The sequence below is a fragment of the Poecile atricapillus genome, chromosome 24 (genome assembly GCF_030490865.1).
Source record: "Poecile atricapillus isolate bPoeAtr1 chromosome 24, bPoeAtr1.hap1, whole genome shotgun sequence".
In the NCBI taxonomy this organism is placed as follows: Eukaryota; Metazoa; Chordata; class Aves; order Passeriformes; family Paridae; genus Poecile; species Poecile atricapillus.
In genome coordinates, this window is record NC_081272.1 from 2,672,346 (window position 1) to 2,811,151 (window position 138,806).

General features: G+C 51.7%; 7 protein-coding genes across 23 annotated transcripts; 5 read left to right on the top strand and 2 right to left on the bottom strand.

Annotated features, from left to right (window-relative positions):
- The first annotated feature begins 44,131 nt into the window (after positions 1-44,131).
- Positions 44,132-68,516, top strand: RSPO1 (R-spondin 1). Of its 3 annotated transcripts, none has more exons than XM_058856442.1 (7): positions 52,911-52,938; positions 53,063-53,389; positions 61,446-61,834; positions 63,423-63,614; positions 64,371-64,520; positions 64,850-65,038; positions 65,584-68,516. In XM_058856442.1, exons 3-7 carry the CDS (start codon positions 61,741-61,743, stop codon positions 65,733-65,735), a joined length of 777 nt encoding a protein of 258 aa, XP_058712425.1. In that variant the 5' UTR covers positions 52,911-52,938; positions 53,063-53,389; positions 61,446-61,740; the 3' UTR covers positions 65,736-68,516. The 3 variants fall into 3 exon arrangements, with proteins under 3 accessions (XP_058712424.1, XP_058712425.1, XP_058712426.1); XM_058856443.1 differs by lacking the exon at positions 52,911-52,938 and having other exon boundaries at positions 53,048-53,138; positions 53,269-53,389; XM_058856441.1 differs by lacking the exons at positions 52,911-52,938; positions 53,063-53,389 and adding an exon at positions 44,132-44,284.
- LOC131588168 (keratinocyte proline-rich protein-like) lies at positions 59,022-60,681 on the top strand. Its single transcript, XM_058856809.1, has 2 exons — positions 59,022-59,072; positions 59,731-60,681. Exons 1-2 carry the CDS (start codon positions 59,022-59,024, stop codon positions 60,679-60,681), a joined length of 1,002 nt encoding a protein of 333 aa, XP_058712792.1.
- A 4,004-nt stretch (positions 68,517-72,520) lies between the features above and the next one.
- On the top strand, positions 72,521-82,715 carry GNL2 (G protein nucleolar 2). Its single transcript, XM_058856560.1, has 16 exons — positions 72,521-72,740; positions 72,814-72,898; positions 73,813-73,907; positions 74,823-74,962; positions 76,225-76,409; positions 76,671-76,737; positions 77,813-77,971; positions 78,531-78,644; positions 78,790-78,918; positions 79,260-79,364; positions 79,453-79,611; positions 79,744-79,860; positions 80,156-80,592; positions 81,232-81,311; positions 81,980-82,080; positions 82,535-82,715. The coding sequence occupies exons 1-16, from the start codon at positions 72,677-72,679 to the stop codon at positions 82,682-82,684; spliced, it is 2,187 nt and encodes a 728-aa protein (XP_058712543.1). The 5' UTR covers positions 72,521-72,676; the 3' UTR covers positions 82,685-82,715.
- Positions 82,716-82,837: 122 nt separating this feature from the next.
- Positions 82,838-87,409, bottom strand: DNALI1 (dynein axonemal light intermediate chain 1). The gene is made up of 6 exons (XM_058856577.1): positions 87,292-87,409; positions 87,093-87,187; positions 86,844-87,013; positions 85,508-85,686; positions 84,639-84,803; positions 82,838-83,711 (listed from the first exon to the last, which is right to left on the bottom strand). The coding sequence occupies exons 1-6, from the start codon at positions 87,370-87,372 to the stop codon at positions 83,676-83,678; spliced, it is 726 nt and encodes a 241-aa protein (XP_058712560.1). The 5' UTR covers positions 87,373-87,409; the 3' UTR covers positions 82,838-83,675.
- SNIP1 (Smad nuclear interacting protein 1) lies at positions 87,379-90,926 on the top strand. 2 transcript variants are annotated; one of them, XM_058856563.1, is made up of 4 exons: positions 87,379-87,653; positions 87,726-87,828; positions 88,282-88,880; positions 89,482-90,926. In XM_058856563.1, the coding sequence occupies exons 1-4, from the start codon at positions 87,394-87,396 to the stop codon at positions 89,744-89,746; spliced, it is 1,227 nt and encodes a 408-aa protein (XP_058712546.1). In that variant the 5' UTR covers positions 87,379-87,393; the 3' UTR covers positions 89,747-90,926. The 2 variants fall into 2 exon arrangements, with proteins under 2 accessions (XP_058712546.1, XP_058712547.1); XM_058856564.1 differs by lacking the exons at positions 87,379-87,653; positions 87,726-87,828 and adding an exon at positions 87,902-88,194.
- Positions 90,927-91,895: 969 nt separating this feature from the next.
- MEAF6 (MYST/Esa1 associated factor 6) lies at positions 91,896-105,202 on the top strand. 13 transcript variants are annotated; one of them, XR_009279499.1, is made up of 9 exons: positions 91,912-92,050; positions 92,163-92,281; positions 92,361-92,448; positions 92,802-92,847; positions 93,363-93,555; positions 96,333-96,362; positions 96,466-96,523; positions 97,123-97,156; positions 97,616-98,390. XR_009279499.1 is itself a non-coding variant. In XM_058856571.1 (8 exons), the coding sequence occupies exons 1-8, from the start codon at positions 91,955-91,957 to the stop codon at positions 97,622-97,624; spliced, it is 612 nt and encodes a 203-aa protein (XP_058712554.1). In that variant the 5' UTR covers positions 91,896-91,954; the 3' UTR covers positions 97,625-98,390. The 13 variants fall into 13 exon arrangements, 11 of the variants coding, with proteins under 11 accessions (XP_058712554.1, XP_058712557.1, XP_058712559.1 ...); XM_058856571.1 differs by lacking the exon at positions 96,466-96,523 and having other exon boundaries at positions 91,896-92,050; positions 92,166-92,281; XM_058856570.1 differs by lacking the exon at positions 96,466-96,523.
- Positions 105,203-105,348: 146 nt separating this feature from the next.
- ZC3H12A (zinc finger CCCH-type containing 12A) lies at positions 105,349-114,635 on the bottom strand. Of its 2 annotated transcripts, XM_058856562.1 has the most exons (7): positions 114,320-114,635; positions 113,741-114,184; positions 110,672-110,811; positions 109,202-109,436; positions 108,197-108,303; positions 107,619-108,092; positions 107,206-107,521 (listed from the first exon to the last, which is right to left on the bottom strand). In XM_058856562.1, the coding sequence occupies exons 2-7, from the start codon at positions 114,139-114,141 to the stop codon at positions 107,346-107,348; spliced, it is 1,533 nt and encodes a 510-aa protein (XP_058712545.1). In that variant the 5' UTR covers positions 114,142-114,184; positions 114,320-114,635; the 3' UTR covers positions 107,206-107,345. The 2 variants fall into 2 exon arrangements, with proteins under 2 accessions (XP_058712544.1, XP_058712545.1); XM_058856561.1 differs by having other exon boundaries at positions 105,349-108,092; positions 114,320-114,476.
- Positions 114,636-138,806: the final 24,171 nt, after the last annotated feature.

Here is a 138,806-nt window from a genome sequence, read left to right on the forward strand (position 1 = left end):
TGACAAGAAGAAGCAAAGGAACGAAATCCCTTTTCCCAAACAGACTGCTAAGTCATGGGATAAATGTAATCTAGTCCCACTGAAGAATGGCTACTGAAGACTTCTGGCTGGGGTCTCCCTGCTCTGATCCATGGGGGCACTGTGCACCAAGGAATAGGGGCAAGGACACTTGGGGAGGAGGAGGCTTGGGACCACATTCTCCTCCTCAAAATGCTCAGGTTCTACTGCAACCACTTTGTCCACTCACATTTACAGCCAAGTCTGTCCCATTTTCTCACATTCCCCCATCAACCATTTATCAGCAGCAAGGGGTGGCTGGAGCCAAATGTTCCCCTGACCTTCAACAGCCCTGTGAACCTTTCTTCTCTGCTTAAGTGGGAGACTTAAGATAAGCCCAGAGTCTCTTAAACATGCCTACTCCAAATAAACACAGCGGGCTGATGGGTTACAGGCTGCCTTGGCCAGCTGAAGAGCAGGGGATTCTCTTTGCAATTCTGTTGGTTCTGTAGAGTTTCTTGTCCTCACAGGCCAGAGAGCCACTGGAGCACTTCACAGCAGGACGAGTGGAGGCCACAATCAAAGGCAAGGAGCCCCAGAGCATCCGTGGTGCAGCAGCCGGGCTGGGAGGAGCTCTGGGAGCAGCTCCAGGGCTGCTCCTGGGGAACAAAGACAGCTCCAGGCTCCAAAGTATCATCTGGTCCAGCTTGCTTCAGCTTTGCACTGTTAATTTTCCATGGGTTTCTATGCCCACTCCCTCTGCTGAGACACCTCCAGGCAGGTACATATTTTCCAGGGAAAATGCATTTTTTGGTCTCTTTGCCCATGCTGGGAGCTGCTGAGGCTGTTCCTGTGGAAGCCTGGGTGAGCTGCAGGGAATGGTCCTCCCTGGACTTCACTGGGACTGAGAGTCTTTAAGCAGTTGTTTTATATTCTTTGTTGCCCTTTCACTTGGACAGGGGCCAGAAAGGTGGGATCCAGATTGCAGGTGTGTTTCTGGTACCTCTTTCTGTTTGGAAGCTGCTGTTCCTGGCCTTTGTAGGCTTCAGTGAGGTTCTTCCATCGTCCCCAGGCCTTGGGAGCCTCGGTGTCGCCAGGCTCTGCAGTTTGGGTGCTATGGACCAGGCAGCTGTCCCAGGACACAGGGTTGCACTGACAGCACGAGATGCAGCCTCGGAGCACAGGAGGCTGCCAGGACACCTCATCAGATGAAGATTGCCTCTTTGTTCCTCTGAAAACCACAAAAAAAAGTTTCTCTCGTCACACTTCAGTGATGCCCAGACAAAGATGATGTGAAATCTGTGGGAAGACTTATTTTATTACAATATAGGAATGCACAGAACCAGATGTTTAAGCTTAGCTGTGGCTCCTCCACGTCCTGCCGTCCCTGCTCAGGGAGCTGCTCGCAGGGTGATGTACAACACTCCAAGTGTGTTCTCTGCTGTGCAGGTCTCCAAGAGCTGCTTGGAGTCAGGGCCATGCCTGAAGGTCCCCTGTGTTATAAATGAGTAGCCCATTTGATTAATAACGAAAGAATTTATTAAAAAATACAATTGTGAAAAGCCACAAGCAAAATTCAGTTTGACTCCATACCAGGTGAACAGCGTCAGGTGAGGCAGGGAAGGGCTTGCTAGCATGGCTTCACCATGCTTCACAAACTGCAGCTGTCTCAGGGTGCTTTTTATATGTTTTCAGGTTCTTTGGGGGTCTCTTGGAATACACTTCTTGTAGACAAATATTCATGTTGTTTTGGGTATATATGTTGTAATCTTGTCGGGTTTCTTGGAAATACACTTCTTGCAGATGAATATTCATGAGTTATAATCTTATCAGACAGAGGTATCTTGGAAATATGCTCCTTGCAGACACATATTCATGTTGGCCTTGCTGCATATCAGTATAATCTCATCAGAGAAGGTTTCTTGGAAATATGCTAGGATTCTTGTCAGACAAGATTGTAACTTTAGCAGGAATTTATTCATGCTATGTATTGCACCTGCAGGTCCCTCTGTGCCAGGGGCCAGGGCCAGAGGTGGAAATGCTGGCCCAGTGGCAGAGCAGGTGGCCCTTGGTGGCCGCAGCAGGAGCAGGAGCAGGAGCAGGAGGAGCAGGAGCAGGAGCAGGAGCAGGAGCAGGAGGAGCAGGAGCAGGAGCAGGAGCAGCCCCCAGCCCCTGGCCAGCCCTGCGGTGTCCCCTGCTCTGCAGGGCCCCAGGGTGTGCTGCCGCTGCCTTGCCGTGCTCTCCAGAGCCCAAACCCTGCTCCTCCTGCGTTTCTGTTTTTCTCTGCTGCTTCTCGGCTGGGTTAAAACGATCCAGATCGCAGCCAGGGCCGTGTTCTGGTGGGAGCTGTGAGCCGGGAGCTGTTTTGCAAGAGCCTGGGACAGGCTCCCCAGCCCGGCCGCTGTGAGCCAGGCCCAGCGCTGCGGCTCCGGCTGCGCTGCCTGCGAGGGGAAAGCAAGGCTCACACGCACGGCCAGCCTGGCAGCCTTGTTTGTTTCTCCAGCAGTCAGAATTTCATCTTTTCCACCTCCACGCTGCCAGCAGAGCCCTTATCCACTGCCCTGACACCTCCAGGGTTTATTTCCAGCTGAACCACGCTGCCTCCATATGTGCTCCTGCCACTGGCTGCTGGTTATTAAGTTGGTGCTGTTGTTGGTCCTCCTGCCTCCATTCAGAAGTTGGCAGCCCTCAAAAGCCCATTCATCTTGGGAGCCTAGTGGCAATTACAGCCTCGTCCTTCGGGATGGGTTAACCCCTGCTCTCCCACCGGCCCGAGGGACAGCAGTCATGCCTGGTTCTGATTAACATGATGCAGAAAATCCAGCGTGCTCTCCACACTGCTCACAGGAGGTGAAAAGGGGTAAAAGAGTGAAAATTGCCTGGAGGCAGGAGATGTGCTGGATTATTGTGCCCTGCACAGAGCTGTATCCCCTCGCTGGGAAGGGCAGAGTGCTCACAGAGGGACAGCAGCTGCAGGAATGATGGGAGAGGACCTGGGTATTTCCCCAGCAGGCCTTGTAAAATTAAATTGTAAAATTGTCAATCTGATCACCACTCATTGCCTTCCCACCTGCCAAGGTATTCTTGGCTGTTGGAGGAAGAACTGGCAAATGCTTGTGAAGAATTTCAGGGACCATTCCCCAGGAGGTTTGGGCTGTGAGTAAGGAATTCACTACCCAGACCATGTGCAAGGCTTACACTGATTCCCCCAATTCCAGTGACAGGAGGGGCTGCTCCCCTGGACATGGTCACATTTTTGTTTAACAGAACTTCTTCTTCTTTCTGTTTAACAGAAAACTCCAGTAAATCAAACAGTCTGAATTGCCCCTGGGAACCAATCTCCCACGTGGATTATAATGACCAGGAAAGAGCGAGCCCAGGGTTTGTGGCCCTTGAGCAGACTGTTTGCAAATCCTCCTGCTCCAGAGATTCCCTCCAGGCTGCAAGTCAGAGCTAATGCTAAAAAAATATTTTTTATGCAAGATCAACTCTGAAGTGAAATAGAGAAACATAGAAAGGAATCTCAATTGACCATCTGGCTCTTACACTCCTGAAGCTCATGGCCATTTATCTCTGTCCAAAAGCGTGCTTTAAAGACACAATAGGAATCTTCCTTTGGGGAGAGAGTGGAGTGAATGTTTGGCCTTCAAATGTCAAATTGAGCACCAAAGCTATGTGAAGCACATAAACACCAGAGAACAAACAAGCTCTCTCCATACCTGAGATGAAGCTTGATTTTGGATGCAGAAATGTGTTTATTTTCTTGGAAAGAAGCAGGCTCTGGCCTTTCAGCTGTTACAGATTTTCTCAAGGGAATAATTTTCCTAGCAAACCTTGTTCCTTCTGTAATCCTTTGTAGCAACTCACCGAGTCATGCTGCCCTTGCTTTAAAAATACGTTTTCAAGGCCCATTAGCAAATTCACAGGTTTTTTTTATACACTGAGAATTAAAGTGAAAACATAAGACCCAGCAAACTATTTTTGCTTTATATACAGCCTCCCCAGTAAACAAGTGTTGCAAGAGCCTGTGTGCTGCCGGCAGGGCAGAGGGATGGGAAACAGAATGTGGTCACATGTGGTTTTATTCAGCGAGTTATTTATATAATCTGAAGTATAGTAACAATGTCCTTGGATGCAGAGTCTCCCAGCTCCACAGTCCCTGCTGAGGGTGCCTCTTGGCTTTCCTGCTGTGTCTGCATGGACACCCCTGAGCTCCCAGTGCTTCCCTTCCTCATGACACCATCTGAGATCCTGTGTATTCCTGATTCCTGGGAGCTTGGAGCTGCAGGGCTCTTGGATACATTTCCAGAGCTGCATCTTCTCACAGCTCAGCATCCATCCCGCACCCTGGTACTCACCTGGGGCATCATCCTGCATCATGGAGCTCCACTGGTGCATCCTCTGTGTCCTGGCACTCCCCTGGTGCATCCTCCCATGCCCTGGTGCTCCACATGGATGTTCAGCATCACCTGTGCCTGAGGCTGAGCGGGAGATGTTGTGAGAGTGTCTGAAGGACAGCGTGTCCCGGGAGCCAGCATGGCCTCATCCTCCCCAGTTCTTACCTCCCTCTGCCTTCTCAAAGGCCCAGTTTATTCCTAGAGATGTCCAAAACCACTGAGACTCTTTCTCCTCACTTTCTCTGCACCCCCTGGCACACAGCAGGTGTGCTGCTCTCCGCTCCTCCGCCTTCCCAAAGGCAGCACCCCAAGTGAGGGTCCCTGTTTCCCACAGCCCTTGCCCCCCAGGCTGGGTGCAGTGCACAGCGAGGGGCTCTGCTGCAGCCCCTGGGGTGGGGAGCAGCACAGCAGCATGCCCAGGCTCCAGCACAGGCACCAACAGCTGCATTGCTGTGCAACATTGCAGACTAGTGGCACAGAGGAGACCGGCTGGGGCTAGGAAGGGCCAGGAGAGCAAAGCTGAGGCCGTCAGCAAACACCTGATCCATTCCCTCTGAAGAAATGTCTTTAATCTTGCTGGCATTAGGGGTTATGGTCAGCCATTCTCCAGGCAGGTGAATGGAATTCTTTATTGTGCCTATTTGGTTATATCTTGGATAGCAATAAGGATTATCCTCAGATTTTTGTGTCTCACTCGGAGCCCCCAGCACGTGTTTTTAATTTTCTTCTCCCTTTCAGGCAATGCCAGCAATCTCCTGAAGTTCTTAAACTGAACCTGTGAAATTTAATGGCTGGACAGTGTATCTGACATATTCCTCTAAAATTCAAATGTTCTTCTCATACTGATTTATGATCTTTTTTCTCCAATAAAGTATCCACTGTATTTATCTCTAGTATTTCTCATGTGATTCTGTGTCAGAAAGGAAGGTCAGGCACGACACTGCTCTGAATTTCCAAGGAGCAGCAGTAGGTGGCTGGCTTGGATTTCTTTAGTCTGGTTTGTGCTTGTTTGTGCAGGCAAAGCCTTCTCCATGGCAGGGACAGTCAGAGCCTGGGCTGGGCAGGTCCTGCCCCTTGGCCTGGTGCTGCAGACACACCAGGGGCAGGGTGGGGTCCTGGCAGTGGTGCTGGCACTGCCCAAGCCCTGCTCCCCTGCTTTGGTGCTGTCCAGGCATTGGTTCCAGGAGTTTAAACTTGAAATAACCAAGGATGATTGCCCAAATTGAGGGGGAGGATGCTGCTTCTCTTTCTGAGCCAAAAGAAAGACAATTTATCATAGAAATTCCATAGGTGTTCCTACACTCACACACACACACACAAACACACACCCTGCTCCTGTGGAGCTGGCTGGGTGTCTTGGGACACTCAGGTGTCCCCATAGCAGACTTTGGCGAACCTTTTGTGTCATGCTGTCCCTCTGGGGTGCACCTAAAGTGGGTGGGGGCAGCCAACTTGGCTCCAGGGCCGTAGAAGGGTTACAGGCAGTGCCTGGTGGCAGGCAGGATGCTGAGCTCCATGAATCTGTAATTGCAAATGTGGAGTCGTGGTGCTGAGGGAATTCAGTGAATCCACAGATTTCATATCGCTGCTGGCCTTCTGTGGCCCATAAATGGTCTAAACACGGGTTCCTCTTGTCTGTGGCCAAGAGTTAGCTCTTGGGTTTTTGAACAAGAGCTGGCATCATTTGGCAGTGGATTTGAGGCCGTATGGAGTCATCAGCTGTGTTTCTCAAAAACTTTTTTCAAAAGTAATTTCTTCCAGTGAACCTTTAAATGCTGCCCTCATCCCACCACAGCCCTTCCCTGCTCCTGCTGCACGCCCAGTCATCCCACCCATGCCTGGTGCTGCTCTGCCACTCAGCAGTGATGGTCAGTGGTTTAAGGCTCTGCTTCCCCACCCAGGCACTGTGCACAGATCCCAGCTCTCCTCCCCTGAAGAGCTGGAAGCAGGCAGGAGGAGCTGGAAATGCCAAGACAAGGAGCTGCCCCAGGACGTTGCACAAGCGGAGGGTTTGCAGGATCCAGTGGCACCACCACGCACCAGCGTGCGCTGGGAGGAGGCTGCAGACAGACTTCTTTTCAAGTGGTCATCCCACCCCTGTCTCTGCCATGTCCAAGTGTTTCCAGCTTTCTGAAGAAATGGAACAGGGCGATCTGCCGCTGTCCCCTCCGCTGTGAGCTGTGGTGGCACTGGCACTGCCACCGTCCCTGCTCCTGTCCGGCAGCACGGGGCTCCTGCTGTGCCACTCCTGCCCCCCAGTCCCCTCTCCCCCCACCCAGTGCCCATGGCAGAGGGGTGGCTGCTGCCTCCTGCAGCTTCCCAGCCCCATGCTCAGTGGCCCCAGGCACCCTGACATGGCCATCGAGCCCAGGACCCGTGTCCAGGGACAGCCAGGCTCTTCTCCAGCCCAGCAGAAATCCATGGCTTGGCTCTCTGCTTCCTCTCATTCTGCCCAAGTTTATTTTCCTTGTTTTCTGTTTATGAGCTAGGGGAGTATTGAATTTCCTAAAGTCACTGCCATGCATTGCCACAGGTCTCACACACAAAGACTCCCTCGATGCCAGGATCCAAGTTTTGCAATTGGACCGGTTCCCTTTCCCTTCAACCATTGTGGAAACAGCCTTTGTTTTGCTTCTGGATCTTGTTCCTCAGGCCCAAATCAAGGGCCACTGTCCAAGCCTGGGTTTTTTGAAATCCGATTTCACTGCTTTAATGAAAACAGCACATTTCAGGGGATGGGGTCCTTGAACAGTAGGATTTCTTTCTGCAGGACTTGTATATCTGCAAATGCTGCGCTGTCCAGCCCTGCCAGTTCCCTGCAAACAGCAGGAACTGGAGGGACAGGGCAAAAATGCTCCTCAGGGACTTGTTAAAAGAGAAAGCTGGCTCAGAATCTCCATTCCAACTGCAGACTGACAGCCAAGGTTGAACATCCTGTGCCCTCGAAGGGGCTGGGGAGCTTGGCAGGTGCGGGAGGCTATGGCAGTGGCTGTGACCAGTGGAAACCTCTGCTCTGGCTCCTCTGGGGCCTCTCTGGCCTCAGGAATGTGCTCATTTCACTGGAGTCCCACGTTGCCTCCAGTGGGAGATGCCTCTGCACCACGTCCTGGCAAAGGGCAACTGTGCTCCTCTGTTCCATGCACGGAAGTCACACCAACCTCAGCCTTTCCTGATGAAAACTCCATTTATTCTGGGCCTGTAGGAGAGGAATCCCCTCTAACTGCGTGCTCAGGCATGTGCTGAAACTGCCCTTGTGTGTGTCAGAGCCAGGGAACGGTTCTGTAATCGCCCATTTTTATTTAATTGTAACGCCTCTGTCCCACGAACTGTTCCAGATGCTCTTATGGTTCCTAGCTCTGGGCTCTAAACATGCTGTTCTCCTCACCCTGGTCCCCACCCTTCAAGCACAAACAATGGTTTTGCTGGTTTTTGAGCCTTTTTTGTGCCAAAGGGATGTGGGGAGAGAATCCCCTTCATGCCAAATTCAGTTGATAATAAGAAACAGGAAAGGAGCTGGATGCCAGCTTCAGAGGAGTTGGGCAGCCCGGGCTGTGCGGTGTCACCATCCCCAGCAGCATCCCGGGTGGGTGAGGGGGCAGAGGAGGCTGGAGTTTCACGGAGGGAGGGGAAGGGGAGGCTGCACACCCCAGCAGCAATGCTCCCAAACCCAGCAGGTGCTGGCTGCTCCTGGTGAGCACTGGCGGTGCTCCAGGGGCAAGGGAACCTCCAGGTTCCACTGCAGGGCCCTGTGCTGGGCACACCCAGAGCTGCCCCCCTGCTTTGGGAGGGGACTGAGGGCTGTGAGGATGCTGCTGGCAGTGCCAGGAGTGCCCAGTGCCATGGCAGTGCCACCGCTCGCATGGCACAGCCTGCCCAGCCCGAGCCTGGCAGGTGCTGCGCTCGTGCTGGTGGCACCGCTGCTCTCCTCAGGGGCTGTGGATGGCCCAGAAGGACCCCAGAGCAGCTGCTCTGTCCTTCCCTTTGCACAGCCGATGTGTTAACAGCCCACTGCCACCTTGGCTGTGCGTGGGGGATCAGTTATCCTTGTCCCCACGCTGATGGCAGCTCCAGATGCAGCTGGGAAACTGGTGCCATCAGTGCTGGGGCCACATGGGGCTGGTGGCCACAGGAAGGGGACCCTCACTCCCAGCACAGATTGTTGCTCTGGTCTCTGCAGGTTCCCCCATCTCCTCTTTTATCCCTTCTTTATATATATTTCAGAATGATATAAATTCTCCGCTATGGACCCTGCTGGGTGAGCACAAAAGAGAACTAGCAGGCAGGCCCAAGAGAAAGGGAGGATAAAAAAAACCACAGGAGAAAATTAATAAAGCATTTGAGAAAGGGAGAGGATGCCTCGCTGGGAAAGTGTGTAGCACACAGGGCTCCCCAAAGCACATCAAAGCCTGACTCTGAAATTAGCCCAACTGATGGGAATGTAAAGCAGGGGATTCTCCCACTGAGCTGTGGATTGAGAGTCCCCCCACAGGCTGCGAGGCACTGACATTTGTATTTATCCAGGCTCGAAGCTCCATCATGGAGCTTTTCAAAGGGCACTGCTGGGACCCAGCAGGTCTCCTCCCCAGCATGGCAAACATGGCACTTTTAATTACTGCTCTGTGCCGGCACATGTGCCCGACCCCCACACTAATTCTTGTTGCAATTACAGCGATCTAATTGAGTTTATTCACTCTCCGAAGCTTTTGTGTCTTTCTTCCTCGCACTCCCTGCCGGTGAGAGCTGGGGCCTCCATTGATCGGGTAGGTAGGGACAGAGGCAGTGCCTGGCGCTGGCCCTGGGGCCTCTTTGTGTCCCTTGAGCTGCCACTGCTGCTGGGAAATGCCAAATCTCCCCCGAGGCAACGCCCCGCTGACCCCCGGCGCCGAGCGAGCTCCGAGCGCTGCCCCACGCCGGCGAGCGGCGTGTGCTCCACGGCCCCTTTGGAGAAACTCTTCTGCATTTTATAGGAAAATGATTTCCAACTGATGGCACAAAAGTGACAAATAGGCCCTCTGTGCACAGGGGAGTGCAGCACTGTATTAGGAATGATGGAAGAGCGACACAGACTCTCTAGCTGGGTTGCACAAGAGAGCAAATTTTATTAGTCCAGATCTTCTTTTATAGACAGATCCGAGAGGTAAAACTTTCATTGGTCATTAAACCAACACATCACCATCATTGGACAAGTAGGAACACCACCCCTTGACCTTTTCTTCCAAGTAAACAACAAGGATCCAAACAAACCTGCAGAGGTTGTTTTCCCTCTCCAAGGACTGTTTGGATTCCTCTTTATGATTTCCCAGGCCACACTTCTCAGGCCAGTCTGAGAAAGTTGTGTGACTTGGTTTCACACAGGCCCAAACTAATGCCTGAAGCCAAAAATCTCTTATTTGACCACTGTCAGTTCCCTCCCACAGGGGAGGGATGAGTGCTCAACAGGGACCAGAAAGGGCTTCAGCCAGGGACTCTTGGCCTGGGGACATCAGAGAGCTTGTGTCCCCATGTCCACATCTCCCCCCTCCCTCTCTGCAGGTGCTCGAGGCAGGTCTGAGACTTGCCAGGTTCCCAACATGAAAATGCACCTACCCAGCAGGGAGGAGACAATTTTGGAAGGGGGTTCCTGGCTGAGAGGAGTCTGTTCCCAGTCAGGCCCAGCCCTGGCATCAGCAATGCCATCAGTGCCTGAATAATGCCCTTGTCACAGCCCCTAGCTGTGCCTTGCACCTGTGGCAGGTGTTGCAGGTGGAGCCAGGCCCCAGCAGTGTCAGGGAGTCCCAGGTGAGTCACTGGGAAGAGCCCCTGGATGCTGTCCCTCCAGCATTTTTTATACAATGGCAATGTTGATCTCTACTGAAAACAAACAAACCCATTAGCAAGTTTCTATGGGAAATAATTTGCCCAGAAAACAAATCAAAATCCACTTTTTTTTTTTTTTTTTTTTTAGAATCCACTTAGCTTTTGCATCTCTTGGGAGTGAATTTTGCCTCCTCTTTTCCAGCACTCACCTGTTCTTTCTCTTTTTTCCCTTCTTGCTATCTCTCTGGATTATAGGACCGTGGTGGGACAGGACATTCCAGCTCCAGGGGCTGCTGCTCATCCCACTGACCTCTTGCTTTTCAAGCTTATTTGATTAACAAGAAGAAAAAATAAAACTTGTTGGTGATAGAAATTAAAATTTCCTCATGCAATATCATATTCTACGGGGATATGAACAAGGCTCCCACCTGAGATGGTGCCAGGACCCCAGGGGCACCTCCATTCCTGGAGGAGAACCTCTTCTTGGAGAGCCTGATGGGAACATCTGCCATGGCTTCTGTGGATGCTCTGGAAGAGGGAGCAAAACAGACACATGGTGACTGGCACCCAGCCCAATGAGGGAGGAGGGGGAGGAATTAACTCTCATTTAAGTCCACTTTTGTTGTAAATAAACTATAATCACTTCAAACCTTTTGCTTAATCAGAAAAGGCTGTTGAACATTAAGTAAACCATCGGCAGACTCGTCTTACTGCTGGATTAGAGATATTAAATGCCAGCAGTGCTTGATTTTTTTAATCTGTCCTGCAGCTGCATTATTAAAACAAACACATTTGCAGACCTGCAAAAATCCAGAAAGTACAACAAAAGATGAGATTGAAGCTTTCCCAGAGGCAAGATCTGAAATCTGGTTAATTTTAAAATCTACGTTTAGTCTTCATCTTTTGAACCAAATAATGGAGGGAAATGACACATAATAAAATTACCACTGGAATTAGCAGCACATTCTCTAACAAAGCCAGGTTAAAACTTAGGAATCCCTCTGTGCAGAGACAGCAGCTCTGGAGTCCTGTCAGTGCCCTGCTGGCACAGAGCAGCCCCAGGTTTCTGCTGAAGAGAACAAGCAGCTCTGGCTGTAAAAACAGTGCCCTGTTTTTTCAGGAACTGGGTTTTCTGAAAGCTCCCACTTCTGGACTCCGGTAAACACGCCAAGAGAGGCTCTTGCAGTTCATTAAGTCTCACCTGTATTTGAAAAAATGAAGGTTTCTGGTTGCCTTGGTGACAGAGAAAAGCTTGGAAGTGTGAGTGGAGCCCAGCTGGAGGCAGAGAGCAGCCTGAACTCAGCATTTACTCGAGGTCTGAGCCCTTGTGCTGGCCAGGAGCAGCTGATGGTGCCAGGAGCTCCAGGAGGCTGCAGGGAGGGTGACTCAGTGTCTGCTGGGGCACAAAACCCCACTGCTCCAGAACTGCCCCCCAGATAGCTACTGGGGGCCCTGAGGATGAGGCATGGCCGGGAGCAGAGTGTGGAGTCCTGCCCTCGGCCAGGGTGTGAGCAGGCCCCTCCTTGCCTCGCCACTGCCACCCTGCCCACAGCTCTGGCATCCTTTTGTTCCTCCCTCCAGCCCTGGGGACAATAAAACCCGATTTTAAGGGATCCAGAGGAAGATTCCAGCTTGGCTGGGCTGGGCACGTTGGGACGTGCTGCTGTCTCAGGACAGCAGAGTTACAGTCAGTGTCTGTCACTGACAGGCATGCCAGCCAGCAATTTATTTTCCACATTAATTTGGATTATGAGTTCTTATATGGTTGCAGAGTCAAATTTTCAAAAGGGAAGTTTCCACCCCCTACTCACAGGACGAAAAAATCAGATTGACCTAAAGTTGTTCTTTCCTGAATTTCTTGTGGAATCTTGGCTGGATACAAGTTGTCTCAAATGCAATTACACTGTCATAAATAATTTTCCACCTCTTTTTTCCGTCTCAACCATCCCGCTCCCCTGCGGTCAGTGGAAATTTCCCCCTTTTATTAGGTTAGACTCATTGGCACTGAGAAAAACTGTGCTCATGGCATCATTGTCTGCTGCGAGCCAAATCCTCGGAGATTTCCCTCCCACTAACACAAAAGCTGGGGCCAGGGCTGGATAACGGAGCCTGTAGCCGGGTGCCGCCCTTCCACCAGCCTGGGGTGTCCTTGTCCCGAGCGAGGAAACAGCCACAGACCCCAGCACAGCCCCGGGGGGCTCAGGAGCAGCAGCTCCCCATGGGCTCAAAGCTCGCTGTGCTTCCAGATGAGAGGAATCACAGGTTTGTCTTTACAAACAAACCCGGGCTCTGCTGGTAAATAAAACTAGTGCTGAGAGATAAAAGAACCAATGGGATGGGTTCCACTGGTTGGTGAATGGAAAAAAGATATTTGCCTTTACAAACAAACTGTAGGTTTGCTGGTGAAAGAAAGAAAGAAAGAAAGAAAGAAAGAAAGAAAGAAAGAAAGAAAGAAAGAAAGAAAGAAAGAAAGAAAGAAAGAAAGAAAGAAAGAAAGAAAGAAAGAAAGAAAGAAAGAAAGAAAGAAAGAAAGAAAGAAAGAAAGAAAGAAAGAAAGAAAGAAAGAAAGAAAGAAAGAAAGAAAGAAAGAAAGAAAGAAAGAAAGAAAGAAAGAAAGAGAAAGAAAGAAAGAAAGAAAGATCACCATAAATTCCATAAGAATTAAAAATTAAGAAGGAAGGTTGTACATTAAAGGGGAAACTTAGGTATCAGGCACTCTGGGAAGTCTGTGCCTCTCAAGTAGCTCAGCCAGTGGGGAAAGAGAGAGGGAAAAATTGGAGAGACCCCAGGGAAATGCCCCATGGCCTCTCCCTTTATTGGAATAAAGTAAAAGGACTTCTCTGTCTCCTTTTTGGACATGAGCCTCTGGTGTTTGTGGATTGATTTTCCTGACACAGGCAAACACAAAAAGCGTTTCTAGAAACACTTTGCAGCAGCGAGATGTTGGCGAGGGGTTAGCACACACTCAGCTCTCCCGGTTTTTGGGCGAATGGCAGCGCTTGCTCGTGCCTGCCCGCGCTGAGTCACTGCAAAGGGCCCAGCAACGTGAGCAGCAGCTGCCCCATGGCATGTGGACACGGCCTTCTGCTGCCCAGCCCTCGCCTCTGCTCGCTTTTACTGCGCTTTCCATTCAAGCTGCATCCCCAAACCACTTCACAGAGCAGGCTAATTGGAATCATGGGTGCAGAGCCATGTGGGGAGGGAAAGCTCTTTGAGGCCTGCAGAGAGAGGAGGGTCGTGCTCTGCGCCCCGGCTGCTCTGCAGGGCGAGGGACAGATCTCTCCCCGGGCTCTGTCACACCCAGGCCACGTCTGAGCAGATCCCATTAATTCAGCCCCTTCAAGGGCTGGAAAACAATTTTCAAGGGTCATTAAAAGTATTACTGGTCCTCAGTGTTGGTGGGATGAGCAGTGGGAGCACAGAATGGGGTGACTGTGCTGCTCCAAGTTTATCCCTGACCATCTGCCCAGCCCCTCCTTGCTCCAAGCTCTTCCTCTCCTGCCAGATAAAGCGGGCAGGACCGGGGACCCCAGCCTTCTGTGCCTGCTGGCAGTCTGCAGGGCGCAAGGAGGGCGTCTCAGGCCACAGAGCCCATTTTGCAATGCTGCACTAAGCCTCAAACAGTTGGATGTATCTTCTGCTGCGAGAAGTTTGTTTCTTGACGCTTACTTCAGTGACTTCCCAGCGACGAGGCTGTCTCGCTCCAGCCTGACAGGGCTCTGGTTTCTGTCTGAGTGAGGAGTGCTCATCCTTCTCCTGCTCCTGTGGCTGCATGTTTTGAATTAAATCGTATCAGAGGCGTTCAGGAAAGTGTGAAGTGATTTTTATTTAGTGGATGAAAAAGTTTTGGGGGAAATAGAATTTGATGAAATTGCACTGTCCAATATTAGTAACTGGTTCACAGGAAAGTAGAGAGGAGTCTGCAGCCCCAAGTCGTGTGAATGCTGCCAGGACTGCGAGCCACATTACTCACTAAGTGGAAAGTCCAGGTAAAGCCCAACCCCTGGCTCCACATGTGGTAGTGATTTGGGCAGATCCTCTGTCAGAGTGGCTGACATCATGACGAGAGGTATTTACAGCCAACAAGGAGAGCTCTGCACAGACCTTGGCCCCCCCTCCCCCCCCTTTTTTTTTGTTTTATTCTGAGCTGTTATTATAAAGTATTATTTATTAAGTGGTGAGAGCATGAGCAGCACAACCCTGCCAAACTTAAAGCACTTTTCATTTAACAGAATGAAAATTATTTTAACATGAGTATCTGAAGGAAAGAGCCACAGATTCTGGACAGCTTTATGGAGGCAGGCTATAAATTCTGAGCTCACAGAACTATTTTTCTCACCAATAGGCTTCTCTTTACCTCTGAAAGTTTATTTTCAATAAACACAAGCTGACTGCTTGTCAGTTTCCAGAGGAGGATGTTCACAGCTATCACTGTATCTAGCCCATGTGATCTGTGGATCATCCGAGTGAGGCACTTGGGGACACGTTTCCATGTGTGCCAGCACTGCTCCTGCATGAGGCTGGGGCTCAGCAGCGCTCATCCTGCTGCCATCCCTGAGCCGTCCAGCAGCTGCAGCAGGACAAATCCCTCTCTGGGTCACCCCCTTGGCTCTCCTAGCAGAGTCCAAGCCCACGGGAATGGGCCAGACTGGGTGGTGAGCAGAACCCACACCCAGCTCGAGCTCAGGAGTGCTGGCTGCACTGGTCTCAGCGAGACAGAAACCTGCTCAAAGAGGGGAGGGAGAGGCACCCACTGCCCCATTCCTGTCCCCCTCCCCGTGCTGCTGTGTCCCATCGCTCGTGTGTGCTCTGTGATCTGTCAGCAGTGCTGGGCCGCTCGCCCCTGCAGGGGAAACAGCCACACCATCCCTCCCAGACACTCTGCTGATACAGGGGGTTCTGCTTTGCTGCCTCACCTGGCCCTACACAGCCAGAGGGAATTGTGTTTCTTTGTCACATAGTTCAGAACAGCAGCTGCCAGAATTTTCTTTTTATTTGTGATCTCATGTCAGCTCAGAACACTACTGTGCCCTCCCCTCAGACGAGGGCTGTAGGGAAACCACAAGCTTTCTGAAATGTAAAATTGGTAAGCAACAAAATTATGAAACCACAGGAAATGAAATGAGCAATTCCTGCAGTTCATGTGTTTTCCCCTAAGCTCCTCCATTGCTCTTAGAAATATGTGCATTAAATGGGGTGTTAGCAAACGCTTCCTGTCCTCCAGTAAGATTCCCAGCTTCCCGAGCGCTGAGAAGGATGGAGGGATGAGTCGTAGAGGGCAAGGCTGACTCATTGTGACAAACACCACAAATGAAAGGAAACACATCAGGACCACTGGGCAGAGGCTGACAAAGCAGCCCCACGATGACAATAGGCAGTGACATCTGCTCTGAGGGCAGCCTGGCGGCACAGAGAGCCACTGCTCGCCTTCTGCTCTGCTCCATGTCGATGGGGTGACACTTTGTCTTGTTGTTGGCACCCCAGCAGTGGAACAGCCCCACAGCCCATGGTCTCTGCTCACACTGGCGTGCAGGACAGCTCCATACCACGCTCTCTCTGCCTGCTGCCAGCCCCGAGCCCGGCACTGGGCAAGGGACCCTCAGAGGGGTGCTGCTCCTTCCCAGCCTTGTGGGGAGAGAGCTGCCTGTTTTGGGAACATTAAGCACTGTGAAGTGATAGAATAGGTACAGCATGGCCCACAGCACATCCCCCTGCCCAGAGAGCCTTGTTCCATGCTGTGGAGCCCCAGAGTCCTTCATCCTCCATATAATCTTTGGGCAAGAGCAATGACAGAGGAAGTGCAAACAAGCTGGTGCAGCGCTGGCTGTGGTTGACTTCACCATGTGGTTTGTGTTCCACTGATGACACGTTTATGGGGTGCCAGGCCAGGGCAATGACCCCTGAAGGGAAGTGAGAGGCATCAGTGTTTTCCCCCATTTGCAGAACACACCAGTTGCATGAAGGGCCAGAAGGTAGAGGTGGCTGTGCTTTCAAGCCCAGTCTCCACGGTGCACAGAAGCTGATTCATGCTGCTCCATGATATCAGTGCCCAGAGCGCTTCAGCCCTTCCATCTCCTCAGCAGGTGCAGCTCTGCTGGCTCCAGGGATGCAGGCCCACACCTCACAAGAGGGCAAACTGGCAGGGGCTGCTGGCTGTGCTCATCACACTTCATCCTGCTCTTGGACAGTCAGAGGGTGATGGTGCTCTGCACATCCCTCTGAACGCTTTCTCAAGCAGCCCAGCCAGGGGTTCTGTACCCTTTGAGGGGCTGTCACGGTCCATGGAGAGTGAAGCAGCAGCTCCCAAGCCTTTGGCAGCATGGCAGGAGAGCAGCTGCCTGCACATCACGCTGCTGGCTCCAGTGGGGTGTCCTGGTGCCTCCAGTGAGCTATGAGTCTCCAGGATTTCCCCAAGAAATGTCAAGGGACAGTGCAGAAAATGATGCTTTTCAATAACAAGGAAATATTCTATGAATGAAACCAGATCTGTTTATTTTGAGTTCACTGTTGCAAATCATTGCAAAGAGAACCCAGTCCTACAGAATAGGTCCAACATGGATGTGAACCACATGAGGTACAGGTTTGATCCAGCACAGAAACTTTTTGAATTTGCTTTCTTTAAATCTAATTTCTTATTGAAACAATGTGGTTTGCATTAAGGTTTTGATGTTTTGTTTTAAAACCACACATCTAATTTTAAATGTTTAAGACTTATAAATAATACAGTAATTTTGATGCAGCCAAAGAAGATCTCATGCGAGAAACAGATAAATCAGTAAATCAGTACCTCATTTACATGTTTAACATGTGCCACATTTCATTCCCCATCCTCCTTGGATGAGACTCAAAGGGACTTTCCAAAGAATTTGCCCCCACATCCCTGCTTCATCCTGAGATAGAAACAAATTCCAGTTCAGAAAAAACCCAGCTTTTATCACAGATGTCAGCAATTAAATTGTCCATTGAAAAAAAAACCAACATTCACTCACCTTATTTTTCCCTTTCCTCATTTGCTAAGATGAGAAATATTTCCCTCCATAGCTGCAATCCTCTGGGAAGGCTTTCCAGCACATCCATGGGCAGCGTGGGGCACCTCCCTAGAAACTGGGCTCTCCCAAGGGAGGCAGAGCTGCTCCAAGGGGCCAGACTGCAAAGTCCATCACCCTCTCATGAGCCTGGGTGCCAGCAGCAGTATCACCATGGGGAGTGCCCTGTGAGTGCTGCTGGGACACTCTGGGCACCTCCTGCAGGGCCACCTTTGCCCACTCAGATGCTCCCTGGACATCAGGCATGGCACACACAAAACCATCAGGGGGGTAAAGAGCAAGCTGAGATTCCTCAGTGTGCCCTCTGCTTTCTGTGCCTGCCCTCCCTGTCCCTCTGCTCTCTGTGCCTGCACCCAGGTCCCCAGCAAGGCCACCCACGCCGGCGTTGCTGCCACAGTGACCTTTGTTATCACCTAGGCTTGCACCTGTCCCCAGTCAGATGATAATCACTTCAAATCAACTCATTTCCTCCTGCTTCCCCTCACCAGAGAGCTTCTGCCTCCTGCAGAAGGATTAATTCCAGTAATTAATTCAGCCACTCTAGCCATGAACAGAAAATGCCCCAATTACTGTCTCTGCCTGTCTCTGCTCCTGTGGTGTAACAGCGAAATCTCATTAGCACTTGTGCACAGCCAGAGCTGCACTAACGGGGGTGTCAGATGCGTTAATGGAAAACACTTTCCTTTATCCTTTGGCTGTTTCCACCAAATCAGTGTGGAATTTGATCTGGAAGAGTCTGCATGGCCAGGCTTTGGGGTCGTGAAGCGTTAAAGGGAACAGAGCTATGTCTGTGCCCTGACCTGGGCTCACCCAGCACCCCTGTCTGCCCCAGCACCTCTGTGCTTCTCACCTGCACTGTTGGGTTTGTTCAAGGTGCAAGGACCCAAATCTTGAGCCATTTTATTGTGGCTCTCAGCACACTGTGTGCTGAAAGGGCTGGCTGCTGGGGGAAGGTGTGCCAGGAGCTCCAGGGGCCATGGGACAGGGCTCCCAGCCAGGGCTTGGTGCAGTGCCAGTGGCTGTCCTTGGGGTGCCAGTGGCTGTCCTCAGGGTTCCAGTGGCTGTCCTCAGGGTGCCAGTGGCTGTCCTCAGGGTTCCAGTGGCTGTCCTCAGGGTGCCAGTGGCTGTCCTTGGGGTGCCAGTGGCTGTCCTCAGGGTGCCAGTGGCTGTCCTCAGGGTTCCAGTGGCTGTCCTCAGGGTGCCAGTGGCTGTCCTCAGGGTGCCAGTGGCTGTCCTTGGGGTGCCAGTGGCTGTCCTTGGGGTGCCAGTGGCTGTCCTCAGGGTGCCAGTGGCTGTCCTTGGGGTGCCAGTGGCTGTCCTCGGGGTGCCAGTAGCTGTCCTCGGGGTGCCTGTGGCTGTCCTCGGGGTTCCAGTGGCTGTCCTCAGGGTGCCAGTGGCTGTCCTCGGGGTTCCAGTGGCTGTCCTTGGGGTGCCAGTGGCTGTCCTCGGGGTGCCACGGAGTTGGAGAGCCCAGGCAGTCTCCTCCTGCCCATCCTTCTTCTGGGCATGACTGCACCAGGCCTCCTGGAAAGGTTAAAAGCATTCTTGATCTGACCCCAGTGCAGGTCTGAATTAGAAATAAATTAAAAAGGAGACAAGACAAAACTATCATTTGACTTTTATTAAAGTTTCAGGAGGGATACAGGCCAATAATTCCTTTTTATTGATAAATATACCATTAAACAATGCATTCCCCCGTCCCTTTCCAGTTTTGGCTGTAAGATGTGTGGCACTGATGGGCAGAGGAATGTGCTGTCCCTCTGGGAGCAGAGAAATTTTGGGCCAGGGTGCCCCACACCTGCCAGGAGCTGCTGGCCCATGGGTATGGCGTGGGGAGAGGGGGGAATCACATCAACACAATTCCCCTTGGCACCGGTTCCACAGGGATGCTGCAGCCCTGACCAAAATGATACTGTTTGTTTGGTTTGGCAGGGAAGAGCGCTTCTCTTCCGCTGTTTATTGACACATGAATCAGAGCTGGCACGGCAGCGAGGCCTCGGCAGTTGTGTACAAGCACGAGAGCGCGTGTCAGGCGGCGCAGTGAAAGCTGCAGTAATGAGCCCATTAATCATGTCACTCCCAGGCAGGGAAAGTCCCCGGTGCGTGGGACACTCTGCTGGGCCAGGGGAGCCCGTCACTGCAGATGGGAGCTCATCCCCATCACTGCCCTGCCACAGCCTGTCCCAACAGGCACCCCACCCTGGCTGAGAGCCCGCTGTGTGTGGGTGCCTGGCTCGCTGTGCCACACACTCCAGCGCTCCTCTGACCTTCCCTGAGGATGCCCCTGACCTGCCAGCTGGGGCTGGCAGCATCGTGCTGTTCCTCCTGCCCTCCATGCCCAGCTTCATCTCACCCAACTCACTTGGGCTCCTGTGCTCCACCAGGACAGCTCTGCCCAGGCCGGGGACCCGTTCTGCTTCCCCATGCCCACAGCACACGTGCTCCTCGCCTCTGCCTCCAGCCCTGCTCTGCCTGTTCAGAGCTAGCAGGACAGCTAGTAAAAAACCCAGAAATTCTTATTCAGGATTAATAGACACTTCTAGTCATTATTTTTCATGACTTGAGAGGATTTATTTTGTTTGATCCTGGGATATAAAATCTTCCCCTTCAGGGAAATTTCCACTGAAAGTACTAACCTAAATAAGAAGTTTTCTTGTAAAATCTCAGAAGGAACTTTCTTTTGAAAATGATGACACTTCAGAGAGAGTTTGCAATGAGTTTTACTTTGAGTGCAACACAGCTTGACCTTAATTATGGGGCTGTCCCTGCTGCTTCATTAAACAGATAAATAACAATAAGAAGCAGATTTGCTTAATGTCACTGCAGAGTTTGTGGGCCAAGTTGAGAACGTTAAGTGCTCCACCAGTGTGTGTGCTGACACTTCAAGCAGGATAAATAACGACCGACATGACACGTGGGGGACGTGGTGCTGGTGGAGCATCCTTCCTTCCTTCCTTCCTCCACGAGGTCTCCAGGGGCTGGTGCTGGTGGCTGTGCCTCCAGAAGTGGATACAGGCTTTGCTGCATTTCTACAAGCTGGTCTGTAACCCAAACCAGGCCACATGCAGCACAGGAAAGCCGAGCTCCTTGTGACACAGGGAAATCTCCTTTTGTGTCTGCCCTGTGCCAGCAGCAAGACTGACCTCTCCTCTGGGCTGCAGCTGCTCTGGTATCAATAAACTACTGGAGGAGGTTGGTGAAATCAGGAAAACACCAGATCGTGAGCACTGCCCTGGGTCACCCATCAGCAGCCTCTTGGCAAGCGGAGCAGCCAGCGCAGCGTGTATTTCATTTGTGAAAGCACAGCCTCGCCACGGCTGCTCGTAATTTGGTCGGGGTGAATGAAGTGAGGTCCTGCTCTGCTGAGCTGCAGCCACATGAGGAGAGCGCGGTGCTGAGAGCTGTGCCTGCAGCCCGGCTGTGCTCGGGGCTCAGCCTGGCCTCGTGAAGCCCCGGCCCGTCCTGGCTGCACCTGCTGAGGCTCCTGGTGCACCTCTCCCTCCCTGGCTGCAGCCTGGGGAGGGAGGATTGGGCACAGGGAGAACGAGGGGTGGCATCTGTGACTCTGCATTGGCCCAGCACCTGTCCTCCCATACCCAGAGCCAGCTCCATGAAACAAATTCTTGTGTTGTAGATATTCTGATTAGAACAATGAAGCTGATTAATGCAAACCAGAGATTCAGAGAGAGGAGGGGGAGGATAAAACCATCCCTTACCCCAGGTCTCCTGGGATTCTGAGGAGCTGGCTACAATAACCTGCTCCTGCTGGGCACTCCAGCCCCGAGTGCCAGGTGTGACATGCCATGCTGGGGAAGGTTTGAACACAGACCATGCACAGCACTGAGTGTTTGGTTTTACTACAGCATGCACTTCTATGAGGTCTGTGCTCTTAGGGAGTGCAGAATAAAGCAGAGATGCAGCCAAGAGCATAAAGTGAAGGAGATGTGAGACAGGGAAAACCACCCGTTCCTGATCTCATTCTCTTGGACTCAGTGCAAAAGCTCTCCAATCTTAGAATGTGAATTAACTGATAAATTAAACATGAATTTTAAGTTGATGACATCCATTTAAATAAACAACAACATTGGTATCTTGCTTGCAATCAGCTCCTGATCAATTATCTGTGTTTTCACCAATGTGCTGTTGCATAGTGTCTGCAGTTCCTTCCTGCACTGCAGCATTCCTGAATCAAAGAAACCTTTCACACGAACATCATGGGCTAAAAACAATGGAACTGAGCACCACTTCTTCAACTTAAATTGCTAACAGACGACAAAATTAAATAGGTTTTTTTTCCATCAGAGAACTCTCTGCAGCAGAGTCAATCATGAGGGACCCAGTAACATCTCTGGATGTTACTGTGGGTAACATTCCAGTGCTCAGGAAATGGGTCTTACCATGAAGCTCCTGCTCAGGTACTGGGGAGCTGCAGCAAACAAACCCCAGAGCTGCTGTGTGCCCAGTGCCCTGACAGCTGGATGGATGGACAGAGGCCATGGGAAGGTGGCAGGCTGTGTGGAACAGGCTGGGAGGGGACATCACTAGAAGTCCCAGGGGACCATGCAGAATCCACAGCGGGGGGCCCAGCACCTGGGTGTGGCTGCATCCTGAGGACTGGGGGCTTTTCTGTTAATCTTTGGTCCTAAATCTCAAAATAAAAAAGAAGTTGAGTTCAAATTTATCTTTCCCCTCTGAATTACTTTCTTGGCAAAAGTATGAGCTGTGTGACAGCTGCTACTTCAGACACTAAAAATGCTCATTCATCACAGAAAATAAAATCCTTCATTGCTGTTCAGCCGAGAGCCCATGTAATCACCATGTAACTGAATTAGAAATGGGTGACTTTGCTCAGCTTCAGTTTCACACGATCCAGACAAGACCTGCTCAGTTGACTCCTCTGGGAACTGCACTTTATTACAGCTTCAAAAATTCAATAATGTTCAGAAAAAAAGCCAACTTTTATGACCTCAGCCAGTGCCCACCATGCCTTGTGCCATGTAATGTTTATATTCTGAATTTCCAACATCAGCACGAGGCTCTTTGAACTCAGGGTTTTCTCACTGCTGGGATTGGCTTTTGCTGCTGAATTGGAGGTGCAGTGTCCAGGATCTGGGGCACAACTTCCAGGACAGGGGGTGCATCATCCAGCACCTGGTGTGCAGTGCCTAGGAACTGTAAGAGTGGAGCCCAAAGACTGGGGGTACAACGACCAGGATGCAGGGGGGCTCTGGCAGGTTCTGGGGTGCAGCACCAGCAATAGAGACTGCAGTGTCAGGGATGCAGGGGGGCTCTGGCAGGTTCTGGGGTGCAGCACCAGCAATAGAGACTGCAGTGTCAGGGATGCAGGGGGGCTCTGGCAGGTTCTGGGGTGCAGCACCAGCGATGGGGGGCTGCAGTGTCAGGGATGCAGGGGGGCTCTGGCAGGATCTGGGGTGCAGCACCAGCAATGGGAGGCTGCAGTGTCAGGGATGCAGGGGGGCTCTGGCAGGTTCTGGGGTGCAGCACCAGCGATGGGGGGCTGCAGTGCCAGGGATGCAGGGGGGCTCTGGCAGGTTCTGGGGTGCAGCACCAGCGATGGGAGGCTGCAGTGTCAGGGATGCAGGGGGGCTCTGGCAGGTTCTGGGGTGCAGCACCAGCGATGGGAGGCTGCAGTGTCAGGGATGCAGGGTCTGAAGTGATTGACAGTAGCTGTGGAGGCTCCAGCTCCGCGTGTCCGTGGTGGCTCCGCGCCCCGCAGGGAGCTTTGCGCAAGGCGAGCTGCTGTCAGGATTTGCACATAAGTCACAGGGTTTAACTGAAATCCAATTTGCCGGAGAGAAGTGTTGGTTTAGATTATGGAAGAACAATTCACTTGTGGGTGTGCTGGGAGGGGAGTGGGGAGGGCAGGGGACTGGGGGGGCCCTTCCCTTCCCTGCCATCGCCAGGTTTGGTGGAGACTCGCTGAGCCTGAATGAAAACAAATGTAAAACTGATAGGTACATTTGTAATCCATTACCAGGCTGACTTTATGAAACTCTAAACTTGCTGGCAAGTGGAGGGAAGTGGCGGCTTCCAAAATATTTTTTTTTAAATGAGAAAGTTGCTTCAGATTGTGCTGGTTCTCCTGTGGGCGCCTGGCCGAGGCTGAGCCCCCACACCTGGGCCCTGGCTGCACCTCACTCTAATCACCTGAGGCAGCTCTTCCAAGCCTCTGGTGCACGTGTGGGTGTCACGTCCATGTCCCCCAGCCCCTGATCCCCACCATAAGGAAAAGCTGATCCATTGCCATGGGTGGGAATTAGCCAACAGGCCCCAGGGAAGTTTTAGGAAGGCAAGCTGGAGGCCGTGGATCCCTGGCCGCGCTTCCTTTGCGGGAGAGGCACCACGGCCTTGTGGCGTGGCAGAAGCATCAGTATCCCATTACAGACATCTGTGATAGCCCGAGCACCCCCCAGGCCTCACCACACCACTGGGGAATGGAGACATCAAAGGTGTCTCCTTTATTTATGAGTCATGTTCTGGTGACTCATTCTGCTCAAAGCACTTGTAGGCGATGCTGCAGCCATTCCCAAAATGTATTTGTACAGAGCCAGTGCCCAGCTGTTACATAACACAGCTCCCCACTCTCCCAGGGACAGGGATGGTGGCACTACAAAGGCACCAGAGCCCAGGGCTCTCTCCAGGGCAGGGGTCCCTGGTGAGGTGTTGGCAGGGGCTCAGTGTGTGCCAGTGTGTGTCCAATAAAAACCCCAGAGTATCATTTCCACCTTTTCCCATCAGAGTGATGCCACATGACCATGGCAGCCAGGGCTCAAGGATTGAAGGCTCTGGCAGCTCCATCCAGACCAGGGGGGATGCACTCTGAGTCCCTGAGCACAGCCAAAGAAACCCAGCTGTGGGTCCTGCTCTGTTTCTCAGTGACGATTCTGAGGTCCCTTACACCTGTCATTTCCTTGGTGGGAGTCACGAGGGGTGCAGGAGTGAGTTTTCCCTGGAGCACCAGGCCTCCTGCAAGGTCACATCTCCCTGCACTTGGGAGCACCAGCACAGGGTCTCATATCAGATTCCCATGTACAGAGGAAGTTATGGGCCCAGGTGGGAGCTTTTGTGGATGTGCTCCCACTTGAAAATCTGACCCTCAAATCCTGTGCATCCCACATTCATTGTGAGAGAAGAAATGCTGGCTTTCATTTCTTAAAGGAAAATAAATGTGATTTGAGAATAAATCAATAGAACACAACTTTGCTCAGTGGAATAAACCAAGTGGAGACACAGAAAAATAAACTCTTTCTGATGACTCCTGCTGAAAGATTCCCATCTCTGTAGGTCATGGGATCAGCTCTGGAATGGCAGCACTTGAACCCTGGCAGGCAGCCCGCAAGCTCTGGACAGATGTTCCTGGCACTGAGGCACGAGGATGCTTTGCTGATTGCTCCTGGGCTGGATGAGGCTGGCTCTGGGCAGCCCCAGAGCATCCTGTGCCGCGCTGGGCTCAGCCTGAGCCTCCCCCTGCATCCCACCCCAGCATGGAGCTGCTGGGCTGTGGCAGCACTGGTGGCTCAGGGGGCGAGGCAGGTGTCAGGGGCAATGGTTGAAGAGCAGGGGTCCCACCAGCAGCCTCTGAGATGCTGAAGCATCAGGAAAGGCTCCAGATGCACCAAGGATGCATCTGCCTGTGTCTGTCCTGTTGTGGATATGGGTCCCAATGTCCTGGGAGACAGCAGCTGCCCACCCCTGTGCAGCACCTGGTTCCTGCCCATGCAGCCAGGGCAGAGCTTGGCTGCCCTTTGGGGCCCCACACCCTGCGGGGTGGCCCTGCTTCTCCATCCTCCTGCACTTATGGGATATAACAGTATGAGACTATGGAAGAGCCATTCGAGAGGGCTGGCAGGACAGAGCTCTGCTGCCAGCTCAGAAGGTGATACCTGGAGTCCCAGCAAAGTCACTAAAATGGGGAGAAATTCTCATTTAATTTGGTTCATTTGTTATAATGATTCTTCACCACGATCCATATTAAACACTTCAGTGATTTTTGCCTCTAAAACCCTCTTGCAGGGATCGTGATGAAAGGTATATTTATTGTACTTCGGCTTGGAAAGTTGTTTCAGATGTTTCCAATTCATCAACCAGTTCAGACATCTGTTCCTGGTTGGGGCAGAAAAGCTTAACTCTCACACACACACAAAAACTGTTCATTTTGGAGGGTTTTATGATGAGCTTTCTAATCCTGACAAGTTGTCAAATAGTGCTAATAGCCACATCAGCCACGAGCCCATCACCCCCAGCCCCAGGCAGGAGCCTGCGGTGACCTCTGGGCTCGGGGGGCTCGGTGATGTCCCCAGCCCAGGGCTGCCCCTGCTCAGACCCCCTAATTCTGCCCTGGTCCCAGCAGGATGTGGCCAGCACTGCACAGCTGGACTGACCGGCTCTACTCGGGATTGCAAAATCTGCCTCTAAGCTGGAACAAAACTATAATATTTAGAAATACTCTGGTACAGCAAATCAAACCTCAAAGAAGGTTTGGGGGAGGGGGTTGAGATGTTTCAGAGAGGCAAAAATCAATGACTTTGTGTGGTTACAACTTGTCGATAAACACAATCCATTTCTGTACCAAAAAAGGCAGCGAGGTCATTCCAAAAAAAAAAAAAAAATCAAAAAAAATCAAAGTGATTCATTCAGAAAATGTCGAAACAGGATGTTTTGATACTGTCAGAGCCTATTTCCAGATTTCTTTCGAAAGATATTTTGCTTCAATGGACCAGGTTGCAGGAAGTGCTGGGATTTTGGAAGAACCACATGCTCTGACAGGACAGGACAGGGCAGACACATCGCCCTTCCTATCACTGCTCCAAAATTTCCTTCCAGCCCACACTAATGCTGGCTGCTTGGCTGGAATGGCCATGAGTCCCACACTGCTGGCCCTGTGGCTGAGCCCTGAGACCAAGGCACAAAAATGAACCCCTCGGGTCTGGATGAGATGCACACGGCTGGGTACATGTGCACACACGTGTGTTCATGGGTGCAGCCACAGGGGCACGGATACACACAGAAATACACAGTTATACATAGATATCCACAGATATCCACAGATATCCACAGATACACACACATACACACACGAATACACCCACACAGGAAGATACACACAGATATACACACAGTTATACACAGATACACACAGATACACACAGATATACACACATACACACACGGATACACCCACACAGGAAGATACACACAGATATACACAGATATACACACAGATATACACAGATATACACAGATACACACAGATATACACACAGATATACACAGTTATACATAGATACACACAGATATACACACAGATATACACAGATATACACAGATACACACAGATATACATACAGAAATACACAGTTATACATAGATATACACAGATATACACAGATACACACAGATACACACAGTTATACCCAGATATACATAGTTATGCACAGTTATACACACAGATCCACGCAGATACACATGGATACACATGGGTATTACACAGATACACACAGATATACACACACACACACACGAATACACACACACAGGAAGATACACACAGATATACACACAGTTATACACAGATATCTACAGATACACACAGTTATACCCAGATATACATAGTTATACACAGTTATACACACAGATCCACGCAGATACACATGGATATTACACAGATACACACAGATATACACACACACACACACACACAAATACACCCACACAGGAAGATACACACAGATATACACAGTTATACACAGATATACACAGATACACACAGTTATACCCAGATATACACACAGATATACACAGATATACATAGATATACACAGATACACACAGATACACACACATACACACACGAATACACCCACACAGGAAGATACACACAGATACACACAGATATACACAGATATACACAGATATGCACAGATACACACAGATATACACACAGATATACACAGTTATACATAGATACACACAGATACACACACAGATATACACACAGAAATACTCAGTTATACATAGGTATACACAGATATACACAGATATACACAGATACACACAGTTATACCCAGATATACATAGTTATGCACAGTTATACACACAGATCCACGCAGATACACATGGATACACATGGGTATTACACAGATACACACAGATATACACACACACACACACGAATACACACACACAGGAAGATACACACAGATATACACAGATATACACACAGTTATACACAGATATACACAGATACACACAGTTATACACAGATATACACACAGATACACACAGTTATACCCAGATATACATAGTTACACACAGTTATACACACAGATCCATGCAGATACACATGGATATTACACAGATACACACAGATATACACACACACGAATACACCCACACAGGAAGATACACACAGATATACACAGATACACACAGATACACACAGATACACACAGATATATACAGTTATACACAGATACACACAGATATATACAGTTATACACAGATACACACAGATATACACAGATATACTCACAGATATACACAGATATATACAGTTATACACAGATATACACACAGATATACACAGTTATACACAGATACACACAGATATACACAGATATACTCACAGATATACACAGATATATACAGTTATACACAGATATACACACAGTTATACCCAGATATACATAGTTATACACAGTTATACACACAGATCCATGCAGATACACATGGATATTACACAGATACACACAGATATACACACACACGAATACACCCACACAGGAAGATACACACAGATATACACAGATATACACAGATATACACAGATACACACAGATATACACAGTTATACACAGATACACACAGATATATACAGATACACACAGATATACACAGATACACACAGATATACACAGTTATACACAGATACACACAGATATACACAGTTATACACACAGATATACACAGATATACACAGATATACACAGATATACACAGATATACACAGATACACACAGATATATACAGTTATACACAGTTATACACAGATACACACAGATATACACAGATACACACAGATATACACAGATATACACAGATATACACAGATACACACAGATATATACAGTTATACACAGATATACACACAGATATACACAGTTATACACAAATACACACAGATATACACAGATATACTCACAGATATACAGTTATACGCAGATATCCACAGATATCCACAGATACACACAGTAATACACAAAGATACACACAGATACACACAGTTATGCACAGATATCCACAGATACACAGAGATATTACACAGATGCACACACACAGATACACACACACAGATACACACAGATACACACAGACACATGTACTCACATATGCACACACACACACACACACACACACATGGTTTCTCCAGCCATGACAAGGGGTTTGCTGGTGGATGTGACTTTCCAGTGCAGCAATAGGGAGTGAGGAATGGGATGCCACCCGCTGCCCCCACAAGGCAGGCAGGGGAGGCTGGGGACACTCTGGGTACCCTTCTGGCTGCACTGGCAACTCTGGAAACCAGGGGCTTCCAGCGTCAGGATGCTTTCCCAGGAGAGTGAGTTCTGGGAATGTCAGCTCCTTAATTAACCCTGAGCCTTGTCACCTTCCTGGGGTGTGAACCCCTGGATGCATTCTGCATCTGCCGCAAAGGGACAGCGAGAAAAGTTAATGAACTACGTTCTTCAGATTCACAGAGAAGTTCCCCTGTTTCCTTGTGCCAAGCAACCTGAGAGATTCCCACAGCCTAATCTCTGGAGGGAGACAGACTGTCTCGTGACTCGGTGAGTGCCACAGATCCCGGGCGGGTGAATCTGCCCTCTGGTGCCATGCAGAGATTCTTTAACTAAAGCTGATGTTGCCATGGTGTGGTCCAGGGAGCTCCTGACAGATCCAGGCTGGGGAACAACAGCCGACACACAATCTCATTAGCACCTGCAGCTCCAGCTGGTTATTGGATTGGGCTGCTTTGAGTTTTCATTGCATGGCCTCCTGGTTCTCAGGCGGCACGAGGAGCAGGTTTGGGGCATGTTGAGATCAGCCCCGCTCTTCCTGGCATTGGCACATCCCAGCACGATGGGACCCTCTCTGAGGGTGTGGAGGAGGAGCAGCTTCTGCTCGGGCCTTGGGAATAAGGCAGGTTCTGGGGAGCTTGTGCCAGGCATGGACATCACAGCAACTCTGCAGGTGGAGGAAGGAGCAGATTCTGCCCTCAGCCCAGTGGAGAGCTGCTGACAGACAGCAGAGCATCTTGCACTCACCTCTGGAATGGGAGAGGACAGTTCTCTCACAGCTCCTAGTGCTGCTGCCCACACCCCCAGGCAGTGGGTGCCCTCAGGGTGACCATCCTACCTGGGAGGTTGGAGCAGGTCACACTGGTGCACAGGCACAGAGGGGCTGCAGGCCAGTGCATGCTGTAAGCGAAGTGACAGAATGCAACCCTTCCCTTCCCTTCCCTTCCCTTCCCTTCCCTTCCCTTCCCTTCCCTTCCCTTCCCTTCCCTTCCCTTCCCTTCCCTTCCCTTCCCTTCCCTTCCCTTCCCTTCCCTTCCCATCCCATCTCATCCCAGGATGGTCATGCTGGGGTTTTCCCTGTCCACCAGCCCATCTGCCGAAGCACTGATAAGATCTCCGTGTCTGTTCCTTCACCAAACTCCTGGCAGACAGAATTCACCTTTTTGCAGTAATTCCCATCTTTTCCAACTTTAGTTCTGCACTGAATGAAAATCAGAATGACCCAACCTCAAAGCCAAGACAAGATGCCGGGAGCATTGGGGCACCAGCCTGGAGGAGCAGAACTTCAGGACTCACTGAAGGGCAGAGATTTGCTGTTCCTGCACCCCACCCTGCCGTGTCCTCCCACTCCCAGGCTCTCCATGGCCAGGGAAATTTCCAAATGGGGTGTGCTGGAGCCTTGGAGGCACCCTGGGCCTGGAGGAGCTGGGCAGCACTTGCTGTGGCTGCTCTTGTGCTTCCAATTAGCTCACATCTGCTCCAGCTCTCCTCGCACCCACCCCACCTCGAGCGCCTGCAAGTGATTTCATGCAGTAATAACAGAAATCACGAAACCTGAAATGAATCTAAACAAAAGGAATCATTCAAATCACCCTTAACCCGTTGAAGGCCAAGCCCTGAGTGCAAGCAAAGGTTGCAATGTTCTCCATGACCCAGAACCAGCTTCTTGGCCCAAGGCTTGGTAAACCACAGGAGCCCCTGACGGCACAGCTGGCCCAGGCTGCCCAGCACGGTGGGTTATTCATGCTGGGCCTGTCTGACAGCTGTGTGGGGCAGCCCCCCATAGAATCCAGCCTCTGCTGAGCAAACTGGGTACAGTTTGCACCACAGTACCACTTGATTGCAGGTTCTAGAGTTTTCCATCTGGAAGGAACAGATAGCTCTGCACTGGGAAAGTTGCTGGGGTGTCCTGTTCTGCGCTTCCATCCATGTTTTGTGATGTCAGATTTAATGCCTCCTTAGCTTATATATGCTGTTCCAGGCTCCACCTTTCAGGCCAGGCTCCTCCTGGGATGGCGAGATGATTTCCACACTGGATTCTTTGGTCCCCAGAGGATCATCTGGATGCACACAACTGCTGTGATTGAGCAGCAGAGAGCAGCAGCCATGACCTCAGCCCATTAATGGAGCTGTCCTACTCCACAGCCACTCTGGGGTTCCTGCCCTGGAAGCTCCAGATGTCCACAGCAGTTTTATTACTCTACTCCAGAATTCTCAAAGGCCCAAATACATAAATAATAAAGTGCCTTTTTTTATTTTCCTTTCCTTTTTTTTTTTTTTTTTTTAATTATTTCAGGAACCCACCAGCTTCTTTCAATATAGCCCAATTCCAAGGCATTTCTGTGGGTTGTTGCAAATGACCTCCAAGCAGGAGGTTAATGCTGGTGGTTGTGGTTAGCAGTCACCCACGAGCTGGAGGCTCCTGACACTGCTAACAAGGCACATGTGTGGGAACGGAGGATGCGGCGTGTGGCAGCACCAGGGTTTCCTGTCTTTGGGCTTGGCTGAAGCTCTCTGGCAGCACGAGATGCCAGGGCTCAGGTTTCCCTGACCTGCTGCAGGAGGCTCAGGGCATGTGGCACACCAGCCCAGTGCCACAGCAGCCCAGTGCCCGCTCAAGGACTAGGGCTACCAGTGCTGGCATGGAGGAGCCTCCTGCAGCCAAGAACCCCTGAAGGGGAAGCGCATGGGTGGGCAACACCTTTCTCCCTCTGCTCCACCAGTGGGTCAGCACACATCCTCTCCTCTTCTGATGATCTTCATCACTAAGGGTCAGAGGGCTCGGATTTGGGCTAAAGATCCACCTTCACCTAAGGCTGGTTGTGGTCTAATATTGGTTATTTCATAACAGAACCCCGTGTCCAGGCACCTGCCTCTCCCAACCCTTCCCTTGCAGCTGACACCTCGGCAGCCTATCTGTTCCAGCAGCAGAGAGGTGCTCTGCACACAGCATCCCACGCTCTCCTCATTGCTCTGCTCATTCCCAGGCTCCCCCAAATAAACTCAACCTCAACCTGCACGGCTGACTGGGGATGCAACTGCAGAGCAGAGAACCAAGCATGGATTCCTCACTGCTGGCATGGGGACCACAACCAACAGGGCTCATATTTCTGTATCCCCTGCATGAGTATGGGTGCCATAATATCATTTGGGGGGTAAAAAGGAGCATCAGAGGTGATTTATGCAATAAATTAATGCCCACCTTTCCAGAGAGGTGTCAGATGAGGGAAAGTTGGAGAAGGATGAAGGGCAGGAAGAAGGTGAGTTTTCCCACAGAAAGGTGGCTTGTCACCACAGCTCTGCATATTTGTGAGGCCCATTCTCTTCTGTCTCAGTCAGACCAATCACTCTGAGCCCAGAATTTTCAGGAATTCTCCTTACAAGCTGGGGATAGCTTTGACAAACTGCCATTTTTGCAGCAGCAGTGTCATTTTGCTATCACGCTCTAACAGCTACTTTTGCAGAGGGGAATCTACACTCCTCTTCCTCTACAGTCACAGTAAATGTGTTTTTCACTTTCTTACCATGCTTAAAAATAGCATTAAGTTTTTGCTGATCACATGATAAAAAAAAAAAAAGACAAACTGAATGATGCAGGGAGTAAAACCATGTGGCACAGTAAAAACAAATTAGGCTCACATATGTTTTGTGTAACCCTCAAGACTTGTCTGTATTAGATATCGGTAATGAAAAGAATATTAAACTCTAACAGCACAGAATGCCATATGCTGAGGAATTCAAAGAGGAACAATGCATTTGCACAGGATGCTCCTGAATGGAAAATGCCCACAAATGAGCATTTTTTTTCCTTAGCTGTGGAAAAAACCAAAACCCTATCACTCTGCTACTTTTCCATAGCTTTTTAGCAAGCTTTTAGGCACTGCTGTCACGTCACTGGAAGGTCTTTGTGCAGCCATGGCGTGATGCAAGGACACAGGTTGGGAATGGCCACGGGCACAGCAGCAGGAGCAGTGCGGACCAGGGGCACTGTCAGGGCTCTCCTCTGACCCCCAGGTCAGGGATGGCCACCAGGAACCGGCCTTGGGTTTGCCCTGCAACCCAGGGAGAGGCATGGCCAGCGGTCCAGCGTGTCCCCATTGCCATCCCTGTGCCCATCCCCATGTGTGCATCCCCATCCCAGCCCTGGGCAGGAGCTCGTGTTTCTCCCTCCTGTTTACGAGCTGCGAGTGGGGATCCTCACCGTGACTCACCGCCCGCAGCCACGGCTCAACCACAACTGTAACTTTCCAGTTCGCCTCAGAAACAGGGGGGAGGGCGGCATGCAGGGGAAAGAGCTGGAAAATGTTAGGAAAAGGCAGCAAAGTCTCTAAAGAGACCAGAGGCAGCTGAGAAAAACAACAAATGGTCTTAGTAGGATACTAACATTTTAACAAGAATTCCTTTAATTTAATCACAATAAGATTCACCAAGAGGAGGAAGAAGCAGAAAGCTTCATCTGAGCATTTTATGAAAAAATCTTCACAGTACAGGCCAGTGCTCCTGCAATTAATTCCCCTTGGTGGAGTTTCCATGTGCACCTCCGGAGTCAGAGCTTTCAGCCCTTGGCATCTGCAGAGCAACCAAAGGGTTGGCGGAGATTAATTTGCTTTAATCTTCTGCATCTTCCTCTGCTGTTTGTGCCTCTCTCTGGGATGGAAAACGAGGGGTAGCAGGAAACACAAGAGGTAGCAGGAGGCTCTTTTGGTGAGAGCAGCATCCACGAGAGGTCCCTGTCCGGTGAGAGCCCCAGGGTGCTCACAGGGGAATTTGTAATGCCACGTCTGCAGCGGGCAGGGGAACTCTGCCCTGGGTGTCACAGCTGGTAAGAGCTTCCCTTGCCCTGCAAATCAAATAAACTCCTTTGGGTTTTACGTGGAGAGTGGTTTTTACTGCCACTGAGCTCAGCCATGCTGCAGAGAGGCCCGAGTCAGACAATACCAATGACACGTCCTAAACGGCATTTTTAAAGGCTCAAAGCAAGCTTGTAAAGATTTTATTTGTATATGAGGCTGTAATGAATAAAGGAGTTGGCATTGCCGCCTCCGCCACCCTGCAGGAGCCCTGTCTGCCTTCCTGAAGGGAACACTCCAGAGAGCAGAGGCCGTGACGCTACAGCCTTGGGCTGCTGTGGCACAGGGACAGGGACAGGACAGGACAGGGGCAGGGACAGGGACAGGAACAGGGGCAGGGACAGGGCACAGGGACAGGGACAGGGGCAGGGACAGGGCACAGGGCACAGGGACAGGGCACAGGGAGAGGGACAGGGCACAGGGACAGGGACAGGGCACAGGGACAGGGCACAGGGACAGGGGCAGGGACAGGGACAGGGCACAGGGACAGGGACAGGGCACAGGAACAGGGACAGGGACAGGCACAAGGACAGGGACAGGGCACAGGGACAGGGACAGGGCACAGGGACAGGGACAGGGACAGGGACAGGGCACAGAGACAGGGCACAGGGACAGGGCACAGGGACAGGGGCAGGGACAGGGACAGGGCACAGGGACAGGGACAGGGCACAGGAACAGGGACAGGGACAGGCACAAGGACAGGGACAGGGCACAGGGACAGGGACAGGCACAGGGACAGGGACAGGCACAAGGACAGGGACAGGGCACAGGGACAGGGACAGGGCATAGGGCACAGGGACAGGGCACAAGCAGATGTGTTTCTGACGGGGTCTCTTGCTCCTCCTGCTCTGGGAGCAGGGCACTCCCTGTCACACTGCAGGTCACAAGGTGTGCTGTTTTCAGGCTTGCTGCTTTGGGAAGCATCATAACAGAAACCAACTTTTCATTTAACCATTTTCCTTGAGAAGTAAAATCAGAACCCAGGGATGGTGAGAGGCCAGGGAGGGCTGTCCTGAGGCTCTTGTCCTGCGCATTGACCTGCTCTGAGCCTGGCTTCCCCCCGTCATGCCATACCCCTGACAAGCAGCTCCTGACCCCCCCGGCCTCCCCAGCACAAAATCCAATACTGCCCTTTCCCAGACATCCTTCCCGGGCTGCACAGGGTGATTTCACCAGCTAATCCCGGGCAACTGCTGAACCATTGTCTGCCCAGCGCTGAGCTAGGATATTATGGCTGGGAAAACTTCCTTCCGATCTGCAAGCTGTGTGAACAGAACTTGTTTAAAATAGCTGCTTTGGCAAACAAACAGAGCCAGATCCATTTTCATCAGCATCTCCCCTCCTCAAACATCAACATTTGCGTTTTGGTGACAGGAGATGGCCTTTGGAGCAACCGCAGCCGAGACCATGCGGATCCTTGCCAGCTCTGCTGGCAAAGGGCAGGAGTGAGGAAGATGCTGAACAGCCAATTTGGGCAGTGACAGGATCCCTGGCGTCCCAGCAAGGCCCTGCCAGCAGCCACTCTCCCTGCCCGGATTGTGGCCCCATGGGGTGCCTGAGTGGCGAGAGGCACCTCAGGCACCTCAGGAAGGGGCTGCTGTTCCTGGGTGCGCTCCCTGGGATGGAAAGGAGCGCTGCTGTCAGAAATCCCATGAACCAAAAAGCATCCCCAGGAAAGACTTTGAAGCCCACGTTGTTTTCATTTGGATGTCGTTATTAAAGAAGTCATTTGCGTGTTTTCTGGTAAAAGAGGTTGCTGCAATGTTTTCCTCTTCTCCTCCCGCTCCGAGAAGGACCTGACAGGAGCACACAGGGGACTTGCCTGTGGGGATGGGATGGGATGGGATGGGATGGGATGGGATGGGATAGGATTTCTCATCAAAAACCTCTGCAAGTGACCAAGGTGGAGGTGGGGACAACATCCTGGGCACCATGATCTTGTCAGGCCTAGTTGATGCTGGGTGCCCAAACTGCCATCTCCCAGAGCTGGGGCTGAAGCTGAAAAAGGGCAGGAACTCTGGATTTCCAGCACGGTGTCGCCTTGCTGCAGGCAGTGCAGAGGCAAAAGGAAGTTCTATGGAAGAAGAAGGCCAAGTGGGTGGATTGGTCTGCAGCCAGTGCCACTGCTCAGGGCCTGCAGTACAGCCCTGTCCCAGCTGTCCCCACAGCCAGGGCCATGCTGCAGAGCTGTGTGCCCTGGTGCTGCAGAGAACCAACTTGTATCTAGAGGTGTTTGATAAAGCCAAATAGGCTTGTCCAAAAATGAAACAGCATGGCAGTGGGACAGGCAGGAGCCTAGGAGTGCTGCTGCTGCCTCTCCCAGCCATTTCCTGAGAGGAAAGGGTGTCCTGTGCTTCAGAAATCACTTTCGCTGACTTTTAAACCCAGAGGATCCCTGCTTAGCTGGAAACTACCCTTCCAACAGAGAAAATTAATTATGTCCCAAAGACAGTGCAAGAAGCAGCAAGGAGGCCAGCTGGAAGCAGCCTGAGTCCTCTCGCACCCAGGGCCAAGTTCCATTTCACATGACATCAGTGGGTGCTTTGGCTGCGATGCCAAAGTAACCAAGGTCTGTCCCGGGTGCAGACAGCTGCCTTCACAGAGAGGAGAAGATCCAGGGCTCTGGATGGTGCTCCCAGTGCAAACGGCTCCCTCCCTGCTGCTCCTTGGTGGGGATTTGGAGTGTACTGCCCTGAGCCACAGTGCAGGCTGCTCTGTCCCCAAACCCGCCTGGGAAGAGTGGGACCCACCCGGCCTGTTCAGCCCCACTGCCCAGAGAGCCCCAGCAAAGAGGAACTGCTTTGGGACTGGGCATCTCCCTGCCTCTTCTGCTGCTGGCCACAGGTGGCAGCCCCAAGGGGCTAGGGAAAACAAGGTGCCTGCCTTGGGGGTGATGGCTGACTGTGTGCAAAGTCCCTTTGCCCTTGGGAGGGTGAGTGTGGCCATGGGAGATGCTTTCAGCCCTGGGGACTGGGAATGGACTGGCAGAGAGCTGTTCCCAGGGCCTCTTATCCACACAGACCAGTGACAGCACAGGACCCTCACTGAGGGAGGTCATTTGACTCCAGTAACAGCCCTTGGGGACAGCTCCTGCTGGGGTCAGTGCCCTGCTGGGTGACACTGTGTGTGCGGCCCGTGTGACACCCAAGATGGATGTGTCCTGCTCCTTCCCACCTGAGGCAGCAGCACCACCCTTGCAGACACTGTGAGGAAGGTGAAGTGGTACAGCAGAGCAAAGAGAGGCCTGGGGACCCCCTGGGGGACAGCACCGGCCTCAGCTGCAGTTGTGTGTCATGGATGGTCCCTGCTCATCTTGGGTCTCTCAGCCCCCTGCACCTCCGCTGCAGCAGCAGTGTGCCCAGTTCTCCATGTGGTGTGGGGCCATTCCTCCTGGGACTGAGCAGGGCAGAATGGGTCACTGGCACAGGTTCAACACAGCTCCCCCGAGTCCCTCTCTGTGAGCTCTCAGGCTCCAGCACAGCCAGGCAGCCTTGCCACGAGCTGGGGAGGCCTCGCACCACGCGCTGCTTCCCCTGCCAGCAGCGCTCAGGTTACACTCGACATAGTGAAGTGGCAGCAAAATGAATTTAATTTATTTACTTTTTAAATGCAATGGTGGAAAACAAAACATGTTGCAAAAGTTGTTTGTTCCATAGCAGCTCTGCAGAGACCCGCTGCAGAAGGAGTGGCTCCTGGCAGCTCAGCTCTTCGGAGACCGGCGATTGCTGGGCTGACACGCTGTGCCAAGGACCAGACGCCTGTTGGAGACACCCTCCCTCCCTGGGGGCTGTGCCAGGCACGGCTAGGGCTCGCACCAGGCCAGCTCTCTGGCCAGGGTGACTATGTGGGCTCCCAGGACCACTGGCACAGAGCTGGTGCCAGGCAGAGCCCGAGTGAGTCGGAGGCAGAGGCGCTGTCAGTGTGGGGCGAGCTGCTGCCCACCATGCAGCAGTGCTATTGTGCCCATGCCGTGGGGCAGGGACAAACAGGGGAGAAGGGGCACCCACCAAAGCACCTCGCCCAGGTGGGACAGGGCACAGGGACCAGGTGGGAGCCATTGGCAGGGCTCAGCCACCCCACTCAGACAGGGGGCTCGGCAGGGCCGGGGCTGGTGTGTCCGGAGATCCTGGCCCCATGACGCACCCCAAGGCACCACCCCCCCCTCCCCGGTCCAAACTTTCCCATGGCACCGTCAGCGCTCACAATTTATGAGGGACCACCAAGCCTGGGCATTGTCAAGCACCTAATTGAAAACACTGTAAAGGCAACACGGCAACATGGCCTGAGAGCCGATGCTGATGGCCACCCAGGTGCCTTGTGGCACTGGGGTCCCAGCACGGCACTGGCACGCAGGCCAGGATCCCACTTGGTGGGCACTTTGGCTCTGGGTCCATCCCAATCAGGCATCTGTGGAAAGGGGAGAGGCCCCAGGGAAACCTCCCACAGATGTGCTGCCTCCCACGCAGGAGGGTGCTCTTTCCCAGAACTTTGGTTAGGAGATACTCATGAGTTAATTAATCCTTGAGTTTTTAAGCAGAGACATATTTATGAGCCCTGTAAGAGGCTGGGGCCCAGAGAGACATTTCTTTATTCTTCCTCCAGCTCAGCTGAAGGAAACCATAAGGGGAAAGAGCGACTGAGCCACGAAATCATGGAAGATGGACTTCAGGCTGGTGATGGGGAAACAAGCCCCAACTTGCCAGGGTGGGAACAGTGGCCAAATGACTGCTCCCTTCCCTCTCCTTTGTCTCCTTCTCCCTTGTCCACACTTGGTCAATGGGTGCTGGGGAATCTCCAGTTTGAAGTGCGGATGTGAAGCCCACATGGGGTTTCAGCAGCCACCATGAACCTCCCCAGCTCCTTCAGCTGGGAGGAAGATGTCATGGTCTCCCTGACACCCGTGGGGAGCATTGGCCCCAGAATTGCAGCTGCCCATGCCAAGGGGATCTGGCAGGCTTCTGTGTCAGGAGATGTAGGACATGGCTGTAAGCATGTGGAAGTTGTCACTGGTGCCAGCAGCCCAGGGAGCAGAGCGCAGCAGTGCTGAGAACATCAGCCAAAGCACCAATGTCAAACCAAGAGCGGAGGACACATCCACTGTGCTTTTGTCAGGCTCTGCTGCATCCCAAGCAGCCAAGAAAATGTGTGATGGGGACAACCAGATGCCTTCCTGGGCAGAGCACATTTTTCCAGGCTAAAAGCTTGGAGCAGAGGCTATTTAGCTGTACCCATTTCCTCAGAGCGAGCTGCTTATGGCATTCCCTGTCTCTCTGCAATCACCAGTTTATCTGTGCACCTCAGATGATGTTTCCTCAGCTTTACTGTGCATCTTGGCCAATAGCAGTGGAGAAATGTGGCCACCACATGTTGGCAGCAATTGAATCCTGGGCACATTTTTTCTCTGCGCAGCCTTTAAGCTGTGGGAACCATTTCAAAGGAAACCATTCCCCCTATAACATGCTTGTGATCTGAAGATGTCTATTTAGATGGCAGCCCGGCATTAATTTAGCAATTCACTACAGAGTTTGGCGTGATGTTTAAAGCACTAAAATAAATTGTGGTGAAGTCGTTTCCCTCAAACCAGATTGTGTGGTTTACATTATTTGTCAACCTTAAGTACAACTGGCATGTTTGTATCACTCATGCAAAGCCCCATTGTGCCTCTCTAGAAGGGGGAAGAATCCGCACAGAAATGCATCCAAGTTCCTGCCCCGGCAGTTTCATGTCCCTGGGAGATCTGCCCCGGAGGCACGCAGCCCAACTGGCTGGAAGAGAGCCTGGGCTTTCCTCACGACGATGGGTGTTAAGTGCAGGCTTATATAGGTTATATTACAAAGGGCCGATTTAATCAGAGGCAGATTTGCGCTCTCCGCCTGCAGTGCCTGAACTCCGCCGCGCCGCGATGGCCCCGACACACCCACCAGAGCGCACACACGCACCCTGCCATGAGAATCCCAACCAGGAGGCTGCTCAGGACCAGCAGCGGGCACAGCCCACCCTGCTGCCCCACAGCTCGTGGCCTCTTGCCCTGCCCGATGTGCCCAGGGTGTGGCCAGGAACAGGAGGGAGGGATGGAGCAGGTGAGGGAAGGCTGCCCCGAGAGCCCCACGGGGGTCTGGGTCTGCCTTCTGGAAGCTTCTCTCTCTCCGAGGGGCTGGTTTGAGCTGTCCCAGGCACGCAGACAGCCGAGGGGAGCCGGGACGGGCTGCCAGCCTCACGCAGGGGACACCTGGAGAGGCGCTCACCTCTGCCCAGGCTGAGATGTTGCCCCAGCCTGGCTGGAGCAGCAGGCACACGGCGGGGTCCCTGTCGCTCCGGCCGTGCCCGGCTGTCCCTGCTGCCCTTGGCCGCCGGTGAGCCGCGTTCCGTGGGGACGGCTGCGGGGTCAGCCGGGGACAGCACGGCGGCACTTTCGCCAGCGCCGCCGGGAGCAGGTTGGCGGGGCGTGCTGTGGTGTTGCGCCTGCCTCTGGGCGAGCAGGCGGGATCTCGTCTGTGATCTCAGTGCTTTATCCCTTCCTTCCCCTGCCTCGGTCGCTGCAGCCAGAGAAATCCCCGGATGGCTGTCACAGCTCTCCGCACACAAGCTGGGCTGGCAGCGCCGTGGGTGTTTCATTCCTCCACCTCCCAGCGACTCCCTGATGCCAGAAGAAGCGTCCTGCGGAAGCGGCCGAGGCTCTGCGCTGACACAATTGCGCTCGCACATCTCTCCAGCCCCCGGCAGCTGTCGCAGGCTCCCAGCTGAGGGTTTTCTCCCTACCCCACTGAGCCCACACCTCGGGACGCCGGGACCGTGGGGCAGGTCTGCTCTGCCAGGAGAGAGGCTCCCTCCCCTCCTCCTGGATGGTGTCATCACAAACCCTTGGGATCACTGTGCAGTGACCAAGGTTCTGCTGCTTCCCTCTTCCAACCCCTCTAGGCCCCCCCTCCCTCCACCTGCCCCCTCCTCTGCATGTCTCTGGGCCCTGCTTGGGTCATGTTCTCCACCGTGCCCCCAGAGCAGCGTGGTGGGAGTGTGCCCTCCACGTCCTTCCCGCAGCGGCTCCTCAGCTGCATTTCTTCTGCAACATTTCTGAATTGTAAGAGACACCAGATTTTCTGAAAATTAGCTTGAGGCAACGAAAAGCTCTGGGAGCCTCAGAGCCACCTGTGCTCTGGCCATGGACATGTTTGTTCTTTCACTGGGTGGTGGCAGGAGCTTCATCGCTCGAATGGGAATTCCAAGGGATGAGCAGATGCCGAGCCAGGCTGGGCAGATATGTGGCAGCTCTGGCAGCTCTGACCCTCTTGTCGCAGGTACCCGGGCAGCGCCTGTTCTCGGCAGCGCCTGTGGATGAGACACTGCCCAGAAGGGCTGCACAAAAGTTCCCAGCCACGGCATTAAGTAATTGTCACATTTTTCTTCTGTAAGGATTAACGTTCCTGCTAACCTTGCAAACCTTCATTGAGCCATTGTCACCCCCCGAAACGCGGCACAATCGCCAAGGGATTAGGCTGTCTGCGGAGCAGCCTGTCCCCGCTATTGTGCGCTCCCGGCGGGGGGAGGAAATCCTGCGACATCAGCCGATGAGTCCCTGCGACGGGGACGCCAAATTCACTGCCGGCCGGGCACACGGCAGCCCCCGGGGAGCCGGGGGTGGTGGCACCGGGGAGCTGTCCCTGCAGCGGCTGGGTGGCCGGGCTGATGCACCCGCGCTCGGGGCTACCCTCCCGGATCGGGCAGCCCTGGGCACCAGGAGCCCGCCGCTCCCCAGTCCTGTACCCTGCGGGCAGCAGGTCTTCCCGCTCGGCTTTGCCAGTCACAGGGCTCTTGGGTGCCGAGGAAATCCCATAAAAATGTAACGGGAAATACAGAGCCATAAAGGGAAGTTCCTGGCATTTTTGTCAGCTGTCGGCAGTGCCCGCTGTGTGTGCTGTGCTCAGGCACCTGGCAGCCACAGCAGCACTGTGGCCAGGCCAAGCTGCGTTAGCAGCTCATTCCCAAGCCCTCCCTTTGGAGCAACAGCAGATGAGCATGGCAACAGCACAGCCCGATGCTCTTGGGAACAGGACTCAGACTCTGCAAAGCTCAGGCTTGCAGATGGGCAGGACAGGCAGAAGCTGTGCTGCAAGAGCGCAAGAGGAAAAAGGAATGCTGAAGCAAACCTAAGATTTATGCACGTAGGTCCCAGGAGGGTCCTAAAGAGCTTATAAATGACAATACATATTGTCATTCCAACCCCCATGCTCAGTAGCAAAGGCAAAGGAGTGGGAAGTGTCTCCAGTGCTGGGGCCATTGCACAACAACAGAGAATGGAAAACAGCCTCATCTGCTTCTCCCCAGCATCTGGGCCCCGCATCAGCATCCCTTCTCTCATGGTGCTTTCCCAAGGGACAGAGCCATCTCTTCCAGAGAGCCATGGGGAGGATGGGGACAGCAGAGTCCCGAGTGTGGTGCTCAGGGAGCAGAGCCTGGCATTCTTCTGTTGGACTGCTCAACCAGAAAAACTAAGCTCCAGCCCTCTGCTCCATGCAAATAAGGACTCTTCCAACCAAGACGGAGAGAAGCCTCCATCATGGATGTCTCTGAGCCCTGCAGGTGTTCATTTCTGGAAAAGAGTTGGCTTATGGGGAGGCTGGGCTGGGGCTGGTCTCCTGCAGACCTGCACCAAGAGGACCTGTCATGGCAGATGTGGCATCTGGATGCCTCTGCCCAGCAGGATCTGGATTTGCCAGCCCTTTGGCAGGGCACTCAGTGTTTAGAAGCCAGGATTGTTACTGCTGTGCAGTGGGATTTCATGGCAGTTTTTTGTCAGCTTTGCACGTGTTTGATGGTACAAATAGGAACTGAATCTCCCCACAAGTGACAGCAGCCTGGCTGCCTGGGGCCCGCTGAGGCTTGAGAGGAAAGATGTCCATTCACATTCAGAAACTCTCTGTATTCACTGGGCACACGGGGCAATTTGGCTTCTCTTCTCTAGTGTCACAGCAGAGGAAGGGCTTCCCACTCTGCCTTGAGGATGTACAGGTGATTGAGCACGGAAAAAGAGCACTCCTAAAACCAGACAGCAACCTGGAGCTCCTCTGCTACATCCTGCAGTGGGAGCTTTCCCTGGACACCTCTGCTGAAGGCAATAAATGGGTTTTGCATTTTGATCTCTTTTGCTTCATCTGGAGTAACTTTGAGAAACAAGTCCTGCAGTTGGGCTGGCTCTTCTTGGTCTCATCTCCTGTGGCTAAAATGAGCCCCCATGGACAAAGAAGGACTGTTGAGGTCACTCAGAGTCTCTCTGTGCCTCTGTGGGGCTTCTTCTTGTTGAATCTTCCTCAGACCACACCTTCTGTTCCATCAGGGTGTCCATTTCCAAAAAGCAGGTAGTGACTATGGCAGCCAGGATCTATCCCGCAATATCTGGAGGGAGGCTGATCTTCAGAAGGCAGCAGCAGATGAGGTTAATGTAGAAAATTAGGCTCTGACTGTATATACCATCCTTAAAACACAAGCAGCTGCAAAATTCTTGGTCTTCCAAAGGCAGGAGGTGGTGACACCTCCACTTTGGCCTGCCATGTTCTGCGTGGGGCGGATTGTGGCCGCGCACATGCAACGGCTGCAGTGAAAACGGGAAAGTTTCAATGAATTAATTTTTCACCAGAAAAGGTCACGAGGTCTGGGATGGGTGTCCCACCCTGGGAGCAGAAGTCTGTTGATGCCAGCGCAGCCACCATCACGGCGGTCTGAGCCACCACGGTCCCTGCTTCCCTGGCTCAGCGTGACCCATGGCTATTGGCTATTCCGGAGATGGTTTCCATGAGGACCTTTTTTTTTTGGTAAAAATGTTGAACAATTCTGGTTTCGTCCCCATGTGGAGCGGGAAAAATTTTGAAATCTTGAACATTTTTGAGGGCTTAAAAACAATTTCCCACCCAGTTATAGCCACCAGTCTCATCAGGATGTGTTTGAAAACCCTCCAGCAGGAGCTGAGCAGAGCTGGTCTCAGCTGGATACCACTCTCAACGAGAAATGCCGTGGCAAAGGGTCATGTTTCTTCAGAAAAAAAGTATCTTCAATAGCTCAGGAAGTTATTAGTGTCTGCTAACAATAAGAGCTTTGGATTGATTCAATAGATGCTCATTTTAATTGTAAAATGCCAGTAATGAGAAATGTGCCATCCAATGACTCATTTTTCCCTTGTAAAAATTATTGGACATTTTTATTAGTTTTACAAATGACAGGACCTCGTATTTCTGAGAACACTTTATACAAGCCTTGCACAAGCCCACTCTCATAAAAGCGTGTCTGTGGTGACATCCAGAGCCACAAGAAGGGGAGCGGTAAAAAGGCCCAAAGTGGTGAGGACAGCCCACAAGTGGAACTGGCAGGACCGAACCCCAAGAGGGTGGGAAGGGGTGGATACAGCACCGGAGACATGAGCCCCGGCACTCCTTCCCAGCAGTGCCTTTCTGGAGAGGCACGGGGCAGGCAGGGGGATGGGTGCCAGCCGGCGCCCGGAGGTCTGCCCGGCGCGGAGCCCCGGAGCGGGGCAGCCGCCGCGGCGCTGAGCCTGGGCGGGCGATGTGCGGGGCTCAGGGAGGGCAGGAGCCAGCCCCGGCCGAGCAGAGCTGAGCCAGGTAAGCGCCGTGCCACGGCACCGGACAGAGCGGGACCACGGAACGTCCTCCTGCGCTCGCACGGAGCCGCTGCTGGGCTGGCTAAGCCCGGAGCCATCCCGGCGTTAGCCGTGCTGCGGGCGGCCCGAGCGCACGGCTCGCCTGCCCTTGGTTTGCGAGAAACACCATAAGGGGTCAAGCGCGGTCAGGGAGACGGGGGCAGGGACATCGGGACAGCCCGGAGCAGCCCGGAGCAGGAGCGGGGCTGCTGGACTGCGGCTGGACGGGCTGGAGGGGATTGCCGGCATCACGTTCCGCCTGCTCCAGAGAGCAGCAGAACTGCTTTGGCCAGACTATGCTCTTTTAAAAATCCAAGCGATTTCCCATGGAGAATTAATTTGCACAAGGGAAAAAAAAAAAAAAAAAGTAGTTTTAGAGAATTTGTCATTTCAGCATTTCATTTCTCCTCCCTTGGTGACATTATTTGTATTTTTGTTTACATCTCCTCATGAGAAGTCATCTGTGACTCTGCATAGTGTACCGTGAGCTGGCATGATATGACATAATGCAAGAGCTGAGATAGCCCAACACTTCTATTTTAGTTTGGAGGATATTTTAAACTTTATGTTATCCAGGAAATTTCTGAAATATTTGTCTTCATTCCAAGCCAGAATGAAAACAACTTTTGAAATGTCGGAAGTTCCCGTGAAACAAGTAGCGAGAGCTTCCAGCTCTGCCACTGTGCGTGACAGGGCGGCTGGTGGGGAGGCCCCAGCCTTTTGCAGGAGAGTGGCAGTGGGCACTGGAGAGCAGCGAATGGGTTTCTGTGTTCCAGGACATCCCAGGAGGGACCTGTGGTGACTTAACAAACCCTGTCTGGTTTGTGGGGCACCAGTCTAGAGAGGGAGAGGCTCGGTGGGGTTGCAGGCAGGAGCACCAGCCTCAATGCTGCCTTTGCCAAGGCTGAGCTGCTGTGGGATAGGCAGGGCTCTGTGGGGGCCGCAGGAAGCCAGGGTCCACATGTCTCTGTGTCTGGGTGGAAAGGGCTATCAGGTTCCCAAAGTCTTTGCCTTTGCCTCTGTGCTGAGACACTCAATCCTCAGAGCTTTGTTTTGTGTACTCTGGGAACTGACAATTTGTAAAGACATGCTGCTGGGCTAATCCTCCATCAGCTCCTGGAGTGGAGACCAGCTGGATCTGGCAGCTCTCTCCCTTCTCCCACTTGAGCCTGCTGAAGCAGTGAGTGTCTGTAACCAGTAGCTCACAGGTTTTGACTTAAACGCAAAGCAGAGCCGCAGCTTTCCTAGCCGGCAGCTGGGACCACACAGGCACCTTGTCCTTGCAACGCCGGCCATGCCAGCGAGGTCTGCGTGCCACGCTGGTCCTGGCAGCGATGCCAGCCTTGGTGCTGAACTCATCTTGGCCACTGCTGTGCCCTGGAGATGCTCTCAGGGAGTTCTCCACACAGCTTGGTTTTCTGTTGCTGCACTCCACAAGCTGATGCATCAGGGAAGCAATAAAATTAAGACTCTAAAATTAAGACACCTTTCTCCTTGCATGCAGGAAATCCCGCAAAGAGGCAAAGGGCCAGGGGTCCCTAGCACAGAGCTCACCCACAGCCCAGTGGATTCTATGTTTGGGGGGCCCTGGGAAACTGTGGGAGCTGGGTGTCCATCAGTCTAGTCCCTGGAAAATGGGATCACCCTGCAGCCCTCGCTGGGAAGGCACCAGTGCCATTGCTTGGCATGTACAAGGCCTCAGATTTTGGAAAAACTCATTTTTTAGCTACTTGTCAGAGCAAATGTGTTGTGGTTTCAGCAGCCACTTGGTCCTGGTTTAACCCTAGGAAAGCAACTGTGTTACAAATACTTACCTGATGAGGTAAACCACCAATATCCTTGAAACTTACATTAAAAAATACTGGACTAGAGCATCTTGTGGGTTTTGCTTTTTTCCCCTGCTGATTTGTTTCACAATATGCCAGAAGCATGGCTTGAGTTAGGGTTTTGGCAGGGGCTTTTATCATGATTGATATAGTGGAGGATAGAAAAGAAATTTGGTTATCAGAGGATGCCAGAACTCAACTTCCTAGCACATACATTCAATAATGCAAAAATTCTCCTTTAAAGGTCTCCTTAGAACAAATCCCAATCATCACAAAACCCATGGAGATAAATTAAATTACGTTTTAATAGTGGCGAATTCATTCCTGGGCCAGGCGCAGCAGTGAAAGTATGTTCTCTCTTAGGCAAAAGTAGCCTCATCTCCCATCAAAATTCTGAATGTTACCATATGAAAAACTTAATTGGAAATGAAACCCCAAAGCTCCCAGGGCAGAGGCACCATAAGAGATCACCCCACCTCCTGATTCACTGCCCCACTGTTGCTCTGGCTGTGTTCTTGCTTGCCTTGTGCTGGGATTGGGATTGGGAAGCCAGGCTTGACCCATCTCTTCCTCATGCTGTTGTCCTGAAGATATTTAAAATAGATACCAATGCAGACATGGGTGTCTGAAGTGTCTGGTGTGTGCACGTGGTGCTGAGGTGTGGGGTTATTGGGGTGGTGATGCAGGGGGCAGGGGATGCTGGGCAGTGACAAGGGTTGGTGGTACAGGGTGATGTGGGGTGATTCATGAAGGGTGCTGCTCTGGGGTGCAGGCTGGCCCAGCCTCACCTCGGGGTCCCACGTAATAATGAATGCATCCAAAAACTGAACGGGGCCGAAAGGTAGAAAGAGAATAGAAAGAAGAAGGCATAGCTGTGCTGCAGGTCCCTCCCAGTCAGGGAGTCTTTCACTCCTCAATCTCCCCATCCTGGCCTCCCTTTGCCCTGGCTCTGAGAGCCTGAACCTTGGTCCCTGCCCAGCCTCCTCCATCCCAGCCTCATCCTACAGTGCCGGGCTGGGCCTCACTCTTCTCCATGTCTGTGCAATGACCAAAACCCCCGGGTAGAATTAGCTCCTTGCTCAGCGCTGCATCCAATTAATTATACAGTTTAAGACACAATATGTAGACATTTCCCATCCACACCAGCAAAGCTCTTGGCTCTGCTGGAAGGTTCTGCAGAACCGCTGAGAAGCAGAAGTTGGCTGGGTAGGGGCAGGGATGTGCCCTCAGCACGGGCATGGCAGAGTCCCAAGCTGTAATTAAAGTAATTACAGGTATTCTGCAAGTGGCTCAGGATACAGCAGAGTGAGCACATCACTATTGCTTTGGCTGCACAAGATTCCCCTCCTCGTGTTTGCTGCTGGGCTGTTCAGCTGCTTTCAGTGCAGTGATGCTCCTGGGCCAACCTGGACGGGTCCCTGCCCAGGGGACACACACCCACTGTTAGTGAGGACACACAGACAGGCACTTCCCACCCATTGGTGCTGTGTCAGTACAACCCAGAGCACCAGCATCCATTCTGTGGGTAAGCAGGAACCTCCAGCTCATGCCTGAAGCATTCCCAAACTACCCCAGCATCCCAAAATCACCCCAGGGTCCCAAAACCGCCGCAGGTCCCTTCTGCTGCAGCCTGTTCTGCATGGGCACAGCTGGGCCAGCAAGGAGCTCTGTGTCACTGCCAGTGCCAGCCCAGGATGCAGGGCTCTGCTCTCGCTGTGGCAGGTGACCCATGGGACTCCCAAGGTTTCCAGTCTGTCCCCACACGGTGATGGGAGCTCACAACAATTACGGGCTTCCTGCATGTCCTGCCTGTGGGGTTTTGTCACACATGATGTCCCACATCTGGGACTCACCAGTTGGAGATGGCAGTGCTATTTCCATGTTGAACTGTAACTTTTTTACCCCCAGCCGTTCCAGGGCTTACAACTATTGTGTGGGGTTTTTAGTGTTGCAAGAATTTATATTGGGAAAAAAGTGCTTTTTTTTTTTCTCTATGCCTTGGGAAATGTCATCCAGCAGGAATGTTCCCAAGAGCTGATCATGGCTGAGAGAAGGATGGGTTTGAGCAGGGGCTGCATGCCCAGCTCCCATCCCTGTCCCAGTCTCCCAGGACTGGCTCACAGGGCTGTGGCTCTCTTGGGTGCCCCATCCGTGCTCCTCAGACTCTGCCCCGTGGTCCTGAGGGACATCTGCAGCACCAGCAGCAGAGGCAGGAGGGAGGGAGCAGATGCCTGGAGAGGGACAAGCTGCTCACAAAGCCACTCCTGCTGCAGAGGCTCTTGATTTCATGTCCTCTTGGCTGTGCCAGTGGCCTCTTCCACTTCCAGCTCTGAATGGAGCTTACAAGAAATGCTGGAAGTCCCAGCCCTGTGATGTGTCATCATTCAAACTTCTCTTTTATAGCATCCCAAAGTCATTTATTTTTCCCAAACATCAAAGCCCCCCGAGCAATGCTGGTTGAGGCAGGGCTTCCCCCCAAATTCCGGTGGCTCCTGCACCCCTCTGCCCTGCCTGGGGGCTGGACACCCTCCTGGGCTGTGCTGGGGAGAGCCATGATTTCAGGTGGGGCTGTGGGGCCAGGGGAGGCAGAGCTGTGCCACTGCATGCAAGATGAGAAGGCAGATCTTCCCCTGAAAACACAAGTGAGATGGATATGGATTGCCCTGCTGTGAGGGTGCTGATGCCTTTTCCAGGGTCAGCATCACATCACAGACCACTTTTAGGAGCAGGTACCAAGGGAAAAAGAATAGTAATGAGAAAGAGATAGCGAGGAGATGCGAGTCTGCATCTCCTTTTCCTCTGCCAGGATTCAGTGCCAGGGGCACTGGGGAGGCAGGCAGAGCATCTCCTCAGTTGGATCTCTGAGCTCAGGGTATCCCCCTGTTCCCCAGTGCTGCTATCTTCCCCAGCTGCCTGAGTTTTTGTAGAGGAAATTTTACAGAAAAATTGCAGCAGCTCCTGCCTCTACAAACACAGCATGCTGTTGTCTCTGCCAGCACTCCATGCTGGTTTGCCTCAAGGAATCTGTGACATCCGTCCTGCTGTGATCTGTAACAATATTGGGATTAAATTAGCTTCCCTGAGCTGCAGAGAGGTCAGTGTGTAAGGCCCCTGGTTAATCCAGCAGGCCAGAGAGAACAGAAGCCTCCCTGCATTGGGAAAGGAAAACAACAGGGTCTGTTTGCAATCCATGTGGCTAATTCAAACAGCATTCCTCAAACAACAGGGGAAAGGGCCTTCAGAGCGAATGGGAAAGGAGCATTTCCCAACACGCACATAATGTTGCTCCTCAGGGAGAGGGGAAATGTCCAGACTGCACGGATGAGGAGCCAGAAGACATGTCAGGCCCAGGAAAAGGGTCTGGATAGCCAGGCAGCTGTGGGGCACACAGGAGCTACCCCCTGCCCTAGAGCAGGCCAGTCCTGCTGGCCCACAGGGCACGGGGGAACACATCTGGGGCAGGATGGGGCATCTCAGCCCCTTCCTGTGGGATGACAGGGTCTTGCTCTCCTATCACCTACAGATACTTTTACACTGAAGGAATTTGCGTGGCTCTGCAGCTTGTGGCTCTCAAGGTGCTCTCAAGCACCAAGCTGGGATGACGATCTGGGGACAATCCCAGATGGAGACGCTTCCAGCCTGGGCCAGGCTGCCAGTGCCGCTGCCTCTGAGCGCTGCCCATGAGCAGCATGGACTGGATGGAAGCCCGGGCTTGCTTGGGAAGCAGAGGCATGCCTGGGTGATCCTATCAGGAAGTCAGCTCCACATCCTCTGGCTCTCACATCTCCGGTAGAAGGCAAGATCCTGGTGCCCCTGTGCCTGACCCCCAGCACAGGCTGTGCAGCCCTGCCAGGAACTCAGCCAGAGCAAGTGTCAGGCACTGGCAGAACTGTGCTCCTGAGACTCGGGCTGCTGATGTTCAGCTGTTATTACAAACAATTCCTGGGCTATCCATCATGCTGCAGCAGAGAACATTCAGAGCAGCAGACCAGAAAAGACCTCGTGTCCAGTCTGGGAGTGTCACAGACACTTCAGGACATACTTGCTTTCCTTCTGCTTTCTCTGTGAGTGTCTTTTCTGCTTTTTGCTTATGCTGAGATATTATCAAAGGCTGATGAGGCACTAGGGATGAGTAATGCACCTTCTGTGCCAGCTGGGAATTTGTAGGCACTGGTAGGGTTAATGTTGGTCTGAAAGAAGCTGTGGTGCTCAGTGCTGGATCTGCTTGGTGCAGACCTGGCTACACCCACAGACCCTGTCCTCAGTTGCACCAGGGGCAAGGGACAGGGCTCCTGGTTGTCCCTGCAGTCCCTGGGCAGGGTCAGCTTTCCAGGGAGACCTCTTTTCCCCTCTTTGAGAGAGGCAGAGAGTTTTGCAAAGCAGGAACTATAGAGGGATGAGATTGGACCAAAATATTGCTGGTTTTTATTGTAGAGGAGGACCACATACTTTAAGGGTGGGCTAGGGGATGTGCGGGAATTGGCACTTCCTGTGCAGAGGCAGAGTGGGGTTCTCCCCTCAGCTTTGTGCAGAGCCATTGTGCCCATGTCCCAGCCAGAGGAACCCAGGGAACCTGCTGTGGGTGTCAAGGAACCCTCTGCTTTCAATCTGGAGTGGCTTGCCATCTTATCCTGCTGAAACAGGGAATTTCATGTCCTTTTGTACAAGAGGAGAGAAACAACCTGTTTGGGATTAATTTAGGATCAGCTTCAACAGCCATTAGCTAAAGAAAACCAAGCCTGTAAATGAGCTCCTGTCAGAGGGGGAAGAAATGTAGGACTTGGTGCTGGATTTATTGTTCAGGGTGTTAAGGCAGGTTTTAGTGTGATTTACCATCCTCTGCAATGACACCTCTGGCATCAGGGAGCTGTGAGCATGTCCCTCTGCTCTGTTGGCTAAAATTACTGCTGTGCCAGTAGCCCTGCTGCTGCATCTGGGTCTGCCAGCACTGACAGTACAGAGCTCCGGCTTTGGGGTTTATTGCTCAGTTAGAAACTTGATCTACAGCTGTCAGCTGAGGCTGCACCACTCCAGTATCAGAAAGGAAGTTTGGCTGTTCGATGTGCATGGAATACAAATCTTGGGTTCATCAGATTTTTTTACTCATACAGTCAATGGAGTAATGTTGTCCCTGACATTTGGTGGTAGTTGAGAATTTCCTAGAATAGAAAAGTAGAAATAGAAAATAGAAATAGAAATAGAAATAGAAATAGAAGAAGTCTTTGATATGGAGACTTGCAGCAGTGGCTGCTCAGCATCTGCCAACAAGCAGCACACATTCCCAACACTCCTGTGAGATAGCAAAGATCTCAGTGACATCATTTACAAATAGGAAATGAGGGACATTTAACAAGGTGCCAAGGAAAATTCAGGATGAATAAAACTTCCATGTATATGAGCACTAACACACACAGCACAAAGGAAAAGCTGTAGAAAGGGTGAGTTTTCCCTTTTGCCTGTGTTTGGGCTATTTTGCACCTCTGTGTTCACAGCTGCCCACACACAAGCGCTGTGTACGGCTGAGAAGATGATGGTGTGTGAAGAATTCATGAGGCTCTCGGAATCTCTGAGTCTGGGGGCTCTTGATGCCATGTTCTGTATCCATACTCTTGCCCTCCTCTTCCTCAGGGCTGTCGGGTCCATACCAAGTCCCAGTGAGCACGGCCAGGCTCATGCCAGCAGCTGTCAGGGATACTCAGGGACCTCCCTTCAATGGGAGCTCATGGGCGGCAGTGTTGAAGGGGAACTGCCCAGCAGGGGATCCAGGAGGGATTCAGGAGCCACCACAGAGCTCCTCACATCGTTTGAAAGAGCCTGGGCCCTCAGGCTTCCAGCTCAGAGCCCTGCTAGCTTGGGGAATGTCCCCCAGGAGTCCCCGGGCATGTCATGCCAAGGGGCTGCCTGGCAGGTTGTCACACGCCCCTGGGACAACTGGCCAGGGCACCAGGGCTCTGGGCAGAGCCCCATGGTCTTGTGCATCACATCAGCCCTGTGAGAACCAGGGATGAGGGTCAGTCATGGCTGGGCGCCAGTGCTGCTGGCCCTCAGGGGGCTGGTGGCCACCAGCTGCTGTGTGTGGCTTGTACAGGAACACTGGGCCAGGGTCCAGCATGGCTCCCAGGAACACCTGATCTGCTCATCCCACCAGGCATGGCAGGGCTCAGGAAGGTGCCTGAGCACTGATGTTCCCTGTTCACCTGCACCAAGTGGGGTCTCCACGTGTCCATCCTGGTGTGCAGGTGGAGGAGGGAGAGAGAGCTGGCAGAGCAAGGAGGAGAGCTCCCAGGCTGCTCACATGTGCTGCAGGGCAGGTGTCCCAGGCAGCCCCACTGCAGCCATGCTGTTCTCCTGAGCAGGAAGGTTTCGTCCTGCTGCACAGCCAGCAATGAAAAAACAACCAGGCTCTGAGCTCCCCGCCTTCATGCTTTCCCCCCTCCAGAGGATAATAAGCTGCTTTTAATATCTGACATGTTTATTAACAGATGCAGTTGTGACAGCTGATGACTTCATATGCCACTTACCACTAAAATGTTAGTAATAACTCGGAATTAACTGTCATAAATAAAAAAGACTACAAAGACAACTCGATAGTGTGTCACTCTGCAGTAATTTACTGAGACCCTGTTGGCTCTGGATGCGAGGCTGGAAGGTCCTTTGTGGAGCTCCAGTCCGGGTTTTGCAACAGTCACAATATTTTGGCTGGATATTGTCTTAGGAGGTGGTACTAGTGGGGTGGAATTCCCTCATGCAGGAGTTTGCACTGGATGCCTTTACAAAGCTGGATACTCTGGTAATAATAATAATAAAAAGCCCCTACCCGGTGGATGGGGACGGAGTCTACGGATTGAGACTAGGATTTATTAACGTGCAAATTGCTCTGATATGATCACATACTTTCTGCTTTGCATACGCAGGGAGCAGCGTGGGCTGATGGAGTAGGAACTAGCCTGAGCGATCTTTACAAGCTGAGATCCTGCACATCGCAGAAGGGTTTGTTTCTCTGTGCAAAACCTGGGACCCTGTTAGAAACCTGCTTTAAAAAACAAGTGACCAAAATATCCAAATGCACCAGACTTCTCCATGAACTCGCTACGAATATATTTTTCATTTTTTTTGACAGAAACGTGTATGTAACTTTCTCTGGAGGAACTGAGGAATTTTGTAGTTGTTCTTATAGTATTTTAAATCTGAGCACCCAGTAGAGTCTTTTTCTGCAGTGATGAGGGAGTGACAAGTTGAAGGTAAGGGCTTCAGCATGCATGTTTGTGTCGATGGAGCTTTTGCAATGTGGGCTGCTAATGAAGAACGCGAGCCGTGTCAGCATCTGACTGCGGGTTTGCCTTGTGCAACGTGGATAATGAGTTCAGACAATGAGAGCCGTGCGAAATCACAGCACGATCTGTGGGATCCCCTTTCTCCCCCCTCTCCCCGAGGTGCGTGGGGCTTGCAGGGAAGCTGGGCTGCTGCGCGTGTCCCCTGCCACCGTGTCCCCTTCCCATTGTGGGGAAGGGGACATGGGGAGCCGGTTGGGATATTGATGGGCTCGCTGGGGCTTGTAACTGATTCTGGACCTGCAGTGGGTGGCTGTGCCCTGCTGCCCTCCCACTGATCCAGGGACAGGGGCAATGGGAGGACGGGACAGTTAATTTGCTGCTGTCTCAGTACTGCTGTGGCTGCACCTAAGCCAAGCCTCCTGCCACGCACCCATGGGGGCACGGCAAGCTCTGGGAGAGTGCGGGGTAAGTACAGGCTCTGTGGAGTTTTGAATGGATGATCGGTGGAGAAATAGTGAATAGGGATTATGGCAATAATTAGCCATGGTGTGAGCAGCTGGTGCTGATGAGCAGGGGAAGTGCTGCTGGCGGATCCAGTGCTGGCTGCTATGGGTCAGCAAGGGCTCCCACAGCCAGGGCATGGGTCAAGGTGGCTTCAGCCTCAGTCCTCTGTGCTGATGGAGCCAGGTGCTGTGAGATGGGGGTGACTGAGGCTTGGTCACCCCTGGGCTGTTGCAGTATTTTATAGGCTCAGGCATGTGTGTTCCCTTGAACGATACAGAGGAGGGGTGCTCAGTTGATGCAGTTTGGGTTTAAAGAGACACCTTACAGTAAAAGACATTAAAATAGGGTAATAGTGGCAGAAGAAAATTCTGCATGACAAGGCAGGCATGGAGCCTCCACTCTGCTGCACAGGGGTCAGTGGGTCCCCATGTAAAAAAATCCTGTCACATGAAGGTCTGTGAACTTGGGGGCAGTGCTTACAATGCTGTTTGGGGAAGCCAGGTCTGTGCTGAAATCCTGTAGGGACTGGGCACTTGCAGTGAAACATCTGCCTGGAGGGTTCTCTGTTTGGAGTGATTTTGTCTGAAGTCCACTGGTGACCCTGGAGCGGGTGAACTCCTGACTCCATCCACCCACCCTGCTGTGGGGCCAGGGCTGTGGAGGCTGGGTGGGAGCACGGAAGCAGCACCGCGGGCCTGGGAATGCCAATGCTGCAACATGCCTGGAAACCACCCTGGAAAAAAGGCTCATTTCAGCTGGATCAGCTCCCTGGCCCCTGCTTGGCCGCTGCCAGAGCAGCAGCACCACCCTGAGGGATGCGGCAGGGAGGAGCTGGGGTGCTCTGGAGATACAGGGCCAGTGAGCCCCTGAGCACAGCCAAAACCAGCCAGCTGTGCTGAGCGATCATAAACCCCACATTTCTATCAGCCGAGCTAGATGTGAGCTGGCATAGCTCTTCCTGGACTGTGAGGCTAGGGCTGTGATGAGCAACAGAGCTGAGGGCCAGGTCAAACCTCCTGACCCACGGGGACAGCTCTGGAGTGGGACAGATGGGACCATGCAGCTGAGACAGGTGGCACTGGCAGCAGAGACCCTTCCCCTGTGCAGTGTGAGGGTGACCTGTCATCTTGCCAAGGATGGAAGTGCCTGTCTTTGCCTAAAGCCTGGCAAATACCAACAGGTTTCCTGTCATACCCACCACCAGCCTGCCTCCAGGAAGATCCTCTGGGACTGCACCTCAGATGCTCATGGGCAGCGGGGCAGCGTGGGTTGGCTGCGGGATGTCCTTCATTGCAAACCACCTGAGCACTGCCAGGCCTGCAGAGCTCAGAACTTGCTCCCCATGTTGTGGTGGTGCAAGGGGCTGTCATCCCACAAAAGGGCAGAGTTTGGATGGGCTTATTCCAGGCTGGCAGCAGCAACTGGTCTGGAGGACACCCTGGCTGCCTGCTCACTCCCTCTTGCTCTGTCCTGCCACACGCCCAGAGCTGAGGCTGTGGGTTATTTTTCCCAGTTTGTTTTCCTCTGCTGCTGGAGTTGGTGCTACTCCTGGCTCTTCAGGGCTCAGGTTTACCCGGCAGTGATGTCTGGGAAAGCCAGAGCACCGGGAATCCCTTCAGGAAGCTCTGCTTGGCAGATGGTTCCTGTGCCCATGGCCAAGAAGAAAGCCCCAGGTGCTGCTCTGCCCTGGGCTTTGGACTTTGGCTCTGCCTTTGCAGCTCAGCACAGCACATCATGGCTCATCAGGCCCCTGTGAGCCTGGAAATTTGTGTTTACAAAGCAGGCAGGGTCTGTGGTGGAAGGAACTGTAAGCCCTTGTTTGCATGCATTTCCAGAGAAATACGAGGGAAATTGCATATTGAGCTGAATGTGTGCACTTGTTGTAGGATGAGCCTCAGCACCCCTGATTGTTCTTCCCAGTTTGGGTCAGACCCCCCCTGTTCCCCCACCCCTGGGGCTATACCTGACATGGTGTGTGTCCACCCCACACCTCCTGGGACACCTGCTGAGCATGTCCCTGCTTAGCAATGGGCCTTTAGGGAGCCCTTTTTGTGGGAAGAGACAGATTTTCAGTGCTCTGGTCTGTGCTACCCTGAACTGGGCTGTTCTGTTCCCTGGTCTGAAATTTGGTTGCGCTGTTCTGGTGAGTTACTGATTTGTAGGAGGCTCAAAGCCACCGCAGCTGTACCTAACAGACACAGGTTTGCTGCTCCCCTGACTGCAGTCAGATCTCCAGGCACAGAGCTGTGCCTGCCAGGATGATTCCAGTGCAATTCCAGATGCTGCTCTGGTTCTGTGGAGAAGCAGCAGGCATGGATCCTGCAGCCTGCCTCAGGGCTCTGCCTCCTCCTCCTTCTCCAGAGCAACGTGCTGCCTCTGCGCTGGCATGAAGGCCATGGGAATCCCCCTGTAAAACATTTCCTGATGTTTTACAGTGCTGAAGCACAAGCACTCCTGGAGGGAGGCCTGTGGCACTATGGATCACAGCATTTCTTGGAGCAGCTACTGTGGGGGCACTGCACGAGGTGGGCGAGGAGCCAGGGCTGGAGCTGCAGGGGCTGAGGTGCTGCTGACCCTCGGAGCAGCTCCCACTGCCAGGCCAGGGCAGGGGGATGACCATGAGCAGCAGCCTCTCTTCAGCATATTCCCGATCCCGGGTCACAGCACGGCTCCGCAGATCCGGGGAATGCAGTGCAGGAGCTAGTGGAAGAAGTCAGACCTCAACAATGCTGTGGATAGCTCTGCTGCCAGATTGGGCTTTATTATTTTATTTTTTCAGTGAAGTTTATGGGTTGGGGATTTTGCAGAACTTGGCACTGGGATCCAATATCAAATGAAGACCTTCTGGTTCGGAAATTTGACTTAATGCAGCCGTCTTTTATTGCTTCAAGGATTAAGCAGAACAAAGTGGCTCTGCCTGTGCATGTGCAGAGATGTTTGCCAGAGGTACGTGAGACACCCTGTGGCAGCTCTGATGGCCGAGCCAAGCGTGGTGGGACCTTCCACTGCAGAGGGTTTCACAGCGCTGCTTCTGGAACATAAGCCCTGGCGACAGGAAAACAGTCCTCGGGAACACAGCAGAAAAGAGGGACTTTCCCAAAGAGAATGAGGGCCCAAACCCACTCCCTCAGCCCTTCCCTCCCGCGGCAGGGCTGGCGGAGCAGGCAGGAGCTCTGCTGTGGGGTCACCAGAGCAGGGAAGTAGGGCACAGGGAGCACCATGACCATCCTGTGTGCCTCTGGGACAGGGACAATGATAACCAGGTGCCATCACTGGTGTTTGAGGGGCCTGTTGAAAGCTCCACAAAGGCAGGCTGGGGAATGAGCTGGCAGCGTGGGGTTGCTGCTGCCACCCACAACCTTCTGGAGCCAGACCCTGCCCTGGGGCTGGGAGGCCTCAGTGTGTCCCAGGTGCTGTCCCCTGGTGAGGGGCTGGGAGATGACTGACCAAACTGACCCAAGTGAGACCCTGCAAAACCATGACTCCTCCTGCAGAAAGCCAGTTTGTGCATATTTACGCCCCTCGCTGACTACCAAGAGGAAATTCAAATTCCCTATCCAGCTCCAGGACCTGGAAACCCAAATTCCCCACCTCACAGCAGGTGCCCAGCTGGCTGTTGGCAGTGACCTGGCAGTTCCCAGGGGTTCATTCCTACTGCTGCTGTAACCAGGTTTGTCCTGCCTCCAGCATCTGGTCCTTCTCTCCAAGGCTCAGTAAACCTTTGGAGAGCGTGTTTACATTTCAGATCCCTGGTACATTCAGCAAGAGGCAATATATCAGCAATTTAGTTATTGTGGATTAGGTCTCAGATATCCTGGGGATATAATGTTGGTCTTTCTCACCTTGTGTGTAGGAGGACTAATGGCGAATTATCTGGATGGTTTACATTTTCTGGTTTGTATTGGAGCTCCCAAGGACCAATTTATCCTGATTGAATTGCAAACAAGGCTTAGTGCCATCTCAGATTCAAGGGGCCAGGTCTCTCCATAAATGAATTCAGAGCAATTCAGGTTACCCCAAATTCTTCCTGTAGATGGGATAATGGCATAAATCCTGCTAATGTTTAGACTGGAAATTGTTTGTAGCAACCTGAGCTTGACTGATGGCTGCAGTAACAGAAAGAATCATAACTCGTGTCCTGTGGTGAGGGTGGGAAGAACTGCAGTCTAGCCAGACGGCTCACCACAAACCCCCAGGTGCTCGTGGGGAGGATTTGGAGACCTGTGTGTGACCTGCCAAGACACTGACTCTGCTGCACCTAGGATGCCAGTGGCCTTTCTGTGCTGAGGCAGCAGCTGTGGCCAAGCCCAGGCTCTCTTTGGGCGAGAAAGCAAGGAAACAAGGAGGATAAAGTGTGTGCTTGCTGGGTTTATGCTGCGGTCTCAAGGTTTCCCATGGCACTTCCTTGCCCTGGGCTGCCCAAACCCTCAGAAATGGGGTGCGTGGTGGCGGCACCAGCTTTACACTGGCTCTTGGCACGCTGGGGCTGTGTTTGCTCCCTCTGGACATCCATCCCTGCTGCTGTCCCCACGCCGGGGGACCGTACCCAAACTGTGAGTGTTGTGTAAACACGGCGTGTGCTTCCTGTGAAGCCGCCGTAATTAAAAAGCGGGGGCTGGCAGAGCGGTCGGCAGCACCAAGGTCCCTCTGGAGCCGCTGGCACTCGCTCGGGTTGTGCTGCACTGGGCCTGCTCACACCCTCTTCCATCCCCAGGGTCCTGCGGCCGTGCTGGCCATGGCTGGACTGTCCCACACCACCTGTCCGGAGAGCCCCTCCTGCCTCGCTGCCCCTCAGGTGCCCAAATGCAGAGGAGCTGCGGGGATCCCTGCTCCGCACAGCTCCCTGCTCCGTAAATACTCCCGCAGCCTGGCTTAAGCGCTTGACAGTGTTTATAAAGCAGCTTGCAGCAAACAGGCTTGGAAGTGCAGAACAAGTTGGTGTTTACACAAGTGACTAATTATTTATTTGAAAATCCTGTGGACGAGCCGTGGGCTGTAACGACAAGCACATGGGGAGCGCTGGGCTCCTGCCCCGGCAGTGGCAGCAGGGACACGGTGAAAAGTTCAGAACCACCGGGGCAGGGGGACGGTGGCAATGGCCCCGCAGAGCCCGGTGGCCCCACAGAGCCCAGCTCTGGTGGCACAGGTGAGCCAGGAGGTGGCCACACCAGGCACAGCTCAGTGTTCATGCCCTGTGCTGCCACAAGACCCAGCTGTACCCGGGTCACATCTCCTTGCAGCAGCTGCCGGCTCACACCTGCTGCTGGGGCAGCCCCCTTGCTCCAGGTGCTCAGCGTGTGGCCAAAACTCCCTTCAGGAACTTGCTTGGGCCAGCGGTCCTTCAGCAGGGCCCCCAGCCAGGGTGGGCCAGGGAGGGGATCGGACCCCTGGGGACCCAGTCCATCCCAGGCTGAGGCCGGGCTCACTTCCAGCACTGTTGCCACCAGTTGTTTGGGGCATTGGTGATTGCGCAGTTATTATAAAGGGATTAAAACAATTTTCTGTTTCATTTGACTTCACAGAGCAAATGTTGTCGCCTTTATTCCAGCACAATGTCCGCCGTTGGCAGGGCTTTGCTCTGCCCAGCTGTGGAGGGGAGCGGGGCCCGGCTTGGCAGTGCCAGATCTCTCAGTGCAGCATGGAACTTGCCCTTGCTTCACACCGGGCACAGGGAAAACCTCTTGAAAACTATGGGGGAAATGTCCTGTCAGCAGCCAGCTGGAGCAAGGGCTTGGGTGCTCTCAGGAGAAGATGGTACATGCGGAGGCCTGGGTGCTGCCTGGCCATTGGCCCTCTCTCTCCAGAAATTCCTGCAGAGCTATTGTTTTGCTGCCCAGCCTGTCCTGCTGGTGCTGCCATCTCCTCGCTCTGTCCTGCTGTGCACAGTGGGCCACTCTGCGCCCGGGCTGGGCGAGGGTGGCATGGCACTCGCAGACAGGCTCTCTGCCCCACGCCACGCTCTCTGCCCCATGCCAGGCTCTCTGCCCCACGCCAGGCCCTGCCCCATGCCAGGCTCTGCCCCACGCCAGGCTCTGCCCCATGCCAGGCCCTCTGCCCCACGCCAGGCTCTCTGCCCCACGCCAGCCTCTGCCCCACGCCAGGCTCTCTGCCCCACGCCAGGCCCTGCCCCATGCCAGGCCCTGCCCCACGCCAGCCTCTGCCCCACACCAGGCTCTCTGCCCCATGCCAGGCCCTGCCCCATGCCAGGCTCTGCCCCACGCCAGCCTCTGCCCCACGCCAGGCTCTGCCCCACGCCAGGCTCTCTGCCCCATGCCAGGCCCTCTGCCCCACGCCAGGCCCTCTGCCCCATGCCAGGCTCTCTGCCCCACGCCAGGCTCTGCCCCACGCCAGGCTCTCTGCCCCATGCCAGGCCCTGCCCCATGCCAGGCTCTGCCCCACACCAGGCTCTCTGCCCCATGCCAGGCACTCTGCCCCACGCCAGGCCAGGCCCTCTGCCCCACGCCAGGCTCTCTGCCCCACACCAGGCTCTGCCCCATGCCAGGCCCTCTGCCCCACGCCAGCCTCTGCCCCACGCCAGGCTCTCTGCCCCACACCAGGCTCTGCCCCATGCCAGGCCCTCTGCCCCATGCCAGGCCCTCTGCCCCATGCCAGGCCAGGCCCTCTGCCCCACGCCAGGCTCTGCCCCACGCCAGGCTCTGCCCCATGCCAGGCCCAAGGCCCCACACCAGGCTCTCTGCCCCATGCTGGGTTTACTGCCCCACACCGAGATCACTGCCCCATGCCAGGCTCACTAACCCACACCAAGCTCACTGTCTCACACTGAACTCACTGCCCCACACCAGGCTCACTGCCCCACACTGAGATCACTGCCTCATGCCAGGCTCACTGCCCTACACTGAGATCACTGCCCCACACCCGGCCATCTCTGCCACTGAGCCTGGCACAGAGCAGCTCCTGCACTCAGCCCTGTGCAGGCAGTGCTGACCCTGCCCTTCTGCTTCAGGGAACGGGAGATGGGAGGTTTGGAAATTCCCTTGGAGCAGAAACACAGCGTTTTGGGCAGTTTGTGGAGGATCCCACCCCGTCCCCAGACAGCCCCAGCCCTGGCTGGGGACTGCAGCTCTCTGCTAGGCTTGACTACCCCGTCCCCAGACAGCCCCAGCCCTGGCTGGGGACTGCAGCTCTCTGCTAGGCTTGACTACCAGCCCCAGAGGTGCCCACTTGATGGGAAACATCTTGTGTGCCTGGCACCCGCAGCAACCATCTGCCGCTTGGGGAGGGCAGCCCAGGGGTCTGGCTCTATTTTAAACAAGTTCCAGCTATAACTACTGTTTGCAGTACTGGCAGATGGCAAAGATGCGCTGAGCATTTCGACAGGTGCTGATTATGAGCAACAGGGACTAATGGATGAGGCTGGAGCACAGTTCTCCCCGCACCACTTGGGGTGCCACTATCTGCCAGCACCCCCCAGTGCACCCCACAACCCCTGTGCTCGCCCCCAGCCATTGTGGGAGCGATACTGTCTGTCAAGTTAACCTGTTCTCCTCTTCTTTTGAAGTTCCTGCCAGTGTACCTGGAAACTGTGACCAGCTAACACCCACTGCCGAGCCCCCAATGGGACTAGGGCCGCGCTCCTGCACTCCTGACAGGGATGAAGGTAGAGCCATGTTACCTGCTACCTAAGCTCGCTGGTGCTGCTGTAGTTTGTGGATATGGTCCCAGACCTGGCTCTGTGCACAGACTCTCAGCTCTGATCCCACCCGAGAGGATTTAGCGGCAGCAGAGACCCCAGCTGTGGAGCACACTCCCCCAACCACCCCACGACGGAGGGGCTACAGCGCTGGAGAGTTACTATGCAGCTTGGACTGCTTGTGGTGGTGGTTTTTCTAAGCTCGATGGATCTAACAGGCAGCAGCAAAGTGGTGAAGGGCAAGAGGCAAAGACGAAGTATGTATGAAATGCTTTTCTTCTCTATTCCTTTCATGATGCCTTGAAGGTCATGCTGGTGTGAATGTGTTTATAAGACAGGGAGCTGGGCAGGGCCTGCAGTGCCCCAAGAGCCTGCAGAGATCCCCCAGTTCCACTCCCTATGTCCTCTGACCTGCCAGAGCTCTGAGCTGCAGTGTCCCCTGAGGTCACGGGGGGGGGTCAGTTATGTCTCCAGCCCAGAGGGTCCCTGGTGGGGCTTGTGCAGGGCAGCCAGGCAGAATTGGCACGAGAGCAGCCACAGGCGTTTGCCCTCCTTTATGTAAGCTCATGTTAGAACTGTTTTACATTAAAACTGTTTTAAATTGAATTATATAAAATTGATTTTATATTAAAACTGGGACTGCTGAGCCCTGGGAGAACAAGGAAAACCTGACGTCATGGCTAATGCTATAAAGGGCAATTTCCAGCGAGGGCCCAGTTTATACTTTTGCCATGGATGCGGAGCTTGGCACCAGGGCCCAGCGCTGCGGGAGGGATGGGGCCGGACCCCTGGGGCTCTCTGTGCAGAGAGGCCTGAGCCCACAGTGCCAAGGGGGTCCCAATCCAGACCAGTGAGCCCTCCTGGAAGCTGGGGGCTGAGGACCCCCTGCCCTCAGTGTCTCTTCCCAAGGCTGAAGCAGACCCCACACCCATAGGCCTGGAGATGGTGATGGGGCTGGCGCACACAGCAGGAGCTGCCAGGCTCTGGGGACACGGCAGGGGGACAATGCAGCTCTCTCACCTCTAGTCCTGACATGTGAACACTGTGCTGCTCTGCACTTGCTTTTGAAGTGTAGTAAACATAGTATTTAAAAGAATAAATTTTTAAATACACAGCTTTTCTATAAACAAGGGCATGGCTTGCATAATAAACTAATAAAAATAACCTGCATTCTAGTCTGCAAAGAATGCGATTGGTTTCAAAACAAGCAGCATTTTATATGATAATGAAAAGCAGAAAATTCGCAAGACATGAGATTGAGTATTTTTCTTGGACTGAGTGTAGGAGCTGAGAACACATCTCTGTTTTGGGGGCAGTGACACCTCCCGACTGCCAGAGAAAATTTAACATAGTCAGGGTCAGAGTGAGATCCAGCATGGGATGCAGCATGGATGGAATTAGTGGAACAGTTTTGGTCCAGGGCCATGTGCTCTGGTCCCCACTGGTCCTTGGCACAGAGGCACCTCTAAGCAGGGAAGCAGCAGGAGGTGCTGGACCCCTGGGCACAAGCCCATAGTTAGTGTCTGCCCCACATGGGCATCAGGGCTGGGAGGCAGTGGGCTGGGGTGGGCACTGCTGGGGCTCTGGGCACAGTTGGTGGCTGCTTCTGGGTCCTGCTCCTCAGCACGGGCACTGCTGTGACTCTCGTGCCTGTGCTCGGCACAGCTCTGGCTCCTGTGGCCGTCAGGGATGCAGCCACAAGTCCCCATGCTGTGAGTGTGTCAGTGCTGCAGGACCCTGCCCCTTGCTCTGTCCCAGTTCCTGCCCTTCCTGCCAAAGGTTTGGGGTCACAGCTGGTTCCTGCATACCCCGGCACTAACCACTGCCTCTCTCCTGCTCTTCCAGTCAGCACCGAGCTGAGTCAGGGCTGTGCCAGAGGCTGTGACCTGTGCTCTGAGTTCAATGGGTGCCTGAGGTGCTCTCCCAAACTCTTCATCCTTCTGGAGCGGAATGATATCCGACAGATTGGGATTTGCCTGCCTTCTTGTCCACTGGGATACTTTGGCCTTCGCAATACGGACATGAACAAGTGCATCAGTGAGTGTGGGGCTGGGAGGTGGCAGTGCTCTGCAGGGCAGCATGTGCCTCTGCTCAGGTGCAGGAGGTGCTGTGGCTGTATGGAAGGGGCGAGGCAGGGCTGAGCATGGCAGCCTGGAAAGAGCCCTGCTCAGCACCTCATGGGCATGTTGTGCATATGGGATCTTGCAGGACGTCTGGGCAGTTTTGTTATATGGGCTGCCAGACTGGCAGCCTTTGTGAGGAGGGAGATCCTTTCAGGCATTTAGTGCCTCTTTTCCTGCTCTATTGCTCACCAGACTCAGGCGGCTCTGGGTGAAATCCTTGGCTTACATCTTGTAGCCAGAGCACCAGAAAGAGCTGGACGTGGAAACATGCGATCAGTCCCCTGGCAGGTCCCTGCACAGCACCCTCACAGCCAGGTTTTCATCTAGCTCCGTTTCCATGCAGCCTGTTCTGTAGCTGCAGCTGGAGCCGGGACTATATCCTTTGCACCGTCTCCTTTGGCTGACTGATGCTCAGCTGAACACCAGCCCAAAACTTTCCCACCCTGCCTGATTCTGTCCTGGCAGTGGCTGTTGCTGGTTGTGAGAGCTGCAGGCCAGGGAATGGTGCAAAGAAAACTCACTTCTGAGTGGCAGCCTGGCAGGAAGCTCAGAGACATGCCCTGGTTGCTGCGAGATCCCTGGGAGCCAGGACTGGCAGTGTGGAGCTTCTTAAGCGTTTTGTTCACATTGGCTTACATGATGGCTTTGGTGTTTGTTTTTTTTTCCCCAGAATGCAAAATTGAGAACTGTGAGTCTTGTTTCAGTCGAAACTTTTGCACAAAATGTAAGGAAGGTTTGTATTTGCACAAAGGGAGATGTTACGTCACATGCCCAGAAGGCTACGCTGCTGCCAACGGCACCATGGAGTGCAGCAGTCCTGGTAAGCAGCCCTGCACTCCGCTGTCTGGGTGTGGGTAGTGCTGCAGTGGGGTTTAGATGATGAACTGAAACCCTCATCATACCCGTGTCGAGGGGGTACCAGCACAACCCTTTGTGGGGCCCCCAGGGAACCAGCCTGGGTGGGGAGCAGCCCCAGGTGTTTGTCAGCTGTTACCTGGCAAGGAAAGGGGTACTGGGGGACTTAGGAACCTGCTGGGGAAACCCACACACACTCCCTAAGAGGAGAGAGAGGCAGGGGTGGGATCAGGGATTGCCTGAGTCGGCAGCCCAGGAACTGGAGTTACAGCTGGGCTCTCTTGTTATCGGCAGCACAATGTGAAATGAGCGAGTGGGGGCCGTGGGGGCCCTGCTCCAAGAAAAGGAAGCTCTGTGGCTTCAAGAAGGGCAATGAAGACCGAACACGGCGGATTCTGCAGGCTCCCTCTGGGGACGTGTCTCTGTGTCCTCCAACCACAGAGGTGCGGCGATGCACGGTGCAGAAGAACCAGTGCCCTGAAGGTGAGCAGAGCTGGGGGGTCTCACCATCCCTCCCCACACCCTGTAGAGGTCAGGCACAAGGAGTCAGCCAATTGTCCAGTGTCACAAATGTGCTGTGCAGCTCCCAACTCCTCTGAAGTGCAGGGGATATGGATGTGACGGCACTTGGAAGAGCTGCAGGTGGAAGGGGCACAGCCCCCAGGAGGGTGATCCTTGGCACAGCTTGCCATGTGTACCACAGGTTTCAGCTGTTTTAGTTTCTTCCCTGGCCAGAAAGCAGCCAAGGGTGCATGCCTGTGTGCTGCTGTGATGGGAGTTGTCTTCTCTACCAGAATGCTTAGGTCTGTTTATCCCAGGAATTAGTGTCTTCAGGACGAATGGTGGTTTGGCTGTCTTGTTACAGAATGGACAGGGATTGCAGCTGTGTTGAGTGTCCTGAGGGGAAAGGGCTCTGAGCAGTGATTAAATGCACAGTAATTAATCAGCAGGGCAGGGGGAGCTGGACAGGGCTGATCTGTCCCCCAATGCCTCACTCCACCTCACACTGCCCCTTTGCTTTACTGCAGGGAAAAGGAAGAAAAAGGAAGAGCAAGGAAAGCAAGATAATGGGAATAGAAATCGGAAAGACACCAAAGACACTAAGTCTGGCACCAAGAAGAGGAAGAACAAACAGAGAGGGGCCACGGTGCCTGCGACGCTCGCTAGCCCTGCCCAGTAGCTGGCCCTGTGCGTCACCTGATGGCAAGAGTTCATTGCTGCTATGTATATGAAAGCTTTATTGAACAGAGCACTGCTACACCATGTACACGTGTCCAGAGACAGACATATACTCCAGACTGACCCAGAGGCCACACACACAGTACTTATGGAGGCTGCACACACCCCCCGCCCAGGACTGTGGAAGAATGCTGCTGAGGAGTAGGAGCACACACGGAGGCAAAGCCCACGGCCCCAGGGCTCTGTGGGGACACTGCAGGGAGGAGAGATGGAGCATAAATCAGTGAAGGACCCAGACGTGGGACTGATTTCATGATCGAAGGCCTCAACTGGAGCCCAAGCACGTGGTCCCAGCACAGCCCCACTCAGCCAGGGGATGAGACTGAACCCACATGGCCACTCTCCCTGACCTGGGACCCAGACACACACAGCAGTGGCCTCTTTCTCTTCCCTCACCCCTTATTTTGTGTTTTAAGCTGTATGACTTTATCATTGCAAATACATGTTAAAAGTTTGTGGTAAGAGGTCAGTAGTATCTGCCCTGAATCTGCTTCAAAGAATTATTTCAAATTAAAAAAAAAAAAAAAAAAAAAAATCAAAATGACAACCAGCTTCCTGAGTGTGTGGTTCATACCTTGGCCCCTATGGAGGCTGGTGTCCCACAGGACAGAGACTCACTTGTGGAAGGGAAACTCACCAAAGCTTTAAGAAAATCCCAGAAAATGCTGCCAGCTGCACTGCAGCCACAAATCAGCTGTCCTGCGTGAGGGACCCCAACTGCACCCCGCTGAGCCCCGAGGAACTTCCCACTGAAGGATCCACTTAACACACAGCAGATTGAGAAAACGAGAGGTTACAACAAACCACAAGCTGCTGAAGCATTGTGACTCAGCTCAGACAGTCACAGCAGTGGGACAATCCTGGGCTGGGGACAGCCGGTCCAGCTGCTGGCCACCACCCCGGAGCGTGGCAGGAGGGAGGCAGGTGGGAGGGGGAAGGCACAGCTCAGGTCCTGCAGAAGAGAAACGAAATTTTAAATTGGGTAGAAACTATTTGTCTGCATCCCACTGACTGGAATTTCCTGGATTCTCCTGCTCTGCGAGAGCTGACACCTGAGCAGAGGAACTGGGACAAGGACTGTGCAAGATCTGGTGAGCCCTGTGTGGGATGTGTGGGTTCGCTGCCTGCTCTGCTCAGGGAGCTCTTCCTTTGGCAGGGTGGCTCACCATCACTGCCCTGGGATTTTCAAATGTGCTTTCTCTGTATAAATATGTAGGGACACATTTAATTTCTTGAGAGTTCAGCAGAAGCTCTCTGGTCCCAAGGATGGTCCTGTGGCTCACAGAGATGTGCCATGGGTAGATCAGGGATGTGCTGCTGGAGCTGCAACTCCCCTGGTAGGGCAAAGGGCAGGAGAAACCTCACCCCAAACTAACCCTGGTGAGTCCAATCTTCACTGTGCTCCCTTCCATACCACCCTCTGCTCTGTGATTTTGGAGGGCAGAGTGAGCCAACAGGCATGCAGGGCAGCCTGCGAGAGAGCTCCCCGTCCCTCCCAGGGGTCACCTGCCCACACCCACAGCTCTGGTTCTCTCCTGTAGCTTGTGGCACCCACTGAGGACTCAGCTCTGGCACAGGACACCCCAACTCCCTTCACCCATCAGGGCTGCCTTGGCTCGGTGCAGGATGTGGAGGCTGCACAGTTGTTTTGTACCAAGCTCTCTATGACTGCTCTGCTGGCAGAAAAACCTTTCAGCCTGTCGTCCACTTTGTGTTTAAGTAAACAAGAAGCTGTTACATCTTTGAAAGGGGATTCCATTTCAGCACAATGATAAACGACCAGCATACCAAGCAGGGGGAGAAAGACGTTCTTAAAAGTCATCCTTTAAGTTGTTTACAGCTTGTGTTCATACGATTTCTGAAAGCTTCCCAGCTGAATGATCCAATCTTGCTCTATTTTCTAGCCTGTGAGAGAAGTATTTTGTTTGTGCCATGGCATTGCTTGTAAGCAGAACCATTTTCCCTTCTTCTTACCAACACCCAGCAGTGACCTGCTGGTGAAGCTCAGCTCTCTCACTCACTGTGCCTCCCTCCTGGTGCCCGATCCCCACAGAGCTCTCAGTGAGGATTAAGGAAAAGAGAATGCATTAGGAAAATTTTCCACATGAGGCTCTGGTAATGACTTGATTCCCTACAGTAACTCCTGGCACTATTAGCACAACTATTTCAAAACTAAACTGCATGTAATAAATCAACAGAACCTATTTTAGAGAACTCTAGGGATTATTAGAAAAACTGACAAACTTCTTTCTGTTGTAGCCTTTCCCCTACTTTCTTCCTTTTTTCAGAACAAAATGCGAAGAAAAAGGGACAAAGGCAACAGGAAGTTTAAGATGCATATTCAGAATATCCAAGATTTTTCAGTAGGGGTGATTTTAAAATTAAATTGTTTTAGAACAATTAGAAGAAAAAATATGAAAAATAAATCAAATTTCTTTTTTTTTTTTTTTTTTTTTTTTGAGTCAGCTCAAGAATTGTGCTTACTCCCACTCCCAGAGAGCTGGTTCAGTTATGAATTTAGGAACATTTTGCCTTTGACCAATGTGAACTGCACACTGAGCTCCCCAGTCCAAGCTGAGGTGTCCTTAGCTGGGTGACGTCACCTCAACTCACACACACGTGAATGCTCTCTTTCCACGCACTAGATAGCCCTGTTGTGGTGTTGTCTCCATGGCATCACTGTAAAATACAAGTCTTTAAACAAATAAATCAATAAATGGGTTTGCTGAACCAGCTTCATTTGTTTATTCACCAAAACTGGAGTCACACCAAACTAATCAAAAATGTTCACAGACATAGTGAGCCTCTCCTGAGAGCCCTCTGCCTACATCTGAGAGCCATGGATCATGGATGGGAATGTCACTGCTCCGACTCCTGCATGTATTCCCACTCTGTGCTTTGATCAGCTTGATGCTGAACTGGAAAAGCAACTGCTGGATGCACAGACAGACAGAGAGATCCTTTGGAATTCCACTGCCAGGAAACAGCTTCATTTTCCCTGCTGAACAACCTGGACAGAATTCCATTAACTCAGAATCTGAAGGATGGTTTCTACTGCTTTTCCTCAGCTTTTGAGCAATACATCTTATGCCATGGGGGGAACAAAGGGCCAGGAATAATGGACAGCTTGCAGTTGTGAGTTTAGAACTGTTTAATTTCTCTCTTATTTGCTGAGATTTGGAACCTAAACCAGATGAATGTCACCAAACACACGTTGTTTCTATCACATTCTTAACCCTTTCTGGGTAATATAAATCTGTATTTTTCATCAGTCCGTGTGCACACACACTTCTCACACAGTAATTCACTGACCTTCCACCCTCAGAGAGGTGGAGGCAATGTATATACTCCTTACCCCATGTTTATGTCTAAATGATTTCTCACTCAGGGGAAATCTTAGCTTTGATTAAAGCAAACAAAGTAGAATAGTGAAACAGGTTATCTCCAAAACTCTATTGTTTGGATTACATTGTCTGAGAACACTAAAAGGGATAATTCAGATACATATTTACAGATTTTATGGAGCCAATAGACTTCACAGAGAGATATGATAGGCATCACATTTTAAAAAATCCATATTAAAATTAAAGAAATATAGAAAATTTATTTAATCAGTCACCATCAACAAATCACCCTGATGGCATTTACATACACGGTAATACATCACACCCAATTGAATGCCAAACCATACTTTGGATGGAGCTGCTTGCAGGAATTTCCAGAACTTTTGATGAACAGGAAAAAGGCAGCCAGGTAGGTCGGATATTGTTATTTACAGCCTGAGGTAAAGCGCTGGTTTAGAGGCACTGACAAGACTTCAGCCCCTCCTGTGCCACAGAGGAGCCCAGCCCGTAAGGGCAGGAGTTACTTTTCATGACTGTTCCAATGAAACCACAGGAAAACATTCCTATTTAACTGCTTTGGCTTCCAGAGCACTGGTGAACGCCAGATCCACGGCGCTGGCTGTCTCCAGAGCGCAGCCCAGGGCTCTGCAGCCTGCCCAGCTCTGAGCCCGCCACGCGCTCCAGGGGCTCGACACCGCTGGCACAGCTCAGCCTGGGCTCTCCAGGCCCTCTTACACCGTTTTGCCTTTTTTCTTGACTTCGGTTTTCTCCTTCCTCCCAAGTTCCCCTGCTGCTTTCAGGCACCATTTTGGGAACTCCATATCCAAAGCAACAATCCAGGATTGCTTTGTTTTTCCTGTTCGAGAGCTGTCACACCTTTTGCCAAGGAGCCCTACCTCCCACTCCTGACAGCTGTATCCCTGGGAAGCCATGCCTGAGGAACTAAGCTGGGAAAGCTGCTGTGGTGATAAACTACCTACAATATCTTCTGCTGTGATTTTTGAAGATGAGCTACAAAATCCACTTGCATCCTTGTGCTCTGCAGGGAGCTGCTGCAATAGGGGGAGATGGCTGATGCTGCTTTATCCTGTTAAATTGAACAGAGGAGCTCTATACCACACTGAAAAAGGGCTCTGAGTGCAAGTCCGGTCTTGTTCTGAACTCTTGGAAATCTACTTTTCCTTCATTTAATTGACAAAATCTGTAGATCATACGAGGAAGACAGTCCCTGCCAAAAATCCAACATCACTGGTTTTTAATAATACAATGGGAATAACCCCTCAGAACATATGTAATTATGGGAATGAGTCATTCCGATGGCATCACGTAACCACATTCACTGGGATTTGACAAAGATGAGGCCACATAAAACTCAAAATTATTTCATTTCAGCCCTGGTCAGGGCAGTGGTGCTGAGGAGCTGAGGCCACGTAGCAGAGGTGATAGAGAACAATCTGTGACCCTGTTGTCCTGGCTGGTTGTGGCACAGACAGTGTCCTGCTGCAGCCAGTGGTAACAGAATGAGAAAAAGCTGAAGATTGAAATGGGGGGATGCATCAATAGCAAAAGAAAAGCTGTGAGTCATAGAGCAACAAAACATCAGTGGAGCAAAATATCTGGCTCACATGTTATCAGATACACAATAAGCAGCCTCGGGGATGCTGCAAGTTAAACACCAACTGCTGATGTTAAACATCACTGGCCCCAGTGATGGAATTTGGGTCAGGGAATACATGAGAGTGAGCAAAGTGCTGCAGGAAGGTGCCAGTTGGAATGCAGGTCCCACACATTTCGGTAGGATCTCTCCTTATGACAGAAAATCCAGGCTTGTCGTCCACCCCAATGGAGATGTGGTATGGCTGGGTAAGGGGCCTGTGCTCTCCCACCAATGCTTCCAGCCTGGGAATTCAGCACTCAGCTCCGGGGCATCCTCAAGACAAGTTCTCCCTGCCACAACCTCCTGCCCAAAGCTGGCTGGGTCTGTTCTCTCACAGAAAGAGACGGAGACTTTCTGGCTGCACCCCAAGATCTCCTGATAACAATAAAGAGGGAGTTTTCTTAAGGGAAAGGAGGAAAGAGTTGGGGAGAGCAGAGCAAAAGTATTACTCAACTATTTAGTCTAAAATTTTGAAAATCAAAAGGCTCTTCTGACAGATTGATATCGACTCTAATAGAAAACACACTTGTCCCGGGAAAACTCTTCTACATGAGCCTCGAGTCTGATAGCTTAAACAATTATCTACAATTTGGAATTGATTTTTTATGCCCACATCAATGTGTACTTTTTCAATGCCCAAGGCACAGATAATTCTATTAAGAGAAAAACCAGAACGTGTAGGCTTAAGCCAAACAGCCTCCAACTCCAGACTCATTCTTACAAAACATGTCCCAAGGCCTGACTCATGGCTCCCTTGTACAGCAGGGACTCTACACCTCACAGCAAAACGCTGAAAATCATTAAAAGAACAAAATCCCAGCAGCTCTGTTATTGTTCTGGGTTTAAAGGAGCATTAGCAGCACCAGAAGGACATTGCACTGGCTGGGAACGGTCTGCTGCTAATAAGTGTTTAGGCAGGATGGGCCAGAGCTGTGTTTTGGGCAAGTATTCCCCAAGGTGCTGAGCTCGGCCCTAGTCCAAGCTCTGGTATCAATTAACGCTGTTTCAGCTCAGCTTTGTTCATTTCCCCTAGGTGAGGAGCTTTCAAATTGCTATTACAATCTGGCAGTAACATGAATGTGGGCTTATGCTTTGGACACAGAACTTGCACAGATTTGATTTGTTAGTACACCATCCATGCAATTCTTTACACGCACATAAAAACAGTGTTTTTATTCCTAATTTTTAAAATTCTTTGCCAGTAACCCAGAAAGAACAGCCCCGTGCGCCTGTAAATACCCACCAGCACTGCCCTGTGCTCGAGTTTCTGCTGGGGCAGTGCCCTGGGGCAGCCCCGGTGTCGCTCCGGCTGTCCCAGCGCCCCTCCGGCCGCTCCCATCCATCAGCGAGAGGCAGGGAGCGTTCCTGCCGCTCTCCCGAGCTATTTCCATTATGTGTCTGTGAACAAGCACCACTTCCCAAACAATGGGGGCTCCCGTGCCAGCGCCCCCGCCGAGCCTTCCAACCAGCCCGCGGCCCCGGGCCGGACCCGGCCAGACCGCAGCGCTCCGGGGCGGGCTCCGCCATCCCCGGAGACGGGAGGAGACACGGAGCACGGGGGGTACACGGGGGAACGCGGGGGACATGGGGGGACACGGGGGGACATGAAGGGACCCTCGGCAGGGCCCAGCCCACGCGTTGCCGTGGCAACCGGGCCCGGCGATGCCGCCTGCGCCTGCGCCGCCGTGCGGTGGCTCCCGGAAGTGCGTCACTCGCCGCCGCGCGCCGGAAGTGCCGTGCGCGTGTCCCCGGCCCGTCCCGAGCGCTCCGGGCCTGGCCCGCCACCGGCACCAGCATTAGCACTAGCACTTCCACCGGCACCAGCATTAATACTAGCACTTCCACCGGCACAGCCACCGGCACAGGCATCCTACCGCTACCATGGTGAAGCCACGCTACAAAGGCCGCTGCTCCATCAACCCCTCCCGCGCCAGCACCAACCCCGGTACGAGCGGGGCCGCGGGCCGGGCCGGGCCGGAGCGGAGCAGAGCGGAGCTGATATTCTCTTGTCTCCGCAGATCGCGTCGGGGGCGAGGGAGGGAACAACATGCGGGACCGAGCTACCATCCGGCGCCTCAACATGTACCGGCAGAAGGAGCGGAGGTGAGCTCGGCCCGGCCCGGCCCGCGGGGGGCTGGCTCGTGGCCTGGCCGCGTTCCCGGTGCCGCCAGCGACAGGCGATAAAATGCCTCCTTACTAGCTCGGTGTCGCTCCGTCGTGTGCTCCGTAAGCCCGTGAGCTGGGGAGCCTGATCCCAAAGCTGTTCCCAAAGCTGTTCCCGAGCTCTCAGCAGTCCGGCGATGTACCAGGGACACAGCTGGGAAACACTTGGTGCATCTGCGGGGAGTGTCGTGAGACCCAAAACACACAGAATTCCCGAATTTCCCACAGCAGCATAGATCAAAAGCTTCCCCCAAAATACCTGAAAGGCCTCAGCTCCCCTCAGCATCTTCACAGAGGGTCCCCCTGTTCCCCTCTGTGCCACACTCAGGGATCACTGGCAGGGGAGCAGCACCCACCGTGTCTGTGCCATGCTCTGAAAATCCTGTTTGACATCAGCGTGTTTGGTTTCTTTTGCCAAATTTCCCACTGTTTGGAGAGCAGACTGGGAGAGGGGGTTTTGAAATATTGCTGAATTCAAACTGGGTCTCATCTTGCAAATCCAGTGTGGATGAGCTCTGCAAAGCTGGTGGGCAGAACTGGTTAAAAGGCTTCATGAGAGAACATAGTGGGATTTGCTAGAAAATCCTCCTCGATGCCTTTTGCAGCCCCATGAGCCCTTCCTGGGCTGACACAAGCAGCTGCAGGGAGGGTCTGGCCAGACTGGAGTGAGACCACGGGCTGTGAGTGCCATCATTGCCACTCAGGTTGGACTAACTCACCCTCATGGAATGTGTGGCAGCACTGGCTGTAGGTGAAGGGTCTCTCTGCGTTTTGTGTCTCTGGCCTGGTACACACAAGGGATGAAGAGGTTACTGCTGCCCTTTGTGCACTGACATATCTTCATTTCTTCTTAGGAACAAACGTGGCAAAGTGATCAAACCTCTGCAGTATCAGTCAACTGTGGCACCAGGCACTGTTGCAAGAGTGGAACCAAATATCAAATGGTTTGGTGAGTTTCTCCCAACTTCCAGACTTGGCAAGCTTCAAAACTATTGAGCTTTGTGTGTTGAAAGGTGTTTGTTTCAGAATGGTGGTCTGAGAGCTGTGTGGGAAGGTGCTGAAAGGGAAGGTGGGGGACCCCTGCTGTTGTTGATGCCTTGTTGGGGCTACCTAAAATTAGCCCAGAGGGTTAATTGTCTGGCTGAGGCCAGACAAAATTAAACAAATAAAAAACAGTTCTATTTATTGAGGGAGATTTCAGGCAGACAAAGCCCCCCAGGGGCTGCACCCAAAATGGAACATGGATCAGGGGTTTCACACTTTTATAAGTTTAGCCCATTTGCATATTGGGGTTAATCTCCCAATTCCAGCTTCAGGTAATGAAGTCATTTACCCCAAGTTTGCTGCCCCCAAGTCCCTTTTGTTTCCATCTCTGGGGGCCTGAGGCAGTGAGGTGTCCTTGATTGCCAGGGCTGGAGAGGAATTGCTGTGTCTGACCCAAATGGGAAAGCAGCAGCTCACACTGTGTGTGGAGTTTGGAGTTACACTCTAAAGAATGGCAGGGTTGCAAACAGATGAAAAATATAAAAACCAAAATCTTAAGGGATCATTGTTACCCCTTACCTGTGCTTTGGGTCTGTACTTTCCACACAGTCCCCTAAGGGTGGTTATTTTGGCTCCTGTGGCTGTTCCCCATGCTTTGCCCATGGGTATGGCTGTTAAGTGTCCTAGAGATATTTGTAAAATTTCCTGTAAATGATGGGAAAGAAAGGGATTGGCTGCCTATTTGGGCTTGGTGTCAAGTAAAACCCTTTGGGTTTGTATTTTTGTTCCTAGATAGAAAAGTCATGTTTTTATTAGTGTCCCCAGCTGGAGCAGTTTAGATCAGGAGTGGCCAGGTGCAATGTTTGTTTTTTACACTCAGGAAATACTCGTGTGATCAAGCAATCATCCCTACAGAAATTCCAGGAGGAGATGGAGACTGTGATGAAGGATCCTTACAGGGTGATCATGAAGCAGAAGAAGCTGCCCATGTCCCTGTTCTATGACCGGATCAAACCACATGTGGGTATCACTTGCTGTGCAGGTGTGTGCACACGGTGATTTACCTGTCAACAGCTGTGCTGCTTCTGCTCAGCCTGGGGAAACACTGGGTTCTGGAAGCCTTGGGAGGGGCAGCTGTAGTGGATTCCTTGGGGAAAGATGGTTCTGATTTCCTGTCACTGTGGGCATCAAGTGTGAGGGCAAAGAAAGATACATTATTTCATAAAAATTCTCATTTTCCAATAGGAAATGACCCCAGAAATTCTTTCCTGTGAGGGAGGTGAGGCCCTGACACAGGATGCCCAGAGAAGCTGTGGCTGCCCCATCCCTGGCAGTGTCCAAGGTCAGGTTGGACAGGGCTTAGAGCATCCTGGGATAGTGGAAGGTGTCCCTGCTCATGACAGGGGATGGCACTGGATGGGCTTTAAGGACCCTTCCAGCCCAAAGCCTTCTGTGATTCTGTGATAGGTTATGATACTATCATACTGTGCTCTGATTTTTGATACACTGATCTGATCAGTATGACAGCTGATGTTCTAATGCCTCTAACAGCTCCTGGGCCTTTCTTTGAGGCTACTTCACCCTGCAGACACTCATGTGATGAATTTGAACTCAAATGTGTGATTTATCCTGTATCAGAAATTCTTCATTGTGCCTTCATTTCTAATACATCAAGTTTTAGTTATTGCCATTTTTTTTCACAGTGTCTAAACCATTATTTTGGACTATTGGTAGCTATTTTGTCATATGGGAACTTCCTAAGTTCATGTCATAAGAACATTATTTAAATTAGGGAAGAATTGTGTTAAAACATGCATTACAAAAACAAATAGCTGCTTTCAGCGATGGATTGTTTGCTGTTCCAAGACAAGCTGGCTTTCATTGCAAGCTTGAAAATCTACAGTTTTGATTGTAATTATCCCTGACAAAAATCTGAGACTTTGGCGAGATTTGTGCTCTTGTTAGAAAAACAAGAAATGATCAAAGATAGCAGCTGAATTTTCATCACAGTGCTTGTAATTGCATTTGACACCATTTATGGTGGAAGAACTGAAGCATGGTTTGTTGGCGAGTGCAGAATGTTTTGTTGCTTATTAAATATCCACTCTTGTGTTTCTCAAGGCTTGAGCTGGAAAACTCAAACATTGTTAGGGAAGTGCCTGTCACTTGTTAAAGGCTGCCAGGGCTGTGTTGAACTTGGGGCTCCTTCCCTGTGTGTCACCAGAGATGGGGAAAAAACAGTGCTTGGGGTTGTTTTTTTTAACCAACCTGTTTTTCTTCAGACCTCCAGAGTTCACATTCTTGACACAGAAACATTTGAAACAACGTTTGGCCCCAAATCACAAAGGAAAAGACCAACTCTGTCTGCAAGTGATGTGCAATCTCTGGTGGAGAATGCTGAGGCCTCGACAGAGTCTTATGACCAGGGCAAGGACCGAGACCTGGTGATAGAGGACACTGGTGTAAGGTGACTGGAAAGGAAAAATGATTCATTGTTTACATGTATGAAAAGCCAGCCTTGTTTTTAAAGAAGTATCTGGTACCTCCATCAATGCTGTTACTGTGTGAGGAGGAGCGGAAAGGAGATTAGCTGAATTTGGGATTTTGGCTAAATACCAACTGTTACTTGGGCTTTGTCCCCTCTTTTGTCTGTAAATGGCTTAAGAGAAAAGAAGTAGCTCCTGACCCTGTATCTGTGGTTGCTGATCTTTCTGATGATGTTTTTCAGGGATGAAGCACAAGAGGAAATCTTTAAGAAAGGACAGTCCAAAAGAATCTGGGGTGAGCTCTACAAGGTAAATGGCACTTGGAATTTGCAGCAGTCACTTCTGTCAGCCTTTACACAGCTAGGGGCTTCAGCACAGCATCAAAATCCTGTACAGCAACAATGAGAAAAACACAAAAAAAGTACATTTTGATTTCCAAATCTCTGCCTGACTGAGCTTGATTCTTGAGCTCTTGTCCTACAGGAATAAACATTCTTAAAATACATGTTCTAGAAGAGGATTGGCAGAGTGAGGATGTAAGTTTCTCTTGGATTCCTGGGTCTTCACCACAAGTAAAAGAATCATGTTTCCTTAAGTTTCTTTAGACTAAGCTCATCTGGCACGTTGATGGGATCTTCTTGGGAGAGCTCTGACCCTCAATTCTCCATGAGCCACTATGGCTGCCAGAGAAATGGAGACTGAGTGAATTGGGGTGGCATGAGCAGTTTGTGTGCTCTCAGTGACTCTTAGGTATAAAATTGCTTGACTTTCTGCTCTGAATTTCTGAATGCAGCTTAAAACCCTTTAATTTGGATCTAAAAGCACTGGGAATGGTTGAGCAAAACAGATTTCAGTAAGAGGTTGCCAAAACTGCAGGAAAAAGCTGTGAAACAAATTCACTTGGCTTGAAGCAAGACGTAAAATGACAGCTCCCTGCTGTAGTTGCTTCGTGGACTAACAGCAGGTTCCTGCTTGGTTGTGTGTTTCATATTGGTCCAGAAAACATCTTTTATACCCTGATCCATTAAGAAATGGCAGAAGGGAGTTGTTGCTGAATGGATGACAAACACTGGGGGTTTGTGTGCTGCAGCACTTTAATTTTCCCATTTGGATGTAGTGTTTTCTTTCCCTGGTGCATAAGAACAGGTAAAAGTGATTCAGCTGTCCAGGCTGAATTTGGAGGGGATTAAGAAGAGGAAAGAGTAGAGCATCAATGGATGTTAGTCTGAACTTCACCAGTCTGTGGGGAAGTAGCAGTTTGTGAGGGATACAAGGTTTTTAAATTAATGATGTAGTTTCAAATATGACTAGTTTCATTTGGGAGGTATATTTTGCTTTCTGCAAAATCCTTTACTTCTGTGTGATTTTTTTTTTTATTTTTCAGGTGATTGACTCATCAGATGTTGTTGTTCAAGTTCTTGATGCCCGGGATCCCATAGGCACTCGCTCCCCTCATGTGGAATCCTACCTTAAAAAGGAGAAGCACTGGAAACATCTCATTTTTGTCCTGAACAAATGTGATCTCGTTCCTACCTGGGCCACTGTAAGCACAGTCCTGCCTGTTACTCTGTGGACCTTCTTTGTTCCTGTTGTGGCTGTGCTGCAGCTCGATGCCAGTCCCCATGCTGGTCTGGAAGGCCGTACTGCAGCTGGGGCGCTGGGAGTTCTCTGCTTGCCTGCAGTAAAAGTAACAATTACCATGTAAATCTGTCCAAGTTTGGCCAAGTTGAGCAACACACGCCAGCCACAAATTCCCTACTTCCTCTGTCTGGATTTAACAGTTCAGCTGTTGTCTCCAGAGTGTGCTAAATGTTAGTCTGCCTAGGATCCATATTCACCCCAGCTGGTTTGCTTTATGTCATTAAACTAATGAGTTTTAGCTAGCAGTGAAGGCGTTTTTGGGAAATTGTTTGTCTTTTATACAAACAATACTCAGGGCTTTTAGCTGTTGGGTTGGGGAAGTGCTTCAAAGGTTCTTCCCTAGCAATGTTCATGGCCAGTTGCATTTGTGAGCCCAGTGCAGATGCTGTGTCCTCCTCTCTGAGCACAGAGTGTCACTCTCCAGCCCTGGGTCTCTAACGCAGACCCTTTTGCCTCTCCAGAAGCGCTGGGTTGCTGTCCTTTCCCAGGAGTATCCAACACTCGCTTTCCATGCCAGCCTCACAAACCCATTCGGCAAAGGTGCTTTCATACAGCTCCTCAGGCAGTTTGGAAAGGTACAAAACAATTTTGCGGATCTGTGGTTGGTTTGGGGGGTTACTGTGTGTGGTCTTTTGCTTTGTTAGCATTTGGGGTTCAGGACTGCAGTCGTAATTCTGTCCCTCACTCCAAGATGTGAAAGGACATGTTATTTCTCACCAGTTACACTCTGACAAGAAGCAGATCAGTGTGGGATTCATTGGTTACCCCAATGTTGGCAAGAGCTCAGTGATCAATACCCTACGGTCCAAGAAGGTCTGCAGTGTGGCCCCCATTGCAGGGGAAACAAAGGTAGGAACATCTCTGTGTTAAAGATGTGATTGCTGGCAGAATTCACGTGAAATCAGCCTAATGACCTTGTCAAGTTCTTCACTCACCTGCACAGGTTGTGTGAGCCTGAGGAGGGGCCAAGGGACAGTCCCTGCTCTGAGGCACTGCTCTGGCAGCATTCCCAAATTCCCACTCTGCCGTACTGCAGGGCTGTGATGGGAATGCTCAGCTGCCCTCCCTCCCTGTCCATGCTCTCCTGGTCCAAATGCTGGGTTAGGCTCTGTTTCTCTGACTTCTGGTCTTCAAAAATGAAACAAGGACTGTGTGGAAGGTGCTGATGGGGAACTGCTGATCTCTTCCAGGTGTGGCAATACATCACCTTGATGCGGCGGATTTTTCTCATTGACTGCCCTGGGGTGGTTTATCCATCAGGAGACTCAGAGACAGACATTGTGCTGAAGGGAGTGGTATGTGTCTGCATTGGATGCTGGAAAGCTTTGCTTGTTGTCACTGTGATGGTCTCAGAGGGTTTGATCCTCTGCTGTGCTTTTTCAGGTTCAAGTTGAAAAGATTAAGAGCCCCGAAGACCATATTGGTGCTGTGCTGGAAAGAGCCAAAGCAGAGTACATCAGAAAGACATACAAAATTGACTCCTGGACAGATACAGAAGACTTCCTTGAGAAACTTGCTGCTAGGACTGGAAAACTGCTAAAGGTGCAATAGCTTCCTGTATTTGCAGGGTGGAAGAGTGTGTGGCCTGTTCTGAGCATGGGAAATAGCTCACAGGGCACAGGAGGGCTGTATGCCCTGAAAATATGGACATAAACTGTTCCTGTTTTTTCTCAGGGTGGTGAGCCTGACTTGCAGACTGTGAGCAAGATGGTTCTCAATGACTGGCAGAGGGGCAGAATCCCTTTCTTTGTGAAGCCACCGAATGCAGAACCAGGTCAGCCAGGGCCCCAGGTAAGAATGTGAGGCTTGTGCCTCCTCTTCCCACGTACTTGATTTTCCTAATGGTATTCCCTGTTGCTTTTCCCAGAGCACTGTGAGGCTTGGCCAGTGCATGTCCTGGGCTCTGCCTGAATTTGGTGAGGGTCAGGTAGCAGCTCTCTTTACAGAGACATCTGAATCATTGACTGCCAGGAATGTCAGTAATCATGTTGTCATCTTAAGCTTTTTCCAAAGAGAGAAAATGGAAATTGTTCCTGGAGATGGTCGGACAGACTTTGGGGATAAAATATCCTGCTCTTTCTTGCAGCCTCCTGTGTTGGCAGCGTCTGTGACATCCAGCCAAGATAATACTGAGGAGAAAGTCTCTGAGTTGGTGGCATCAGGTGTGGAGCCAGCAGAAGAGGAGGGGAACAACACAAACACCGAAATCAGGCAGCTCATGTCCCATGTTCGGCAGAACTTCGGCAGGATTAACGTGGCACCTCAGTTCTCAGAAGAAGACCTGGTTCCTGTGGATGTGCCAGGTTTTGATGACACAGACAATGATTCCTCTGGAGAGGAGGAGCAGGAGGAGGAGGAGGAGAAAGAGAATGACCAACATCAGGATCCGGGAGAGGAGGAGTTGCAGGCTGCACCAGGTGCCCACGAGAGCTCTAAAGCAGTTCTTAAAGCTTTGGAGGACAAGATTGCAAAATATAAAAAATTTTTGGATAAAGCCAAGGCCAAGAGATTCTCAGCAATAAGGTACCTGAATCTCTCCAATACACTGCAGGGGGCAAAAGGGTTGATGAGGCTCTGCTGTAGTTTGACTCCATTTCTGACTTGTTTAACAAGTCCCCCCATGCTGCCACACACAAGTTGCCACAGTTTATCTGGCTTAGCTAAGGGATGGAAATTGGGTGAAGTAACAGTTTGTTTTTGAAAGATTATTCCAAGAACTGCTATTTACCAGCAAATTAAAAATGTTCTCACTTTTGGAAAGCTGCCTCTTAAACTATGGATTAGTTACCATTATCTTGGTTTTCTGGGCAGCAGTACTGCATCCTTGGGTCTCTCCTTGATGTTGAGTGATACCAAGGCTGGATATGCCTGTGTCTTCGTGCATGTGCAGTGAATCCTAGCCCATACAGCAGGCCCAGTTTTAGCAAAGCTCACCCACCAGCCTTATGAGGATTGAAATTTCAAGGTTTAAGTGCTACATTTTTGCTCTCATATAGCGCACAAGCACAGTAACTCCAGCAACAAGGGTATTGCAATATTCTGGTGCAAAGACTGGCTTTGATGCTGACAGGGGACTGGGATCTGCTGGAGTCTGATGGCTTCTCAGAGGTGGTCACTGTTTGTGTAACAACAATCTTTTATTGCTGGCTTTATCTTCCATAGAATCCCCAAGGGACTGAGTGACAAAGTGTTTGCAAAATCTGTGCAGAAGGCTGAAGAACCCAAAGAAAATGAAGACAGAGGTAAAACAAGATTAGTAGATGTTCTTAATCTACATTTGGAAATCCTATGAGCCAGAAGAAAAAATGGTATTAAGGGGAGAAGCATCCACTGGATCCTGCATGCAAGTTCTTTTCCCCTAAATCTGCTTAAATCTCCCTTTAGCTGACCCAAGGGCTGCTGGTTACCTGGTGTAGCCTTCCTATAAAACAGCTGTCTGTGTGATGGGAGATGTCCCTCTTAGTGAGCAAAGATACAGTGAAGGCAAATGTTGAGTTCCAACAGCCTGGGCTCTGGGCCAGAGCAGTTCCCCTTCCCTGGGGTGTTGTAGGAAGGAGTGGACAGGATTTGGGATGTTATAAAAGCAGAGATACTTCAGGCTATAGGTTTTTATGTGGCTTCAGTTGTTGTAGTCAGTTTGAGTAAAGGCACAATCAGGTGGGAGAGCCCTGTCCTGACTGGACTGTGGAATTCTGGACTTGAATGGGGCTGGAGCAACCTGCTTCTCAAGAGCAGTTTTCTCAGTAATAGCTGTGATTCTCTTGTGAGGAACATTTATGTTTTGGTAGAAGCTCTTAAATACAAAGGGAATGCGTTGCTCAAGGAGTTGAGATGGTGACCTCAGCCTGAAGTTCTTCAAACATAGGAGTGTTCTAGAAGATAACAAGTGCATGATCTCTGCTGTTTGCAGGCAGCACAGAGAAGAAAAGAAAGAGAAGAGAAGAAGAGGAAGGTGATGATGATGATGACCAGTTGGGTAAACAGCCTTGTAAGAAACTCACATCCAAAGAAGTAAGTGTGCTTTCCTATATACAAGTACGCAGGGAAATAAGCTGGCTTTTTTACCCTTGGTGATACCACTAAAGAGCCCTTTGTCACAAAAGAGCTTTGAGACTTTGGGCATGAACAGAAGGGGAATGAAAACTGAATTCTGTTGTGAATGTACTTTGACAACTTCTGTCACCCCCCTCTTACTATGCACTATGCCCCCTCTTACTATTCAATCTGACTATGCACGCCAGATTGAATCTTGTTTCTTGCTGGCTACTGCTGTAAAGACTGAAGTGAAGCTTAACTCTCCTAAGAGCAGGGATGTGGGTTCCGTATAGAGTCACATCAGTAACATTTTGTTTGAAATTATTTATTTTACTTAACTTGTGTGGAATGCAGAGTGAACACCATTGGAGAGTTGCAGACACCGAGGCTCTGGATGCTGGGGGTTTGCTAATGTGTTTTGTGTTTGCAGAGGAGACGAGCCGAGAGGCAGCAGCGCTCCAAGAAAGTCGGAGTCCGGTATTATGAAACTCACAACGTGAAAAATAAGAATAAGAACAAGAAAAAAACTGGCTTGGAGGGACAAAGATCAAAGCACAAAAAATACAAACATAAGCAATAGCTGCTTATTCTATTAAATTTTACATAAAACAGCTCTAGTATGTGGCGGCTTTTTTTACTATAAAACTTGCGGTTCCTGTTCAAAGCCCAGTGTGACCGGTCTGTCCTGGCCCCAGGAGCAGCATCTCTCTCTTTGTTTCTGCATCATCTGAAAGTTCTTTGTGCAGTTGGAGCTGATGGTATTTCCACATCGCCGTCCCAGGCCAGCAAACACTGCAGTAGCCAAACAGCTATTCCAGTGTTGCTCAGTGATGGGGTTTGGGTGGGTTTTTTTCTGGAAACTGGCTTTATGGGGTTTTTCACATGACTGCAGGGAATTCTCTTTGCCGTGTTCACTTGCTGTGTAACCAGCTGCTCACAGAGGTACCTCAAGCAGGGACTTGATTTGCTTCCATTAAGAAGTGAATCCATGACTGCCATTGTGCCCCTTCAATTTCACTAGGAACAGTCACACTCAGAGCTTTGGTGTCACCTGTACTCAGTTACTGCTGATGGTTCTGACAAGGGATTTCCATGTACAGGTGACACCAGCCTGCAGGTACTCAAGGAAATGCCCCCACAACACCTGTCCAAGAGTGAGCTGCCATTTCTTTCTTAGTACACGTGACTTACTTTTCTTGTAGGCACTTTTCTATTGGTTCTGAATCTTCTACAACATTTTCAAATTAATAATGTCAGGGAGATGTTTGCATTTGAAAATGTTTATTAGTTATTGCTTTGAAGGTCATTAGCACGTTACCAACAGGCAAGTCCCAGACAAGTTCACTGTTCAAAGAGCTGACTGCTGAGATGGCTCTGAAGGAGGGAGCAGTAATTAATGAAGCTCTTGAATTTCAACTTGTCAAGAGAGAAAGAAAGAACACAGTTACACTGCCTGCTGTTACTGGTAAGTGAAAACTCAAGATCGTTTTAGGAAGACAAATCTTTGTCACTAATTGCAAGCTTCTTGCTCTGACAGCTCTTCTGAGCCTGCCTTGAGGACAACAAAACAATTAATTCTTTGCTGCAATGATGCATTCAAGTTGGGCCTGAAAAACAAATGAGACAGTGAGACAAATTAGATTCCCTAACCTAAAAAATAAACCTTCAGTGCTGTGAAGGGCTAAATTTTCTGTAGGATGTTCACAGCAAGGAGCTGAGGGACACTGCGCTGCTGCCAGGAGAGCCAGGCCAGGTTTGTTCCCCAGCAATTCCATTCCTACATGTTTTATAAATTAGTTAGTCATTTCTGGCATGCACACTTGTTGCATTCTGAGGAGAACAGAGCTGGCCTTGGCTCTGTACGATGAGAGACTCAGTTTAGAATGTGAAGCATCGAGGGGGAAATTAAATAAAAGCTGTTGAAACAGTGGTCTGAATTCTCTGATTTCAGGCTGGACTGTGTGAACTAAATTAAGTATTTGGCTCTCCAGCATTTGGAACACAAACTGACTCTGGGACAAGAGTAGCTGGGAACAGCAAGTTTTGTGATTACTGGGACAATATGATGCCAGTTAGTGGATGGATGGGAGCAGCCACCACAATAACCCACAGCAGTGGCACACAAGCACAGGTACTTCAAGGAAGAAACAGATTCAGGGGCAACACACATCTGACTTAAGATTTTGTCTCCTAAAATATTCCAGCACAGCCTCAAAATGTGAGTTATAAAGTAGGATCTACAGGAAAAGCAGCTTGCTCTAAGGGAAATGTTTTTAGCTGTAGCCAGAAACATTTGATGCTGTTCAGGGTGACATTCTTTCCTCACTCAAAAGATGTGGGGTTTTTTTTCCTTTTAAAAACAAAGTATGGAGCAGAACTTCTCCCCAAAGCCACATGCACAAATAATTATCCAGTCCCTGCACAGTTGTTCTTGGGTAATATTTAATGTTGAATGGTGTGTTGTGTTACTAGGGCTTTAATGGTTTTAATGAGAATTTTACCACTGGTATTTGGAATTCTGGATTTTTACTGACCTTCAGCTGCTGGTTTGTCTGTTTGAGGAACAGAACCTCTTCACTGTGTTTCTTCTCTTCTATTTCTCGCCGCTCAGTTTCTTGCTTTTCAATAGCCTCACATTTCGCTTTCTCCTCGCTCACTTGTTTTTCCAGCTCCTTCTTTTCCTCCTCCAGCTCTGCAATCTTGGGAAGAAGTATGAATGTCTCAAGTTTTGTTAGCAAATAGTCAGTTTTCAGTTAAAATGGGATTGAGGTTACCTAGAACAGAGGCTAGACAGAGTTAAAGGAATAAAACAGGGATTTGTTAAAAAGCCTTCAAAGGATACACCGTGGGCAGTACAAGAGCCTGGCTAAGGCTACACCCAAGATGCACCACAGATAACAAATTTGCACACTTAAAAGTTTTGGTCCATTTACATATTTGGGTTAATTGTCCAATTACAGATTCAGGTTATGAAGTCCCATCCTCCCAGTTTGCTCTCCTCAATTCACTGTTTATATTTTTTGGGCCTGAAGCTGCAACGGTGTCCTTGGTTCTCAGGCTGGAAAAGGATTTTGTCTAACTAAACTGTGAACTTACTACTCTATATGAAGTTCAGAGTTACATCCTAATGCAGTACAGAATCTGAAAAATATGAGAGCTGAAATTTAAGGCATCAGGACAAATTGGTGTGTGGCACAGTCTTTAAACGTGTAGAACAAGCTTCAGAAACGCAGCTAAGCCCGAGGACAGCGAGCTGAGTATTTTGATGGTCTTTGCTGCCATCCCGTGGAAATGGAAACAATGAGTTTAAGGCTATAAAAATGGAAACAATGAGTTTAAGGCTATAAAATTTGCTGTTTTCACGTGCAGAAAGCTCCGTCACAGGGCAAACGACCCCACTCACCCTTTCCTCCAAGTGGGCCTTGCCCTGCTCAGCCTGCAGCGCCTTGCGCACGCCGAAGGCCACGCTGCTCTCGTACAGTGCCTGGTAGGCAGCCAGCGTCAGCTGCAGCTCGTCCCGCACCCGCAGCAGCAGCAGCCCCCGCTCTGCACAGCTCACCGTGGTCTGTCGGATCAGCTCGTCTGTGGAGGAACAACACAGGCTGCAACAGCTGCTCCTCTTGCCCGCTCCCTGCACCGCAGCACCGGCAACGCGCAATAATCGTCCCTTTTACGTGGGGTAAAACAAGGTAAATGTGGCCGGTGGGGTCCTGAGGTGTCAATGGAGTCGTGGAAGAGTAAAGATGGTTTTCAGAGAATAAAGGGGGTCTTGGACGGGTAGATGGGGCTCTGAGGGGAAAATGAAGTCCTGGAAGGGTATTCCCTTATCCTGAGGGAATAAAGAGGGTTCTGGAAAGGTAAATGCAGGCTTTTGGGATAAATGGGCCTACATTTAGGACATGACGTACTAGAGATGGTAATAATAATTGATTTGTCTGCAGAGAAGGAACAGAGGCTGCTGTGCCTTTATCTGGGAGGGCTGGACACTGCTCCTCTCACCCATTCCTTGCACCACAAAACCAGGGACACATAATAATTGTCCTTATTACATGACAGTGTAAAATAGGGTCCTGGAAGGATAAATGTGTCCCTGAAGGGTCAGTGAGGTCCTAAGGTGTAAATGGGGTCCTGGAAGAGTAAAGAGAGTCGTCCGAGAATAAATGGGGTCCTGGAAGGGTAAATGGGGCCCTGAGGGGAAGAAAATGAAGTCCTTGAAGTGATGCTTTAAGCTTTAGCTTTTATATAGAAGGGTAAAGAGGGTTCTGGGAAAGAAAGAGGGTCCTGGAAAGGTAAATGGGAGGCTTTTGGTGTAAATGGGCCTACATTTAGGAGATGACATGTACTAGAGACAATGATAATTGATTTTTGTTATACTGCAGCCGTAGCATTGAGAGCAGCAGGTATAAGCAGAGTGGTGCTGCAGCCCTTCAGGTAATGCCGGTGATGCCAATCCTCTACAGCCCTAACAGCAAACACTTTAAAATGTGTAATGACTTGCTGCAGTTACGGGGGAACCTTCAGAGGCTCCAGCGCTCCAAGCCGTGGCCACCCCTCGCCTTTGGGAGAGCAGCGCTCCATCATCAGAGTGTGTGAGATACACACGGCTTTGAGTTACTTTAAATAAACTTGGTTTAAGCGCAACTCAGAGGATAACCAAGAGGATTTAAAGCTGTTTTTCACGTGCAGGCCTGTCCTGCCAGCCTGTGGTGTGAGCGGTGCCGGGCACGGCGGGCACTGACCGAAGCACTGCGTGTAGAGCTCCCGGCGCACGGGGCACAGCCCGGTCTCCCGGGCCTGCCGCTGCTGCAGCTGCCGGTCCAGCTGTTCCTGCAGCTGCACGACGTCCCGGCGGGTGCTGGGCGCGGTGGACACCTCCTGCACCCACAGCTTCTGCGCCTCCTCCCACTCCCTGCCAGAGAAGCACCGCCCGTTACCGGAGTCACCGGGCGCCCGCCGGACGCTGCCGGCCCCGGCCCGGCCCCGCTCACCGCGGCGGCAGGATGGCGTTCAGGAGCTCCTGCGGCTGCTGCGAGGAGGGGATACTGCCGGGGGTTAGCGGGAGCGTCCCCTTCAGCGGCTGACTCTGCGGGAACAGGAGAGGACAGGCGCCGTAAGAGCGGGCAGGGGACCGCGGTAGCCTCGGCCCCCGGCGCGCGTATCCCCCTGCGTGCCCCCCGTCCCGCTCACCCCCGCCGAGGCCCTGTCTCCTCGCCGGGACACCAGCACGGGGGTGCAGTACCGCAGCAGCGACTCCGGCGGCGCCGCCATGGCGGCCGCGGCCCCGTCACCATGGCGACGGCCCCGCGCAGGCGCAGCAACGCCCGGGCGGAAGCGGCGGCGGGCGGAAGCGCTGGCGGGCCGGAAGTGGCGGCACTTCCCGTCGGGACGGGCGCCATGGAGGCGGCGGCGGAGGAGCGGCGGCGAGAGCGGCGGCGGCGGCGGGAGGCGGCGGTGAAGGCCGAGCGGCGAAGCCCTCGGCGCAGCCCGTCGCCGCCGGGCGAGGAGCGGCGGGGCCCGGCAGGCCCGCGCGCGGGCAGCCGCGGTAGCAGGTAGGGAGGCCCGGCCGCTCGGCCCCGCGCTCGGCCCGGCCCCGCCGCTCAACCCCTCCCGTTGTTCCGCAGGTCGCCCCGGCGGAGGAGCCGGTCCGGGCGGAGGAGCCGCTCGCCGCGAAGCAGGAGGAGCCGCAGCCACAGCCCGCACCACGGCGCCGTGAGGGTAAAGCAGGTGAGTGATGCTCTCGGTACAGCGGCGCCCTGCGGTTACCGGAGACTCGGCCGGGCCGGGTACACAAGGCGCCTCTTCTCTTGTCGCTTCAGACTGGGCCCTGCATCGTGCCCCATGAGCAGAGGGAGGGTCTGGGCGAGCCAGGAGCTCCCGCTGCCCAGCTCAGGCTGTGCCACCAGTGACTGGAGCTCCTTTTCGAGCCCAGCCTGTGCCACAGCACAGGCGTCCCTGGGAGCTGCATCCTTTGCTCAGAGCAGGTTACCCTGCGTGTTCCTGGTGCTTTATTCGGTGCAATTTGTGGGAACCCGAGCAGTTTGGCAAGGAAATGTGTTCCACATTGTGTCAGAGCTGCACACACACATCCCAGTATGTATTTTCCCAGTGTGTAGGATTGGGATTTTCTGAAAGGCCGGGGTAGATGTGCTGCTCTTTCATTCTGATTGTCCCTTCCAGGAGCGAGATGATCACTGTCGCAGGGGGAATGAGGAGCGGAAGCAGAGGCACCCATCAGAGCAGGAGCACCGGCGGGACAGGAGCGGTGACCGGGACAGGAGCGGTGACCGGGACAGACACAAGGACCACTCAGACAGAAAGAAGAACCCCAGTGACAGGCCAGGAGCTCGCGGCCACGAGCGGGACGTGCAGAACCTGCGGGAGCAGCAGGCAGAGAGGGAGTTCTACAACGAGAGGAGGCGAGAGCACCGGCAGGGCACCGAGGGCGGCGGTGACCAGAACGCAGAGCTCTGGCAGCCAGAGAGCAAACCCAAAGAAAAAGCCGCTGTGAACAAGGAGAAGCCGAGCTTCGAGCTGTCAGGGGCGCTGCTGGAGGATACCAACACTTTCCGGGGCGTGGTGATCAAGTACAGCGAGCCCCCCGAGGCGCGCATCCCCAAGACGCGCTGGCGCCTGTACCCCTTCAAGAACGACGAGTTCCTGCCCGTGATGTACATCCACAGGCAGAGTGCCTACCTGCTGGGCCGGCACCGCCGCATCGCCGACATCCCCATCGACCACCCCTCCTGCTCCAAGCAGCACGCCGTCTTCCAGTACCGGTGAGCAGCCTGAGGAACTTCGGGAGGAAGGCAACGCACAAAGCAAACGCCTTGGAATGTGCGGCGAGTTCTCTGTGGGCACGTTAGAAATGGAATTTATTGTGACTGCTGCAGATCATCCCAGCAGCAGGCAAATGTAGCTGAAATTGCCGTGATTTAGCTGGGAGTAGAGAAATCGCATAGTGGGGTTAGACACAGCATGGGGTATGAGTCCAGGCTGGGATAACCCACCAGGTGTGATGGACAGTAAAAGCCTTTCAAGGAGAGGTTTGTTGGTTTGCTGTCTCACACTGATGGCAGCCTTGCTCTGATGCAGAGGGGGCTCCTGCTGCTGCTGCCAGCAGTGTTCTCTTGGAGAACATCTGTCCCAATGCAGGAGTTGCTATGTTACATCCCCAGAGGTTTAGGGAATGATGCAGCCCCTCAGAATCTGATCTGTCTCAGAGATTCTTGTTGATCTCATTGGGCTGTTCCAGTCTTGTGAGGGATGAGTGTTCACTGCACAAACCCACCTGCTCATGGAGCACAATTTGTCTCTCACCTGCTTTTGGAGCATGTTTCTTGTCTCTCTGGTAGTTCAGGCAGTGCTTTTGTTTTCCAGGCTGGTGGAGTACACCCGAGCTGACGGCACCGTGGGACGCAGAGTGAGGCCCTACATCATCGACCTGGGCTCGGGGAACGGCACCTTCCTCAACAACCAGCGCATCGAGCCCCAGCGCTACTACGAACTGAAGGAGAAGGACGTGCTCAAGTTCGGCTTCAGCAGCAGGGAGTATGTCCTGCTCCATGAATCCTCAGATAAATCTGAGGCCAATGCAAAGGACGATGATGAGGATGAGGAGAAGGAGGAAGAGTCTGACAGTTAACAGATGAGGAAGAAGTTTGGGAGAGGCAGAGGAGAGAAACTCCTTCCAGTTGAACGGGACTGGGATGTGAACACGGAGCATTGCAGCACTGATGCCTCTTGTTGCCTTAAAGTCCTTTCTCTGTTGCTGGTCTGTTCCCATAGTTTGTTTTGGGGGCTTTGCTCGTTACTCATCTTTGATAGTTTTGCATATCAGGAAATACAGCTTTACTTCTATTTAATTTTTCTCCCAAGAAGCCGAAGAGCACCTGGACATGAAAGCTGTGGTGCTGGAAACCCTCCACAAGATGTTGCCAGACTCTTCCAGCAAACCATGTCAAACACAGACAGCATCTGGAAAATTATTTTTACAGCTTGTTTTGTTATAGCCCTTTGAAAATGCTACAGACTGAAAGCTTAGTTAGAGAGTACCTGATGCACATCCTGTTCCGTAGTTTGCCAAATTTCTCTGCCTCCTGGGAGTTCTGACAGGAGAATTTACCCAGATCACTGCTAAAATGGCAGAAACATCACAAGGACCCTCTTGTATTTGTATGTTTTTGGTATTTAATTTGCCTCACAGTGACTGAGGGATGGGCATTTCACTGGAATTCCACCTGGAAATCACAAGGGAATGTGAAACAGAAGTTAAACAGCTCCTGGAATTTCAGGTGATGAGACTGTGACCCAAGTTTCCTGTTCCCACACATGATGCTGAAACTGTCCTGGATGTGGAGTGTCTGGGTTGAAAGCTCGAGCCCTTATTTCTGACCCCACACCAGGGTTTGTGTCAGACAGAAACACCTTTGATAGGGTGACATGTTTTAACCAGTTTGCACTATTTAAGTTCTCTTTTTATAAAGACTTACTCAAGCCCCTTGTTTAACACAGTGAAGAAGTCAGTGTTTAGGGAGAGAAGCACCAGTCCCACTCCCTGGGAGTTGCAGAGTCTTTGGTGCCTCCTCCATGTTGCTTTATGTTCAATGTGTGTCCCACATTTTACTGATTCACCTGGGTGTTTGTGGTCTCACCTGTTCATCCCTGCTGTGTACAGACTGTACACAAAGGTGCTTGTTGTACACGTTGATGGTGTAAATATGGGGCATTGCTGTGGGGTTTCAGATGGGTAGGACGGGGTTTGAGCAGGAGGAGCTCCTTTATATCTACTCCAAGGGTTTTTAAATAAACAGTTTGTAAATTTAGCCCTGATTGCTTTCAGTTGTAATATTTTTCTATTTTTTTTTTCCTCCAAAGAAATGAAGTTTCAGTGCTGCTTTCTGTAGTAAAGAAAGCAAATAAGTTAAAAACTGTACAGTTTGTATTCTGGAGAGGCTGTGAGCACAGGAGGTTTTGTATTGCTCCCCTTGGCCAGGCCTTTCTTACCTGAGTGTGGCCAGGGTGGCTCCTTCTGTGTCCCCTGAGACAGTTCACACAGGAATGTAAAGTGACACAGAATTGATGTACTGCAAAAGTGCAAACTGGCCCCCAGTGTCACTGCAGAGGATCGGAGTGACATGGTTTAATAGGATCATAGAAAGGTTTGGGTTGGAGGTGCCAGGAAAATCAGTCCACAAACACCAGAGGTTCATGTCCAAAGAGGAGACAGAGCAGTTCTGTAACTTTATTTGAATAAAGAGAGAGGCCATGGGGCATTTCCCCTGGGGTCTCTCAGATTTTTGGAGGACACGGCTTCCTTTTTACCCCAATTTCCTGGCCTCATATCCCTCTTTCTTTCCCCATTGTCTGAGGGGCTCAGACTTCCCAAATAGCCTTACACAGCCCCTCTTCTAATGTATGTCTCCCCCTTTTCCTTTTCATTGTGCCGATCAGTGGAATTCCTGTGGAATTGATGGTTCTTCCCATTGTTTCTTTCATCTCTCAGGATCCAATTTTATTTATCAGCAGACCTACAGCAGATCTGTAAAGACAAATCCCTCTCATTCCATTCGTCAGTCAGTGAAATCCTTCCCCTGTCTATCTCCCAGCGCTAATTTTACCTACCAGCAGAGTGGTTTATAAAGACAAACCCCTCATTCCTTTCAGAGGGGCCCCAAAGGCGGCAGAATCTCGGGCTACCCGAATTATTCCGGCTGGCACAAGGACGGAATATTCCGATTTTTGAGGCTGCCACATCCTCGTGGCCGCCGTGCCCCCGCCCCTCTCTGCTCTGCAGCGCCCCCGGCGGCCGCAGCCGGCAGCGCCCGCCCCGCCCCGCGCAGGCCGCGCCGCCATGGCCGCGCTGCACGCCAAGGCCGGCGGGCCCCCGCAGATCCCGGACACCCGCCGGGAGCTCGCCGAGCTGGTGAAACGCAAACAGGAGCTGGCGGTGAGCGCCGGGGAGGGGCTCGGTGTGGTGCGGGTGGCGGCGGAGCGGCTCGGGGAGCGGCGGGGCCGGAGCGGCGCGGCCGGGCCTGCTCCATGCGCGGCGGTGTTCCCAGCAGGAGACGCTGGCAAACCTGGAGCGGCAGATCTACGCCTTCGAGGGCAGCTACCTGGAGGACACGCAGATGTACGGGAACATCATCCGCGGCTGGGATCGCTATCTCACCAACCAGAAGTGAGTGGTGGAGGCGCTGCCCACCTGCCCGGCCCCCCCCGCCCGCCCGGCCCCGCCATCGCGCCTGTCTCTGTTTCAGGAACTCCAACAGCAAAAACGACCGGAGGAACCGCAAGTTCAAGGAGGCCGAGAGGCTCTTCAGCAAGTCCTCGGTCACCTCAGCAGCGGTGAGGGCCGGGATGAGCCCTGACCCCAGAGCCGTCCCTCTGCCCACCCCTCTTCTTATCCCTGTCCCCATCCCTGTCTCCGTTCCCATCCCTCTCCTTGTCCCTATTCCTGTTCCTGTTTTATCCCCATCCCACCCTGCAGCCTCTTCCAGAGCCCTTCTCCGGGTGCCTGGGGGGTGGGAGGATGCCTGTCACTGCTGTCACTGCTGTCCCCTGCCTTTGTCTCTGCCCCAGACCCCCGGGGCCACACGGGGCCACGGGCACTTCAGAGGGAAGTGTGTGACCTGGGCTCCCTGCTTTGGGCATTGGGAAGTGAATCCCTGCTTGGCTTGACATCCGGTTTGGTTTTCCAGGCTGTCAGTGCATTAGCTGGAGTCCAGGACCAGCTCATTGAGAAGCGTAAGTCTGTCGCTTTTCTCTGAATTTGGGAAGAATTACCCACTCCCCACCATTGAACCTTGTCTCAGCCTTCAGATCTGGGCTGGACTTGGGCTCCTGTTCCCAGTCCCTGTGTTTGCTGCCCTCAGGCTGCTCCTGGCTGTTGACTTCCCAAGTTCCTTCCACACTCAGCAGGGCTCTTTTTGTGTGTAAAAGGGATTGAAATTGGTTTGGTGCTCTTTGAAGGAAGAGGCTGGATGAGCTGAAGCACTGCATCGCTGTAGATGTGTCAGTCACAGGAGGTGTGGGGAGGGACTGCTCACCTCCAGGATACAGAACCTTTTTTGTGATCAGCAGCAAATAGGATGTGGTTCCTCAGTGCTGAGGAGCAGCTTCCTGTCCATCCTGCAGAGTTGTTTCCCAGGTTCTGTGGTTCACCTGGTGCTGCAGGGCTCAGGTGTCTCTGCTGCTGTTCTGGGGTTGTTTCTCCCAAGGGCAACGCACCCTGGTGCTCACCTGGGTTTGTCCTGCTCTAGGGGAGCCGGGCAGTGGCACAGAGAGTGACACTTCTCCAGACTTCCACAACCAGGAGAATGAGCCCAACCAGGAGGATGCTGAAGAGCTGGATGGCTCCGTGCAGGGTGTGAAGCCTCAGAAAGCTGCTTCCTCCACTTCCTCTGGGAGCCACCACAGCAGCCACAAAAAGCGAAAGAACAAAAACAGACACAGGTCAGTGGGACCAGCAGCCTGCTCACCACACCTGGACAGTTGGCTGGGGCTGGATTGAATTTGCTGCCTGAGGGGAACCAGTAACACATTGGAATAACAGGCAGATGGGGTCAGTTGTTTGGGTGGTTTTCCTGGTTTTGGAACAGGAGGGGAAGGTGCTGAGGAAGTTGAACAAGCAGCACAGGGTGCTCACTTCAGCTGTGCTTCTGGGCAGCTTCTCCAGCTCTCCCATCTCTCCAGGATAAAGCTTGTTGCTTCCAGCAGGTCCTGACCTCCTGAGCTTGCTGCTTGGTTTCTGCAGAGCCCAGTAGGATAGGAATGCTAGTGCTTTCTTTGAAGGAGGGTGGAAAGCAAATGGGTTTGGGGTTTTGGACACTCCTTGTATCTGGAATTCCACTCCAGTCCCTTCCAGCTCTCATGTTCCAGCCAAGTCTCAGTGCTGGCATAGAGGAGTTGCTTTGTCACCTTCACCTCAGAGTGTTTGTTATTAAACTGACCTGAAATTCATGTGAAACAGATTCCTTGAACTCTTTTCTGGTTGGATTTACTCGTCCAGCTCTGCCCCTAAGGCGTAATGAGGGCGATGAGCTGGTCCCTGTGCCCTCAGCCCAGGCTGCTGGCAGTGCCAGTGCCTGTGAGCCAGGCCCTGAGGGAGGAAAACCGTGCAGAGGAGACACTGCAGAGCTGTGCCCCTCTGGAAGGATTGCTGAAGCTGGTGCCTAAGGATTTAATAGAAGTAATGGAGCTTCTAAAACTGTCTGGTGTCTGGGCTGGCTCTGAGCTGTTGACTCTGCCTAAGGACAGGCAGGCTCTTTAAGGGACCTACCATGCAATTAAAGAAAGGGTTTAAAGTGGTAAAAGTTTACAAGGGGAGCTGGGGACAGTTGGGTGGGGAGATGAGGTAGGTACAATGCTTGAAAAATGCTTAACTCCTTTTTTTTGCCTTCATTAAGTGTTGAGTCATTAGCGTGTCTTTAATTCTTAGGTCAGAATTTCCTTCCTACAGCAGCCTGAGTTGGGCAAATATCCGAAAGGACTGGATGTCCCTTTGGTTCCTCATGAGCTGGGAATCCAAAGAAGTTCAAATCTCTTTTTTTGCCTGTAGATATTTGGAAGAAGTTCAGGAATAACACAAGAAACTACATCCGTGAACAAGTCCAGAGAAACAACCTGTAAAACTGAAGTACAGCTTAAGAAAACTGCCATTTCAAACAAATTATATAATATTCTCCCTGGACAAACCATGGCCAACAACATGGTGGGGTGCAGGGCAGGAGCTGGAACTGACATAAATCCCTTTGCTCTGGCCCATGAGCCAGACTTTAGGGACAGGAGGTGGGGGGAAGCTGCCCCCCAACAGGTTGTGTGGCTCTGGGTTCCTTCACATCCCCCTTCTGCAGCTTTGGCTGCTGCTGCCAGGCCAGGCTGTTGGACAGAGGAGCCCTGCCCTGCTCACCTGTGGCAGCTTCTGTGTTCCCAGGCCCTGTCAGACACTCCGAGGGGCTCAGTGAGGCAGGAACTGACTGTTTGTAATGCTTAGCGGGGCCAGATAGATAATTAAAAAGATAAAAAAAAATCGTTAAATTTGTCTGTAATAAAAGCTCTGTTAAAATTGTGATTGCTGTTACTGACTATCCCCTAAATTTTGGCAGATGACACCAAACAATTCTCAAGTATATTTAGGCTAAAATCAGCCCAGCAACAGCCCAGTCCCTGAACATGCAGCGAGGGCGTTCCAGGCCCCACAACCCCACAGGTGCTCCAGCCAGACTTTTGGGTCTGTCCCCTGAGGGGTCTGGCATGAAAAAAAAAAATAAAAAGAAATGTTGGCCTTTCTCTTTATTCAGAAGCTCTTCCATTTGACAGCACGACTCTGGGCTTCACTCCCCCGTTCCTGGAGAACTGGGAGGGGCTGGGAAAGGGCCCTGCAGGAGCTCGGCCCCGCTGGGGTTCCCATGTGGGGAGCTGGCTCAGCATGGGGACCTTTGGCCTCAGGTGTGGGTGCAGAGGCTTTGCTGTCCCTCTGCTCCCTGCCATACCACAGCAAGGCCAGAGTGGATGTTTTCTGTGTGCTGGGCTGTTTCCACAAGTGTTTGAAGGAGCCCAGTGCTGTTGGCTCAGTTGCAGTCCTGGAGAGGGACTCCATGATCGATCCTTCCCGAGTGGTGTCAGCCTTGGGCAGAGCTGTGGCACTTGTTTGAGCAGTGGGAAGGCACCAAACTGGTCAGCTCTGGCCAAATGTGCCAGGTCAGCAGCGCTGGGGGTGTGGGGGGAGCAGCCCAGAGCAAGGCTGGGCACCGAGCTCTGTGCCACCTCTGCCTGAAGCAGCTTTGCCTTGCCCTGGCAGCCCAATCCCCTCCCCAGCTCCCTAAGCCCACCCTGTTTCCTGAGCCCTCACTTTGGTTTTCCAAGCCCTGGGGTTCCTCTCCTGCCCCTGAGCTCTGCCCTCTCCGGGTCTGGCAGCTGCTCCTCTTTCAGCTCCTAAAATCCCCTGCGGAAACCGAGCCCACCTCTGCTAACACCTCTTGTTCCCAGAAATCCGGTGGGGAGGGAGAGTCTGGATTGCCAACCCAGAGTGCTTTTTTGTGTCCAGCCCTCTGGTTAAGATTATCTGGCTAAGATAATCTGAAGAACTTGATGGTGTTTGAACAATGGCTTTATTATTTATTTTATTTTATTTTTTAGCAATCTCGCTAGGGTGGCTAATCAATTAATTGATTTAATTCATTAGTATATTAATTTCTATTGCTTTCTTCCTTTCAAATGCTGCCCCTCAGCCCGTCTGGCATGTTTGATTATGACTTTGAGTAAGTTTGACTTGAATTAGTACTTGTGCTGTGTTGTTAGTGTGTAGACACTGATGTGCCTTTTGAGACTTCGCTAACCCCTAGTTTATCTGTTTAATTGTAGGTATGTATATTAGGTTAGGCTGGGAAGTTTTTTTTAAAAACAGAAAAGCGTGATGGAGGTAACATTTTATTTAATAACTTCAGCAAATTATAAATTAACTTCACTCTTCTTTACCTTTCTGTTTCATATTTAAATAGATAAAACTTCTTAACTTTAAAATTTAGTTTAAAAACTGATTCTTTTGACTTTGCTGCTTAAGGAGATAAGTATAGACTTGGGTATTTCCTTTTGAAAAAATGCACTAAACTCAGTAACTTTGGCTCATATAATCCCTGTCACCCTAACTCCTCTCTCTATCCAAGTAAATAACTCTCACACTATGTCTGCCTAATTACCTGTGGCATAGTTACACCTCTGGCAGATTAAATTAACATAGAGCATGCCTAATTCCCCTTGTTCACCTGCCTAAGTGCCCTGTGATTGATTGTGCCCCTTGATTAACTGTCTGGGAGTGGATGGAATCTGCTTTTTGGCAAATAATACCTCGACTCTCCTCTGCTGCTCTCATGCCCAGTAACCCTGGGAACAGCGCCCTGGCTCAGCCAGTTGGGAATGGATGGATTAACCGTAGTCTCTGTTGTAGCTGTGCCCTGTGCAGTAACTCTGGTGTTGGGTCAGGTATTGACATGGACGTTTCTCTTGTCTTTCCAACCACAGGATTGATCTCAAGTTAAACAAAAAGCCAAGAGCCGTAAGTATCTGTGCTCTGTCTGTGTTTTCATTGCTCACTGGAGGGGCTGGCTGACTCCCAAGCTTTAAAAACCCTCCTGCTGCTGTCATTTGAGTTCTTACTGTCATGGTTGAGGAGTCACAGTGTGAGATCAGCATTGTCCCCTGGCTGTGACAGCAACTGAGCCTAGGTGGGCTGTTCTGAGCCCGGGTCACAGATAACTCCTGTGTGCTTCTCATGGAAAAAGCTGCTTCGCATCCTCTTATCATGTCATGATCTGGAGCATCAAAAGCATCTGGTTTGAGTTGATACTCAAGGTTGGAAGGGTCCATCCTTTTCAATATTTAGCTACAAGAAAAAGATCTGTTTTGCCTGCAGCTAGTGGTGTGTGAGATGAGAGAGGACTGAGACCACCCAGCTCCAAGAGCAGAATCGGAGGTGGGAAGGTGTTAACATGTATGTGCTGTCCTTTCTCTGCAGGACTACTAGAGCCATCAGTGCTGATGCTCCTGGGATTTAGGTCTGTGACTCCCCACTGAGAAGCCCTGAAGCAGGATGGCAGCTGCAGCAGGAGTGACTCACTCTAAGGGACTTGGATGGGGGGAGGAGATCCTGGACCATGTATTTTGCATCATTTTTAAGTCACCCAAGTTGCAGGAAGACAAACGTTGTGTAGTAGTTGCAGTAGTTCTGAATTCTTGACTGTTCTGTGCTTCCACATTGGTCAGGAACTTCCTGAAACGGCTGATACTGCTGCCCCTCTGTCACCTGCAGACCCACAGAGAGGCATTTTCTTTTCCACTGGAATTGGGGTAGGATTCAGTGTGTCCCATCCATATTGTGAGACTTAGATTACTTTTGTTGCTGATATTTAGCTTTGCAAGTTTGTTTTTGGTTCTGTTTTTTTGTTTAATTTTCTTGGTTTTGTTGTGCTTTTTTAAAAGCTGAAGTGTATAGTTACGAGTTGACTTTGGGTTTCTTTGTTTAGTCTGTGTAGTGGAAGGTTCTTCATTTTGTGGAGCAGCTCTTTTTCTTCTTAATCAAGCAGAGAAGAAGGTAGTTTAACCCTTTTCTCTTACTTTCATTTTGAACACCATCTCCCAATACTCCTCAGTGTATTAGGTGCAGGAAGGGCCAGAGCTCTTCGCTGTCACTGACTTTGGGTGAGTTCTCTTTTTAACACAAACTTCTGTCATTTGTACATAAACAATAAAACTTCCATGTTTGTCTCTCCTCATGGTTTATTTAGTCCAAACTTTGACTTCTGGTGCTTTTTAGCACCAGTTCACCTGCCTTATGGGGACTTTGCTGGAATTCTTCCCCTTCCTTGTCCTGTGGCCTTTGGGAGGTTCACTTGGTGCTTTCTGTGCTCGGCGTAGCTGTAACCAAGTTCTGCAGGGAGTGCCAGGCTCTGATCTGCAGTTGTTTGGCTGATCCAGCTGCAAGACAGCAATGGGATGTACATGGTTCTGCTGATGAGGGCATATTGCTTGCAGGGATGAGCTGGCTGGACTGTCCCTGGAGCAGGACAGAGGAGTGAGGGCTGGGTGCTTCTCACAGCAGCCAGGTCCGAACCTTGGTGTTGCTGTTGAACTGAGCCTCGCTCAGAGTGTGGGGTTGCCTTCTTTATCAGTGCTGGGATGTGTTTGTGTAACCCCTGCTCGTGGAGGGAGATGTGGGAAAGGGGCCTTAGGAAAGGGGCCATGGGACAGGGCTGAGCCCCCGAGTGTGCATGGCCCTTGGAACACCCCAGGGTTCATGTCTTCTGCTCCCCTGAGGTTTGGGGTCTTCCTCAGCTCTCTCCAGGCACCAGGAGCAGAATTCTGCTTTGGGCTGTGTCTGTTTGGGGATCAAGGCAGCTCTGGTGTTGTTCCCGGAGGGATCTGGCTTATCCTGCAGGGAGCTGGCTCTGCTCAGGGACTGGTGGCTGCTTCTCCATGGGATAGAGCGGCTTAAAGGCCAAGCTGCAAAGCTGGCCTACTTCTGTGGTTCAGGTTACAGGGTTTAAGTACAGGGGTGGAAGATCTAGGAAACAGCATAAACGACAAGGCCTTGCTCCTTCATAGTTCTGGGAAAAAAGAATTCTCAGCTGATGGTTTAGATTTCCTGGCCTCAGTATGAAAACGGTTCTGCTGCTGCTGCTGCTCCAAGTAGGGATGGCTGGAACACCTGGATTTCAGAGGCTGAAGTCTCTGCTGCACCTCTGACCTCAAGGAAAGCTGCCAGACTCTTTTGGGTGGAACATTTTTGAGAAGCAGCAGAGGGCAGGTGTAGCTCAGAGCCTGTGTGCAGGCAGGGCCAGCTCCACGTTCCCTGTGACACATTGGGGTGCTGCAGGGACAATGGGGACATGCAGCCATTCCTGTCTCTGGCTGTGTTTGTCACCGAAGGAGGGGACAGGCTCTTGTGCCCGGCTCGATGTCTGATGGCAGCAGCCTGAGGGGGGCATTGATTGGGGCAGAAAGAAATGGCAAACACTTGATTAAGTCAAAGGATCAGCTGTTCCCAGGAACTGCTGGGTCCTGACTCCAGCAGTTGTGCCTAAAACTTCCATTTGACTTCTGAGCACTTCTGTTTTGCTTCCTGAAGAGCCTGAGTGACTGAAGACCCCCAGAATGACAGGTGCCTGGGCATAGGAGTCAGAGGGAGCTGCACAGGCTTTACCTGAATGCTAATTAAAGCTAAAAGTAGTGGTTAGAAATGTATCCTGAGTCCTTTGCTTGTGAAAGATAAATCCTGAGCAAAGAAAAGTGTGGAAGAGCAGCCACTGTCCTTATGGACCCCAAAGGTGGAGCGTTAGGGAAACGCTAATCCCTGCAGAGCCTCGTCACCAAGAGGATTAGGCAGGAGTTCATCTGGTCACCGAGGGGCAGGAGGGGCCGCTGCATGGCTGGGTAAGGGGGCAGCGGGGATCTGGCCCCGCAAGCGCTCCGGTCCCCTCTCGCCGTGCTGGCTCCTGGCGAGCCGGGACAGACCCTGGCACGTGTTGGCATCGCTCCTTTAGTGCCCGGGGCTCTCAGTCGCGTGTCCCGGCCCGCAGGTGCCATGGGCCGGCAGCGCGCACCGCCCGAGCCCGCCTGGAGGCGGCTCCTGCGCTCCGGCTGCCGCGGGCTCCTGGGGCTCTGCGGGACGGCGCTGCGAGGACTGCGGGGGCTCTGGAGCCTGACGTGGGTCCGTACCACACAGCCCCTTCCCCACGGACCCCTCCGCACCGGAGCCAGGCGCTGCTGGGGTGCAATCGCTGCAGCGCTGCGGGAGAGGGACCCTCGCCCCGGGCTGGTTCTTGGCCCAGGGCGCTCTGTGCCTGTGCCCAGCAGGAGCCCTGGGAACGTGGGACTCCCCTCCGGGCTCTGCGCTGCACAGGGCGGCTGTGAGCCCTCCTCTCCCCAGGTCCTGCTGATGTGCTACAAGAGCTGCTGGGACGGCGCCTTCCAGGTCACCGAGCAGGTAACTCCCGCAACGGGAAAAGCCCCTGGCCGACCGAGCCCCGGGACACAGCTGAGCCCGGTGACAAACCCTGCTGGCACCAGGGGGGCTCCCCAGACAGGGCTGGTGCCAGGGGCTCAGCTGCCCATGGACCCACAGTCCCCACTGTCCGTGTTGGCTTCCAGCTCGGCATAGCCCTGCAGCTTAGGCTAGAGAGGAGTGAGGAGGAGGAGGATGTGGACTCAGATTCTGCATGGGAGCCTGGACAGACAGGTGGGTCCCTGGCCCAGAGGTGTCCCTGGGGCTGGCAGGTGCCATGGGGGTTGGCAGGAGCTGAGCTGTGGTGCCAGGGCAGTGGTGGGGCAGCAGCGGCATGGCGATGCCAGCGAGGCCGTGCTGCGGAGGCTGGAGGCTCTGGAGGCCGATGTCCGCTTCCTCTGCACCGAGCTGGGCGCTGAGAAGCTTCTGTGGAGCAGCCGCTTCCTGGAGCTGCTGCGGGAACAGCAAAGCCTGCGCCAGCGGGTGAGTCCCCCGGCGGTCCTGGCCCCCACAGTCCCCTCTGACACCCCAGACCCTCACACCCTGCTCCAGCTGCAGGAGCTGCCGTGGCGGTGGAACAGTGGTGACAGCCCCGAGCTGCTAGGGGAAGCCGAGGATCAAAGTGCCAGTGGGAGTGAGGGAGAGAGCCCGGAAGGTAAGGGCTGGGAATTGTGGGGGGGGCACAGGGAGGCAGTAGCTGGGGAGGGGGCAGTGTGCTAATGGGCAGTATGGGGGATCCACCAGCTCCCACCTGGGCACTGGGTGGCACTGGGCAGCCCAGGGAGGTAGATGCTGGGAAGGTCCCAGCTCTCTGCATCTGCTCCCATCAGGAGCCTGGCTGGGTGTTCCCACTGGTGTTCCCTCTCTCTCCTTTGCTCTTTTCCAGGATGTCAGTGGATGGAAGCACCTCAGCAACCACGTGGCTCCATCCAGCGTGACAGGCAGAAAATGTAAGTGAAGGTGTGAGCAGGTCCTCAGCAACCCAGGAATGATCCACACATTCGGGATCCTGCGGGACACAGGCCAGGCTGCAGTCCTGGCTGTATCCCCGTATGTGCCTCCATCCCTCGCTGCTGGCTGGGCCCGGCCCCATCCTGCAGAACTGCAGCCATTTCCCAGGAGCAGGAACCAGCCAGAGGCAGGTCAGGACAAGCCACTGGCCCTGGGTCTGCCCCAGGACACATCACAGCCCTCCCCACCCAGGGCTGCCCGTGCTCCACAGGGGCTGGCTCTGGTGAAGCCCACCGAGGAGCATCCCCTCCTGTTCTGCTGCTTGTTGGGAGGTTCCAGGAACAAGGAGTCTGGTCAGTGCCAGCTGCAGTCACCTTGCACTGGGGTGAACCATTGCAAAACTCACCCAGCGACGTCCTGATCGATGGCCAGATCCGTCCTCTCCAGCAGCTGCTCCCGCACACATTGCAACCCTGGGCCAGCTCCTCCCGACAGCAGTCGAGGGCAGCCGGCTCCCCAGGCACGGCTGGCAGCCTTTTGCTGGCCAGAAGAGCTGGGCTGGGAGCAGCAGCACTGCAGGGAGCAGGGCTGAGGGGCTGCCCGGTGCCCAGGACTGGCCCGGCATGGGGGGCTGCATCCTGCCCCACGCTCCCACTGTTCAATACAGGCAGCCGCTCTCCATCGGTTGTGTCTGCCTGGTCTTTCCCCAGCAGAGCTGGGACAGCTGCTCCAGTGCCCTGCAGCAACCCCCAGCTCTTTGGGGAGGGGGGCAGGATGAGCTGTGGCTGAAGCAAAGCAGGGAGCAGCAAGCAGGGGCTGGGGCCAGGCTCCAGCAGCAGGCAGGATCAGCAGAGATCTCTCCTCCCAACGTGCCCGTGCAGCTCCCACAGGCAGGGAACTGATGCAATGCAAATATCAGCGGCCTGACTCACCCTGCACCCACCTGGCCCCGGCAGGGTGGAGGTGGCACGGCCCCGTGCTGCTCAGAAATACCAAAGTAAACCAAATCCTGCAAATGAGCTGCTCTGGGGGCCCTGTTGCACTGAAACCCCAGCCTCAAGCTGGCCCACCCCTCCTCCCGCAGGAATCCCAGCAGCATCCATGCTGAGACCATGGGAGCACCAGACAGCGATATGACAAGGTCCTGTTCCTGCTGCAGCCACCATTCATCTCTCTGTAGCAAGCCTTGGGCTGGAAATCCCCAGCCAGCACAGTGGCCAGGAGGCAGAGGGTGACATCAAGCAGCATTAGCCACAGACACCAGCTCTGCACCCCTACGGGAGCAGCCCCGCACCACAGCACCCACACAAGGCAAGAGCCATGGAAACCTTTCCCCAGCCAAAGCCTCCTGACCTATTGCTTAACCTGAGGCTGTATTTACTCCAGCGCACTTGCACAGTGCTCCCCAGTGCTGGTCAGGGGCCTCAGTGGCTTTGTCAGGTGGGCTGAGCAGTTGCTGCAGCCCCAGACAGGGCTTTGGCTTCCAGGGACAACCCCTGGCCTTGGGGAGCACCGGGGTATTCGGGGCCCTTAGGAAAGCTTGTGAGAGAACTGAAAATCATGTGGCTGGAGGGCAAGTGCTGACAGCACCTCCACCACCACCCCATCCCAGCTTAGCCTCCCCCCAGTGCCCTGGGGCAGCGCCCAAGCTCATCCCCAGCACCTTTCCCTTCTCCTGTGTGCAATACTGACTGCAGTTAGCTTCCTGCAGTCCTGGCTCACAGGGAGGCTGTGCTGCAGCAGCAGTTTGGGATGCAGGGCGCAGAGCTGCTGCCATGCTTGGCACATCTGTTCCTCTTTATGGGGAGAGCAGCAGCCCCAGCACTGGGGGAACAAGGGGTTGATGCTGAATCTGCTTCCATGGATATCACATAGATCACTGCACCCTCACCATGGTACACACACCCCCATCCAGTTTCCCACAGCCTGCACAAGAACCTTTCCCATTCCTGCCTCTGAAAATGCTTTAAAATGTTGTTAGTAAACTGAGTTAGCCACATCCTGGAAACCCCCAATGGGAGGAACCAGCTGAGTTCAGATGGAAGTTTAGGGAGCAAGGGCAGCATGGGGCAGTGGGGCCAGGGAGGGTAAGCAAGCCCTGGAGAGCAGACTGGCCTGCTTGGAGGAACCAGCCTCACCTGAAGCTCAACACGAGGGTTCAGTGGCACACAGCTGACAGGATGAGGGCTGGGAAGCCCCTGAGCACAGGAAGCCTTTAACAGGCCCATGTGTGACCTCCTTTCCTCCAAGCTGACACACAGATCTGACCCAGTTTGGCTCACCCAGAACACAAAGCAAACACCCAGCAGTCATAGCAGGCTCTACCCCCAAGCCCCAGGAAGTGCTGAGCCAAAGGATGCACCCCAAAGACCCCATCTTAACAGCACCAGCAGGGTTGCCAAAGTACACAGGCAGGCAGCCCCACCACTCCTGGCACTGAGGAGTCTGTAGGGGAAAAAATGTGCAGCAGCAACAGTTCCCATGAAGATTCCCATTTCCCAAATCTGGCACCACAGTGAGCTTGGGAAAGGGGGACACAGAACTTTGTGTGAATGAAGGAGAAAATTCAGAGCACAGCAGTGGGACTGTGGCTGGGCTTGCTGGCTGCCCCAGCAGCACACACAGCAGTTTTGGGGGAGTAACTTCCACCAGGATCTGTGCTAGGGCCTGACCCTCCCAAACTACTCCCTGTGCCACCAGGACTGTCACTGCAATAGAAACATCATATCAAAGTCAGCCAGCTCCAACTCTTCCTCTCCTGGTTGTAATAATGAACCTCTGCACTTCTACTGATTCCTTTAATTGTGTCAATGCAGCTTTGAGAGACACATCCACCAGAACTAGAATTACCTATTACTGGAACACCAGCCTTAAAACCCTGCAGCATTTTGCAGCTACAGATCCCATTATGGACAGCAGCAAACTCCTCACCTGGTTAAAGGTGTGCTCAGATCCCTGACACACCACTCCATCCCCCCCACACCGAGCCACATGAGCTCTGTCACTGCAGTGATGTCCTCAGAGGTTTCCACTCCCATAGTCAGTGAAGACACTTCCGACTGTGAGGCTGCAGGTTTGTTTTGAAATGCAGCTGGTCTCTGGGAGCACCTGCCTCCCTGGGTTCTGATTAACTAGAGTCACTGCCCTGTGGTAAATGAAGAGCACAAGTTTCAATACAGACCATAAAGTTATTTAACCAGTGAGATAAGAACATGCTGTGCTGCAGTGGAGCAGGTGGGAGGGGAACACAACGTCAGCACTGATATTCCTGCTGCACTTCCAAACCATAACAAATCTTCAGAGTAAAACCTGGATTATGTTACCATTCACATATTCCACTCAACATCTGACACAGATGTACTGTAACTGGATAAAATATGTATTTATTTTCAGGCTGTACTGTGGAATTGCCCCTTAAAGGCAAGCACAGTCCATGCTGATTCCAAAATTGCTGAGTGTGCTGTGCTTTAGCACCTGAGACATCCACTGTGGTGCTGAGTGAGAGCCAGTGCTGCTGCTCATCCCACCTGCCCTGCCAGTGCCTGCCCCGGGCACTGACAGCCCCAGTAACACCAAATAAACAGCAGACACTGCACATGCTCTTATCTGCCACAGCACATGGATGTTTTGGTCTCGCTGCATCGATTAACAGCCTGTCAATAGCCAGCCCTCAGACTGCACAGAGATCTAAACCTGTCAGAGGAACCATGGGGAGGAAGGATAATTTCTTTGACTTCCCTGGAAAACCAACCAAAATGTTGAATGTTCCTCCACAAAGCCACCAGAGACCAAATATGTCAAGTCAGCAGTTTTTATTTATATAACATAGCTCTTCTTTGCCATGGCTGTCACATGGCTATTTAGTACATGACTACACTGCATAGTGATACAGAAAGTTCAGCAAGTGTCAGCTGGGGAGTACAAAACGTTAATCCTTTCATTGCAAGAGAGGCAGCAGATACCAGCATTCCACCAGCAACCCAAACCCTCCTTGCCAAGTAATATATGGCTGAGGTGGGAATAGCATTGATTAAAATTGCAAGCAGCAAGGTGCTGAACAATAACATTAAAAACCATTTTTTCTGTAATTTACAAATATGCAAAGTATCAGGTTACTTAAAATTAAGAAGCATTTTGCTTACTAACATGAAACATTACTAATTTGTAATGTATCATTATTAACCAGGTATACAGGTTTCTGTGTCCCTGTGGTCTCATGGCACATGGTGCCAGTCTGGGCAGGTCATTCCTTGGACATCAGAGGGAAGAGCAGAAACAGGCAACACTGCTCCCAGGAGGGTTTCAGGACCAGCTGCCTTCCACTCTCCCCTTCCTAATTTGCCACTCAATAACCTCGGTTTAACCACAGAAGAGCGTATTGTATTTAGAAAACAACAACACACACAGATACAATGTGTATCAACAAATTAATTGCTTCTGGCCTGCAAGTGCCAGGAACATTTCTGCATTCCTTGCACAGCAAAATTCCAGGACCAGAACCAATTACTATAGCAATTGGTTTTGCATATTTAAAATCTTACAGTACCTATAATAGAAAACATCTTACAGAGTAAGAGGAAATTAAACAGGAACAGTCTTGCCAAGTAAGTCTTATTCTACAATTCCGGATGCTGCTCTAATTGGGCACAGCCAAAGGGAACAGGGGAAATATTGGTGAGGAAGAAGATGAAGCAACAGCTTTACAGCGCAAAATATTAAAGACTCCTTGGGAAGGCCCCTAGCAGCAGTCCAGATGTGACTGCAGCTGTTCTATTGCTGTCTGAAGGCAAAAGGCACATAATAAATCCTTGTCAGTGCTGTACAGAGCCAGCCTGGGACAGGGACAGTTGCAGAGCAGCACTCACAGCATGCTCAGCTCACCCACCTGCCCTGACACTGTGGCTGTCACCACATGCCCAGCAGCTTCAGAGCAGTGTCTGGCTACTCCTGAGCAAGGAGTGTGCTCCTGGGAGCTGAGCAGCCCACTCAGCACTTGTGGTCCATGTGACAGAATTACCTCACCTCAGGGAGATAAGCTGAGGTGGCAGGGATGTGGAAAACATCATGCAAGAAGTGCACCAGTAAAACCAGTCAGATAAACCCAGCTTCAGATTACATTAATAACCCAACATTTGCCATAGATCTGAATTGTGGGATTTAGTTAAGAGGCTTAGTCAGGACCTAATAACAGCATTGACAAGGCATTTAGGTCCTCAGAAACTAGCCTTAGGCCACCACAAGGGCACAGCCACTTCTCTCACATCCAGTTATGGACAACTGCAGGAACTCAGCGTGTGCCAGACTCCTACGAACCCCAAAGGAACAGTCCTGCTCTAGAGCTGCAGCCTCCCTTCCTGCTTAGCAGCCCCTGGGGAAGGTGGGACCCTGGAGTGCCCTCACCTCTCTCACAGGCATGCGGTCATAGCTGGAGCAGAATGTGCTGTGAGCACACGACCAGTACTTCCAAAGGAATAAGGAGCACCTGTGGCAGCTGCAGAGGCAAAAGCAGCTCAAGCACTCCCCATGCCTGGTTGCCCTTGGCACCTGCCTCACATACCTGGGTTCTGGGCCTTGTAGGTGAGGATCTCTGCTGCCAGCCTCTGGGGGTCCAGCAGCCGGGGGAAGCGGCTCATCACAGCATCCACCAGGTGCGGGTGGAAGATGCCGCACAGCTTGACGTGCACACTGGCCCGCTCCTCAGCAAACTGCTCCTCGGCAGCCCAGGGCCCCGAGTCCCCGTAGGCCGGCCCCGGGGCCCTCTGCACCGCGCGGGGGTCGCGCACGCCGGGGGATCTCACCTGCGGCAGCGCATACGGCTCCGACCAGAACTCCCGCGAGTGGGGCAGCGCGGCACCGAACTCACCGGGCAGGCTGTACTGCCCCGCGGCACCTGCATGCACGGGCACTCCATAGCCTGAGAAAGAGTGCGGTGCTCCTGAGGGAGGCATCTCAGGGCTGTACTGCAAGAAGCTAGGAACAGAGGAAGATTTATGGGAGCTGTGCTTGTAAGAGACCAGACCTTTCTGCTCTAAGCTGGGGGAATGTGGGTAGATGGGTCGCTGCCTACCACAGGTGCAGACAGCCACCTGCTCTGTGTGGGAATGGTCACAGTGACTGGTACATCTGTGAGGCCACATGTCAGACAGCTGGTTCTCCAGAGACCCAATGCCTGAGTCGAGATGCTCCTGAGAGATGTAAGACAGAGAGTCCATGGGAGGCTGCTGGTACCTGTCAGGGGAGACACTGCCTGACACACAACCTTTGGCCTGAAGCACAACGTCACTGGGCTTGGCTTTGTGGGCCAAGCTCTTCCTGTCTGCAGAGACCTTCTGTAAAGAGCTTTTGTCGCTCTCCGTGGGCACAGAGCACAAGAGCTCTGCCTGGGAACCCCGTTTCCCCTTTTTCTCCTCCTTGGCACCAGGACTTCTGGTTGGAGACAGCCTTGCGTTGGCACGGAGTTCATCGGCTAACGAGCGCTGGGGCTGGTTGGTCCTTTCAGGATGGTAGAACTTACACTTAATTCCATAAGTGCATTTTTTCCCTGTAAGGAAAGCCAGAGAATGGCATGACCAGATGGATTTGACTAGATTATGAATGATACTTGCATAGACACCTTGCTCTTCACATAAAGAAGGCAGATCTTACCATAAGGGCACTGCTGTTTCTTGTGTTCTGGAAGTACAGGTTTCTTCCTGAGGAAGTTATCCAGGCTCGGGCCATGACGTCCTAAGGGATCATCTGGAGGCATAAACCTAAAGAAAAATAAATTTCAGTCAGAAGCAGTTCACCTTTTTGAGTTTAGGTTTGGTTTCTTCTCAAAGCCTCCTATTTCACTGAAGATCAAAAGCTGAGCCCTACAAAGCTCTCTCATTTCCTGCAGAGATAACCCTCCTGCCACCCAGTCCACACAGCGCAAAATGCTTCCCTTCAGGCACAAAAGATGTTCAATGCTTGGTTGTTGACCAGAATTAGTACCTGGTGCTGAGCCTAAGAACTGTCCTGTGAGGAAATCACACACTGGAGCTGTTCTTGGAGCTCCTAGCTCCAAATCAGGAGCAGCTAACCGAGATGCCACCAACTTCTTTTGCCTTTGTATCCTACAGCTTTTCTTTATTTCTTCACTAGCATTTTGCTCTTCTCATGTGTCACTTGCTATCACTTCATTAGAACAAGCCAGTGTGCTCACACAGATCTTTCTTAAAAGCCCAGGAAAATGTGACCATGATGCTATGGAGTGGCTGCCTAGAACAGGGGCTAGACAGTGTTAGGAGAATAAAGTATTTATTACAGGCCTTCAATAGCTTGGGCAGTGCAAAACCCTCACACAGGCTACACCCAAGCTGGAAGACGGTCACAAGTTTTTCAGACAGATATCAGATTGGTCTGTTTGCACATCAGGAGTTAATTGTCCAATTACAGCGTCAGGTATGAAGTCAGATTCCTCCAGTTCACTCCCCTCTCCCCAATTAACTTTCATTTATACTTTTTGGGGCCTGAGGCAGAGGGTGTCCTTGGTTCTCAGGCCTGTTTTGTCTGACCACAATGTGAAGAGAGCTTGCTAACACTCTATACAGAGGTCAGAGTCCTACACTAACGCAGTACAGGCTCTGAAAAAACATAAAAGCTAAAAACATAAGGCATCAACCATACTTGTCATTAACAAAGGAATACATCAGCAGACGCTCCTCGATGAACTTCTTCCACTCGGGCCGCTCGTTCTGCAGGTCCCGGTAGGTGTCGTTGGACACGACGATGCCGTCGGACTCATGGGCCAGCTTCACGATGAACCGGTCATCATAGCACACCACGCGCTTGCCACCGACCCGCCGTGACGGCGTGAACACCAGGATCTTCTTCTTCTCCAGGTCACGCAGGATGTACTGGTCTAGGGCAAACACAACTGTAAGCACACCTGTAGAACTTTTTAATCTGTTTTTCTGATTCTGCTGCACTTCTTCTGCACTCCTCCTCACTCCTGGATTTCTCAGCTTCTCTGAGCTGAGCTCCTTCAGAATACTCCCTCACGGGGAGTTCTGCTTATCTCAGTTCTCCGGGTCAGGAAGAAAACTCCAAAGCTCATTAGGATCTTGTCTCTTGTGTTTATTAGGATGTTATCACAAAGCTTGGCAGGTCTCTCCAGACCTTCTGCACAAGTTTAAATCACTACAACCTGGTACACTTTGGGCTCTGATGGCACAAAATGGCCCCAAACTGTGCAGCCTTTTTATTTTTGTACTTATCTAATTAACAAGAGACACATATATTATTTTTCTTAATGACCTGTGTGCTTCACTGTGGCATTTTCTATCCAATCACCTACTACTACCCAAAAACCTCTAGAAGAAGAAAATGAAGAAGAAAGAAGGAAAAGAGACAACACTCTAAATCCTCCATCTTGTCTTCTGCTTTCTAAACTAGCTTAAACTCTTTTTTACCCAGTGACTTAAGAAAACTCTAATCTACACACACTTTTAGCTTTTCTATCTAACTTTAACAGCTGTTTTCATGTATCACCATGTGAAAACATGCCCATAAATTTCATGCTATATGAAATTCAGTGTTCTCCTGGATCTCAGAGCCAGGCATCAGAGACAAGGGCACACACTCTGTGTCTCAGACTCCAACACACCTGCACAGCCTTTGCACAGATAACAATGTGATAAATGAACAGAAAAATTCAGGTTTCTCCACAGCCCAGACTGTATTCCACCCTGCTCATCGATGTTTGAGTTACTCAAAAAACTCAGCTCTCTGCAAGCTCCCCCCAATTTGAATAATTCTGGCTAAATACGCTTCAGTTAAATACAAAGAACAAAGTGTCCCTTGTGTCCCTGCAAGAGGAAAAAAAAAATAAAATCAAGAAATAAAAGACAAGAATTTAGGAAGCAGAGCAGTATTACATTCCTTGATTTCTGAATTATTCCAACTGGTTCAGGCAAAAGCTGGCTTAGGGAAGAAGTTAATGACTAATTCTCCCTGGTCAGTTCAGCTCATTGCAGCTCCTACTACTCAGACTTTCCATTCTGAAGTTAATTAATGACTTAGCCAGAGCTCTGAAAGCTCACTAAGTGACAGAGCAGGCAGCCTGAAAAGCTACTTTTGGTTTTCATATTTTCATACCTGTTATGAGTACATCTGGTCTTGGCTGCTCCTTCCTCCATGATGGCACAAAGACTGTAATATCCTTGTGCCCCCTGTCCCAGAACCACTGGACAGCCAGAAGGATCCCTCGGCAGGAGAACACTTCTTTGTTCCCATGGCTGCAAAAGAGAAAATTAAGACTTTAATCCCTTCATGACTCAGTACACACCAGTCAGGCAATGCACAGAGCAAAGGGAGCTGGCAATGAGGACAAGCTTCAGGAAAGTGCTGAGGAGCACAGGCAGCAAACACAGATATTGTCTTGTGTAACAACACCCTCACTCAGACCTGCCCAGCACCCCCGTTCATTTCAGCACCTCAGGATACCAGTAAATAGACAAATACTCACAGGGAGGGAGGGAGACAGCAGCTGGAACTGTTGCAGCTGCTCTGAAACAGCCTCTGCTTCAACCCTGGACTTCTGATGGTTATTTTTAGCTCAGAGCACAATGTGATCCGAAACCCCTTTGTGCTACTCTGACAGCTAATGCCAGAGGCTGCTTCCTGCCAGGGTGCACTGTACCCTCACTGGGGGCTTGCTTGCAAACTTGTTCTGATCGCTTCAGGACAAGAAGATATTTTATATGCACTCTCACCTCAAGGAAAGATGATTCATTCCATGATGGCTCAAAATCTCATCTACAAATGCACTCTTTGCACAAAATGGCAACATCTCCTGTGATCAGCTCTGGATGAGTGAACAGCTCGTGGCAGTTGGAGAACAAAATTTGACAACCTTGTCAGAAGCCAGGTACTGATGCAAAAAGCTTCTTAATTATTCATTAGGTCATATCAATAAGTTTCCAGAACTTCTAGGAGGAAACTGCCCCTCCTGTTTTACAAGTATTTACAGTGCAATCAGCTCTTCTGTTGATAGTGGTTTTGGCAAGCTTTCAACACTTCTATTCTAGCCTGATATGTCACACTGTGGGGATCCAACTGCCCGTGCTCTGCGACAGCGTTCTGGGAAGATGCACTACACCAAAAGGAGAATTGCTTTCAGAATTCAGGAAGATTTTCCTTACTCGGGCACTCCCTGTTCCAAGTCTTACTCCTTCCATCTGGACCTGAATGACATTTCAGCTCCCACCACCCCCTGGCAGCCCCTCACCAGAGCCAACAGTGGCACTGTTGCAGCACCACTACAGAGAAGTTCCACTTCCCCTCCTGGCCTCACCTTTCTTTGAAACTACAAAGAAAGTTGAAGAGCTGTACCAAAGTACTTATTCTAGAAGAGCTAAACAATTGGCAACAGAACTAACACCTAAAGAGACACCTAACATACCTCCAATAAGAATCCTGAATTACAGAAGGCTGACAATCACCATCAGAAGATGCTCTATAAATCTTCTCCAATATCAGATGGATTTAGCCATAAATAACCAGGCACAGGTTACTACAATTTTTCAGAGAAAAATATGAAAAAAATTTTTCTTCAATGAATTTATTTTTTGCTTGTTGGTAGTTTTTTATTTTTTGAGTCCCTGCTACCAACCTCAAACCTCCAGAAGGCAGTGAATTGGGCTGATCTGATTTGGCAGCAGCCAAGGAAAAATTCCCTTAGAAGGAAGTAAAAGCTAATTTCCACTATGATTTGCATAAGTTTGTCAAGAGCTGTTGAGGGAGGCCGCTGTACACACTGCAAATGAATCAGCAGGGAACATCACACCATCAATACAGGAAGTTTCAGAATGGAATTCCCCTTCTAGCAAATTGCTTAAAAAAGCCAGACTGCTTCTCTCATGTCAGACCCTGGGCTCTGGCCTGCCCTGACTCACAGCTGCTGTGATTTCCCCTCTGCATTTTGGGGTAACTTTCACCAGTAAGAGGCTCTTCATTAACAAACACAGCAAATCCTGCTGTTAAAGCCCAAGCACTTATCCAAGGTAAACTTTGCTGCCAGAGTCACTTATCAGCCTGGGCTCACAATAGGCCATTTTCCATAGCGCTCCCAGAGCAATGGAGAGAATAGGAAGTGGAACAGGTTCTCTTCAGGGACACCAGGCATGGCTTTCACTCTCCAGCCCAGTTCCATGGCCATCACCATTTGTCATTTGCCCTGGCACTTGCCTGTGCCCCATCTTTCTCAGTTCTGTTCTCAGAACTGTCAGCCAGGGCTTGGCGAAAGCCACACCTGCAAACAAACCTCCACGCAGCACTTTCACCTCAGACAAACCTACTGCAACCCACAGGGCAGCTCCACCTGCACCCAGGGTTATTTTTTATAAAATCTGCATACACAAACATAAACAACAAAGGAGGCAGCTTCTGAGCTGCAACAGAAAAAAGCTTCCAGAACTGGGTGCATTAGATTTCAAGAGCCCAGAAGCCCCACTGTACAGAGGTGGGAACACATTCTGCGGGGGTTGGGGTGAAGGCCAGCAGTGCTCACCATCATGGGATCAAAAGCCAGGGTGAAAACCGGGGGCATCACACCAATAAATATCCAGCCCTGAGATTCTGGATGCTTTATGGATACTGGGGCCGCTAGTCAGTGTCCAACAGGACCTGCTCCAACAACACTGGAACACATGAAATGCAGAGGATGAGCCATATCCCTGCCTTGGTGACACCTTTGACATCTCATCATTCTCTGCCTTGTAGAAAGATTCACCAAAATAGGCACAATTTCGAGACAAGTCTCCAATGAAGCTCCATATTACAAAGCCTTCTCTAATTAACCCTGTCATTATTTATTGAGCAACTTCCTGCTACGGAAACTTACACAAAGCCACTAGTTGAGAGGACAACATCTCTTCAGTTATCCCCTCAGCGCTAGGAGGAAATGTCTGTCCCGGAGGAAGCGCTGCTGCCCTCATCCTTGCCCCGTGACTGGCGGCTCTGGGCGGGCAGAGCAGTGCCAGACGGACCCGCACCGTGATGCTCATCCTCATATGCTGGAGGAAATTATTACCAGCCCCCTTCCAGAGCCTTTCCAACTTCCCCCAAAAGCGGCTGCTTTGAGGGAGGCACTCAGCGCCTTTCTCCGAGCTCCGTGCGCCCGGCAGAGCTCACACCCCGACAGCCCCGCGCCCACCCCGGACGCACCTCATGGCCACGTTGCTCCCATCGATGACGATGGGCTTCAGGTTGTCGCTCTCCGTCTCTTCGGGGCCGGGCGCGGGGGACTTGTTGCCGGCACCGCCCCGAGGGACCAGCGGGGCCTCTCCGGGCTCGGGCGGGGCCTCGGGGCCGTCCCGCTCGGCCGGGCCGTGCTTCACCAGCTCCCCCAGCACCGTGTTGGTGTCGGCGCCCAGGCCCAGCTTCTGCAGCACGACGCGGATCTCCTCCGAGGAGTAGCCGAGCTTGCGGAAAAAATCCACCTTCAGCTGCAGCTCGGGGCCGTCCCCGGGCCCCTCGGCGCTCTCGCTGCCGCTCATCCCCGCTGCGGGCCGGGCCGCGGCCGGCAGCGCCTCAGGCCAGCCCGGGGCGACGCTGCCCGCGCTCATGGCTCCCGGCGGGGGACTCGCGACCTCCGCTCGCCGCCGGGACCTGTGGGGCGACAGCGGCGTTAGCAGCGGTGTCAGCAGCGCTGTTAGCAGCGATATCAGCAGCGGTGTCAGCAACGGGCCCGCGCCCCGGCCCCCGCTCCCGGCCCAGCCCCCGCCCCGGTCCCCCCGCGCTCACCGGGCCGCTGCCACCGCCGGGCTGCCGCTGCCTCTCCATGGGGCCGAAGCGGGGCGGGCGGCGGCCGCCCATTTATACCGGGGAGCCGCGCAGGGCGGAAGGGCAGAGCGAGGGGTGGAGCGGCGGCCGCTTCCCGGCCCGCCCAGCCCGGCCCGGCCCGCCCAGCCCGGCCCGCGGCGCTGCCGTGCTGCCCCCGGGGCAGAGACAGGGCCACCTCCGGGGGACGGGCTCCGACACGTGTCCCTTGCACCACCTGGGTCCCAGTGATGCAGGTGGCCGTGATTCAGCCAGCGGTGGTTTATCAGCCCGGCCGTGCAGAGGACATATGCGCTGGCAGGAAACATCTGTCACCCGCCAGTACCTGTCCCGTGCCAAGCGCTAAACCGCACCTGCGGACCGTATGGAACTGCGGGGGTTAAAATCTACATTGTGAAACGTGCGAAAACTTCATATCTCTGACTTCTGATTAATCATGCCTAAACAATTTAATGGAGGTAGTTGCAAATTTGCTTCCCCGAGGCCATGTACCGGAGCCTAACTCAGGAGCGAGGAACTCTCCCAGTTACAGGAATACATTTGCATTCATCTTCCTTGTGGTTACCCCGAAACAATCATTTTTCCTTGTCTCTGGCCATGTCTGAAACCGCACTGTGTGCTCAACAGTAACGCACACAGAGCGAGATTCAGATCAGAGATAATCCTTACTCAGTTCTTAAGTAGGTGCTTTCCCAACACTTCTTTCCCTTGGAATCTACTCCAGTCAGCATGAATTTAGCATTGTTTGTGTGCTTTTGCTTCCAGGCTAAAGTCTATTGCACCAGAAAGTGCCACAACTGTACTTCATATAGGACATAACCCAAGGAAGAGGCACAAAGCTGAATCTCCTGATTTACGCAAAGCAGTGACAGCAGCCGCATGGCTCTAATTTGGCGACAGAGAAGCCAGTAGAGAGGGAGGCTGCTGACTTCTCCACCCATAAAGTCAGAGGGAGTCACATGCCAGTCACACTTCAGATCTCCTTATGGGTGATTTTGACTTTTTTTTTATTTATTTTTCACATTTGCAAACTGCTTTGAACAGTTTTTGGTTTGTTGTTTTGATTTTTTTTGGTACTGTAAGGGAGGGCGGAGGCTGCAGCTTCTGAGGATATGAAGATTCACAGAACAAAGCCTTTGCTGGGATCACGGGTGAACTGAGGCTCTTCACCTCAAGGCAAGAGACTCTGCTGGTTCTGGCCAGAGCTGTGCCCACAGCAGGGCAGCTGCATCATCCCTGTGCTGCGGGGGCAGTCAGCTGGCACTGCCGAGCGGGGCTCACGTCTCTGTCCCTCTGCCACACATCCGTGCCCACAGCAAAGAGATGGAAGTCCCCATCGTAGCACAAGAGAGCACTGGGCTGTGCCAAGGAGGAACCTGTGAGACCCTCACAGCCCTCAGTAGGACAGGGGCTGGCAAGGACAGATGTCCTCAGTCATTTAGAGCAGCAGGCAGCATCTCATCCTGTTGAGCTGGGAATTGTGGAATGCAAAAAGGGAACTAAAGCATCCAGGGGCAGTAGGGACCCAAAGTGCTCTATGACAGCAGGAGCCCTGTTCCATGGATGGGCTCAGTCTCTCCCAGTCCTCCACCTCCATCCCCTTCTCTGCTGACTCAGTGTAAGCTTTCCTCCAGCCTGGTTCCTTGTTCATGAACAAGTCTCACAAAATCCTCAAGTCACATTTTTCTAGGGATTACCACCCCCATCTCCCAGATTTTAAAGGAAGAGCTTGTCCTCTGGCAGAACCTTTCATCTCCCACTCATGCATTTAACACAGCCAAAACAGGTGATATTCAAGGCTCCCATTATCTGCTGGTGGGGAAGAAGCTGGCCTTGTGCCAGCTCCTTGTGCCAGCACTTTGTTACTCCTGCTAACCAGCCACTAACCAGCCTGCTAACCAGGAGCCCTGTCAGCAAAGTGGCCCTGTACCTGGCTGCTTCCCTATGGAAGCTCAAGGTAGTTAAATCACTTCTAAAAAGGGGCTAATTAAATCTCATTTATAAAAGCCTATGTGGGACCATTATGTTAATTAAAGACAATTTAAATGGCCTTATTTAGTAGCATTTGGGAGTAAATTAAACTGAATTAAGGCCACTTTAATTCTGAATGAGAATTTTATGCAGAATTTTAATGTTCTACTTTAGACTTAGTTAATTCAATTTTATTTTCTTAAGAATTGTGTATAGACAAACCCTGAGCAATGAGGTACCTACAAAGGTACCTGCTCCAAGCTGAGCTCATTCTTCAGCTTCTCCAGGAGCCAACAGGGCTGGGACTGGCTGCCTTAGGAATCTATGTGTTTCCAACAGCTTTGGTGTCCTAAATGTCTTGCTCATCTGTGGAGGCTCACCTCACTGCACTCACCTACATGTGCTTCTGGAATTGAATTCTCCCATCACCTGCAACTCAAGAGGCTCACAGAGCTGCCTCTGGATTTTCTTTTACAGTGAGCAGTATAATTTATTACGGAGGACTCAGCACATTCCAGAATTAAAGGAAAAACAAATGATGATTTGTGTCCTTTCTTTGGAAGAGGGTCAGCATGCCTCACAAGGAAAGCTGAGCAGTAATGCTGGAAGTGAAGCTGAGCACCATCCCTTTATGGTTGTTTTTACAGTGCAGCCACTCGGGTTCATGGAGATGCTACCTGAGAGACCATCTGCTGCTCTGGTTGGCCTTCATAAAGAAGTCTCTGATGGCAGCACCATCATGGGTTGCTGGAGAAAGGTCACCAGCTGAGCAAAGCCCCAGTCTGGACACATGCCCAGTGGAGGCACTGAGGGAAGGTTACTCCCCCTCATATGTTGGGAAAGAACTCCTGGCCTCCAGACCCCGGTGCTGTGTGCTGCAGTGATTCCAGAGGAGAAATGAAGCTCAGGTCTTCTCAGAAACAAGGAAAATGTAGCAAGGGAGGACTAGAGGAGAAGCTTATCAAGAATGTGCAGAGCTCACCTTTGTAGCCTGTATACCTGCAGCCCATGTCACACTGCTTGTGGTCCTCCCAGTGCTGCCTTCATCCATGAGTATGGGATTCCTATGCAGCTGCAGACAAGTGGATGGATTTTTCTCTGAAATATTCTATTTTGAATTTATTCTATGGTCTTTAAGGAGATCCTCATAAGCACTCTGCAGAGTAACTACTCCCTGAGTAGCCTAAGGGCTCCTTGCAGAGCAGGCATGTTTCTGAGCTCTGGAGGAGAGTGTATGCTCTCAAGGGACCATACCAAGGAAATTCATTTGGCTGTCACTGTGTGCCTGACTAGACACAGCCTTAGGTACTTCTCTGAGTAAGCAGCGTTGATCTCTACCTTTGGTCTTAGTGATTGATGGCATTAAGTTATAGGATGAGCCTATCTCCTCAGTGACAGATGGATTGGGCACACCCTGACAATTTTTTTCTCATGCAGTTTTGTCAAGGAAAAGAGCCATCCTTCGAGAGGTTTTTGGGCTATAAATCTGTCATTGTTGAGGACTGAAGTGACAAAGACAGCAGAAGCCTCACCATCACCAGGGCTTTCAGCTGGACCTGAGAAAGCAGTTCCTCCACATACCTGTGCCAGAGCCAGGGGGGAACAGTCCCGTGTCCCTGCCCAGGATGCATCAGGAGTTCAATATCTGGTGATACCCTCGCTTTGTGATCACCTCATCCCAGCATTGTGTCTTGCAGCAGTACCCAGAGCATCCTCACTCCAGCAGCACCTCACCAGGCAACCTCGGGTCTCCAGCAGCTAGGTCAAGAGCAGAGAGAAGCAACAAATACAAGTAATAAATAATGCTGGGGAAACCCGAACAATTGCGCAAGTGACAATGACAGCAGCATTTATTGTTTTGCTAAGCTCTTCCCAGCTGCGGCCTCTCTACCGGAAAATGTCAGTGGTCCCCTCATCCAGAAATATCCCTGCCTGCTCAGCCCCAGTTTAGTTTGGATGCAGTGTCTGCAGCTCTGGATTTGCTGTACTCTGACATGCCTGGGAGCATTCGCTATTTCAGAACTAAAAGAATAATAAAAGTTGAACAAACATTTCATGGTATTAACATAAGATGTTTAAATAGACAGTCACAGAATATTTTATCCCACCTAGACCGATGTGAAGAGCAGAAGATTCATGCCTACTGCTAAGCAAATACCTTCTAAGAAGTCACATCCATCTGGGAAGTGGTTGTTGTAAGGAACTGAAAGCAGAGCAGCAGTGTCTGCTCCGGGTGCCCAGGAAGTCAGGGGAGGATGTGGCAGCCTCTCTGAAGTCCCAAAGCCAATAGTTAACTCTTGGACAACCTCGGCATCTTCTCTGCAAAGCGGGCTCATCATGAATCTTTCGGGACACAGGCTGGGTTTCCCCAGTGCTTTAGTTAGGAATGGGAGGTCCTGGCTCCTTAATCACAGGTTGCCTTGTCAGGAAATGAATTTCCTCCTTCCAGGGGCCAGGCCAGCGGGGTCCATGGGGCTGTGTGGTTATGGGGGCCATAGGGGCCATGTGGTCATGGGGGCTGTGTGCTTATGAGGGCTGTGTGGTCATGGGGGCTGTGTGGTTATGGGGACTGTGTGGTTATGGGGGTCATGGGGGCTGTGCAATCATGGGGGCTGTGTGGTCATGGGGGCTGTGTGGTCATGGGGGTTCTGGGGGCTGTGTGGTCATGGGGGCTGTGTGCTTATGAGGGCTGTGTGGTTATGGGGACTGTGTGGTTATGGGGGTTATGGGGGCTGTGCAATCATGGGGGCTGTGTGGTCATGGGAGTTATGGGGGCTGTGTGGTCATGGGGGCTGTGTGGTTATGGGGGTTATGGGGGCTGTGCAATCATGGGGGCTGTGTGGTCATGGGGGCTGTGTGGTTATGGGGGTCATGGGGGCTGTGCAACCATGGGGGCTGTGTGGTCATGGGGGCTGTGTGGTCATGGGAGTTATGGGGGCTGTGTGGTCATGGGGGCTGTGTGGTCATGGGGGCTGTGTGGTTATGGGGGTTATGGGGGCTGTGTGGTCATGGGGGCTGTGTGGTCATGGGAGTTATGGGGGCTGTGCAATCATGGGGGCTGTGTGGTCATGGGGGCTGTGTGGTCATGGGGGTTCTGGGGGCTGTGTGGTTATGGGGGTCATGGGGGCTGTGTGGTCATGGGGGCTGTGTGTTTACATAGGGGTTCTGGGGGCTGTGTGGTCATGGGAGTTATGGGGGCTGTGCAATCATGGGGGCTGTGTGGTTACGGGGGTCATGGGGGCCATGGGGCCGTGCCGCTGCCTGCGCAATGTGGGGCAGAGCCGTGGGTCCCAGGGACGGATGTGTGTCAGCGGGACACCCAAACAGCCGCAGCTCCGCTCGCCGCTCCGGTGATGTCAGCGCCCGCTCCGCTGTGACTCAGGAGGTAGCAGCGAGGTGGCAGCAGGGGCCAGGCCGTGGCTCCCACCTGCTCAGGCTAACCTGGAGAAGTTAGTTAGACCCACGAAGCGGGGAGGGCTCGTTCCCCGAGCCGGGCACGGCCGGACCGCGGAGAAGGGTGAGCTGCGCGGTACCGCAGCGGAGCAGCCCTCGCAGCACTTGTGCAACCTCGGCGCTGCAGCCGAGCAAACAGGACCGGCCCCCCCTCCGCTCGCACTGCTACGGGAACAACCCAGCAGAGTGAGGCAAGACCGTGCTTTCGCTCCCTTGGGCTGGGGATTTCCCCGCTGCGAGGCGAGTGCTGCTGTGGGGCTGCAGCAGAGCCGGGCGCTGCCCGCTGCTGGGAGCTGTGGCTTTCCCTGCTGTCCGGGCCACCGGCAGCTCCCCTGGCACAGCACGGTACTCAGGATGCTCTGCCTGGAGGATTGGGCCACTGCCACCCCCAGCCCAAATCCTGGTGCTGCTGCTGTGGCCCGGCTGGGGAGCCCAGCCCGGTCCCAGCCTGTCTTTCCACTTTTACACAACCGTGTGCAGGAGTGATGCATTTATTGCAAAACAGCTTCTGGAGTGGAGACTCAAGAGACACGATATGCAGTGTGTGGGATCTGAGGTCTGTTTGTCAGACAGTTTCAGTCAAGACCTCGCCAGTCTTAACATCCTCCCAAGCCCACACACCTGATTCACAGCTGACATCAAGGACAGGGGCAAAGAAATGATTGCACGTTTGTTTTCCTCTTTGGGACAACTACCCCTTTTCCTAAGAATCAGATTTGCTTTCTCAGCCTTCCACCTAGAGGCCTAAGAGAGGCTTTACAGTTTAGTCTAAATGTTCTAATTTATCGTCTCAGCTTTGTGGAACGAGCATTTGGGATGAGAAGGATGATGAGATACAGAAAGCAGGTTAATGACTGGCCAAGGCTGGTTAGTGCCTCTTCCAGTCCTGCTGGTAAATGCAGGTTCTTTGCTGGGCTTGTCTGTCCAATCTGATGTGAAGAAATGAAAACTTGTTTATATTATTGGTTTATAATCTTACATTCTCTCTTCAGTAACTACCAGCAAATTCCGATTGCTCAGAGCAGGAGGTGGATCTGGTGTGCCTGACCCCTGTCCCTGTTTGCAATCCTGCCCCTTTGCAAACCTGGAAGAGCAGCACATCCTTCTCTTCTTCCCCGCTTCGTGCAGTGTTTCTGCAAAGGTGGAAAGTTGCCCATTTATCAGCAATAATTGCATTTTGGTAGAAAACACGTTTTCATGACAACAGGAGGCTAACTTTTGGTTCCCATTTAGGTTTGCTTTAACAGACACATTAATGTGCTGATGAAATTAAGGGAAAAACCTGTGCATGCAACACCTCCTAAGAACCACGAACAGCAGTGACCCAGCAGCGAGTTCTGACTCCTCAGGAGGTGCCGTGCCTCGCCAGCAGCCTCAGTTGTGGGTTTTGCTGTTATCACACGCTTCAGGCTGCTCCCACACGGCCGCGATCCCCACAGTCCTGCGGGAGGCTCTGCAGAGCTGCCCAGCACTTCAGAGAGGAATGTTGTGGGGACTGGGGGACTGAAATTTCCAAAGAGATGTCTTTGACTATTCCTGAAGGGAGCAGTTGAGCACCTCCCATTGCAGTGCTGCTGGGCTGGCTCAGTGCTCTGAGCATCACCAGGTGACAGTGAAATGAAAGATTCCTGAGCGGTAAATACTGATCCATTTAACATGACTACATAAAATCCATGCCAATAACCTGTTGCAGCTTAAGGCATTCAAACAATTCTCTATCTTTTTGTAATTCTCAGTAAGAATAATTAAATGACCTTTAAAATGGCAGTGGGTGGAAAAATTGTGCAAAGCTGAATAGCAATTCAGCAACTGCTGAAGAACAGTGAAAATCAAGTAGAAAAAAACTCACTTTGATGTAAAGGGAAGTAAAGCAATCAAGCCTGAAGCTGGAAGTTTGTTCTTCATTTGTGCTGATTTACAGATCCCATTGAGCAGAATAAATATGGGATCATGGAGCACCCAAGGGATCAGCGAACACCTGCCTGTGCACAGGTCACATCTGCTCCAGAGCAAGGGGCAACAGAGTGGTGACAAGTTTGCTTTGCCATGACCAGCAGCTGTTGCAGAGTGGTTGAAGCTGCTGAGGGCTTTGGTCCTTCTGAGGATCCTTCACAAGGAGCTGGTTAAATCCCTGTGTGTGCTCACTGCAGGTCTAAAGACGAGGTTGGAGAGGAAGGAGCCAGTCCTTCTTCCCTGCACCCACCTGCCAGGCAGCAAAGGGCCCCTCTGCCCTGGTTGCTCAGAGTGCTGATGGTTTCACCGTGCTGGCCATAGCAGGGCTGGGGACACACGGGGCTGGGGGTGCACACAGCTGCAGGCAAGCAGTGATGGGTGACAGAGGGGGCAGAAGCACTGGTGGGTGGCAGAGGCCAGGCCAGGCAGAGCCTGCAGCGTCCTGGGAGAGGAGCTATTGCTACACTGCTGCTGGCACTGCCTCCTTCCTGGTATCGCCACTTCGCAGCCTTGTGCTGGATTTGATCCCTACAATACATGGGATTTATCTCTCTCACTTTCATGTGCCTTTAAGGAAACACCACTTTTTATCTCGTTTCTGCTGCTTTTTATCATCACAAAGAGTTTTTAATGAAATGAGAAAGCGTCTGTTTCTGTGGGCCGATGTGGCGTGGGTAATTTCAATATAAAACAAACAAGGCGGCTTTCAAAATTAAAATTTTATGTGTGGCATTTTCTCATTTAACGGAATGCACAAAGACGGGCAAAACCAATTAACGGGAGGTTGAGACTCAGCAACTGGCAAAATTAAACAACAGGACTCTGCAAATGGAATGATTTGTTCAAAGAAAGCTGGAGAAGGGGATGGAGAGGAGGGAGGATGCAAGGCTGTGATCAAAAATTCACTGCCTCTTAAAAATAGATACAAACAACCTGCCTCTTAACTCATGCTCCTCAGATGGGCTCCAGAGCCCCACAGGCCAGGTGGAAACATTGGGGAATTACATAGCCTGGGAACACCAGCTTTTGGGGAGAGCAGGGGATGTCCCAGGTCAGGGCTTGGATGCTGTGAGTGGCAGAAGTTGGCTCCCAGAATGTCCCTGCCCCAGAGCAGCAGCTTGTGTCAGGTGCAGGGCTGCTCAAAGGACACTTCAGGAGAGGGCTGCTTCCATCCCCAGATCTCCCTCTGCTTCCAAATCCCCTCCCACCAAGGAAAAAATCAGTTCCAGGAGGAGTTAAGCTGGAGACAAGAAGGAAACCAGGAAGGGGAGACTGGAGGTGGCTGAGGAAGAGCAGAAGCAGCCTCTGCCCCCTGCACATGGCCCTGCTCCTGTGCTGGGCTGTGATCAGAGAACACCGTGGGGGCTCCAGATGAACCATCTTAAAAGAGAGGAAGAGTGGAATTAAGGCTAATCACTAGCTATCAACCATCAGCCGGGGCTGTGCCTGCAGAGTTCAGGATTTACAGTCCCTGGGAGCCGACCTGAGCTGGGCTCTGATTGCTGCAATCACTGCAAAACGGGGCTGGGGCTTATTTGCCTGTTTGTGATTGCAAAACGGGGCTGGGGCTTATTTGCCTGTTTAGCTCGTAATTTGTAGTGTGAAGTGCTGAATTCTTTAAGGTGAGGTGTCGGTACCATATTTAACTGGGAATTTAGGCCTGGTGGAGCAGAGCAAGGCTGAGTCCTGCCTCATCATACAGGTGAATCAAGATTTCTCTTTGGTGTGCTGCCCTTTGCCAGAGCCCCAGAGGTTATAGTGGGAGAGTCTGTCTGCTTGGCAAATGAAATGTGGAGCAGTGTTATTCCCTGTGATTCCAGCTCTGCTTTCCACAGAGCAACTGATGGAGAAGTCAAAAGTCACTTTCCAATAAGGGGCAGCAGCCATCCAGCCCTTGCATGTGGCTGCTCAGACACATGTCTTAAAAGAAGATGCAATTCTTGGGGGGAAAAGTTGGGAAGGGATGTGCTGAACACCCATAGCAGCCTGGGTAGGAAGAGATGATGCACTTTGCACCCACCAGAGCTAATGTGGAACTATTTTAGCCAATTTGTGGCTGAGTCTGGAGGTGCCAGATGAAGGGAGGGTAGACCCTAGGCCTGGGTCTGCTTCCAACCAGCAGGAATTTGCTTCCAACAAGCAGGAATGCCAGAACTCTGGCAGCCACAGGTCCAGCCTGGCCATGGGAGCACCTGGAGAGCAACATAGAGCTCCCTAGGGCATGGGCATGGAGCAGGAAGCTTCTGTGTCTGGGCAATGAAACTCCACTGAAAGGAGAAAAGCATGGCTGTGGAAAGAGAGGAGCAAGCTGCCAAACCAGGTAATCCATCTCTGGAGCGTCTGCGTCAAGATGATTCATGCCTTCCAATTTACTCCCAGCTCAAATCTGAAGTAAATCAGCCCAGACTGTTCCCGCCCCGTGCTGGGACACAGTGTCAGTGTGGAGAACATCCCATCCCACCCATCCATCTCGCTGGGCTCGCAGCTCCCAGCTCTAACGTGTGTCCTTCGCAATTAGAGCCAAACTGTTTGTTTGTTGATGGGTGACAGGAGGAGAGGAGGTGCCCTGGGAAGCAAGATGGGATGTGAAAAGGGATGATGAGAATGGATTTTTTTTTTAATATGTTGTTCAGTTGCTTTCCTGCAGCAAATCCTTCCACAGGAGAATAGCTCAGGAAGAAGGTTATCAATATTAGTTCCCACCTGTAATAAGAAAGTTGTCCAAAGTCTTAATTACCTTTTAAAACTATTTATAATTCTCCTGCCTCCGTCTGTGGCCTTTCTGCCAGTCTTGATATCTCACTGCCCCTGCCAGCAGCTTGGAGCCAACCCCAGTGGCACAGAGAGATGTGACCCATGGGGAGAAGGGGACATGGGAGCAGCTCAGTTCACCCCTGTGCAGAGCCAGGGGGGACGGGGATGGCCCAACACAGCCCCCTGGACAGTCTGTGCTGCAGGAACAAGGATTCTGGCTGTTGCACTGGCACTCCACACTTCATTACAGATAATTTCTGCCGAGGGAAGTCAGAATGGGAGGTGCCTCATTTCCCACCAGCAGTGGGGCTATGTCCCCCCAAGCTGCTCCTGCTATTCACAGATCCTTTGCTGGAGGGACTGGACAAAGCAGGTTGTGGCTCCCTGTAGCCAAATGCCAGTGCACTCATGAAAATTATTTACTCATCTTTCTCTGTTATAATTGGAGCAGAGGAGGAGAAAAACTAGTTAAAATAAAGCTCATGGGGTTGGTATAAGGATTAGGAGAAAATGCTTTAGGAGCAAAATAGACTCAAAACTTTAAAGGGTACAAAGAAAACTTTATTGACAGAATAAAAAAGAAGAATGATAAGAACTAAATAAACTTTTAGAACACCTTTCTCCCCTCAGTCCTTCTTTCCTTCTCACTGACAACATAAAGAGGCAAAACCTGGGATTATCAATCCGTTTACCACTTCTAAAACGAAACTTTCTTCAGTTCATTTCATGTCCTGCAGCCTGGGGCTCAGCCGTGGGGTCTGGGGGTCACGAACAGCTCTGGCTGCAGCCCTGGGAGCAGTGACACAGCTCTGAGTCTGCTCATGAGCCAGAGACGTTTTAGGCACTAATTCACTTTATGATGAGAGTGCTGCTGCTACTCAGATTAAGTATTTATCTACTTGTTTAATGCAAATCAATAACTGAATAACTGTTTGATGGGGAGGTGGCATCTGTGGAACTCTGCAGTCGTTTGTAAGTCGTGTTTTAATGCCTTTCTAATGAGCAATATCAGCTCCTCACCACTCAGGCCGTGCACTGGGAGCAATGAACCCAAACACAGCATCCCCAGGAGCTTTCCCTGTGTTCAATACACTCCTGCCTTCCAGTCCACTCCTTTCCCTGTGTCAGAGCAGCCGAGGGGCTGGGAAGAGCTGGCAGCAAAGCCAAGCCCTAGTGGGGTCTCAGCCCAGTATTGACATGGGCTGGGAACTGCTTTGACTTGTCCTCTACAAGTTCTGCTCTTTGCAGGAGTTGTAAAAGTTATCCCTTAGAATCTAATTTTCATTTTGCTTCTATTATTTTGTGCCAATGAGTTTGGAAATTTTTGGACAATGGGACCTGCCTCTGTGGGTAAGGCAGGACTCTGCAGAGATCAGCTGTGTGTTGTAGGCAAGGCCAGCATCTGGGTAGGAAAAGAGTCTGTGAGTTTCAGATCCAGGCAAGGGAAGGACCAGAGAACCATCTCTGCCCTCTTTCTGCTTCATGCCCTGCCCAGTCAGCTCTGATGGATTTTTTTTTGGGTAGTTCCTAAAAAAATCAGTGAAGGAGACATTTTAGCAGCCCTCATCCTGCAGACATGGTTCTGGATCTGTGCCTCCAAAGTGTCCTAGAAAGGGTCCCCAGAAGAACTAATTTCCAGCTGGGCTGGGCTTTGTGTACTCCAGCCATGTTTAATTTTCTGAATATTTTATGTCGCTGTTTTTGGTAGCTTTTCAAACTCCTAAAAAGTGAGAAGACAAACTTTTCCATCTATTATCTTGGGCCATTTTGCATCTGTTACCCCATGGCTGCAGTCCCAGTGCTGGAGGCACCATATGGCTCGCATTGTTATTAGACACAACACACACAAGGAGCAGCAGGACTGAAAAAATGGTCTGAAATTAAAATTCACCTTGTTGCTAACTGCCGAGTAAATGACTAAGCCAGAGGGACCAGGTATCACTGCAGTGGGCAGAGGGTGTTTGTTTCTCTGCTGAAGGAGCCCTGAAGTATTTTGATATTGTGTCTGATTTAAAAACACAGGAACTGCTCCACTCGTGGTGCAGCACAGCGCTGCCTCATACAGCTAATGAGAATGGCACAAATACCAGAGTGGTGAAACAGGCCCTAAATACTACTTATATTTTCCATGTTGTGGGAAATAAGAGTGTCCCTGAAGGGAGCTCCTTCTGGGAAGTACTGAGACAGTGAAAATAATCTGCTCATGCAGGAAACCTGCAATTAAAGAGGTACCTGGGTGAGCTGCCTGTCATCTCCAGCCTGCAGAACATGCCAGGTTGAGCTGTTCCTCATCCTCGGCAGAACATACTGGGGTGAGCTGCTCTTCATCCTCAGCAGAACATACTGGGGTGAGCTGCTCTTCATCCTCAGCAGAACATACTGGGGTGAGCTGTTCCTCATCCTCAGCAGAACATACTGGGGTGAGCTGCTCTTCATCCTCAGCAGAACATACTGGGGTGAGCTGCTCTTCATCCTCAGCAGAACATACTGGGGTGAGCTGCTCTTCATCCTCAGCAGAACATACTGGGGTGAGCTGCTCCTCACCCTCGGCAGAACAAGCCTCAGCCTGGTGTAATGGGACTGCAACTGGGGCCTCCTACGTTCCACCTCTGATTCCATCAGCAGCTGCTCTGCAGTGGGGTTGGGTGGGTGTTTCTCCATCTCTGAAGTGAGGAGATGGGCAGTGGGCTGTGACACAGCTCAGGAACAACCTGCAGCCCAGACCTCTCTGGTCAGAGGTAACTGCCTGAGCCCAGCCCAGGCTGTCCGTGCTCCCCTCTGTGCCCAGGCACGGTTCTCTGTGCTGTGCTTGAACCCTGAGCAGGCTGGGGTTTGACAACCAGACAGCAGCAGTTGGAGGACTTCCCACTAATGAGATCTCTGAGGGTTTCTGCCTTCACCCACTCTGCTCTCCTCCATCCTTGCAGTAGCAGCAGGGCTGGCACTGCCATCAGAATCTCCTGCTACCAGGCGACCCCCAGCTGCTCGTGGGGTGAATGGAACTTGCTCTGGAAGCTGAAATTCAGCATTAAAGGGTTTGCCTCCTTCTTTGAAGTTGAGGCTAAGAGCAGGTTAAAGCCATGGCAGTTTGGGTGGGAGCACACAAGAGCAAACTCCCAAGGTGTGCTGTCACTCTGGGCCAAGTGGATCCCAGGATCTCATGGATCCCTGCCTTCTGATGGGATCCAAGCCCCAGCAGTTCCCTATGGCACTGAGGGACCTCCTCGTGTCCTGTGTCAGGTTCCATCTGGGCAGGACAGGGCTTGACTTGGATTTCAGCTGTGGTTTCCTGCACTCCATTTCATCCCTCAGCGTGGAGGTTTTTTTGAAGACTTGACTCGCAGCCTTCTTTGATCTCAGAATATTGATGTAAATATTGCATGATCCTGCCTTAGCCTCCAGGAAACCCAGATGTTCAATTGATCAGATCTTAACATCGTGTTCAGGAATCCTGAAAAGCACATGAAATAATAAACTTGTTCCAGCAGGATGGTTCTCTATTCAGGATCAAATTCAGGGTTTATTCATTACTCCTGACAGCTATTGCAGGACGCAGAGCAGGTAAATAAAGTAGTTGTGGGCTGGATCTGCATGAGCTGAGTGCAACAGGTCACACACAATTAATATTCAAATCAGTCTGATACAGAGGCATAAAACCCCCAGCCGGCCGGCTCACTGGGTGGAAAGCTGAGTAAGGCTGAGCCCAAGTTTTCCTAGAGTTCCTCATGCTGTTGTTTAGATAAGTTTAAATGAGCTGTGATTAAGCTAATTTCAAGCTAATTAACTCAGAAAGATATTCTCCACTTTTTAAAATTCTAAGTGGTTGTTCATTAGGAGCAAGCAAACGGGTGGGAGCTGCGTCACTGCAGCGCGAGAAGCTAAATGCAGCACGAGCAGAGTCATTACTGAAATATGAATATTTGTCATCTAATTAAATGGCATAATTAACAGACTGTTGTGGTACTGCTGCTGTGGGGATGCAGGCAGGTGTGGGGCACGGGGCATTCCTGTCCTGCCCCCCTGCTGCCCTCCTGGCACAGGCTGGGTGCTGCCAGCCACACCTGGGCTGCTCTGGGGGTGAGGTGGCACTTGGGGAGCAGCCCTTGGTCACCCCCAGGACACGGCCCAGGAGCCTGTTGCTGCTGGCTTGTGCCCAGGGCTCAGGTCATGCACTCCCCACACCAGCCTGCTCAAAAATCAAGATGGAAAATTCCACCCCAGCCCTGCTCTTGGGACACTGTGATGCAGCTGCAGCCCAGCACTGCCAAGGTGATGAAAAATGAATGAAAACAAGACTGGGAGGAGAAGTGGTGGGTTGGTCCAGGGAGACAGCTCTGTGTGGCTGTGAGCATGAGCCTGGCTGGGTTGTTGCTGGATCTAATGGCTTTTGCAGTTCAGTTTCTGGCTCACTGGAGCATCGCCTGATTGAAGGCACAGAGGAAGGGCAGGGCCATCCCCACGATGTCACAGCCTTTGGTTCAGGCTGAATGAGCGTTGCTGCCTCTAGGGCTGCAGTGGCTGCCAGGCAGGCTGCTTGGAAAAGCCTTGCAGGGAATGTGGGCTTCAGGGAGATCTCTCACCCAGCCTCCCTGCACCCTCATGGTGCCCCTCTGCCATTGCCAAATCCCCTCTGGGCTGGCAGGGGTGCTCTGGCTGTGCCTGGCCAGCCCTGCTCCCCTGGCACAGAGGCTGAGGCACAGCCACATGCTGGCAGGAGAATTCTGTGAGTAGCAGAAGGTACTCAAGTAGGTGCTGAGCCCTGCTTTCAAACCCCACAAAACCATAACACAGAGCATAATGCAGACACAAGCACTGTATCATCACAGCTCATAAGTTTTCCTTTCCTGCCCAGGTCATTCTGCATTGAATGGAAACCAGAGAGCTCTTTATCCTTACGTCCTTCTCTGCACGGCTCTCGTTCCGTTAAGTGAAAAACCTCAAAATCCTCGAGCAGGTCATGAAATACAGTTACAATGGAGTGTGAGGCATTAGATTGAAGGATTGATCCCAGCAGCAAAGCCATTTCCCTCTATTGTGCACGTATAAATGAACCTGGATTGTGTTTTGAGCAATGAGCTGCCTCCACAGATGGCTCTTGGCACAGGGAGGGGGCAGGTGCACTCTGTGGTGTGTTCCCAGGATGCTGGAGCCAGACCTGTCCCCTTCATGCTCCTCTCTTACCCCTTGGGAAGGGCCAGGAGGACCATGCTGCTTCTGGCAGGACCGGGGTGGCTCAGCTTTGAGTTTCCCACTGCCCAGGTCCTTCCAGCACCCCTCAGTGATTTATTGAAATTTCACACTCTATTTCTGAAATTTCCACTGCTCTTGGAGCTGTAATAATTTATCCCTTCATTTTCCCCCAGGAGCAGGGGAGCAGAGCCATCACCCCCAGGAGCAGCTCCCTCATCTGCCTTCAGACTTTTTATCCTTTGATAGGTACAAATATCACTAACACCCCTCCAGAGCCTGCTGCCCCTTCTTTGTCCCTGCCAGGGAGGTGGGAGCTCATCCAGCCAGAGCCCTGAGAGCAGAATTGCTCCTCCCTCCTGAAACTTTCTCGCTGCTTTATGCTGCACTTCTTAAAATGGATTTCTCAGTCCCTTCTGAGCCAAACTCCTTGGGGATGCTCCCTCACGGGGAGTTCTGTTTATCTCAGTTCTCCAGGTCAGGAAGAAAACTCCAAAGCTTGTTAAGGTCTTGTTTCTCGTGTTTATTAGGATGTTATCAAAAGACTTGGCAGGCCTTCCCAGACTTTCTGCACAAGTTCAACTCACCATAGCCTGGCTCACCTTGGCTCTGAAGGCACAAAATGGTCCCGAACCACGAGGCTGTTTCATCTTTATATCCATTGTTACCCAATTAACAATAGACATATATTGTTTTTATATATGAACAAATAAGTTTCCTATATCTACTTACATCACTAAAACTGCGACTTTCAACCAATCACTCTTTGTGCTCTTATAAACTTCAGAATCATGGATAAGAAGGAAGAAGGAGAGCTAAGAATCACACCCTTTTCCCTCCATGTATTAAACACTCTAAAATCTATATTTTTCACTTCAGTGACATACTAAACATTATACTACTTTCTACTTAATTTTTTATAAATCCTGGTTTATCCAGGGATATTTGGAAGCCTTTCTATCAGTGACAGACAAGATTAATACCTTTTTGGAGAGTAGGACAAACAGAGAAATGTTTCTCCATTTCTGGATTCCTACACCTCACCCCTGGCTCACACTGCAGGGACACAGCTCCCATGGCCAGGCTTTAGCTCAGCTCAAATAGAGCAGTGTAGCAAAAGGGGATGATAAATCAGTGCTAAAATCTCTTTTGCCTAACAACAAAACAATCTTTTCTAGCAAGAGAAGACCCTGTTTGGTACAGGCAGCAATGTGAGCTGCTCCTCTCCAGCCTTGCTCTCAAGTCTGCTCTGCCTCACGCGACCGGAGCCGCTGGGTTTGTGCAGCTCAGCTCAGGGGCTGAGCCACGAGCTCTGCTAACCAGGCTGTGTAGTTTGATGCTAATTTGAGGTAATGAATTAAACTTAAAAAGTCATAATCTCCAGTTCTGCAATCTCTCATCTGTGGCTTCGAAGATTTACAGAAGGTTTAGTGCAAACTAATTCCTCGTGAGAGCTTGTTCTTGTGATTAGTAGTGATGAAGGGAAATGCCACCTGATAATTTCATAACTCTCAGAAATGCAAAGAGATTTATTTTTCTTTTCCCCATTTGTATCCCTGCCTGCTTTAAAGTGATAAACTGTGGGGGAAGAATGGCTCTGCTGGCATTATCCAGCCCCCCAAGCTGGGACCCTGGTGCCACTAGGGGTGAATGTCCCTGCTGAGCCCTGCAAGTCCAAGACCTCAGTTCAAAGGTGACCAACTCAAAAGCTTAAAATGAAGCAAGTGCCTGGCTGGGAATAGATGAGGTTTGTTTGTTGCTGGCATTTCATGAGGGGCTCTTTGGCATCCTGTGAAGTGCAAAGGTCTGGCGCTACAGACACAGGAGGAGCTGCTCTTCATCTGAATGTAATTCATAATAATCATGGCAACATATGGCAAGTGACATTTCAAAGCATCTAAATCTCACCAAGGCACAGGTAGGCTGCCTAATGTAAAATATCCAGCCTGGTGCCATAAAAAACATGAGAAATAAAGAAAACCCAGCACTGACAATGCCGGGAGTTAGAAGAGAGTCCCTGGAAAATGACTTAGTTGATGATATCAAAGTTCACAAATTTAAGTGTCTGAGAGTGCACTTTCCTGACAGCTGAACATTTCCTCCAAGTCTCATCATCTTGTAACAAATTAAAGGCAAACAGGAATTCATCAAAGGGAACAGTCTCAATTGTTACAGCAAATTGACTTTAGATTATTGCTGGAGATGGAGTGAGGACAGGGCAGCAGCTCCCTGAGCAGGGTGTGAGCACGAGCGAGGGGACAATCACCCCTGGGAGGGATGGCTGCAGACATCCCAGAGCCACTGCTGTGACATCTCTGGGTGATTTACCCATCTCCTCATCCCCCCTGAGAGATCTGTGACCCTTCCCTGGGAAGGAAGAGCTGGGCCTTGTCCCAGGAGGGACTTGAGGCAGATTCCTCCTTCAGGGGCCTCTCCACCACACTCCTTCTCACTGAGGTGCCCCCAGCACGTAACCCCTGTGTGGGAAGGACATGATCCAGCACCTCCAGGGTGGCAGAGCTTCTGTGAGCTCTGTCTCCTGCTCCAGGCACCCCCTGTGAGGTTTCTGTGTGTCTGTCTGCCCGTGCAGCCCCGGGGAGTTCTCAGCTCCTGCTTCTGTTTGTTAATGTGGCTCAGCAAATAAATAGTGGGTTGTGGGTTTTCACCATTATAAACCAGCCAAGATAAGAGTGGGTGAAAAATGACAGATGAGCGGAAACAAATCCTCCAGAATCATGAGAAGATACCAGAGTGGGGGGGAAAAAAAGGCTTTTTATTGTGATTGTGCAGAAAATCAATAAAGCCCCACTACAAGGCAGCGCTGCAGATAACAAGCAGATTATATCAGTTTTCATGGAACATATTGTTCGGCAGGCAGAACGCTCTCAGAGGCTGTAATGGTGCATCATAAAGTTTAAGTTAGTGTTGGTGAGGAGATTTAAATAAAACTTAAATGCTGTCGTTTTGATGGTTATTATTTATTCAATAGCCTGAGATGTCAAACCTTGTTGTCTTCAGTTTTCCAAGGAAGAGAAGCTCCAGACAGAGCAGGCCTGGAGTGATGGATAGCCATTACATCCCACACCTCAGCACAATCCCAGGTGGATATTCTCCCAGAAACAGGCTTGAGGGCGGCCACAGAGACACTGCCTTTGACAGAGAAAACTCCTAGAGCAGAAATATGGACGTGAGCCCTCAGACACGCAGCCTGCCTGGCCACGTGCTCCCCAGGAGCCTCCCTGGGGCAGGCAGGGCTCCAGCAGTGGGTGCTCCACACCTGCACCAAAGCAGCCACACTCACTAGCCCAGGCTTCCCCAAAAATCCATCCTGAACCCCCCTGGGAGGCCATGGGCACTGGCAGGACAGGCTGATGACTGCAGGGCTCTGAGGGTCACCCTGCAGAGTGAGTGAGCAATGCCATGCCAATGACAGGGGAGAAATAAGATGACCCTGAGCTGCCAACCTGCACCCCACACCTTGGTCATTGGGTCAACAGGAGAAATATTATTGGGGTTTGAAGGCAAATGGTTTTGCTCTGCCCGTGGAAACGCTGTTGTTGGCTCTCCACGGGATGTTCCTGCCAAGTGCAGCCCGTTGCAGAGCGCTCACTCTTCTGCTAATTGCAAAGCTAATTGTTCTTACTGCAGAACCCATTATAGTGTATCGTTATACTGCAGTTAACGAGATGTTTGGATTAAATGGCTCACTAAAAGTCAATAAAAAGAAATTTGCTTGACTATTCCTTTAATTTTTCAGATGCAGCGTTAATTCACTGTTAATTCTCCCCAAAGGCCTGCATTCATTAAACTGCTTAACACAGGACTGATACACGCATATATATTGTGCAAAGGCACTAAGGCAGAACCCCAGAGCAGTGATCACTGGAGATCAGAACCCCAGAGCAGGGGTCAGAACCCCAGAGCAGGGGTCAGAACCCCAGAACAAGGATCAGAACCCCAGAACAGGGATCAGAACCCCAGAGCAGTGATCACTGGGGATCAGAACCCCAGAACAGGGATCAGAACCCCAGAGCAGGGGTCAGAACCCCAGAGCAGGGGTCAGAACCCCAGAACAGGGATCAGAACCCCAGAACAGGGATCAGAACCACAGAGCAGGGGTCAGAACCCCAGAACAAGGATCAGAACCCCAGAACAGGGATCAGAACCCCAGAGCAGTGATCACTGGGGATCAGAACCCCAGAACAGGGATCAGAACCCCAGAGCAGGGGTCAGAACCCCAGAGCAGGGGTCAGAACCCCAGAACAGGGATCAGAACCCCAGAACAGGGATCAGAACCCCAGAACAAGGATCAGAACCCCAGAACAGGGATCAGAACCCCAGAACAGGGATCAGAACCCCAGAGCAGGGAGTACAGGAGGTCAGAACCACAGAACAGGGGTCAAAACCTCAGAACAGGGATCAGAACCCCAGAACAGGGATCAGAACCCCAGAAGAGGGATCAGAACCCCAGAACAAGGATCAGAACCCCAGAACAGGGATCAGAACCCCAGAGCAGAGGTCAGAACCCCAGAGCAGGGGTCAGAACCCCAGAACAGGGATCAGAACCCCAGAACAGGGATCAGAACCCCAGAACAAGGATCAGAACCCCAGAGCAGGGAGTACAGGAGGTCAGAACCACAGAACAGGGGTCAAAACCTCAGAACAGGGATCAAAACCCCAGAGCAGGGAGCAAAGGGTATCAGTACCCCAGAACAAGGATCAGAAGCCCAGAGCAGGGATCAGAACCTCAGAACAGGGACCACAAGGCATCAGGAGGATGCTGCACAGTGCAGATGTCTGATGGACACACAGCCACTCCTCAGAATGACCCCAATGACCGCATCAGGCAATTCCTGGCAGGCAGGGTAGGGCACTGCCACGCTCTGCACTGCAGCTGGGGAAAAGGATGGCCTGGCTGAAAACATCCCTAAAAGTGGGGGAGAGATTGCAGCAGGAGAGGGTGCACCAGCCTTGCCAGGAGTCGCTGTGAAGGGCGCCTGGGGACAAGCAGGAGGTCATGGTGCACTGGGGACACTCTGCAGTGGGAATCTCCATCCCTGGGCTGATCTGGCTCTCAGCAGGACAGGTTAGTGACTGCTCACCTGGCCTGGGTCTGTGGCAGGCACTGCCTCACTGTAATCACCATTTCTCTGGATTTACTTGCATTTTCCTGCAATTTCTCCAGCAGGTTGTCAGCCTTTTGGGACACGACAAAGTGCATCAGGAGCAATATGAATATAACTCTTCCAAAATTAGATGGAAGAGCTCACAGCACTTTTAGAAAAGATCCCAAGCATCTGAATTCTGAGCAGAGAATCTCGATTCAGCTGTAATGAACTATAAAGAAGGAATAAATGCCTTTTATACAGGCTTGTCTTGCAAAAAACCACCCTCCTTTGTTTGTTTCATTGGTGTGCGTGCTCCATGGGATGCTGACCTCGGGTTTCCACCTGCTATTGCAACAGAGCTGGAGCCATTCAGAGAACAGCCAGATATTGGTCCAGTCTCGAGGAGGTTCAGGCTAGGTGGACAGAGGTGGGTGTGAGTTTTCTGCACAAGGAGCATTTTCAAGGGCAAATGCAAAACAATCTGGTGAACACTGAGATAATTTTACATTGACTGAATGTGTAAAGGAAATCCTTTAGTCTCACTTCTCCCTTTGCCTGGCACAGGCTCCTGACATGCTGCCAGGCAAGATATGACAGAGAATTATGCCTTTAACTATGAACAGAGGAGGGAGAAGCTGAAAAGCAGAATAAAGGGGCAGCCACACTCCTATTGCCTGACACTGGGCTGTTCCCGATGGCTCAATCAGCTCCCCCAAGCACAGAGAGAGATGGGAGGACCTCTGGTGCCACAGATTCTGTTTCCAGAAAGGTGTTGTCACTGTTTTTAAGCCACACACCAGCCTTCCCACAGCTCAGTCACCAGAGCAGCACCAAGTGCCACAGGCTGGGAGTGTCCCCTGCCATTGGCACTGGCACTGGCACAGTGAGGCTGCCCCAGCTGAGGCTCTGCTGCCCACCCAGCTCCCACCGCTGCCCTGACACTCCTCAGGGTGTTTTGGGCTCCTTTGTTCTAGGACAGAGCCGCTGTCATTCTGCAAATGTGCTCCTAAGAAATAATGACACCGCAGCTCAGTGTCAGCCAGGGCCTCGTGCAAAGTGCTGGCTGCTTCAAAGTGAGCAGGGGAATGAAGAAGATGACAGGAATAATGAAAGGCACAACATGAAATGGGATTTAACAGGGCTTCAGAGTCATTACCCAGATCACAGTTAGCACACAGCAATCAGCTGTGTGCACACAGGGTGACCCCTCCTTGCAGAGCTGGGTGCCAGGCACCAGCAGTGGCCAGGAATTCCCTTATGGAGAGACCCAAACAAGGCTGACAGGTGAGGAAGCTCTAAAGCTCCCTGCCAGAGGGACTCTGCCATGCCATTCCCACAGTCACATCATCCATCCTTATGGCACTGCCAAGAAAAAAGTTCCTGTTCCCTGGGACTAATCCTCAGTCTCATTAAGAGCAGGGCTGCATTACTAAATTTTTAACCAAGAAAGCTCCCATGTCCATTACTGCCTTCCTCCCATGTTTATTAAAGCAATAACTTTGTTTTTAAAAGGGACATGTTTCCCCTGGGCTCTCTCACACTTTGGTGTCCTAATTAAAAATATAAATTAGAGAGTGAGCAGGTCTCGTGCTTCAAAGGAACATAAATTGGGTGGCTTGAAATCCTGGGGAAAGTCTGAGCAGAGAACACTGCGAGGTGGCTCCGTGTGTGATGGTGCCTGAGATGAGAGGAGGAGGAAGGCGGAGGTGGAGCAGCACATTGAGGCCCTCATTCACTTTGGGGAAGTTCTGATTAAAATTTCATCACCTCTTTCTTCCACAGTGCAGAGGGGCCCTGTGGGCTGCTCTGTCAGCTCTGTCCCTGTCTCCTGTGTCACCAGCCCCACACCCTTCCATGCTGTGCCCCACATCCCTGCCTTGGAGTTTTTCATCCCAAATCTGAGGGATGAGGAGGAATCTGGGGTGCAGATGGGGAAGAGGCTAACAGGGTGACCTTCCTTTGTGCTGTGCTGGTTTTCCTGAATCAGTCTTACACCTTCTACAAGTCCAGAAATATGAAATTCAGAGTTTGGCCACAAATGGAGAATTCTGATTACAGAATTTGATACAAAGCTGTATTTTTCCTTAGGTTCCCAGGGACATTTTATGTATGCACTGACACATATGTGCACGAACCCCTGCACCTCCCTCTCCCTGGCAGCCCCACCTGGGCCAGCAGCTCATCCATAAATATCACACACATCCACCTTCAGCTGAGAGATGTGGCTGGACTTCCTCTGTTATCTTTCCGTTTCCATGGGGATAAAAGTAGCTTCTGATAATGGCTATTTCCTAAGTACTGTGAGGTTTGGTAATTTTAGCAGCATTATAGCACAGACTTCAAATGGCCAGAGTCGCTCAGGGTCGCTCTGGCTTGGGCTTTGAATTGTGAGTGGATGTGAGCAGGTCCTGGAGTCCAGGGGAGATGTTTCTGGTTATCCTTGGCTTGTTCCTTGTATGCCTGTTCCCAGGGGATCCACAGGACTCTTCTGTTCAGCCCCAGGCAGGCTTTGGGACTGTTGTTGGTGCTGCTGGTGTGACTGCAGGGAGCTGTCAGCTCACCCATCACCTGAACCCATCTCACAACCAGCAGCTGAATTAATTATTGGCATAAAAAAGAAACAATGCCCCATAAAAAAGAAACAAAGCCTGTGATGCAGGTGGGTACAAGTAATGCCCAGTTAATGTAGCAGAGGATGAATTCCAGCTCTGCCTGGATAGTCCAAAGGACCACTGATTCCGTGCCCACTCCCTGCTCCTCTGGAGCCACACCTTTCCTCCCTGTAAGCTCCCGTGCAGACACCTGACCTGTTTTTGCCTGTGCAGGAGCCCTTTGCCAGCTCTGGGATTCTCAGGGGGAACCACAGGACCAGATCCTGCTCCTTCCCTGGGCTGTGCCTCATCCACCCTCTCCTGAGCCTTCACTGCACAGACCCCTGTCCCCAAGGAAACGTTGCTGGCAGGAAGAAACATTCCACTTTCCCCTTGTTTTCAGTGCCTACTTATAAGACTTAGAGGCAGTTCTGTTCCTGGATCAGGCAGATGCTCTGGCACTGATGCCTTGGGATTTTAGCTTTTATATTTTTCATCTGTTTGTAACGCTGCAGTTCTTTAGAGTGTAACTCCAAACTCCACACACAGTGTGAGCTGCTGCTTTCCCATTTGGGTCAGACACAGCAATTCCTCTCCAGGCCTGGCAATCAAGGACACCTCACTGCCTCAGGCCCCCAGAGATGGAAACAAAAGGGAGTTGGGGGCAGCAAACTTGGGGTAAATGACTTCATTACCTGAAGCTGGAATTGGGAGATTAACCCCAATATGTAAATGGCCCAGACTTATAAAAGTGTGAAACCTGTGACCCGTGTTCCATTTTGGGTGCAGCCCCTGGGGGGCTTTGTCTGACTGAAATGTCCCTGAAGGTCTCTCAATAAAGAGAACTGCTTTTTATTCCTTTAATTTCATCTGGCCTCTGTGTTTAGGTAACCCCAAAAAGACATCAGCACAGCCTGATCCCTTGGGACAGCCCAGGGACCTCACCTGGGGGCACCTTCTCGACCCTCATGGCAATAATTTAATCTCCAGATCTGCCAAGCATTGTCCTGACCTGCAGAATCAAATTCCTCCTGCTCTCAGTAAGCCAGCCTTTAATAAGAAGTGTGAAACTTCTAATTTAGTGTCATATCAAATAATAACTGTCGTGTTTAAACTGTTGCTGGTATTAGTCAAACAATCACAGATCAGAGCCAGAGGCTCCTTGTCTCTCCCATTACCACTGGCTTGCAATTAATATTTATAAAGCAGGAGGGATTTTTCTTTAAAAGAGAATTTTCAGCTGTCCTTTGGATTCTCAGACATAGGCTGCAAAATTTATAGGCTTTTCTTCACCTTCACTCTAAGAGAACAAAGCTTTTCTTCTGACATATTTATAATTTTAGTCTGTAGGGACAGAAAGGAAGCCAAGCACAGTGAGGGATGGCAGAGAGCTGGTTTGAGGAGGGGGAAGCCTGTGGGCAGTGACAGGCACTG

Coding starts and splice junctions, on each gene's coding strand:
- LOC131588168 (XM_058856809.1), top strand. CDS start 59,022: ATGGCCCCGCAGAGCCCGGTGGCCCCACAGAGCCCAGCTCTGGTGGCA. Junction 59,073..59,730: donor GCCCAGCTCTGGTGGCACAG/GTGAGCCAGGAG, acceptor CTCTCTCTCCAG/AAATTCCTGCAGAGCTATTG.
- RSPO1 (XM_058856441.1), top strand. CDS start 61,741: ATGCAGCTTGGACTGCTTGTGGTGGTGGTTTTTCTAAGCTCGATGGAT. Junction 63,615..64,370: donor GGACATGAACAAGTGCATCA/GTGAGTGTGGGG, acceptor TTTTTTCCCCAG/AATGCAAAATTGAGAACTGT. Junction 64,521..64,849: donor CATGGAGTGCAGCAGTCCTG/GTAAGCAGCCCT, acceptor TGTTATCGGCAG/CACAATGTGAAATGAGCGAG.
- GNL2 (XM_058856560.1), top strand. CDS start 72,677: ATGGTGAAGCCACGCTACAAAGGCCGCTGCTCCATCAACCCCTCCCGC. Junction 72,899..73,812: donor TACCGGCAGAAGGAGCGGAG/GTGAGCTCGGCC, acceptor ATTTCTTCTTAG/GAACAAACGTGGCAAAGTGA. Junction 80,593..81,231: donor AAGAGATTCTCAGCAATAAG/GTACCTGAATCT, acceptor TATCTTCCATAG/AATCCCCAAGGGACTGAGTG.
- DNALI1 (XM_058856577.1), bottom strand. CDS start 87,372: ATGGCGGCGCCGCCGGAGTCGCTGCTGCGGTACTGCACCCCCGTGCTG. Junction 87,188..87,291: donor GAGACAGGGCCTCGGCGGGG/GTGAGCGGGACG, acceptor CTGTTCCCGCAG/AGTCAGCCGCTGAAGGGGAC. Junction 87,014..87,092: donor AACGCCATCCTGCCGCCGCG/GTGAGCGGGGCC, acceptor CTTCTCTGGCAG/GGAGTGGGAGGAGGCGCAGA.
- SNIP1 (XM_058856563.1), top strand. CDS start 87,394: ATGGCGACGGCCCCGCGCAGGCGCAGCAACGCCCGGGCGGAAGCGGCG. Junction 87,654..87,725: donor GCGGGCAGCCGCGGTAGCAG/GTAGGGAGGCCC, acceptor GTTGTTCCGCAG/GTCGCCCCGGCGGAGGAGCC. Junction 87,829..88,281: donor GCGCCGTGAGGGTAAAGCAG/GTGAGTGATGCT, acceptor TGTCCCTTCCAG/GAGCGAGATGATCACTGTCG.
- MEAF6 (XM_058856565.1), top strand. CDS start 100,181: ATGGGCCGGCAGCGCGCACCGCCCGAGCCCGCCTGGAGGCGGCTCCTG. Junction 100,583..100,746: donor CCTTCCAGGTCACCGAGCAG/GTAACTCCCGCA, acceptor GTTGGCTTCCAG/CTCGGCATAGCCCTGCAGCT. Junction 100,835..100,916: donor ATGGGAGCCTGGACAGACAG/GTGGGTCCCTGG, acceptor GTGCCAGGGCAG/TGGTGGGGCAGCAGCGGCAT.
- ZC3H12A (XM_058856561.1), bottom strand. CDS start 114,141: ATGAGCGCGGGCAGCGTCGCCCCGGGCTGGCCTGAGGCGCTGCCGGCC. Junction 109,437..110,671: donor ACCAGATGTACTCATAACAG/GTATGAAAATAT, acceptor TGTTTGCCCTAG/ACCAGTACATCCTGCGTGAC. Junction 108,304..109,201: donor TATTCCTTTGTTAATGACAA/GTATGGTTGATG, acceptor ATTTTTCTTTAG/GTTTATGCCTCCAGATGATC.